This window comes from Equus przewalskii, chromosome 26, assembly GCF_037783145.1.
Source record: "Equus przewalskii isolate Varuska chromosome 26, EquPr2, whole genome shotgun sequence".
NCBI classification, from domain to species: domain Eukaryota; kingdom Metazoa; phylum Chordata; class Mammalia; order Perissodactyla; family Equidae; genus Equus; species Equus przewalskii.
Window position 1 is genome coordinate 35,745,098 of NC_091856.1, and position 109,555 is coordinate 35,854,652.

The 109,555-nt window shown below is 58.6% G+C and overlaps 2 protein-coding genes across 7 annotated transcripts; one reads left to right on the top strand and one right to left on the bottom strand.

Moving 5' to 3' along the window:
* The first annotated feature begins 445 nt into the window (after nt 1-445).
* Nucleotides 446-24,460, top strand: DBH (dopamine beta-hydroxylase). 2 transcript variants are annotated; one of them, XM_070594929.1, is made up of 12 exons: nt 446-814; nt 3,287-3,433; nt 4,977-5,234; nt 6,164-6,340; nt 7,001-7,103; nt 10,613-10,779; nt 13,928-14,071; nt 14,486-14,524; nt 15,059-15,118; nt 19,975-20,102; nt 20,604-20,763; nt 21,639-24,460. In XM_070594929.1, exons 1-12 carry the CDS (start codon nt 464-466, stop codon nt 21,768-21,770), a joined length of 1,866 nt encoding a protein of 621 aa, XP_070451030.1. In that variant the 5' UTR covers nt 446-463; the 3' UTR covers nt 21,771-24,460. The 2 variants fall into 2 exon arrangements, with proteins under 2 accessions (XP_070451030.1, XP_070451031.1); XM_070594930.1 differs by lacking the exons at nt 19,975-20,102; nt 20,604-20,763; nt 21,639-24,460 and adding an exon at nt 15,804-16,495 and having other exon boundaries at nt 493-814.
* A 4,207-nt stretch (nt 24,461-28,667) lies between these two features.
* On the bottom strand, nt 28,668-96,719 carry SARDH (sarcosine dehydrogenase). 5 transcript variants are annotated; one of them, XM_070595450.1, is made up of 22 exons: nt 96,583-96,719; nt 95,967-96,017; nt 93,569-93,917; nt 92,430-92,608; nt 90,798-90,977; nt 89,952-90,075; nt 89,654-89,754; nt 81,632-81,736; nt 80,301-80,430; nt 75,868-75,954; nt 75,516-75,606; nt 72,312-72,453; nt 69,720-69,806; nt 67,537-67,650; nt 61,759-61,897; nt 60,061-60,174; nt 55,268-55,415; nt 51,170-51,263; nt 35,637-35,799; nt 34,949-35,117; nt 32,481-32,616; nt 28,668-29,938 (listed from the first exon to the last, which is right to left on the bottom strand). In XM_070595450.1, the coding sequence occupies exons 3-22, from the start codon at nt 93,906-93,908 to the stop codon at nt 29,813-29,815; spliced, it is 2,769 nt and encodes a 922-aa protein (XP_070451551.1). In that variant the 5' UTR covers nt 93,909-93,917; nt 95,967-96,017; nt 96,583-96,719; the 3' UTR covers nt 28,668-29,812. The 5 variants fall into 5 exon arrangements, with proteins under 5 accessions (XP_070451551.1, XP_070451549.1, XP_070451548.1 ...); XM_070595448.1 differs by having other exon boundaries at nt 93,569-93,939; nt 96,583-96,708; XM_070595447.1 differs by having other exon boundaries at nt 96,484-96,648.
* Between the last annotated feature and the right edge of the window lie 12,836 nt (nt 96,720-109,555).

Here is a 109,555-nt window from a genome sequence, read left to right on the forward strand (position 1 = left end):
CTCCAGCATTGTGGAAACGGCTCCCCGGGCCAGGCCCACTGCAGCGAGGTCTCATTCCCCACTGGTCACCTTAGAGATAACCTCGGGGCCTCAGTCTTCCCATCCACGGATGGGGCGGCATGGAGCCCACATATCAGCTGTGCGGGACAGGACAGACAGCCTGCTGGTGGTCAGCCCAGTGCCCAGACGAGGGCATCTGAAAGGGCTTCTGGCCACGAGGAGGAGGAGCTGCTCTCCGGACAGCTCTTCCGAGACGACGCAGAGGGACGGAATCAGCCAGTCTGCTCCAATTCCCACTGATGATGTCCATGTGTCATTAGCGCCAATTAGCAGAGGATGGAGGCAAAGTGTTTGGCCTGGGGCAGGGGCTGGTGGGAGGGTCAGCAGGACAATTGAATTCCCCACCAGACAAATGTGATTACCGGGGCAGCCTGGACCCACCCCCTGGAGGGCCCGGACATAAATGGCCAGGTGGGGCGGCCAAGCACACCCAGCCATGAAGGTCCCCAGCCCCAGCGTGCGCGAGGCAGCTTCCATGTACGGCACAGCGGTGGCCATCTTCCTGGTCATCCTGGTGGCCGCGCTGCAGGGCTCGGAACCCCCCGAGAGCCCCTTTCCTTACCGCATCCCGCTGGACCCCGAGGGGACCCTGGAGCTCTCCTGGAATGTCAGCTACGTGCAGGAGACCATCCACTTCCAGCTCCTGGTGCGGGAGCTCAAGGCTGGGGTCCTGTTTGGGATGTCGGACCGTGGTGAGTTGGAGAACGCTGACCTGGTCGTGCTCTGGACCGATGGGGACAGTGCCTATTTTGGGGTAAGTCTTTCCTCGACCCCAGTGCTGCTGACCTGGCCCTGACCCGGCCCTCAGCCAGCCTTCATCCTACACTGGCCCTCCTTGACCCAGCAAAGGAAGTTTTTCTCTTGCCTCTCTGCGTTTGCTCTGATCTTAGCTTCTATCCCAAGCTTGGGCATCTCAGGGATGCCGATTTGTGGACAAAATGGGAAAGAGGTGTCTTCCATGGCCCTCGATTGCACACTCCAAAGAACATAACCCAGCGTGCCCGAGGAGCGTGACCACAGGACCCATGCATCCCATAGACGCACGCTACCCCACCCGCCCCACCCTCATGAGGCAGACCCCGAGTCCCCACTCGCACAAACAGTGCACCACACCCTCCCACGCCGGCCTCCTGGTTGCACGTGGCCAAGTGAGCACCTGGCGTGCGCACCCGCTGCCCAGGAGGCAGCACACACAGACCTAGTGCTTGCACACGCGGGGGCCCGAGCAGGTGCCGAGTGCCCTCCCACCAGTTGTGGAACACACCCACGGAGCTGAGCGGGACACTAAGGGTGTGCTCTTGACGCCTGTTTTCAGAGCATACCCCCGTTCCTGCCATAGAGGGTGGAGAAAAGGAAGTTTCCCTTCAAACTAGAGAGGCTTGGGGCCCTCGACATGCTGAAGGGAGGGTCCCAGGGAGCCCAGCTGCCATACTCTGAGCCGCCTCCCGCCATCCTCCCCAGACGAGCCTGGCCACCAGGGCCTCTCGGGGGACAGACGAAACCCAACTCTCTCCACAAAATCAGACACAGGAGCTGGAAACGATTGTTTGAAGTCAGGAGGCACCTGCCTGATCTGTGAGTGGAGGGGCTTTCACTCCAGGGAAGCAGGGAGCCTGGCAGGAGCTCTGGGCTGGAAGTCAGGAGGGGAGAGTCGGACCCCTGCAGCCACTCCACGCTCCTAGCCTCGGCGTCCTCCTCTCAAGAGTGGGGACAATAATCCTGCTGCCCCTTTTTGGGTTGTGTGAATTCACACGAGCTGACAATGGCTGATCCTTCTGGAACCTGCCTGTGCTCCATCCCATCCCCACGGCAGCTGCAGGCACGCCCTGTGCCCATTGCACAGGTGAGGCCAGAGGCTGGGCAAGCTGGAGCCTTTGGCTTGGGGCCACCCACTAGGATCCGGTGCAGCTGCCCGGTTGGGGCCCAGCTCGGCCTCCTGGTTGCCCTGCCTCCCCCACACAAGGATGATCAGTGGCTTATGGGGTCATGGCCAAGAAAGACCCAGGGCAGCCCCAGTGGTAAGCCGTTCCGGGGGAGTAGGCAAGCTCCTGAATCAGGAGGACTAGCTCCTGTCGGGGCAGCTTCCCCGGCTGCCAGGAGAGCCGGGTGGGCCTCACCCTCCCGCGGGCTGCTGCGAGATTAATCTGCGCAACCAATTCCTATGCAAACAAATGTCAGACTTGTTTTTCCCCCCTTAGCAATGTGTTCAACAAATACATTCTCGATTTCCAGCCCAAGGATCACAAGCTGACTTTCTGCCACTGTTTAAAATTAGTCCTTCTGCAGATCGCAGCGTCCCTCAGCAGGAGCTCATTGTGGTATCTTTCTCCAGGGAAAACTTTGCGAAATCTTTTGCAGCTTTCTTTTTTCTTAAGGAAATTAAGAAAACATGCTTTAGCCCTGGATGCAGGGTTAAGAAAAAAAAACCCAAGGCCAATGAGGCGTGGTGTCTTGAGTGGATCAGAGGCCTGCTTGCGGTGGAGCCCCGGGAGGACTCCTTCCCCTGTACTGGCCTGGAGCCCCCAGGGTTGCTGAGCCTCAGAGCCAGCCGGGAAAGCAGCTGGGGGAGGGGAGGTCAGGGGTCAGGCCATGTCTGCCGTCTACTAACGTCCTGGGAAAATGCAGCAGGTCCGTTTCCTCCCTGGGCCTCAGTTTACCCTCTCCAAGCAAGGCTGGGACTAGGAGGAGGCGAGCAGGATGCCCAGGGTGCGGTGTTCAAGGCCGTGCTCACTCTCAGGGGTGTGCAAGTGCAGGGGGGCACCTGGCTTCTTGCTCGCCAGGCACCCCTGCTCCAGCAGTGGCCCCGTGTCTCCCCTCTCTAAGGTTTTGTGGGCGGTCACGACCCCCGCTCCACAGACCAAAGGGGCAGCATTTGTCTCAGGCCCCTTTCCCAATCACAGCACCTTCTCAGCAGTACAGACCCCTGGCTCCCACCCCGAGGTCTGGGCATCTGCGCAGCCAACCAGCCCCTGTGTGTCCCGGCTGGAGAGCCTGGTTCAAGGCCGCAGATGGTGTGAGTGGAGCTCGACTCAGTCCCCCGCATCTCCAGGCAGACACAGAAAGTGGGAGTGAACCCCCAGCCCTGGGCGGAACTCCTGGGATCTGCAGGGAGTGAGGCCCAGCAGCTCCTCCGGGCGTGTGGCACGAGCTGCATTGTAGACAGCCGACCGTGAGCTCCGGCCCCACGGCCTGGCCCTGTGCTCAGAGCCCCTGCTTGCCTCTGCAGGACGCCTGGAGTGACCAGAAGGGGTGGATCCACCTGGATGCCCAGCAGGATTACCAGCTGCTGCGGGCACAGAGGACCCCAGAAGGCCTGTCCCTCCTCTTCAAGAGGCCCTTTGGCACCTGTGACCCCAAGGATTACCTCATCGAGGTGGGTGGTAGCCCCACGTACCTAGAAGATCGTGGGAGGCGTGGACCACTCACTCCTCCTGGAGCTGTGTCCCCGAGGGGGGATCCCAAAGGCAGCCAGGCGGGGACATGGCAGCCTGGGAGAGGCCAGCTCTGCTGTCAGCCTCTGCTCCCTCCAGGAAGTGCTCCTGGTTGGCACAGAGCCGACAGGTTTCTAGATGCGGGGCCTGCCTTGAAGCCTCTCGGATTGGATTGGAGGGGTCTTGGCTCCCCTCCTGGTGCATCTTCAGGTGGGATTCTGGAAAGAGCCCAGGAGCCCTGGATCCCCAGCCTGGCCCTGTTGCCAACTTCCTATGAGGCTCTGGGCAGGTCCCTTCCTCCTTGGGGCCTCAGTTTACCCGTCTATAAAGTGAAGAAGGGAGCCGGATGACCTGTTAGGCCCGACTGGCTCTGTCTAGGAGTTCACGGCCACCACAGATCCAAACCATGGGCTCCAAGCCCTCCAGAGAGGGAGAAACAACCCGCCCTGAGCTCAAGGACAAAGTCCTTCTAGCTTCCTAGCCGCTTCAACCGACATCAGTCCTCTGGCGTAATCTTTCCGGCACGGCAGCAACATGGCTGGTGGGGAGCCGGAGGGGGAACCAGGCCCGAGAGGGGAAGGACTTGTCCAGGGGCTCATGGCACGGTGGGGGCACAGCTGGTACCAGGAGAGGTGTCCTTCCAACAGGTCCTCGGCGTCCCACCTTCCCTAAGGACGAGGCCAGGGCAGGGCGTGGGGGAGGCTCCCCTCTGGAGCCCAGAGATGCCCTCTGCGGAGGACAGCTCGCGGGCTCCCAGGTTTATGTGGCCAGAAACTCAGAGAGCAAGTTAGCTGCCCACCACAAATACGAACACACAGGGACGGCCGCCAGGGCCCGGAGACCATGTAAGGCATTCACAGAGCCGCATCCTAAACGTGGATGCAGGTTTCCATTCGCGGCCACGCCTGGGAAAGCCAACTCCAGCCCCCTGTCCCCACTGAGTCTGTCTGTGACCTCCAGCTCGGCACTGACAGAGCTTTCCAGGTCTGCGTTGTCCAACACCCACGGGACTGGTGGCGGCCGTGTCGGACAGCACAGCTCTGCCAGGTCGTACAACTGTCGAGAAACCTCAGTTTGATTTTTTTTTCACTTCATAGGAGGGTTGACTCCTCAGGCTGGGCTGTTGACTGCAGCAGAGGAGATGCCCCACACCTTGTCCCCAGTGCCCCTGGGGGTGGTGGGGGGAACAACTGTCACAGGTGGGCCAGCCAGCCCTGGCTCAGAGTGGAGCCCAGCACTCAGGAGTTGAGTGGATGCTAAGTGAATGGCGATGGGACGTATTTAGAAAGAAATGCATTTGATGCCCGGTGCAAACGGCAGCCTGGGTCCACGGGGAGCCTCAAGACCCCTTCCTCCACAGAGATGAGGAACAGCGTGTCAGCTGCCGGGCTAGGTGGGTGGGGACCTGGCAGCCTCCCCGGTTGTCAAGGAGCCCAGCTCTGGGGGTCTGAGTGGGTGAGAGACCCGGCCCTGTCTCCGCCGCAGGACGGCACCGTCCACTTGGTGTACGGGATCCTGGAGGAGCCGTTCTGGTCGCTGGAGGCCATCAACACCTCGGCCCTGCACACGGGGCTGCAGAGGGTGCAGCTGCTGAAGCCCAACGTCTCCGTCCCTGCCCTGCCCGCGGACATGCGCACCATGGAGGTCCGTGCCCCAGACGTCCTGGTCCCCGGCCAGGAGACCACCTATTGGTGCTACATTACTGAGCTTCCCGACGGCTTCCCCCGGCACCATATCGTCATGGTACGTGGGAGTCCAGCCCGGCCCTCCTCCAGCTCTGCTTTCCACCTGGGGTCCCGGAGGCCTGTGGAGAGCTGCCCCATCCGCAGAGCCGTTCGGGGTCCCAGGGTCCCGGTTGAGCCAGAACCCTGGGCTCAGCCTGAACTTCCTGCAGCCACACACACGCTCTGACCCCTCGCCCGGCTCACTCCTCACCCTCCCGGGGGCTCCATGCCCCAGCTTCCCAGCCTGGGACGAAGGCAACTGATGTCTTGATTTCTGTATGTTCCCCTGGCCTGGAAGGGCTGTCTGTCTGGCCACCTTCCCCTTCATGAAAAAGCAGCTCAACTCAGAACTCAGTTGCTCTAAACACTCATTGGAGCTCAACAGTAACAACATAGCTGTTGAATGTTCACTATTGGCCTGGCCCTGGGGGAAGGCAAGGTGGAGTGCCCACTCCAGCTCCACAACAGTCTGCACGCAGTGCTAAGTATCCTCATCTCTGTTTCCGGTAGAGGACGTGCAGCCCAGAGAGGTTGTGTGAGTGCCCAAAGTCACACAGCAGGAAGTGGCCAGACTGACTCACAGCTATGCGTGGTCCCCCAGCTCAGGTTCAGCCTTAGGCAGCCTCCATCTCCTGGTCCATCCACTGCCACGTCCGCATGAGGACAGCTGCCTTCCTGTCCTCACCTTATCAGGGAATGACTTGCCTGGGTCCCCCTTTCCTTTGCCCTGGAGGTCGTCATGGGCTTCAGGCACACTCTGTCGGGTTCCGGGTTGGTGGCTCCACCCTTGGAGCCCTGAGCCCCAGGAGCACGCCTGGAAATGACCCCGCAGAATGGGTGAGCAGAGGTCCACGGAGGGGAGCTGCTGGGCCAGAGCCCCCGGGGGGCATGATCGGGCCGGCGGGCGGGTGTCCACTGCCCCAGGCTCACTGGTGCTGCCACCCGCAGTATGAGCCCATTGTCACCGAGGGCAACGAGGCCCTGGTGCACCACATGGAGGTCTTCCAGTGCGCCGCCGAGTTCGAGAGCTTCCCCCAGTTCAACGGACCCTGCGACTCCAAGATGAAGCCCAGCCGCCTCAACTACTGCCGCCACGTGCTGGCCGCCTGGGCCCTGGGCGCCAAGGTGCGTCCCGCCCGCCTCTCCCGGGCCTCTGCCGGGGGCTGGGCCCATTCCTCTGTGTCCCCCACTTCTCTGGTTGAGAGGCCCCAGCAGGGGGCTCCGGGGAGATGCTTGTGGGGCTGAGCCCCAAGTAACCCCACACCTGGGTGTCACCTGCCTGCCACCTCTTCTGATCCATGAGGGTTTCGTCCGGCCTTTGTCACTTTTCCATAAAAATGCAGAAGCCCCACGAGCTCACGGACCTCATGGCTATTGACCTCCCTTCCCTGCTGGACGTGGGTTTGGGCACTGGGCGGCCCTGGGGTGGGCACTGGGGCTGCATCCGGGGCTTTTCATCGGCTTCCTCCACCCATCCAGAGGAGGGCCAGGGGGGCTGTGCCAGGGGCTTGGGCAGTGGGCTCCCCTAGGGGACACCAGCTCCCCCCACTCCCTGATCCCAAGTCTAATAGGGACATCCGTGTGGATTGGTGATGAGCTGCCCGTCAGTGGGAGAGCATCATTTTGATCCAGCTGCCCTTGCCAGCACCACCCCTTGCAACTCAGGCCCCACAGTCGGCGGGGTCTTTTCTCCGACTCCCGTCTGGGGCGCCCCTGTGGATGCACCAGTCTGTCTGCCTGGGCTCGGTGCCGATGCCTGCCCCTTCCTTCCCCCGAACCCCGCAGGCCTTTTACTACCCAGAGGAAGCTGGCCTTGCTTTCGGGGGTGCCGGGTCCTCCAGATTCCTCCGCCTGGAAGTTCACTACCACAACCCACTGAAGATAGAAGGTAGGCGGATCCCAGGGGTCTCTGCCCGGCCTCTGTCCTCCCCTCGGAAGCCCTTACACTCGGCCACGTCGAGTCGGGAAGATAACTGGGGCGTCTGTTCCGCACGGGGCCCCACTCCCCAGAGTCTCCCGCCTTGTTCCACAACCCCGCGGCACAGGTCCCTCTCATGTCTCCTTCGTTCTGCTTTTCTGTGACGGCGGGGGCGCCCTGGGCTGGCTTGTCGCTGCACCCCCAGATGGTGGGGCTCGGCACCTTCACACGGCTTCCGCGTGAACCCCCACCGCCGCCACCACTGTGCTGTCCCAGGAGCCCCCCAGGAAAGGCAGGCGGAGGCGGCTGGCATGCCCATGTGGCAGATGACAAAGTGAAGGCCCAGTGGTGGAGGGACCGTGAGGGGCCGTAAGGGGAGCAGGAGGAGCCAGGGGTCTGGGCCTGGGTGTCTCCAGGGCCTCGGTCTCACAGCCCTGCAATGGCTGAGCCCACCCAAGACCCAGGCAAGGCTTGTCTGACTCCACAGCGTGAAGAATCTCCTAGACAGTGGACCCGTCTGTAAACGACCCCCGCTTCTTGCGCTCTATCCTCGCTTTGTGGCACCAGCCAGAGCAGAAGGATGGCGTCAGGGCGTGTGGACAAGTGGTTCAGGGCAAGGGGGCCTCAGGCCCGAGCAGGGTCCCATGCGCGTTTCCCCTGGAAGTGACTTCTCTGAGGCTGCTCAGACCAGTAGCCGCCCCTCCCGGTCGGGCTAACCCGCCAGCACCCATGTGTGTGATGACGCTGCCCTCCCCAGAGCAGGCTGGGCGGGACAGGGCACCTGGCAGGATGGCAGCACGGCAGGATGCAGGCTATTATGGAGCCAGCGTGGTCCCTGCCCAGAACCCACCCTGGTGGCCTGACCGTTGGCATGCACTGCCCCAGGACTGGGCAGGGGAAGGGAAGAGCCCTGGCTTGGCTGCGGCGTTTCTGGCTGTGAGCTTCCCTCCCACGCCTCCGAGCACTTGACACCAGAGCACATGCCTGCTGTGAGTGTGAGCCTGATGGGCTTTCCCACTCACGGGTTTCGTGTCAGGGTGGGCTCCTGGGCCTCTCTAACCAACCCCCCCAGCGGCACAGCGTGCCGCCTGGAAAGGCCTCTGGGGCGTGTGTTTGAGCCTCCTGTTTTCCCCGCACGGTAAGGATGGCCTAAGAAATGCAGGCCCAGGGTCTTCGCTCCTCAGTGCATGTTGAAGGACACTGTGAGAGACGTTGCTCCAGGTGCCGAGGGAGACCTCTAGATGAGCACGGCACACCCACGCCCTCCGAGAACCGCTGGGAGGGAGAGAAGTCATGGGCTTGGGTGTGCACCTGCACGTGCACGTACACACGCACATCCACACACACACAGGCGGGAAGGAGCCAGGGCAGGAGGGAGACACAAGCAACGTGCAGGAAGGGATAAAGGGGAGTCCCTGTGCCTGGGTGGCTTCATGGCGGCCTTGGCCCTGGGCCTGGGAGGACGAGAATTTTCAGCGTAAGCTGCCAGGTGCCGAATTCCAGATCGAGGGAACAGTCTGTGCGGAGACAAGGAGGTGGTAAATGGAGAGTGTGTCCCGGGAACGCAGGTGGTCCAGACTGGCTGCAGTGTAGGGGATGGGAAAGCCAGCTGGGGGCAGATAGTGGGGGCTGCTGGATCACCCTGTGCCTGAAGGTGGACAACCAGAGTCGGTCTTTAGGATGGCAATGCCAGTTGATATGGTATCAGAAACTGAAAATATTTCCCTCTGTCTATTGCACCAGCATCTTCCACCATATATAGCCACGTAGCCTGTTTCTTCTCACTCTCTAAAAAAAAAAAAATGACATAGTTTTGTGTAAGTGAGGGGCAGAAAGAGCCTGAGGTAAGAACATCAGCTCCAGGCTGGGTGCCACCCCATCCCTCCCTCGCTGGGTGACCCTAGGTGGGTGACCATGCCCCCTGCTGTGTTGGCTCACCTCCCGCAGCTGTTCCGAGGCTGGGAAAGCTCACGCACGTAACGCTGCCAACCCAACGTGGGCTGCTGGCGACTTCCTCCTGCCGGCATAACTAATACTTTCTGCCACCGTTGGCATTATCTACAGCGTGCACAGAGGAAGGCATAAGTCAGCTGGGGCCTTAGCATGATACAGGATTTATTGCTCATTTAAAACCTGAAAGCAAATGGATTTTTGAAAACTCCTTAAGCGTCAGGGAAGTCTGTCTCTTCCTGATGACCTGGTCGTACTTATGGATCTTTTGCCAAATGTAAGGACGCTCCTGTCACTTCACAAATCTGGAGATGGACCGCTTTCTATAAATATCAAAATTCCACAATTATTTCATTATTTAATCACCATCTAGATTTTAACCAATTGCATGTCCCTTTTTATTACTATCCTCTGATGTAATCGGCCCAGAGACGCAGAGCTGGGTTTGGACGGCGCAGGGGGAGCACAGAGTAGGGAGGGAGGGAGGGAGAGGCTGGGGCATTTTTGGCTCCACCCGGGAGTAGAGGAGCAGGGAGACCCCTAACGATGCCCTGGGCTCCCCAGACCCACGACCTCGGCCAGGGTCTCCCGCTCAGGCCTGGTTCCTCGTCTGTAAGTTGGAGAGGACAAGTCTTCAGTTACACGGGCTCTCCGTCCGTCTCCAGCTCGACTGCACGTCCCCAGGGGTCAAGCTGTGTCCAGCCCCCTCGCCTCTCCTGTGGGGCAGCCAGGTGCTCTGCCCTGAAGTGCTCAGGGCCTCGTCACTGACTGATTCCAGGAAGGAGGGCAGGTGGGGGCTCCTGAAGGTCACACGGTGGTGCGGCTCTGCCTGTGGGTGCCAGCATCCCCCAACCTGTGACCATCAGCTTTGAGTGGCCGCTGGGAGGCCTGCCCAGGGAGCTTCGGGCCTCTCCAATCAGCCAACCACCAGAAGAACCGGCAGGTGTGGCTGGACCGTGAGAGGCAGGAGTACTGAAGTCTCATATGGAAGAGGCCCTTGACTTTGAGCCCAGAGAGGCCCAGAAAGGGACAGTGACCTGGCCAAGAGCACACAGCACAGTGTTGACCAAGCGGGACCACAGGCTGTCCTGCAGCTGGTTTTCAGCTTGGACCGCTTTGACCAAGGAGGAAGAACATGGGAGCGCTTGCAAAGCCATCGCGGCCTCTACAGCTTCCCAGGTCTACTGCGGGCATCTCGCCCCGACCTGATTCCACAGCAGGTTTTAGTTGCCTGCCTTTATCAAATCTTCCCCAGCAGGCAACTCAGTTTTCCTAGAAACAGCGGCTCTTTCTTTCCATGGGGGTCTTTCACGGTATGCAGTAACTGATCCTTGCACTGCACCTGCCTGGCGTGAACAGGTGCGGGGACAAAAGCTCTCGGCACACACTGCAGGTGGGAGCAGGTGTGGGGTGATGGGCACCGCCTCCTGGCTGAGGGCGGCTGGGGGTCAGTCTGAGCGGGGCGGGCGGTTGAGGGGCTGGTGCTCAGCCGAGAGGGCCGCCACTCACCTCCGTCCCACCTTCCGCAGGCCGCCGCGACTCCTCGGGCATCCGCCTGTACTACACAGCCACGCTGCGTCGCTTTGACGCAGGCATCATGGAGCTGGGCCTGGTGTACACGCCCGTGATGGCCATCCCCCCGCAGGAGACGGCCTTCGTCCTCACAGGCTACTGCACCGACAAGTGCACCCAGCTGGTGAGTGGGGCTGGGCTAGGCTGGCCCTGTCTGGTTCCCGCTGAGGCCCTGCAGGCGGTGGCCAAGGGAGGAGGGCATCACTGGCTTTGGTTCCCCCATCCTGCAGCTTCATGAGGCTCCGCCCACAACCCCGTGCAAAGAAGCCTTCCCGCAGGGCGGTGTGGCCCCTGCGCCGCCTGCTCTACCTGTAACCATGGCTCCCACTCAGTCCACACCGCACGCCAGCACCTCCACACGCTGCCTTTTCAAATAGCCTTTCACTCTGCGAGTACGAGGGACACGCATTCACCCCTAAAAACGCGGGCAGTGCAGCTCAAGATAAAGCCCCTTGGCCACAGTGCTCTCCCCCAGAGAGCCGGTCATTGGCTCTTTCATGTCCTTCCAGACTTCTATACATTTCTACACGCCCTTCCGCGTGATGGAAAGACAGAGTTTTGTTTTGTGTTTGAAAACAAATTGGGTAGCACAGATTTGTCCTGCACCTTGCCTTTTGACTGCTGCCGGGCCTCGCACACTGTGGTTTTCAGTGTGGACTTCTCCCGGGCCGGACCCGGTGGGGCTAGCGAAGTGCCTGGGACACAAAATACTAGCGAGCACGGGTTCTCGGGGCCATGCCAGGCCCCGGGGAGTGCAAGCCAGCGCAGAGTCTCGGAGCAAACAGTGGGGACCCAGCTTCCAGAGGAGCGGAAGCGACCCCAAAATTCTGCACCCTCGGTGCCCACTTGCCTCATCCAGTTGGGCCTGTGTTGAACTGTCCCCCTGTCAGCAGTGTCCAGGCTGCTGTCAGCTTCTCACCAATGGGAAGAAGGCTGCAGGGAGACCCTGGTGCACACAGAAAACGTCTTACCAGGTAGATCTCTAGCAGTGAAATCGCTGTGCACGGGGCACCCGAGCTTCACTTTGAATGAATCTGAATCTCCCACACTGCCTCCAGAAAGCCCAGCCCCGTCCTTCCTCCACATGGGCCGGAGGATGCCCCGTCCTTAGACTTCCCGGCCTGCCAGGGTATCAATATTTGAAGTATTTTCTCGGTCACTTGGGAAGAAAACTTTCACTGTGGTCGGTTTGAATTTCCCCGATGATTCGTGGAGCTCGAGGATCTTTCCACCTGTCTTTGTTTTTTCCTGGGAATGTCTGCCCGCGACCTTGGTCCGGTGTTTCCAGGGGGTTGGTCGTTGGTCTTCCCGTTGGTGTCCGGGAGCTCACTGCCATCCTGGCACAGCCGGCTGTGAAGGTCCCCAACGCTTCCTCGCCTCCCCATCCTTGCTTCTCACAAGGACCTGCAAGCACGGGTAACTTGCCAGATGAGGAGACCAAGGCTGCTGGGGCCACGGTGCAGCGGTAGCGGGAGGGTCCGACCCAGGCCTGTCTGACTCCTAACGCTGCAGGATGCGGGATGCGGGCTACGGCGGGTTTGCCTCTCCCACGAGTGGATTCACTGGGATTCATTCTTCACGCGGCTCCCGAGCTTCAGTCCTCCACCATCAGGCAAGCACAGTGTCCTCCAGCTGCAGAGGGACAGAGCCATCAGCTGGCCAGGGCACGTGTGCTCCTGCAGAGGAGCAGCTCCTCGTGTCCGAGACCAGAGCCGCGAGATCGTCACCACAGTCAGCAGCTGGCACTCTCTCCCGCGTCCCCAGAGCTTGCAAAGTCATGCGAAAGGCTCCCTGGCCTCAGCAGGGGCTGGGGAGTCACCTCCTTGGGGCTCCCCGGGAAAGAGTGACGCCAGACCAAGCAGCACATGCTGCCCCATTGCCAGGACCCAGGCCACTTTGACCTCTTACCTTGAGAACGCCTCTCACCGGCCTGGAGGTCAGCCTTGCCTTGTCTGCCAGAGTCTCCAAACGCATCAGAGCTAGGAAATGAGAAGATCTCCATTTGCTCTTCCTGCCCTTCAAACAGTGCTTTCTTTTTGAAAATCCCACTTACGTGGAACACTCATTGAAGGGACTCCCAGGGAGGTCCATCTTACATCTCCATGAGCAGATCACCGAAGGGCATGAGTTCTGCAGTCAAAGGTCTGGCGTGGTCCAGATACCCTTGTCCAAACAGAGACACCAAGAAAAAGCATCACATCTTGGACTGTAGGCCGCAGGATGGCACATCCCCCTCCACCCGTTGGACACCCGCATCTCCGGGCCAGTGGTCAGCCTCTGGGGGCCAGAGGGGCAAGACCCAGGGCCCCACGGGTCAGCAGGCCTGGCCTCAACTGTCACAAATGTGGCCAATAAGTTTTCCCAGTCCTCAAGGGGCCCAAAGCGATCAATCACGACGAGGGTAGGGACAGTAGGTGGTGGAGAAAAGGCGAAGTCAGATGACTTGCAGCAAGCACAGCCGTCTGGGGTCACTCAGCGATGGGCGAGGGGCAGAGAGTCCCTGAGCTGCCAGCAGAGTGGAGAAAGCGGAGCAGAGCAGGTGGCACGTGGTCAGGGAGATGACGAGGCGTGAAGGAAGCGCTTGAAGGGTCTAATCCGTCTTAGGAAATGTCCTCTCTAAACAGAGTTAACGTCAAGGTGGGAAAACGTCCACTGTCTGGGAAATTCCCTCACGCCTGATGGTGCAGGGAGGGCCGGCTTGTCTCTCCTGTGCTGCCGCCCGACAGCTTCTGGGGACAGAGCTGCGGCTGTAATGCAAGGTGACGGTGACAGCAGGAGAGGGCCGCCTGGGCTGTGCCGGTGAGGCAGGGGTGGCCGCCGGGCAGCTGAAGGGCCTGCTGGTGCCAGAGGGTGGCAGGCGCTGGACAGGACGGCCACACACTGTTGTCATTCGTTGTCCACCGGATGTGGGCCTGCAGCACGAGGAGGCCATGCTGCCCTCCCCTTGGCCTCCCCCTGCCCACGGGGGGCTCACTTTAAAGTCTGTTGAATAAACGTATCTGCCTTCGGGGGTCAGGAGAGGACCAGAGGGACGCCGTCTGCCCCCGAATGAGCCCCAGCTGCCACTTGGGTAGACCTGAGCAACATCTCTTTTATTCAACGTGGGGTATAACTGATCAGGGAGAAAGACGAGGCCCCAGCGACATAGACGTTCTAGGGAGGCAGACTCAGAGTCTCTGTTCTGTGGCCCGTGGTCGGCACAGGAACCGGCAGAAGGGCAGCCATCAGGGTCGCCCATGTGGCCAGCCCTGACCCTGGCCCCTGTTCCACAGGCCCTGCCTCCCTCGGGGATCCACATCTTCGCCTCTCAGCTCCACACGCACCTGACGGGGAGGAAGGTGGTCACCGTGCTGGCCCGGGACGGCCGAGAGAGGGAAGTTGTGAACAGGGACGACCACTACAGCCCTCACTTCCAGGTAGGGACCCGCCCTGCACTCAGGTTGGGCCTGGTTGACCTGCTCTCTCCCGATGACCATAGAAACACCCCATTCCGGGCTTCCTTCTTCCGGGCCAGGCCCCAACGTGTGATGAGCGCCCCGCAGCCGGCCTGCTCCCTCTTGGGGATCAGATCTAAGGGTGGGGCTCTGGGGATGGATTCTGGCGTGTGGCCCATTAGGGGATTTGGGGCCCAGTCAGCCCGATGGTAACATCCGTCTTGGGTAACCACCTTCTTGTTCTAACCCCTGCCTGGCCAGAGGCCAGACGTGCAAGTCCTGGCTCCCCGAGAGGGGTTGTGACCAATGTCCACCCCCAGGGGCTTGTGAGGAAGGCGGCTGGGGGTTGGGTGCTTCTTGATATCTCCCCTTTTCCCTCTGCTCTGCCCACCCCAGGAGATCCGCATGTTGAAGAAGGTCGTGTCTGTCCACCCGGTGAGTGCCCAGTTAGGGACAGAAGGCTGGGGGGCTGTCCCCAGAGGGGAGAGACAGACAGCGATGGGGGAGGGCAGAAGTAACGTGGAGGTCTTTCAGAACCACGTCCACGTGGGGCAGGGGCCAGGGCTGTCCCGTGGTGAGACTCACCAGGACTTCCCAGACAGGCCTGGAGGACGAGGCTAGAGAGCTCTCAGGGTGACACACGTCCTCTGCTTGATCAGCCGCCCACACCCGCCGAGAGCTTTAGCGGGAGACGAGGGTGTGGAGGTCCCTGGTGGGGCTGCCGATGGTGCAGAAGGGGAGTCCCAGGCCAGGTGGGGCTTACCCAAGTTCACCTTCTGGCTGGGACGCCACCAATCGGCCCACACACCTGTGGGGGGCCAGGGACCACTGCAGGGTCCCTCAGAATTGAGTTGATGACTAAGTGCCATGGTGTGTGCCGTGGCTCGGTCCCACGGGGAGACAGGCCTGGCGTACCTGTTCTCCCCAGGTGGGCAGGTGCTGAGGGGTGACTGTGGCTTGGCTCCCCAGGGGGATGTGCTCATCACTTCCTGCACGTACAACACGGAAGACAGGAAGCTGGCCACCGTGGTAAGTCACCCTGAGCTCTCCCTGCCGCCTGCCAGGGAGCACGTGCGGCCTGGGTGTCCATCTGGGGACTTTTGACACTTTCTCGACGACACGTCTTAACTCCCCCGCTAGAGCGTAGGGTGCCGGAGGGCGGGGGGTGCCCTCCCGCATTCACTGCACAGGCCGGCGCTTCTCGGGGTGGGCTCCCTGGAGCAGCAGCATCGGCATCCCCTGGGGACTTGGTAGAAATTCAGACTCACAGGCTCCAGGCTGAGCTGGAATGTGGGTGGTGACACCTGGCTCCTGCCGGAGTTGGAGAGCCACTGCAGTAAACCCGTGTCAGCGCCTGTGGGCTGATGCTGGGAGAAGGGCCTGAGCTGACGGGACCCCCTGGAGCTCCGTCAGCCAGGGAGACGGCCTGCCACACCTGTGCAGGCGACAAGCACAGTCACAAGGAAAACTAAAAACCAGGTGGAGGTAGGGGTGGTGGAAGGCGAGCGAGCGCTCCGAGTCGGGGGGCGGCAGGAAAGCCCAGAGGACAGAGACCCTCACCAGACCTCGGGGAACAAACCTGCAGCCGCCTTTCTAACCAACTGTTGACCAGCCAAAATACAGGGGCTACAGAAACATTCATTTTTATGCTGTTCCCTTCTGGGCTTCATCAACGACAATTCTGTGTAAATGTCCGGTTGGTCCTGCTCTGCAGGGAAGTGACACAGATTCATTTGGGCTGGACTGCGGACCACCCGGGGAGGAGGGTCCATCCAGGAGAGACTCTGTTTTCAAGGCTAGTTGTACAGGCACCAAGAGATGCTGGTCACACAACATACCATCCAGCTGGGCTGCTTCTAAGAGTGAGAAGCGATGCTGTTCATGACTGTGCCTGATCAACAGGCACAGACCACACCTGTCCTGGCAAACTGACCTCCCCGCTAATAGACCCTTGCTGGCCGCCTCATTGATCACTACGGCTCCCAGTAACCAGCCTGGGAATCAGGAATTCTGAGTGGACTGGAGTTGGGGTTACACCCCAGCCTGCCTGCCTCCCCCCAGGACTCCAGTCTGTGGCACAGCTCTGTGTTTTCATTGAACTGAAGTTTATCAAATTCCTGTTTGCAGTCTCATTTAGGCTGTTTCCAACAGCTTTATTGAGAGAGAATTCACATACCATACGATTCACCCAATTAAAGTGTGCGATTCAAGGACTTTTAGTATATTCCCAGATCCAGTCCCCCATCACAGGTCCATATCAGAGCGTTTTGGCACTCCAAAAGAGCCCGTCCCCCCTCCACCTCCCCGCTCCCCACAGCCCTAAGCAGCCGCTGATCTACTTTCTGTCCCTGTGGATTTACCTCCTCTGGACTTTCAGATAAATGGAATTATATAACCTGTGACTTTTTGTGACCGGCTTCCTTCACTCAGCATCATGTTCCCGAGGTTCATCCGTGTTGTAGCACGTGTCAGTGTTTCATTCCTTTTTATGGCTGAGGCACTCCAGTGTGTGGATGGACCACGCTTGTTTATCCATCATCTGTTGACGGACATTTGAGTTGTTTCCACCTCTCATAGCTTTCACACCAGTCTCCAAGGTAGGAATCTTTGTCTGTATTTTCACAGGTGAGAAACTGAGGCTCAGAGAGGGAAGACACTTCCCGGAGGTCACACAGCTGATCACTAATGGGCTGAGCTGGGATCTAACCCAGGAACGTGTGCCTGCAAAGCTCTTGCCACATGCTTCGTCCCTCCCTCTGGATTTGGGGTGACAGCTGCTCAGGGTCCATGATCATAAACTCGGGGGACAGGAGAGCTTTGCAGGCATGCAGCACCCTCTTTATGGAATCTCCAGGAGGTGCTCAGGACAGAATAACACCAGCCGCTACTGCGGAACGCCTCCTCCACGTGGAGGGCTCGGCGTTGTACTAATAACTCACCCTGTCCACGCTCAGGGCCCCTCTAAGCCTCGCCAGCACCCCATGCAGCAGGTGCTGCCAGGAAACAGTGAGGAGGGACAGCCAAAGGCACCCACTAGCAGGGAGCAGGGCTGGTCCCGGTGATGTGGGCTCAGTGAGTCGAGGAGTCGAAAGAAAGATTTCTTGGCCTCCCAAGGTCTGGCAGTAGTGCTGTTTTATTCAGAGACTGGTATGGAATAGCATGGGGACAGGACCCATGGGCAGTAAGAGCCGCAGGCATGGGTTGAGGGTAGGGCTAAATTTAAGGCATAGGTACGAGAGTTATCTCTTTACAAGACAAAGGAAAGATTATGTAAAAAAGTCAGTAAAATGTTATCAGTGAAGGTGGGGTCTGGTTATTGGATGGTCCTATAACTTTAGATAAGAATCAGATGGGATTAAGTCTGGATGTCCTTGCCTTCCCCATTAAGAGTTTCTAGAGATAAGGTCATCCTCCCCTCTTGCTGGTGCAGAGAGGGAGACACCCCCACAGATGGAGACCTCTCTTACAAATGGAAATGTCTCTTAACAAAGGACAAGTAAATTCCACTTTTCAGACCCTCTTTCCTGTCTGCAGTTTTCAAAAGTAACCAGCCCCAAATAATCCTCATCACCGGGGCCAACCCCACATGTGCTGCCTCCCGGCAGAGAGCTCCTTGTGCAGTCAGTGAGGCTCCAGGCAGGACCACAGCATCTCCCCATTCTGCAGGAGAGGCCACTGGGGCCAAGGGGCGGGGAGGGACTTGCTGGACATCCCATCAGCGAACAGCGAAGGGGAGCCCCCCTGGGCTGACCCCCACCTATTGCTACTTCTGTGAAGGCCAGGCCTGGTGAGCACCCCTGACACCTCAGACGCCCCACCCCACGGAGGCCCCCAGGCCGACCTGTGCCCTCCCCTCCCAGGGGCTACCTCACCACGCCAGCCAGCCAGCCAGCCAGGGTCAAGGAGGAGGGCAGCTGGCAGCTCCCAACGGGCAGATGGAGCTTCCCAGCTCTGACCACCCCGCCCTGCGGATCCATCCAGAGACAAGGGCCTTTGAAATGCGACTCCTGTCCCAGGCGAGGACAAAGGGAGGGCTTCCGGGGGAGCAGAGCCTACTCAGGGCAGGACTCTCTTTTGAAGTCTGAGATGCGGAGGGTAGAAAACACTGGAATTCCCTCTCGAGGGAGGCGACCTCCCCTCCGAGGCCAGGAGAGGACAAGTGACAAAAGCTGCAGCAGGTCCCCTGGGGCCTTGGGAAGTGAGGGAACAATACAGGTGAAGCCCCACCCAGAGGGTGCCAGACAGATCTGCTCACAGGGAATTTCCTTTTTCCATCTACACCGGGAGAGGGACTGTGCTGAGCCTTGGCTGGGCTTTTTACGGTCCTTCTGTTCTGCCAGGAAGTAGCAAATGCCTTTCTTCCCTCAAACATTCCCCCCAGCCAAATAAACCCCCAGACCCACCTCACAAGGAGCCGGGAGCTGGAGGCCAGACAGAGGTCAGCCTGAGCTGCACCCCTGCACCCCACCCCGCCCCAGCCCTGCCCCGCAGGCCCTGAGCTGGCTGTTCCCTCCCCAGCTCTGCTTTCTCCAGCCCAGCTCCTCCATACCTCCAGAGTTCCTCTCCCCCTCCCCCTTCCTTCTCCCCCTCTGCCTTCTCCTCCTTCTCCCCCTCCCCCTTCCTTCTCCCCCTCTCCCTCCTCTTTCTCCTCCCCCCTCCCCTCCTCCTTCTCCCCCTCCCCCCTCCCTCCTCCTCCTTCTCCTCTCCCTTCTCCTCCCCCTCCCCTCCTTCATCTCCCACCTCCTCCTCCTCCTCCCCCACTCCTCTCCTTCTCCTCCTCCCCCCCTACATTTCCCCCTGCTCCTCCTCCCCCCCCCGCCATCTCCCCCTCCCCCTCCCTCCTCCCCCTCCCTCCTCTTTCTTCTTCCCCCTCCTCCTCCTACGCCCCCTCCTACATTCCCCCCTCCCCCTCTCCTCCTCCTCCCCTCCCCCTCCTTCATCTCCCTCTCCCCTCCCCTCCTCCTTCTCCCCCTCCCTCCTCCCCCTCCCTCCTCTTTCTTCTTCCCCCTCCCCTCCCCTCCTCCTCTCCTCCCTCTCCCCCTCCCTCCCTCCTCCCCCTCCCTCCTCTTTCTTCTTCCCCCTCCCCTCTCCCTCCTCCTTCTCCTCTCCCTCCTCCCCCTCCCTCCTCTTTCTTCTTCCCCCTCCCCCTCCTCCTCCTACACCCCCTCCTACATTCCCCCCTCCCCCCTCCTCCTCCTCCCCTCCCCCTCCTTCATCTCCCTCTCCCCTCCCCTCCTCCTTCTCCCCCTCCCCCTCCTCCTCACCCTCCTCCCCAGCTCCTCTACCTCCTCCTCCGGGCTCAGCAAGCAGGGAGCCAGCCAGGGGCTTACAGTGGACGAGGACTTGGAGAGCCCTGCTCTGCCTGCTCCCACACCATGACAGAGCTACAGGGCTGCCCTGGGAGACTTCTGTCACTGCTTCTGGCCACCGTCTCCCCTTCTGGAGCCCCTGCTCCTCTCAGAGCCTAGTTCCAGGAATGGCAGGTGGACGGTGCCAGGTCTGCAGCTCTCCGTCTCCAGGCCCCGCTGGAGGTGGAGGGGACAGGTCTGGAGGCTGCGTCTGCTCAGGCCTTGCCATTCACCCTCTCTGGGCCTTGTTTGTCTGTCCGTAAAGTGGGCCCGCTGATGCCCCGGCCGCTCACCCCCTCGTACTTCTCTTCCTCACACTCGTCACCACCGGAGCTGAATTTGCCACTGACTCTGTCATCTGTCTCTGCTGTCAAGGGTGGGACTTCCAAGGAGGCAGGGACCTGGCTCCCTTGGAGCAGTGCCGGCACCATGCAATGAGTGAACGAATGAATAAACGAATGCAGGGAACAATGCTGCGAACCAACCACAGCGTTCGGGCACGAAGCGGGGCACTGACGGCTCTTCTTGGTCTTGCAGGGCGGCTTCGGCATCCTGGAGGAGATGTGCGTCAACTACGTGCACTACTACCCACAGACACAGCTTGAGCTCTGCAAGAGCGCTGTGGACCCTGGCTTCCTGCAGAAGTATTTCCACTTCGTGAACAGGTGCCGGCACCACAGGGAGCGGGCTGGCCTGTGCTCTCTGACCCCGGGCATGGCAGGGCGGCCCCAACACAGAAACCCCTGGGCCCTGGGAGGCAGTGGGTGGCAGTGAGGAAGCCAAGCTAAGTTCTCAGAGCAGGGTGAGCGCGGATGTAGCGTCTGTACCTCCATGCCCCCTTGGAGTGCCTGTGGCAGGCGTCACTAATGGATCCCCACACTCATGTCCTGCTGAGCTGGACTTGGCCTGAGAAGCCCCCTCCAGCCAGCCCTGGAGGAGCCATTCCCAGCCCACCCATGGTGGCACAAGAGAGAGAGACGAAGCCCATTAGCCATCACTGGCGTGGAGCCAGGGCCAAGGTTGCGTGTTAGGAAGCCTGGCAGGGGCAGCCTGGGGCCACTCCGGAGACCCTACCAAGTCTGCGGGAGGGGTCAGCACACCCTGCTGGGCTCCCCTCCCATCTGCCCACCCAGACCAGGCTGTTCCTTTCCCCCTAACCCCCCCAGGTTCAATGGCGAGGAAGTCTGCACCTGCCCTCAGGCCTCCGTCCCTGAGCAGTTTGCCACTGTTCCCTGGAACTCCTTCAACCGGCAGGTGCTCAGCGCCCTGTACGGCTTCGCCCCTATCTCCATGCACTGCAACAAGTCCTCGGCCGTGCGATTCCAGGTACGCCTGCCTGCCAGTGACCGGGGCGCCCACCCTCGCCCCTCTCCCACAGCAGCGGCAAGTCCTGCAGCTGCCCGCCCCCTGTGCCTCAGGCCCCCCGGAGGACCCCAGTGTGGGGTGACAGGAAACAGAGAAGTCAGGTGGTGACAGACAGGCCCGACAGACAGCCTGCGGAGGGAGAACTGACAGCGCCGCCAGCAGAGGCACTGGCCCTCCTGGGCGCCATCAGGATGGGGACTAATCCAGGTGGTGAGAGCTGGGCGCCAGCACCCTCCCCCCCCAGCCTAAGAATAAAGCGCAGGAGGAGGGGCGGGCGAGAAAGCAAACTCCTAGAGAGAGCGGTTTCGCCTCCTTATCTGAGACTCGCCATTCAGAGGCCTCTCCTTGACTCCCCAGCACGCGCTGCCTGTGGAGGCTGGGCTGTGGCTGACCAGGCAGGGGAGGCTGTGCAGACGTGGGAGGCAGAGTCCTTGGAGGCAGCTGGGAGCCGGATTCATTGCTCAGTCCAACATCCCCAGCACCCAGGGCAGGGCTAACGCCGGCTCGGCTGAGGGGGGACGTCTGACGGGGTCAGAACGTGGCACTTGATGCAGCCTTGCCAGGGAGAAAGGGCTAACAGCTCAGCCCCCCCCAGGAGCTCTGGCTGCTTCGTCTGGGTGATGACTGAAGTGAGGGTGGGAAGCGAGGTGGGGGGCCTGGAAAACTCCCAGGAGACGATGGCAAGTAGTAACGTGGGGCGGGCGGGGTGGGTTTGATCTGGGACGAGTTAAGTTGGAGGGCAAGAACCCAAGAGGTTGTTGGGAAAAGTGGCTGGGGAGGTAGTGCCCCGTTTACCCCCTCCAGCCTCAGTTTACCTCCTGGTTCCTTCCTTGCAGGGTGAATGGAATCTGCAGCCCCTGCCCGAGATCATCTCCAAGCTGGAAGAGCCCACCCCTCAGTGCCCAGCCAGCCGGGGTCGGAGTCCCGCCGGCCCCACCGTGGTCGACATTGGTGGAGGCAAAGGTTGAGGGGGGGCTGTTTCCTCGCTCCCCCTCCATGCCATCCCTGTGGACTCATGCCAGCTCTGTGCACCCTCACCCTGTCAAGACCCCCGTGGAATTAGCTCTGTGTGTCCAGGATGAAGGGGCTGGCCAAGCCCCTGCCTGGACCATGGTCCATTCCAGCATTCTCCCCTCAGGGACCCGCTGCATGGCTAAGAGGGTCCCACCTAGGACTGGCTGGACCAAGGCCCTGTCCACACCCTTCCGATGCAGAGTAAGGATAACCCGCCTTGGTGGTCTAGAGTCCAGGGGCCCGAAGCCCTGCCCATCTCGCCAGGAGGGGCCCGTCCTCCTGGGACATGAGCCCCGCCCGGCTGTGGGGCAGGCTCCTCTGAGACGGCCCGCATCCCCAGCCCCTGCTGATGGTGACTTGTGTGGTGTGCCAGTGCCACTTGGATGTTTCCCCACGGAGCGGCTTGCCTGTCGCAGTGGGCGTCTTCCCTGAGACGGAGGCAGGACGAGCCACTTAGCTAGTTAGAGACGTGCCTGGGAAATTGCTCCACTGCAGGGTAAATAGATATTTTCGCCCACCTAAAGGCAAACCTAACAACAACCCTCACCACCACCAAAGACAAGACGGCGAAGATCCAGACAAGGATCCGGGTGCCAGCTCCTTGGGGAAATGGGGCGATTAGCCCAGGCTGCTTCTCTCCACGCTGGAACGGTGGTTAACAGACCATCTGGGCTCTGGGGTCAGACCTGTCAGAAGCCCGGTTCCATCTCTGGGGCTGGGTGTCACTCGGGCGGGCCATTTCACCTCCCTCACCCTGGGTTTTCTCATCTGTAAAATGGGGCCAACGCTGTGTGGGTTGATGAGATGATAAAGTCCCCATGGGGGCCAGCACCCGGGGAAAGCTAATACAGGGCGGTGTTGCTCCCACGAGAGAAAGCCTCGTCTGAACCTCCTCTCCGTGCCAGCGCTCTGCTCCATGGCACAGCTGGAACAGGCCCCACGCTTCCCGGGTCAGTCTCCACCTCCCCCCCTCGGAGCTGCCTCCCATGTCAGGCTGCTCTCTGACGGTTTCTGCAGAGAGTAACAGATGGGGCTGTGTTCCGCCAATTCAGCAAAACTCTGTGCAGCCTTTAGGAGAGAGAGGGTGATGGATGGGCCTCCCAGTGCCCCCTTTACCCCCCAGCAGAGTCAGCTAAGCGGCTCCTTCTCCTTCTGTGAGCCACTTCATTACAGACAGGAACAAACGGGCCCGGACGCTCTGCACTGCACCCTATATAAATCACGGCTTCCCGCGCCGTAAGTCATGGGGCGCAATGGCTGTGAAACGCCAGGCCCCGATAGAAGCTGGAGCGCAGGCCGGCCCTTCGTCATCTTTATGGCCTCGGGTGACAGGTGCAGGAGAGGCCGCTCCCCAGAAGGGGCAGGCCTTGGAAGGTGTCCTGGAGCATGCCCAGCCTCTGGCCTTGGTCTTCCAGCCCAAGCAGACCCTTCCCTCTGATCATGCCCCACTGCCGGCCCGGACTGGGGTCCTGGTGAGCCCAGAGCTCTGGGAGAGGATGTGAGGGAGACCCGCAAGCCTCGGGCAAGCCTGCCCAGGCCCACCGCGCCCTTCCTTGCTGGCCCCTGCTATCACCTTGTTCCCCAAATGCCCAGGAGGCACCTGCCACATTCCAGTCTCGTCAACAGGGGAGCCGAGGTTCACAGAGGAGAAATGCCTTCCCCGGGTCCCCTCCAGAGGATTAGTGGGAAATCACACCCAGTTCCAGAACCTTCCACCATCCACAGTGACAGTTCACACACACACTTCACTCACTCTCCCGCCCTCAGGCTGGTCATCCTCTTCCTCCTGGGGCAGCCTGTTGGGCTCTCCTACAGAGACCACCGCTTGCTCCCTGCCCCAACCCGGTGCCCGGCTCTGACAACACCCCACCCAATCATCACATTCGGTGTCATTGATATTAGCTGCCACAGTGTGCACACTGGTTCTGTGCTAACACTCCCAATACACCTACAACATATGTGCTGTTTCTGCTCTCATTGACAGAAGGGGAAACTGAGGCTTCCAGAGAGCTCTGGAGCCCAGAAGTAGCCATGGTCTGTCTGACTGCAGTCTGGGCTCTCACCCTCCACTTCCTTATTAAAGAAGTAGGCAGAGTCCCTGGCCCTTGTGAGGCCTAAGCAGGGACCGCTTGGTGAAAGGCTTTATTACTTGAAAACAGCCTGTCAGCGGGAGGGACTACCATGGCCAAGCCCTTCTAGCGACTCTCCAGGCTCGCCTGTCTCCTGAAGGGTTGCAGTGCTGGGAAGAGCGAGGAGAGGTGAGAGTCTAGCAGCTTGTGCTCCCATTCCTCCCTCTGCTGTGTGGCCCTGGACAACTTGCTTTCCCTCTCTGGGCCTCCATCCTCCATCTGCCCACTGAGAAGGTTTCCCAGCTTCCTGGGGGTGGGGGCTGCTAAGGTGACATGACTCACTAGCTGTGAGGTGCCTAGAATCCCAGGCTGAGATGTGCTCACATAGGATCAGTGTTGAGAGGGCCAGGGGTAGAGGGGGTGGGGGTGTTCCCAGGCTGCAGGCTCCAGCTGGAGCAGACGGGTCTGCCTGAGCTGATCCCAGGATGCTCCAGAGCTGTGCTGTCCAGTAGTCTTTAGCCTCATGTGGCTATTGAAGCTTAATTTTAAATGAATTAAAATGATATAAAAAGAAACATTTGGGTTCTCGGTCACACCTGCCACATTTCAAATGTTCAACACGTCTATGTGGCCTGTGGCTACTGTACCGGACAGCGCAGATAGAAAGCATTTCCATCATGGCAGAAAGTTCTACGGGGCCATGCTGCCCTGGGGGCTGTGGTCCCAGACAGCACCAGCTGAGCAGAGCTGCAAGGGTGCGGGGTCACACACATCCTCAGAGCTCTGAGCCTGTCCCCAACGGGCTGCAGGGGGCCTGGCTCTGGCCGGCTCTGGAGGGAGTAGCTGGACCACCTCAGGGGTGCAGGCAATTCCAAGGCAGTGTTTTGGGGAGAACGTGTTCACGGCTGAGCATGATCACTCCTGCTGGAAGCCTCCTTGGTCCCCACTGCAAAGCATCAGCAGCGTCCCCATGTCGACCACCAGAAATACCCCACAGGGCTCCCAGCACCCCGGGGAACAGGCTTGGAACGGAGACTCCGGGTCCGCCAATTGTCAAAGGATGTCTCAGTCCCCGGCCCCCATCCCCCATCCTGCAGTGCAGATGGAGAAACTGAGCCCCAGTGGTGCCTGGCTCTTCCCGCCTCCTCTCTGCTCAAAACAAGCTTCTCATGATCGCCAAGTGCCCTGTTAGTCTCTGGGCCTTCTAAATGCACTGGAAGCCACGAGCGGGCTCCCCGGGACATGCACCCATCTATCGTCCTTGTCCCTCTAGGATCCCCTCCCCGCACGTCCGCCCGCCCTGGCGCGGACACCCCACATTCCCCTGAGTTTTCAGGAGCGCCTTGCATGGAAGGCGGTCCACTGAGTCCCATGAATCCCAGGCCAGAAACTTCTGTTTTTTGTAGAGGATTCCTAATAGGGATTTGGGGAGCCTTCAGTGGAAGATTCTAGACTGGAACGCAGGAGGCCCTCACTCCGTGATTTGGAACTTCGGAGGGGCTGGGTCACGGGCTGCTCGACAACTCAATTTAAGTGGGGTCTAGAAGTGCCCTCAAACACATCTGCTGGTAAACAGAGAGGTCTGGACCCGGCGTGGACTCAGGACCACCACAGATGCCCCAAGCTGGCCCCCTGTCCCCCAGTCCCTCTAGTCCCGGGTCTCACGTCCCCCAAGCCTCATTCCTCTGTCCAGTCTGAAATACTTTCCCAGGGCCAGCTGGGGATCAGGCCCTGTTGTAGGCACTCGGGATGGAACTGTGAGCAAAAACGTGCCACCTCAAGGGGCTACATTCCATTGAGGGAGAGAGGCAGACAGTGGACAAGAAGGAGAGCCTGCAGTATGGAGAGGGCTAAACGGATCAGGAGGGGAAGATGGGCTGTGCAGGGTGGCCGTCGGGGACAGCCCGGCTGAGAAAGTGGCATTAGTTAAAATCCTGAAGGAGATGAGGAAGGAGTCCCATGGGTATCTGGGAAGAGGGCCTTCTGGAAGAGGGACTGGCAGTGCAAAGGCCCTGAGGTGGGGATGAATCTGATGTGTTCGAGTAACGGTGAGAAGGCCGTCGTGGCTGAGCAGAGGTGGGGCAGGAGCAGCCAGAGAAGTCGGGGGTCAGAGAGGCTGTGATGGGGAGGCAGAGGCCAACGGAGGCCAGTGCAGTAACCAGGGGCAGGTGTGGTAATGCAGACCAGGGAAGCCGCAACGGGGGTGCAGACACGGGGTCAGGCTTCAGGTATACTTGGAAGGGAGAGCCAATGAACTTGCTGGCAAATTCTAGAATGTGAGCAAGCAGATAAAGGACATCTTCACATAGGCTTCCATATCAGGACTCATCCTGCAGAACTTGGCCGGCGGGCCAGAGGCCTGAGGTTGTGACCCTGACTTCTGGCCGTGGGCACATCCCATCTTCCCACCCCTTGTTCTGTGCCCAAGTCTTTGCCTCTGTGTGGGGACCTTTGCCCTCTGTCCCCTCACCAGTCGGAAGTCAAAGCTTCGCGCTGGGCTGCTTCCTCATCTGAAGGCACCTGCTCTTCTGGAGGTGGGAGGAGGTGGGGGGGACGGGGAGGAGTCGGTTACCCCACCCCCGTGGTGGCAGTTGCTAGAAGATGCCAGGAGCACTCACTGCGGGAGGACCTGGCCCATGCAGAGCCTGGCCCGTGGCCCTGTCTCCTGGTGTGGCCTGCTGAGCCCGAGGTGGGAGGGGCCCTGAGTTAGCCCAGCATTTGGAGGGTCAGCATAGTCACACGGGGGGCCTTGGACTTTAAGCCGTTAATGTGGGGAGACTGGGAGGGGATCCGGCTCATGCTGGGGTGTTCTGAGCCCTCCCAGCGCTGCGGTGAGCACCGCCAGAGCCAGCTGGTGGGCCAGGGGCTGTGGCTGGACAGGGAGGGAGTTGGGCAGGCCGTCTGGCGGGGCTTCCTCTCCAGGGTCTGGAAGATGCAGGCTGTTGCGTGTCTTGATGCGACCCAGCTCACAGGGGCCACGCTCCACTGAGCCCTTCACGGACACTGGCATCTGCTCCTCCCCACGGCCCACAGGATGCCCATCCTCTGCTCACGCACCAGGTGAGGACCCTTGGAGGAGTGAGGGCCTTGCCAGGGTCCCAGGGCTCCCGCCTGGTGGGCCCCCTCCACGCTCACTTCCGAGCTACCCGGAGCAAGGGGGCTCAGCTGCTCGCCTCTCCAGCAGAGACTTGGGTAGGATGTGCCGGCCATCCCTGGGCAAGCCCTCTGGCCTCCCTGTGCATCCTCCCATGGGGTAAGGATGAGATGAGCACTCAGGCCACACCAAGGCTGGAAGGGGCTTCCGTGGGGGCAGGGAGGGTCCTCAGCACTCAGGAGCCCCACTGGAGGCTTCCCCCAGCTGAAGCAGAGCGAGGGAGAATGAGGGCTGTGTCCCCCATGTCCCCTTTGCAGATGAGGTGGCTGAAGCCCAGGGGTCACTGCCCAGGTCAGATGACAGGTCAGACTCACGCCAGGACCTTACCACGTGACAGGCTTGTTGTCCACAATCGCCTAAGTGTTCCCCTGCACCTGTCCTTTGCCAAACGCTTTTGCTGGCACTCTCGTCAGCTTTGTTGGAGAGAGGTGGGCCCCGTGCCGGCTCCGCGCATGTGAGGCGTCAGGGAAGTGAGGGACTGGGAGTCGCCTGGGCATTCCACTGCCAGGCCCTTGGTCCTCCCTAGAGAGATGGGCACCTCATCCCTGCCAGCCGGTTTCTCCCCACTTACTACAGGAGGACCGGAGGCGAGTGCTGGCCGGGCCGCTGTGATGCAAATGCCCTTGCTGGGCACAGGGGTCTGGGACCCATGTGGCCTCTTCTGGCCCAAGTGCAGCCAGCCATGGCCACCTGCTCCAGCTGACAGACAGGAGCTAGCAGGGGAGTTGGGTAAGACGGGGTTGGCCATCTGCCTGCCGCAGGGGCACCACTGTGCCCTAAGCCCCTTCCAGGAGGCTTTGAGCTCCAGGGACTACGGGGCTGGCATGCAGGTTGCGTCTGAGGGCACAGGAGGCCCCCTTTCTCCTCCCTTTCGACTTCTGGCCAAGCGCAGGCCAGTTTGCCCAGAATTCCTGATAGGCAGTACTCAGAGCTACCGTTCGGGCCATGGTACTCATTTTGTCCAGAAAAACCTTCAAAAATGGATGTAGCAACAGGTGTCTCCAGATTAGGGGAAGGGAGACTGCCCGGGGTCACTGGGGTTGGACGTGCTCCCAGGGGAGGGTGATGTCATCCCTAGGTGACCCATGCCAGACACACAGGGCCGGAGCATGGCTGGACCTTCCTGTAGCCAGCAGGATAAAGAGGGTCAGCTCAGGGGCAGCTCACGAGGGCCTCTCTCAGGTCATGACCCCATGCCCTCTCCAAAGGGACGGGGTTATTTCTCGTGGGCAGAGGAGAAAACGCACGAACAGGGAGGACGCACGTGACAGTTTCTGTTTCCGAGCTCAGCCCCCGAGGAAGGAGTTGGACTGAGACCCGTGTCAGCCTCTCCTTGTCCTCAGCCCCCACCCAAGGACAGGCTGTGGAATGAACACGTCCACCGGCCTCATCCAGGGGTCTGCGGCCAAACCACAGAGCTGGGGGAAGCAGGCCAGGCCATGTGGGAAGCCACTCCCCGGCCCCCTGGGCCTCCCCCAGGCCTCTTATGCGGGAGCTGGGCCCCATGAACCCGGGGGCTGCAGGCATTCCTTGGGCCCCGGGAGTGTGACAGCCAGAGGCCCCGCTCCCCAGCCTGCGGTCTGGCCAGGGGGCCGAAAAGCTCTCCATAGGCCATCTGAAACCCGAACTTCTTCCCACGGCTTCAACTTTATTAGTCTGACCTGTTCCAGCTCCGTCCACAGCAGGGCTACAGGGTGTGAGCATCTGGAAGCAGCCAGGGCCCCCCAAGGATTGCCTGCACCCCAATCACCCCACCGCCTCTTGCGAGCATTTGTGGGAACCCTGTCCCCTGAGTGTCTGCTGCCCTCTGCTCCCCAGAGGGCTGGGCATGTCTGGGTACAACCATGTGGTGCAGCTTTGTGGGGGCGGCCTGGTCCTTGGGCTGCCCAGTGGGCAGAGAAATCCTGCTGACGGGAGCTGGGGGTGGGGGCAAGGTGAAGAGGAAGGGACCTGGGCACGTGGGCGGCATGATGGACACCCAGCCCAGGCGGGGAGCAGGCTCACCCGGAGACGTTAGGGAGTTCTGAAGGCCCAGCGAAGTGGCGCAGGTGGTCACCCCCTTCAAGGCCCTGTGCAAGGTCCTCCCCCTGGGGGCTGAAGAGCAGGGAGACGAGACGAGACAGGAGCTGTGTCCCAAGCAAATGGCAGGGCCAAAGGCCACCCAGGCAGGAGGATCCCGTCAGGTCCTTCCTCGCCTCACATCCCTCCTCTCCAGGCCTAGTGAGCAAGGGGCTCCCGGGGAAACCAAGGCAGGCGATGGAGCGTCTGCATGGGTGAGGGAGGGCACTGACGGAAGGGTCTGAGACCCCCACCCCCTGCTCCGCCCACCATCTCAGAAGGCCGTCAAGAACTGAGAGGTCGGGGCCAACAGCACTAACCAGGACTGGATCCCAGCGCCCTCCAGGGGCCGGGCCGCTGCAGCCAGACGGGCAGAGCTTGCCTCCCGGCTGCGCCGGCTTCTCCGGGGCTCGCTGAGCACCTGCCCAGGGCAGCAGGCCGTGGTCCCGGAGCCCAAGACGTGATGGGTTTGTTTTCTGGGGGCTGGGGGTCACCTAGAGACCCCCTTCTGGTCAGTGATCACAGGACGGGCCACTGGGTCCTCTCTCCACTCTCTGTCCATATCTGTCTGGGGGGTCAGCAGGCCTGGACTGAGGGCGGAGAGGACCCAAGTGCTGGCAGGGGTCCAGGTCCTGGGGTCCAGGGCTGTGCAGCTGGTGGGTTCCACGGCACAGGGTGGCTCCTGAGCAGCTGAGGCCCTGCCCCACAGGCCCCGTCAGTAGAGTCCCTTCACCCGCTTGTTGTCGGGGTCGAAGGGAGATTTCAGGTGAGCCCGGGCAGGGTAGGTCACCCCCATCCTCTCCAGGACGTAGTCCCCACTCTTCACAAAGTCCAGCGAGACCTAGAAGCAGAAGACGAGGGGACATGGCTCATTAGCGGGCGGGTGCTGGGCCCCCACCAGCCCGCTGCCCGGAAGTGGGGTCTCAGCCTCACTTCCTCCCCTGTGGGCAAACCCATCGTGTGCTGAGGGCCTTCCGTGAACTGAGGAGCTGCCTGAGCAGGTAGATGCCATGTCCCCCGTGCCCCTGAGGACCGGGGTCCAGCAGAGCCAAGCTCCGGCAGCCAGTGAGATCCCACAGGACAGCACGCCTCCCGCCCCAGCAGCTCCAGGCCCCTGGAAACAGTGGGGAACAGAAACACACCGTTGACCCTGAGCACACACAGCAGCTGCAGGCAGAGCAGAGCGGGCTGGCCCCGCTGCCCGCTCGGGCATCCTGCTCTCTGCCTATAGCGATTATGCCCAGGGCTGGGCCACGAGGAGGGTGTCTCAGAGCTCTGCTCTGGGAGTCAGAGGACCCTCTCTCCCGGCAACTCAGGACTGGAGGAAAAAAATGAAAACCGAGGCTGTTTGTGCAACTGTAGAATTGGGAGCGAACGGCTTCTAGACCAGGCTTCTGAGCTGTGGTAGCACCCTGGGGCTTAGAGCTCTGAGCCGCCCCCACCCGGCCCACAGGCAGGTGGCACAGGCCGCCGGTGCCTTCGGATGTCTGAAGGAGTGGCTGACTCAGAGCCAGCTCGTGGTCCTGGCTCATAAACTCCCAGGAGGCCCCAAACTTTGCTCCCACCTCCACAGCCTGTCCTCTCAAGGGGCAGGTTCTTATGAAGGAATGCGGGTTACCCCACGCGCATGCTGGTAAATGTTTACCAAGCAGCTCTCCGGGGGGCTGGGGTCGGGGACGTGCTGTTTGGAGAGTCTGCCCATTTCCACGTGGTGAATACTCTGGACATCCCTGATGGCGGATTTGGGAAGAGATGGGCACAGTCGGCTCTCGAAAGTGAGCCTGAGCCGGCCCCGGCCCTCCGTTCGTCGTCTCTGAGCACCCTGGAGTACTTGTCTGGGGAATGTGTCAGCTCCCCTTCTTCGGCCACATTAATTATAAACCCATCCCCGAGGGAGTAGAACAGGCAAATCTCTGAAAGAGGCGCCTGGGCCTGCACCCACCCTCGCCCCAGCACAGCGTGAACACAGAGCCTCAGCCGGGACCCAGGGCCCCGTATCTGGGGGTGTCCAAGAAGGTCCTTTGTCACTGCCCAACGTCACCACCAGCCACGGCAGCCTCATCATCACAATGCTGCTCATTGAGTCCTCACTCTGAGTGGCGATTTGTACAACAGCCCCGCGAGGCAGGAGGCAGTCTGTCTCCACTCTACAGATGAGGAAACTGAGGCTCAGAGAGAAGCCCTTGTCGGAGGTCGTGGAGCCAGTGAAGGGCAGAGCGTCCAGGCTCTTGGCTCCAAGCCCGTGTCCTGAGCCTCTCAGGCCCCCACAGGGTGCAGCCTCCCCACCCAGGACTTGCTGTAGGCCCAGGGTGGGAGCCACTGTACCCGTTCCCCCTGGGGCCTACATACCAGGCCCAGCACTCCCCCTGCACCCCTGCTGGGGCTGCTCTGACGCACGCCCACCTGCCTCCTGCTGCTGCTGCCCCCAAGTGCCCCTCCCTGCAGTCTCAGCGTGGGGAGGTGGGGGGACGCAGCCCAGAGTCTTCTAAGACCGTCCAGACTGCCAGCCAGAAAGCTGTGGAGCCAGGCCCCCTGGAGGGGCAGCCAGCCCTCGGCCAGAGCCTCCTGGGGCCTCAGCTTCTCAGCCGTCTGGGGGCCAGTACAGGGCTCCAGGGAGGCGGGCAGGCGGGGCCATAAAGGTGCTGGTGGTCACCCCAGCTCCTCCTCCTAGCTCACCTCACACAACCCGCCCCTGCCACGTGCCACCTCCGTGAGCAGCCCGTACCACAGGAGCGTGGGGACCCCACCTGGGCTCACGGCCCCTGAAGCCCCCTTCTCCGCCCCCTCACCTGCCAATATGGAGGAAGGCATCTGTGCTCAGAGATTATTTGGGTTTTTAAATGGTGTTTGGGTAAAATGTTTAGATTTTCTCCACCCAGAACACACTGCCCCTTCTCCCGAAATGTGCCTGCGTGTGCACGTGTGCATACATGTGTGTACACTGACATGAGTGCATACGAGTACACACAACTGTGTGCATGTACATGGGGCCCCGGCCTGGGGCATGTCTGGGATGAGGAAGGAGAGGAGGCGGAGAGAGGAGGAATTTGAGTCTGGGCCTCTGCTCACCCTGGAGCCCACCCCAGGGCACGGGGCGGGCAGCAGCGGAGGTTTGGTCTCTCGCTCCGGGGAGCAGAGGGTGTTTGCCCCGGCCCAGAGCCCCTTTCTGACCAAGAGAAGCCTGGAGCTTCCAACGTCAGGTCCTTCAGAAAGAAAACAAGGAAACAGCTGCCAGGTCTGCCCTGAGACTCGGCCCATCAGTCAGTCGCCTCACTGTGCTCCCATCCTGAGGCCCAGCACACTCAGGGCGCGGTGACGGGTACCGGTGTGGGGCCTGCAGAGGAACCGGGGCTCCCCAGGCAATCCCAGGGAAGTGGACTCACCGGCCCACCGCTGGGGTCCCGGATGTAGCCGTAGGCGAGGGTCTTATCAATGGTGAACCCGAAGTCGGCCCTTCGGATGTGGCCCACCACTTGGCCGTTTCTCCAGATGGCCTCCAGGCCGAACATGGGCACTTTTCTGGAAGAAGCAACAGAGATAGCTGGGACCCCAGAGGCCCCAGAGGGGAAACACCTGTGCTTTGGCCTAGAGGAGGAGAAAGGGAAGCTGGACGTGACTGCCAGACCCCGGGCTCCATCCCTGAGCCCTGGCTAACTCCAGAGCCACCCTGTGCCTGGCCCGCCCGGGGACGCCAGGGCACAGGCTCAGAGCGAATAAACAAAAGAGCAGAGGGGCCGGCCTGGTGGCTCAGTGGTTAAGTGTGCACGTTCCCCTTAGGCGGCCCAGGGTTCACCAGTTCGGATCCCGGGTGTAGACACGGCACCGCTTGGCACGCCATGCTGTGGTAGGCATCCCACATATAAAGTGGAGGAGGATGGGCACGGATGTTAGCTCAGGGCCAGTCTTCCTCAGCAAAAGGAGGAGGATTGGCAGAAGTTAGCTCAGGGCTAATCTTCCTCAAAAAAAAAAAAAAAGCAAAGAACACCCCAACCAGGGTCTGACTCTGTCCGCACAGACAGGCCCCGTGTGTTTGACAAGGCCCATCTTCAGATTTCTTTCCCGCTTGACTTCCTAATGGTTGAAAACATTACGCCACTGTGGCTTCTTCTGCTCTGTTGAGTTTTCTTTTTTTACAGTATGTGCATAATTTATTAAAAGCACTTTGTTGCATGTTAGCTATGAATGCTCACTGTAATACTGAGTTTTTGAAAATTCAAAATAGAAAACAAAGAACAGATTAAACTTCAGTCCCAGAGATGCCAGCATCCGGAAGTAAAGGGTAAAGTTTTGGTGCAAATCTTTGCAAACCTGTCCCTCTTGGTGCTTCATTGGTGGTGTTTATCGAGGGCCTGCTGGGTGCTGCAGACTGCGCTGGGTGCTGGGGATGCAGCACTAATGGGGCGGCGAGCGCCACACTGGCCCCAGGGCCCCGAGGGGCAGGCGACAGGGCTGTGCCTGCAGGAGCCGGGCGTGGCCGGGCGGTGTGCTAACTGGAGTTGTGTTGCAGAGTCAAAGAGCCTGACAGGTCTGGGGTTCTCGTAAACATGTCCCGTGTCCCCTGGTTTCACCCGAGTCCTCAGAGACGGTGCCGTCCGCACTTGACGAAACATGCTCAGGGAGGCCACCTGCCTCCCCCAAGGCCCCAGAGCAAACCAGCAGGAGTTCTCTGCACCTCCACAGCTAGTACCCAGCCGCATCTCTCCCCAGGACTGGGACGCCCAAGCTGCGGCACTGGGTGGGCTTCGCAGCCTGGCAGACGTCACCTGAGTGGGCAAGCCTGAGGCTGCTCTTAGAGCCAGACCACACAGGGGCTTCCTGCAGGGCCAGGCCCAGAGGGGCTCTGCGGACCCCTGCTCTGTCTGTGAGGGGCCCTGTCGGCCCGCCCAGTCCCGCGCCCCCAAAGTAGAGCTGAGCGGCTCCCCAGGAGATGGACGACCCACCCCCCGCCCCGCTTGCTCTCCACCCCCGACTCTCTCACACTTGACACTTCTTGGGAGGGCTCCAGAAATCTGGGAGAAGTGGCACCATCTGTGGCTGCCTTTCAGCTCTGAATCAACAAAGCCCAGAGACGCGGCTGCCCTGGAGACTGTTGCTACTCAGATTCCTGCAGAAGCCACAGCCGCACGCGCTCACACCCCGGGCTGATGCAGCCCAGGTGGAATCCAGGTGCCTGGAACCCAGGGACAAGGTGGGCCCAGCTCCAGGGACATGATGGCGATATGCTCAAAGCTGTGCCTTGTGGGGAGAGCAGAAGGGGCCGGACCCCCAGACAGGTCTCCTTCCACCTCTGCTGCATGACTGGCACCCATCTGGTGGCCTCCATCTCTAAGCAGGGATGGTGGCCCCAGCCTGGCCCTTCCCCCCACCATCCCCCATCCCAGCTATGGGGATGATGTCACTGGAACACACGGGGAGGTCGCATTGACCAGGTAACCAGCTCTGAGCAGGGCTCACCCTGCCAAGGCCCTCGGCCTGGGTCCCCGCCACAGAGATGGGGCTCGGCCTGGCAGTGCTTTCTCTTGGAAAATCTGCATTTGAGGAAGGTGTGCCGGCTGCACGTCCCCACGGGCCCTGATGACCCATGCTGGTCCCTGGTCTGGGTCTGCCCCCTGCCTGGCCCTGGAGGGATCTGAGTCTGCAGGCTCAGCTTCGGGGTCAGGCCTGGCTTGGGTCCCAGCTCTGCCTCTCCGGGGCCTCAGTCTCCACTTCTGTCGCGGGGCTGCGGGGTGAGTTCTGACAGAGGGTCCGGCACGTGGGAAGAGTCAGTGCCCGGCGGCTGAGGAGAGGAACCGGGAGGCGCCTGCCTGCTTCAGCTGTGGCCGTCCCTTCCGGCTGGACCCAGGGTACTCACTCGTCCACGGTGAAGCATACCAGGCGCCGGCGCAGGCCCTCGGCCCGCTGCCTCTCCAGGGCCTCGCGCCCCAGGAAGGGGATGGCCGACTTGAGCTTGCAGGTGAAGGCCAAGCCAGCCTCCAGGGGGCTGTCGTCCTGCCGCAGGTCAGAGTGCCAGTGCCGGTAGCCTGTGGGGAGGGGAGACCATGAGGTCGGTGCCCAGCAGAGGGGGAGCTACCCCACCCTCAGAGCTGCTTCATGCCTTTGGCATCCAAGAAGATGGGCACCATCGACTGCAGGCCATTTCCCTTGGGTGAGCCCCCGGGCCAGACCACCCCGATCCACACTCCCGCCTCTGCACCATCGGGTGGGGGGCATCAGGGAGGGGGCTTGTGAAGGGAGCAGGCAGCACAGTGGGCCCCTTCTGCTCTGACGTTCTTCAACTTTTTCAGAGAAACTGAGGCACGGATCCAAATCCAGCTCTAGCCCCAGCCCTACAGTGCTGGGTAAGCCCCCACCTCTCCCTCTGGGTGTCAGGGATGCCAGGACCATCCTCGGCCTGTGTGGGTAGTGAGGGGGTCTGGGAAATGGACAATGTGGGGGAAGCATAGTAGGGCAGAGCACGGGTGACAGATTGGGGCCACGGCTTCTCTGCCTCCAGCGTGGCTCTGGGTGGCCCACCAGTGCCCTCCAGACCCTGCACACACCTTTCTCGATGCTCAAGGAGTCGATGGCACGGTATCCCGCGTTGACGAGGCCATGCTTGGCCCCCGCTGCCATCACAGCCTGGTACACGGGCACGCAGGACGGCCCTGGGATATGCAGCTCCCAGCCCAGCTCCCCCACAAAGGACAGCCTCATGGCCCGGACCTGGGGGGACAGGGCGTGGCTCAGACACCGGCTAAGCCCAGATGACTGAGGTCGAGGGCCAGCCAGCGCCCACCTACTGGTGGACAGTTCCTACTGTCACTGCTACTACCAGCTGGCCCTGGGCCCAGGCCGGCTGGCTGCCGAGAAATGGGGTCTCCCAAGGGGAGTCCTCAGGAGCACTCTGGAAATCTTTAAAAGGAAGAGGTGTCAACATTGGGAGACAGAGGTGGTGGACAGGTGGTTCCCAGGCCTCGGCTCTTCTTCTAAGTGACTGTAGGAGTGTCCTGGGGCCATCATCACAAAGTACCACAAACCAGGTGGATTAAAAGAACAGAAGTGAGTTCTCCCCCAGTCCTGCGGCTGGAAGTCCAAAATCAAGGTGTCAGCCAGCCGCTCCCTCTGAGGCCCCTAGGAGGGTCCTTCCTGCGTCTTCCAGCTTTGAGGCCCACCCTAATCTCTTCTTCTGTCTCTTCTCTTCTCCTATCAGGACACCTGTCCTTGGATGGCGGGCCCACCCTAATCCAGGATGCTCTATCTCGAGATCCTCCCCTTAATTACATCTGCAAAGACACTGTCTCCAGGGTCCCATTCACAGTTTCTGGGGGTGAGGACGCAGATGTCTCTTTTGGGAGTCCACCATTCAGTCACTGCAGTGACCTTGGGCAAGCCTTCTAGCTTCCCAGGGACCTCAATTTTCTCGTGTGTAACCGGGGTCAGGAGCCTGGCTTTGTCTGCTTGAAGCTCTGGGTTGAGTTGGGGGGAGTTGACAGGGTGTCAGCAGCACCTGCGGCTGCCAGGGCGGGTTCAGAGGCGTCGAGGAGGGAGGAGGCTGGGTGGTGAGCAAGCGTTCTGACCACTCCCCGGCAGGCGCTGGGCTCTGAAGACAGATACAGCCCCTGAGCCCCAGAACTCAAGTCTTAGAAGGACGCAGCATAAGCCAGCTCATGGCACCCACGCTGTGGGGGCACAGAGCTGGAAGGAAGGACCCTGCTTGGGAGGGACGGACCGGCTGGAAGCTCCAGTGGAGTCTGTCATTGCAGACAGGCCTTCCAGGCACAGGGGTGGGGAGGGAGCAGGCATGCAGTGGGGACGGGAGAGAAAGGCCTGCAGGTGGGACTAAGGGCCTTGTCGTCTGGCTGTGGACATTTGACTGTGAAGGCCACTGGCGTGAGAGCTGGGTCCCACAGGCCAAGACTGTGGGCCCCAAAACCCCACGGAAATGACAGTGCTGTTTATGGAGTGTCCATGGGCTTAGCTTTTCACGTGCATTACTCCATTGAACCTCTTCACGGCCCCTCACGGTGGTGGGGACCACTGGAAATATTGTCCAGGGGATGGTGCAGAAACAGGGGCTCCAGAGGCGCCCAACCTGGCCTGACCACACACAGCTCTGATGGGGACACCTGGTCTCTGGGTGCACACCTGTGTCCTGGACCAGCAGCTGCATGGAGGCCACCACAGGCCCGGAGTGACGCCCGGTCCAGTAGCACGTGCCTTTCCTGAAGTCGGCTTGGTCACATGTCATTCACACACCCAGCAACTGGAGCCTACTTCCTGGCCTCCAGGCAAACCCTTGAACCCACAGTGTTGCCATGTGTAAGGCCCGAGCCCTCGGCCCCGGGACTGTCCACCTTACAAAAGGGACATTGAGAGCCCAGCGAGTCACCGAGCTCAGAGATCAAGGAGCTGATCCCATCACTGCTCAGAGCTCAGAGATCGAGGAGCTGATCCCATCACTGCTCAGAGCTGAAAGGTGTGCCCGGTGCAGCTCCCGCCCGGACAATGTCTCAGCAGGAGGGCAGAGGCTGGTCGCCCCACCACAGGCCAGCTCCTTATACATCTGACACTTTAATCACAGTGCACCGAGGGGTGGATTCCAAAAGCTTTTGAGATGGCGTAAATCTGCTCTGAGTTGCTATTTCCCCGGGCCTCTCAAAAAACTCAGAATTGACAGAGAAATTGTACTGTTGACGGTGCCCCGTTTCCCTGGTACAAGCCACAGACCCCTGACAAAGACTGCCTTGTCAACAGGGTTCTAATTTTAGACAGACTATGGAGGCGCTTCAGGCTCAAACCAATCTCATTTTGAACCAAGAAAAATCATTTTTAAAGCTCACCCATGAATGGTCCAGGATTGAAGGTTCCAGTGACACACGCGCACCCCCAGCTAAGGGAGAGGGTCGGCCGCGGGCTCCCCTTGAATTTCTGGGGGGCATGGAGCTATTCCAGCCCCTTCCCCAGCTCCCAGGAGCCCGGCGAGGCTGGGGCTGGCTCGTCCGGCCCTCCCTGTACCCCTGTGCGCAGGCCTGGCCCACAGCGGGGCTGGACCACTACGTCCGGGACAAAGGAGGAAAACGGGGGCAGACGAACCGCTGGTCTCCAGCAAAGTGGGGGCGAGAATTTGAGGAATTCCAGGTGCCTCTCTAAGTTCACAGAACCACCGCTTCTCGAGACATCTTGCATTTGTCTGCACTGAGGCAGTGGAGTTGGGGGCGTCCTATTCCTTCTGAGCGGGGACATCTAACATAGGAGAAAGGCTGAAAGTGGGGACGTCTGGGACATGGGCTCTGGGTCAGCCAGACTTGGGTGGGATGGGCAGCACTGGCACCTCCCGGCCACCCCCGTGGGTTGGCCTCTCCCAGCCTCAGTGCTTCCACCTGATAAATGGGGTGAGGCCAGTGCTTGTGAGTGCCACATTTGTGGGAAGCACAGTGCCTGGTACCCAGTCACCTGCCAGTCAAGGTTGCCTGGGACAGAATTTAAATGCAGGCCCCAAACTGAGGTAAACCCCTGTGCAAGACAGCCCTGCACCATTATTTATTTATTTATTTTTGGTGAGGATGATTGTCCCTGAGCTAACATCTGTGCCAATCTTCCTCTATTTTGTATGTGGGATACTGCCACAGAATGGCTTGATGAGTGGTGTGTAGGTCTGTGCCCGGGATCTGAACCCACAAACCCCCGGCTGCCAAAGCAGAGGGCACAAACTTAACCACTAGACCATTGGGCCGGCCCTTGGAGCCCCGAACTCTCGTGGGAAGCACAGGCTGCGGACGGAGTCACAGAGTCGTGGAAGGTCATCAGGAAGGGCCTTAAACCAGGTTTGGCTTAAGCCTTTTCCTCATCCTAAAGCTCCCTAAAATAGCGTTGGAACTAATTAACTAATTCAACATCGCAGGATACAAAATCAACACACAAAAATCAGTTGCATTTCTATATACAATGAACTACCTAAAAAGGAAATTTTTAAAAAATTCTATTTACAATAGCATCAGAAAGAATGAAATACTTAGGAATAAACCTAGCCATGGAGGTGAAAGACTTGTACACTGAAGACTACAAAATGTTGTGGAGCGAAATGAAAGAAGATACGAATAAATGGAAAGCTCTCTCATGTTTACGGATTGGAAGAATTAAAATCATTAAGACACCAATACTACCCAAAGAGACCCACAGATTCAAGGCAATCCCTATCAAAATCCCAGGGGCATTTTTTGCAGAAATAGAAAAATCCATCCTAATGTTCATATGGAATCTCAAGAGACCTCAAATAGCCAAAACAACCTTAAAAAAGAAGAACAAGGGGCGGGGGGGGGACTCACACTTCCTGATTTCAAAACTTACTACAAAGCTACAGTAATCAAAACAGTGTGGTACGGCCACAAAGTCAGACAAATAAGCCAATAGAATAGAAAAGAGAACCCAGAAATAAACCCTCATGTATGTGGTCAAGTGACCTTCAACGAGGCAGCCACGACCATTCAACAGGGAAAGGACTGGTCTCTTCAACAAACGGTGTGGGGAAAACTGAATGTCCATATGCAAAGCATGACGTTGGGCTCTTCTCTGACGCCACATACAAACATTAGCTAATCTATAATTAAACGGATTAGAGACCCAAACGTAAGACCTGAGGCTAGAAAACTCCTAGAAGAAAACACAGAGGAAAAGCTTCTGACATTGGACTCGGCCATGATTTCTCAGACACGACACCAAAGGCACGGGCAACAAGAAGGAGAAATAGTCAAACGGGACTAGAGTCAACGTAAAAACTTCTGGCCTCAAAGGACACAATCAGCCGTGAAGAAGCACCCCACAGATACGGGAAAATATTTACAAAGAAGATATCTTGTACAGAGTTAACATCCACATATTCAGAGAACTCCTACAACTAAACAACAACAAAACAAAAAACCAGATTAAGAAATCAATAAAGGACTTGAATAGACATTTCTCCAAAGAAGATATACAAATGGCTAACGAAGGTGAAAAGATGGTCCATGTCACTAATCATTAGAGAGATGCAAACCAAAATGACAATGAGATATGGCCTCACACCCATTGGGATGGCTACTATCAAAAACAAAAACAAAAACAAAACAGAAAATAGCCCATGTTGGCGAGGAAGTGAAGAAATTAGAACCCTTGGGCACAGTTGGTGGGAATGTAAAATGGTGAAACTGTTAGGAAAAACAGTACGATGGTTCCCTGAAAAATTAAAAATAGAATTCCCATATGTCCAGCAATCTCACTTCTGGCAGTATATCCGAAAGAATTGAAGATCTCAAATAGATATTTGCACACCCACATTCACAGCAGCATTATTCACAGTAGCCAAGGGGTGGAAGCAACCCAAGTGTCCCTTGACAGGTGATGGATAAACAAAACGTGGCCTATCCACACAATGGAATATTATTCAGCCATAAAAAGGAAGGAAATTCTGACACCTGCTGCAACAGGTGTGAACCTTGAGGACATCATACCTAGTGAAATAAGCCAGTCACCAAAAGACAAATCCTATTTGATTCTACTTATATGATGTATCTAAAGTAGTCAAATCCATAAAAACAGAAAGTAGAACGGTGGTTGCCAGGAGCTGGGGGAGGGGAGCGTGGGGGTTGTTGAATGAATATAGAATTTCAATTTTGCAAGATGAAAATTTTCTGGAGATCTGTTGCACAACAATGTGAATGTAGTTAACGCTACGGAACTATATACTTAAAAATGGTTAACATGCTAAAAAAACAAACCCACTATTTTCTCCATGGACTGGCACCTGAAGCCAAGAGGGCCTGAGTGATTTGCACTTTCCTGATGTCCTGGGTGCCAGGAGAGAGGCAGAGAAGCAGGGGACCCAAACCCAGGAGCACCACACAGGGATGGAAAGCACAGGGGAGCAGATCTGAGACAAGCAGCCTAGGTGGGAAGCCCACCTGGGTCCAACAGACGTTTAAGGAGATTCTAGAGAGACCAGGGGAAGGGCAATCTTTGAAAGGAAATGGCAGTGAAGCTTCCAGAATTGAAGCTGGCCGGTCACAAGCCCCACACCACAGAAGCACAAGGAGCACCAAGCAGGATAACAAAAAACAAATTCCTGCTGAGAGAACGTGCAGGTGCGTGCAGACATCAGAGAGAAAGAAAGGGATCAAGGTGAGCAGGGAGGGAGAGAGACAGACAGAGACAGAGACACCGAGTGAGAGGAGAGTGGCAGACAGCCGGAGAGGACCTGCAACAGCCACGTGCCTGACTCCAGATGTCAGACTGGCAACAACAGATGCTGTTCAACTGTGGGATAATATCTTTGAAGCAGAGCCTCAAACACAACTGTCAATCTAGAAATCCACACCCTGTAAGAGTGAGGGTGACATGATTTTTCAGATAAAGACAGAGCTTGTCACACAATTCTTGGTGAAAGAACGTGTCGAGGATGTGCTCCAGCAAAGAGGGGGACAGAGCACCTAGTACCTGAGGACAGACCCCCGCTTCAACCTGAGGTGCAGATCCAGGGTGAGCCCAGAGCAGGGCCTCGGCCGGGGGGAGGGCATCCTGGGAGTGAGGCCGACCGAGGCAGGGCCGACTCTGCGTCCAGTCTGGAAATGGTGCTTGGGGACCAAGCCCACTGAGCATGGAGCTAAGGAGGATGGTTGATTCTGGTCATGTTCTTCCCTGGCCGTGAGCATCTTGTTATCAGCAGATGGATTTGGTTCTACAGATCTACGGCTGGAGATGGGCCTCTTGCGAGGCAGCTGGCTGGCTCGGTGCGCTGCTGGGAGCCGACGGCCTCTTCTGCTTGGCCCAGGAATCCACAGGGGTTGGCCAGTGCCCATCTTTCCAGTGGCCAGTGCTGTTCTCGTCAGTTTGTCCCAGAGAGGAAGGAATTGCTCCTACAGCCAGCAGGAGCCGCCTGCCAGCTGTGGCCCTCTTGGAGGCTCAGACTCCTGGACTGTAGAATGGGGACCACAGAGGATCCGTCTGTGAAAGGACATCACACCAGGAAAGTACAGACCCACCAGCTCCCCACACGTACATGAAGGTCATCACCACCATCATGGTTCTTTTCCATCCTGAGTTGGCCTGAGGACCCTCTCCTTTTGGAAGGTTCTGAGCTTCAGACCCTGCACCAGGACCTGCGGGATGCTGCAGGTCCCCAGGGGTGAGAGGGTGCTCCCTTCTGCCACCAGGCATTCAGGCCACTAGGGTGGCTGCTGAGTCGCTCAGCAGGGCAAGCCACGGGAGGCGCCTCCCTGCCCTGGGCCCGTGGCACTGTGTCCCATCCTAGCCGGCCTCCACTGCAGTGGGCTCCGCTTATCTGCCCAGTGAGGGCAAGGTGGGGACCTGGAACCCAAGTCATGGCTGATGCTTCTGAGCTCCAGGCCCAGGGCCCTGTGCACAGTAGGTGGTCAGTAATGTTCACTTGTTCTGCACAAGGTCACTTGCCCCAGACAGAAGTGGCAAAACTGGGCAAGATGAAGCTTCCAGCCACCCAGTCCACAAACATCTGTGCTCAAACGTCCCATGGGGCCCCGGCACCGTCCTAGGCCCTGGAGCCTCCCAAAGATGCTGCCCAGCCCTCCTGGCACTCACAGCTGACACAGGGCAGGTGAGGGGCCTGCCACCCAGTGGAGCAGGCCCCATAGTTGCCTAGAGCCTGGGCTCAGGATGATGCACACCCACTAGCTGAAAATCTAAGTCCCAAATGTTGCACCCACGGCCACCGGCCTCCCTCTGAGTCTGCTCCTGCAAAGCCTGGGTGGTAACAGCGTGTCCCTCACGGGGCTCATAGGAGCACTCGAGGAACTCGTCCCTGTAAAGCCCCTGGCAGGCTGCTTGCTGTGGGAGAGGCAGGTGCTACCAGCACACCCATTTTACAGTTGAAGAAACTGAGACTTGGGGCCGGCCCGGTGGGGTAGTGGTTAAGTTTGCACGCTCTGCTTTGGCAGCCTGCGGTTCATGGGCTTGGATCCCGGGCACAGACCTACACACCACTCATCAAGCCATGCTGTGGCGGTGTCCCATGTACAAAATAGAGGAAGATGGCCACAGATGTTAGCTGAGTGGCAATCGTCCTCACCAAAAAAAAAAAAAAAAAAAAAAAAAAAGAAAGAAACCGGGACTCAGGGAGGTCAAGTCACTTGCCCAATGCCCGGTGATGTCTTGGAACATATTTGACCATCAGTTTTTTGGAGGAGGGGGGTTGTACCATAGTATTTACCGATTTCCGTAGTGCAAGCACTCCCACCATGGCGGATTTCAAGCTAATTTTCCTAAAGACTCAACCCTCCGCTCACAGGAGGCAGCTCACAGCGCTCTCCCGCACACTCGGAGGAGGCGGCACGGCTGGGAAGAGGCCAGGCAAGGGCTCACCCAGGTGTCTCCAAGTCTCAAGCGTGTGCTGGCACCACAGGACATGCACTCCCTCCCCAGACTGACTCACTTGAACACTTCTGGGTGGGAGGGGATGTGCTCAGGTTTCAGTAAACTGTGGGTTGGGGGCTTGATTCCATGCTTGGAGCATCACTGAACTTCCCACCAGCTTTCCACGGAGGTGACTCGAATCCAGGGACGTGCTGGGTCCCCGCCTCGGCTTGGATATAAGGCCACCCAGACGCCCTGGGCAGGAGAGGCCACGTGGCTCCTGTGGAATGCTCTGGGCATGTGCATCACCAGAGCAGGCCCGGGGTGCGCCCTTACGGGTACCTATCTCAGCAGGGCTAGAGCAGCTGTGCCCACAGACGTCGGCGGGCACGTCCGACCTTTTCAGATCGCATCAGCTCATGGCGGTTTTACAAGCTCCCTGGGCATTGGGTTGTGTAACAGTCCCTCCCCCCCGACTCACAAGGCGCACCCTCTAAGCTCAGTCACCCCTCAAACAAACAAGGACCCTGGAGGCAGAGGATGGGCAGGGAGAAGAGTGTGTACAGCCCTCTGCAGGGCCTGAGCCCCTCACTGGGCAGCTAAGTGGAGCCCGCTGCAGCGGAGGCCGGCCAGGAAGGCACACGGTGCCGTGGGCCCAGGGCGGGGAGGGGCCTCCCATGGCTTGCCCTGCTGAGCGACTCAGTGGTCACCCTCATGGCCCGAATGAAATGGGTGACAGGCAGAGGGGAGAATCCTTTCGCCCCTGGGGACCTGTGGCATCCCACAGGACTCCCTCCAGGGCCGGTCCTGGTGGACGCTCTGACCCCCCTGGAGAGGGAGGAAGCAGGTGGGCGGTCAGTTTGGAGAATCTTCATTTTTCAAACCTTCTAGACACTCCCAAGACACCCTTAATCCTAAAAACATTCTGCCGCTGGGGTGCACAGTCTCTCCTAGTGGTTTGATCCAGGAGGCTAGTGTTAGGGGATGGGGATGGTGGAGATGGTGACGGTGGTGGTGGTGACGGTGGTGGTGGTGACGGTGGTGGAGGTGACGGTGGAGGTGGTGACGGTGGTGGTGGTGACGGTGGTGGTGGTGACGGTGGTGGAGGTGACGGTGGTGGTGGTGACGGTGGTGGAGGTGACGGTGGTGGTGGTGACGGTGGTGGAGGTGACGGGGTGGTGGTGACGGTGGTGGTGGTGACGGTGGTGGTGGTGACGGTGGTGGTGGTGACGGTGGTGGTGGTGACGGTGGTGGAGGTGACGGTGGTGGTGGTGACGGTGGTGGAGGTGACGGTGGTGGAGGTGACGGTGGTGGTGGTGACGGTGGTGGGGTGACGGTGGTGGAGGTGACGGTGGTGGTGGTGACGGTGGTGGAGGTGATGGTGGTGGAGGTGACGGTGGAGGTGGTGACGGTGGTGGTGGTGACGGTGGTGGTGGTGACGGTGGTGGTGGTGACGGTGGTGGAGGTGACGGTGGAGGTGGTGACGGTGGTGGAGGTGGTGGTGGAGGTGATGGAGGGAAGGATGGTAGTAAAGAGAGTGGTGATGGTAGTGGTTGGCGATGATGATTTCAGTGGTGGCGAAGTTCATGGCAGTAATTGTGGTGCTGGAAGTGGTGGTGGTGGCAGTGACAATGATGGCAATGACGGTGGTGATGATGATGATGTAATGAGGGTGGTGTGGTGATGGTGGTGATTGGCAACCAGTTTTCTAAGACTAAGGATGAACAAAAGGTGTGATGCTCAAACCACACTTTGCAAACTTGAGCCTGTCTGAGGATCTACAAAGCTCACAGAAGCTGTCCAGTCCTCCAGGTTCCTCCCCAGCCTCGGGGACACTGGGTCTGCCAGACCCGCCCCGGGACACTCCTCGGAGGACGCGCACCTCCTCGGCCGGGCGCCCCTGGAGCCGCGGATTTCAAGCTGCTGGTAAAAGCCACGGATCAGCCCGCAGAAAGACCCCGTCTACGCCCACAGACCACGGCAGGGGCTGCAGAGTCGGACTACCCAACACTCCCTGCAGAGAAAGGACGGGGTCCCGCCCTGGAGGAACTTCCAGGAGCCTGAAGCACACGCTCCGGACCCCTCAGAGCCACCCGACGTCGTTCCAGCGACACTTGTCCTTACACTGTCATGGCCAGAGGACGTCACTGTCCCCCCCAGGACACCCCAAATGGTGGCTGTGGCCACCACGTCTCTCTCAGCTTCATCCATGGGACCACTGGTGGCCCCTGGGCCTCTCTAGGGCCACAGCGTTTTTGCACAGGTTGTGCAAAGCGACTTTTCAGGTGGCGGCTGAAACCCAGTTGGCAGACGCAGGCTCTGTGACGTTCTGGGCCTCCCGCCCCGTCTGCACGCGCGCAGGTGGGAGGACGTTTCCCCTGAACTTATCGAGTCCTCACGGCGCCACAGCGAGGGCTCCACACCGTCAGGAAACGAAGGTCAATTTCCTTTTGACCTGAAATTAATTGTCAGAGGAAAACCACTTCATCGCCCTGCCTCACAATGAGCTTCCAGCCCGGCGCCTGCTGCTTTCCAGAGGGGCCCCGTCCTGGTCCGAGGCGCCGGGAACACCGTGTCTCCCCCGGGAACCACGCCAGGAGCGGCTTCCCACCAGGAACCTCACCGGCTCTGAGGCCAACACGTGGGAGGCAGGGACATCTGGTCAGTTGGCTGCCAGAGGGACGACTTCCCCGGCCCCTGTTCCTCCTCTAGGAATGCAAGGATCTCAGGAGCCTGGGGCTGACCCTCACGTCTCAGAGAATTATTGCAAAACAACACCACTGCTCAGCTGGGGACACTGCTCAGCTGGGGTCACCGCTCAGCTGGGGTCGCCCACCCGTCTGTTCTGCTGTGAGCGTGGGTCACCGAGGGCAGTGGCAGTGTCCAGCTCACCCGCCCTCGGGCCTGGGCTGTGGTTCTTGGCTCTGGCCCCCGTCACTCGGTGCACTGCGACTAGGAGGCCTTGCCAGCCCCACAGGCACGGCGTTCCTCTCCTGCATCTGGCCGGCTGGAATCCGACGGTCTCCCATAAATACTTGGCCCAGACCGCACTCCGGCCGCAGCATCCCCTCACGTTGAGGACGTGGCGTCAACATGCGTCGAAGCCAGCACACGATATTATTTAGGAGAATATGAAATCCCCCTGGACTCGGAGAGAATTCAGGATGTCTGGACAGACGGATAGGACAGCCCAAAAAGAATTTTAGACATCATCTAGTCCTTGCCCTGTGGATGGGAAACTGAGGCCCAGAAAGGCGGTCCCACAGAAAGCGGGGGCAGGACTGGAAGCCAGGCCTACCGCCTCCCAGCTCTGTTGAGCACTGGGGTTGCTCTGCTCCAGAAGCCGTGGGTTCTGTGCAGACCGGGCTCCCACCTCCCCACCTGGCTGTGAGGCCACCTCAGGTGGGGGCCCAGGGCTGCAGCCAGCTCCACTCCCCCAGCCCAAAGTCCTGCTGGCGGCTGCCTCCCCCACCCCTCCTGCTGGCCAGTGACAGGGAAGCCATGCTGTCCCAGGCTTGGACCATCCAGGAACATGTGGCCTGGGCCACTCTGAGGTCAGTAAAACCCGTAACATCAAAATCAAGGAGCCAGAGTCCTTGCTGTTCCACCCCCACCCCCTGGGGCCCTCAGGAGAAGGCGGGCGGCTAAGGTGGGAGTCCGGCATGCCTGGGCCCCTGGCCGGGCACCGCCCTGCCACAGCCTCATCCCTCGACTTCTCCGGCCCTCATCTTCCTTGTCTCACAGGAGCTGGGCCCACCTGACCGCCCAGGGACTCTGAGCCTCTGAGAGCAGGACAGGGTAGCAGGCCCACAGCAGGCTGCAGTTACCCGCAAGAAAGTGGCCTCCAGGCCCCGGCTGGCTGCTCCTGTGAGCGGCAGGGAGGAGCAGGAGGGACAAGAGAGGACCGACTGCCGCCCTCCGCCAGGTGTCCAGTCAGGTTTCCGAATGAAGACAGTTAAGAACCGCTCTCACTCAGCTGCCCTGCCCCCGATGGACCCCACGGTGTCCAAGGACACAGGGATGTCAATGACCCGCAGGACCAGCCACTTAGCCCCTGACGACACTAAATCTGTGTGTTCTGAGATTGGTTGGTCTTCCTAAGGTGTGAGCCAGCGACCCCCTGGCCCGTGACGCTGGCTGTCTTTGTCCTCGGGGGGAACCACGGGATAACCGCCTGGCTGAGGCCGTGGGGAGGAGTCTCTGCTGGCCATCCCAGGGCATCTGTTCCTCTCGTCCTGCCAAGGGGGCCAGGCGGCAGTGGGACACAGGCCCCCATGGGAAAATGGGTGGCAGACTGGGTGAGGCGGTAGGGAGGGGGAGGCAGGAGCTCAGGGCCAGCTGCTTTAGGCCCCTGGCTCACCACTGTCTGCTTGGGGACAATCCTGGGGCAGAGGCCCCCTTTAGCACAGGTGCACTTCGCTCTGCAGCTGAGAGGCCTGTCTCCACGCTCTGTGCATCCGTCTTACTCTCACGTGTCTGGCCAAGACTCCCGCCCTTGTGTGCACAGGTTCACGGGACCCTCCTCGTTTCCATGTCGGCTTCTTGGGAGTAACCGCCACTCACGCCCAGGCCTCTCTCCAGCTCAGGCTGGGCTGTGGCTGCAGGTTCTTTCCTGACCCCCGATCTCAGCCGGGCCGTGGGCTCCCGGAGGGTGGGGGCCACCTCCTCTATCCGAGAGTCCCATGTCCATCTCCATGCCCAGCATCCAGCAGGCTCCAGGCCAACATGACCGAGATGAATTCTAGAGCCAGGCTCCGGGGGGGAAAGGGGGACTGTGGAGGGAAGGGGGGGAGGGGGAGGAAGCTCAGCATTGGGAATAGATCCTTCAGTTTAGGACAAAATGCTAGCACTCAGCTGAGAATCCAAATTGGCCGAATATGAGGTGATGGTGCCAATCTCCCTGAGTCCCAGCTTAGAAAGATTGTGCTTCTGCCCCACCGTCTCCCGAAGGCCCAGGACAGCATGGGGCACAGGGAGGAGAGAAAACACCAGTGATGGGCAAGAACATGCTGTGGAATGACCCGGATGGCAGGCCTGTGTGTCCAGGACACTGCTGCCTCTGGGTCTGGGTTCGGAGGAACCTGCCTGAGGTCAACAGTCAGGGTCACACAGGAGCACCATCCTGGAAAGCTCATCGCAGGGCCGTTCTGAAGGGAAGAGGCGGCCTTTCCCCATGTCCGAGCACTGATGCTGCCCACGGAGCCACGAGAGGACGACACAGGCATCCCAGGTGGTTCTCAGAGAATAAAGGAACAAGAACGCTATTGCGACATTGTGAGAGAATAAAGCCACGTGCACACATTGTGCCTATGCGACGACCCTGCTTCTGTTTGAAAATCCGTAGACAGAGCTTAGGGACAGAAGATGGAAGGAAATACAGTGGCTGTTCACCTCGGCTCCCTCTCAGGAGGAGTTAGAGGGGTTTCCAGTTACTCATTCCTATGTTACAACAGTCCCCAGTGTTCACAATACCGATGCCCCTGGTCCCTTCAGCCAGGCTCTGCCACAGGCGATGGCATCGTCGGCATCTCATGCCTGGAACCTTCTTGACAACCTCCCATCCCCAAGCTGGAGTCAGGAAGGAGGGCTCAGAGAGGTCGGGGTGGGGCCCGAGGGGTCAGGCTGGAAGACAGCACTGCACCCCAGCCTGGGACCGCGCTCTTTACCCCGACGCTGCACAGTCGGGGCTGGGAACAGGCACGAGCATCCATTTATAGGGCAATAAAATACTTTTTGACAAAACCCATGAGCTGGTTCCAGAGGAGACAGTGAGGAGGGGCAGCCACAGTGTCCTCCAGCCTGGCCTCTGCTTCCACCAGCCCCAGACCGGCCCAACCCGGCTCCTGGGCCCCGCAGGCAAGGTGTGGCCAGACAGCCATGGGCCAGGCCCGGGGAGGCAGCCAGGGCCGCCCCAGAGGCTGGGAGGCGGCTGGAGCCCACTGTCCAAGAGTAAGTCCCCAGTGGCTTTTGGAGCGGCCGTGGGCTGGGAGGGGAACCTTCCCACCTGGTCCTCTCCCCGACAAACCCCACACGGGCTGAGCCGATGCCAAGCTCACAGCTCTCCCTCTCCCTTCACCAGTCAGAACCCAGCCCCAGACAAGGCTGGACGCTGCACGGACCCCACAGGGCCGAGAGGGTCTGAGATGCAGTTGGGGCAGCCTGGATACCTCCCGGCCACGGCCTGGGTGGAGCTGTGCCCCTCTCTCAAAGCGCCCGCCCTCTCTGGTCCCGGCAGGCAGCTTTGCACCCAGGAGGCAGGAAGCAAGCTAGACAGAGACGCCCCGGCCCCCAGCCCCAGCTGGGCCTCCAGAGAGCACAGGCGGGAGCCGGTGCGGCCAGCGCTCCGGAGCTCTGCAGAGCGGCCTTGATCTCAGCTATTCGCTGGCAGGCTACCCCTGCTGACGTCATCATGACACTGCTTATTTGCTAACAGGACCCAGATTCTTCCCGACCTCTAGCCCCTCTGAGGCAGGGTGGCTCCCCCCACCAAACCCCCAGCTGAACATGCAGGGAGTAGAAAAGGGGCAGGTGCCCCCAAATCCGGCTGTCGGTCCACCCGCGCCCCTGACGGCCACGTCTGCATCACTGACACGAGTTTGTGCGCTTTTTATATTTCATTAGCTGGGGGCCTCGGGGGGTGCACCAGCCTCTCTGAGCTCAGTTCGGGAAGACCTGTCCTACGGGGTAACGGTTCCTACATCACGGCTGTCGCCGGGCCTGGCAGTGACTGCAGCCAGCGTAACTGCCCTCCCACTAACAGGGACGGTCACAAAGCAGCGTCCTCCAGCGCAGCTCTGACCCTGGGGACACTGGGTCATGCCTGGACCCATTTTTGGGTGTCACAACTGAGGGTGCTCCCAGCATCCAGTAGGCAGAGGCGAGGGATGCTGCTAAACACCCTGGCATGCCCCGGGCGGCCCCCAACTCAGAACCTCTGTTCCAAAGGGTCCCAGTGCCGAGGCTGAGCAGCCTGCGAGGGGACCTTCTGCCCCACTGCAAGGAGGACACGGGAATGGTGCCTGGTACCAGCGAGCCCTCAGAAAATAGCGGCTGATGTGACATTACCATCTGCTCCCTCCTCGGCCTTGGGAAGTCAGAGCCGAGATGATGGTGCTTATTTCCGACAAGGACACTGAAGCCCAGGAAAGGGATGTGGTGACCCAGAGCTGGACTGGCCCTGGCCCCAGGGTCCCTGAGGGAGCCGGGTCGATGGAGCCCCGACCCAGTCTGCAGTCTCGGAAGCTTTGGGTTCCAGGACCTGTTTTCTGGAGCTGGGGACCGGTGAGGATGCTCCTTGGGGACTGGTGGGCCCCTCCGGAGCAGCCCCACACCTGCAACTCCTGCCAGAGGGGCAGGGAGAACACACCAGAGGGCAGCACCGCCGCGGAGGACAAGGGGACCTGCTGGAGCGGCTCGGCTGTCCCCAGCCCGGTCGTTTCCAGGGAGGAGGAGGAAATAGCACGTCCCCCCTGACTTGGGAGGGTGTGTCCTACACCTCGACGAGGGGAGCACCACGGGCGGCTGTGCAGGCCGAGGTCCAGCAGCCTCTGGCAGAAGCTCAGGATGGGCCCAGCACGTGGTGGGCACCAGGCAGAGCACCGGTGACTGCTGACCAGGGAGGCCAGCAGACTTGCCCCAGGACACTTGGACTCCCAGGTCCCAGCCCCAGGTTTGTTCCCCTGCAGCACACTGCTGCCACCTGCAACCCAGGGGAAGGCGGCCAGCTGGTACCTACCAAGTGCCCGGCAGCTCTCACCAGCTTGTGGGTGGAGAAAGGGAAGGCCTCGTTGCTCAGATCTGCATCCAGCACCTCCTGGAGGATGGCCCGGCTGTGAGCGAGAACAAAAGTCGGTCAGTCAGTCGGTCCACAAACGCTTGCTGAGCACTCCTGGGTCGGGGCGCTGAGCTGGGAAGGCTCTGGGGATGTGGCAGTGAGCAGAACGAGGCCCCGTCCTCAGGGGCAGACTGATGGCAAACACGGTGTTGACAAAAGCATACCAATACAGGTTAAAACACGGTCAGAAGGAAAGCCACCTTCATGGGGACAATGACAGGAGCCGAGAGCCTGGGGGGACCAGATCACAGAGGACCTCTCACAGTGCTCTCGTCCTTGGATGGGTGACCAGGGCCCGCCTGGGGCAGAGATCTAACCACCTAATGTCCCCAATCCCTTGGGCGACCGGCAGGTACACGAGCCCCGAGGGTGGGCCACTCCTTGCCTGCCCACACCGTGCGCACAGTGCAGTCGGCTCGCATGCTGGGTGGGCTGACCGAGACCTTGTGTGTCCACAGAAGCTTCATTTCCTGGGCACCTTGCCCTCTTGCTTCCCTCCAGGCCTGAGTTCACGCCTCCTGAACCCTCCACATTCCCATCCGGGTCCCCTACCCCTGTTGAACCCTTTGTCATCCTTCAGGTCTGTCATCCTTCAAGTGATGGCTCAGCTGTCACCTCCTCCAGGAAGCCCTCCTTGACTCCTTGAGCCTGGGTTAGGTGTCCCCCTTCAGGGCACCGCTCACGCTGGTTGTGCCCCCTCCAAACCAGGAGCTCTATGACAACAGGGCCCCTATCCCGATGTGCCTGGCACAGAGAGGGCACTCGGTAAAGGACTGACAGGGAACAGATGGCTTTGCTCTGCAGGGAGAGCTCCTCTACTTCTGCCCCTCAGGGGTCCCAGCTGGTGCTGGGGCTGCAGGGTGGCTGCTGCCCGGAAATGCGGCCCACCCGCATCCCCACCCCCACGGTGCCAGGAGCCACCGCCCACACCAGCCCGAGGTGCCCAGCGGGCTGCAGTCAGCCAAGGTCCTTATGTAACACCTGCCACACCCACATAGTGCCAGCTGCCAGAGAACCCACATCCAGTCCTCGGGGAGCATGTGCTCTCGGCGGCCCTGGGGTGGCTGGGCCGGGGCTGCTGCAGTGTTCTCCCCACCAGGGAAGGGGCCTGGAGCTGCCACCGGGCCGAGGGCTTGAAGGGGCTCAGCCGCGTCAGGGGTACCCTGAGCTCCGGCCCACGTATGGGGTGCGGAAGGTTATCCCTCACCGAGGGGGGCAGCAGCTGGCGCTGGCGGGCACAGCCTCCCGGTCCCAGCTCCTCTGCTCACCCTCTTGCCCCATGTCACCTCAGTCCCCTCATCTGCTACCCGGGGACAGCGATGCCACCCCGCAGGCCCTTGTGAGGAACCAGCGAGACAGCACATGCCAAGCGCCACAGCGTTAATCATCGCGATGGTGATCGATCACTTCTGCGCAGACCAACACGGTGTCCACTAGCCACGTGGGGCCGCTGAGTTTAAGTTAATTGATATCAAAACTTCCGTCTCACTCGCCACATTTCAAGGGCTCCATGGCCACAAACGGCTTCAAGGCAACCGTATGGGACCGCTCAATTGCAGAACGTTTCCAGAGAGTTCTACCGGACAGCAGGTCACAGCATCTCTCATGGTCCAGGCACTGTGCTAAATGTTTCCCACATAACAACTCAGCAAGTTCAGCCCTTATGGGTGATGCTGGTGACGCTATTACTCATACAAGAAACTTTGGGTTATTTTTGCAGGAGAGAGGGCATCTTGGAGGAGAAAGTCAAGAAATTACCAGGAGGAGAAGAGCATCTTCTTGTCCTGGCAGCTGTCACTCGCCTCCCACCTGGAGTAGCTTATAATGAGGCTGGATGAGGCTCCCGTCCCCCAGGGCTGTGCCTTGATCTGTCTGTCTGGCACCCCCTCCCTCCCCTCCCCATCTGCCCCCACACACTAGAAATAGCCCACTCTGTGCCCAAGGTCGCCATGGCAATAAAGCTGAGGCTTCCAGGGCCAGGCCTCGAGCTCGGCCAGCCAGGACCCTCACCCCTGTGCACCCGAGAGATGTGGAGGTCGGCTCACCCAGGGGAGAAATGGAAACGGCCCCGGGCACTGTTCACCGAGTCCCCGCGCCCTCCCCTCCCGCGCAGCCAGCGTCTCTGCTCCTCCACGCTTGTTGCCTTCCTCCCCGCCCTCCTTTCCTCCTGAACCGTCTCCTCCAGTCTGCGGGAAGCGCCAAGTGGACAGACCCAACAGTCACTTCTCAGCCCTCAGCCACCTGACCCATGGCCACCTGGACGCAGCTCCTTGCCCCCTCCTCTGAGTCCCTGCTCTGCTCGGCCCCGAGGCTCCTGACACGCCTGCTGGCCTCCCACCCCGGCCGGGCATCGGGGCCCCGTCCAAGCACAGGTCCCACGGCGTCCCTCCTCTGCCCCATTCCCTCGCTTAGCGAGGCAGCCTCTGGACCTGAGGCCCTCGCCCCGCCGTCCTCCCAGCGCACCTGCTCCGCCCTGGCCACCCTGCTTGTCCCCAGATGCCCGGCGCCCACGCCTCCTGACACTGTCCCCTCAGAGAGTGCCAAGGCTTGACCCCACATTTCCTCCAGGCCTTTGCCCAAAGATTCCTCTATAGACAGCAGTTCTCACGGGCAGCCTGAAGTCAGACACCTGACAGTTCAGGCAAGGATAGATTCAGCCTCTGTTTGCTCGTTCAGCAAGCCCGTCCTGCGTGTCTGCTGGGCGCCCCTGAGTGAGGAGATGCCCACACAAGGATGCCACAGCTCAGCCTGGGCGGGGGGTCGGCCAGGCCAGGACCCAGCTCCAAGGCACTGAGGAGAACGGACCTCACAGCAGGGCCTGAGCACACGGACTGGGGACCCCGGCAAGACTGCCAGGCTAACAGGGCTGTCACCCAGACACCGGCTGCACCTCACCAGAGCATGCAGCTCTGCCAGGGCTCGGCCGGCCCCTCCCTCTCCCTCTCGGCAGCTGATCCTGCCATTTTTCAGGAACACGTCTTCCCTTCCACGCATTCCCCCAGAACAGGCCCCTCCTCTCGCACCTCTTCCTCTTGCTGCCCCCGGCTGGCAGAGTCCACCCCCCGAGTGGACTGTCACGGCCACTGATGTGTGAGTGAAGCGCATAATTGTGTAGATGGCTTGTAAGTTTTAGAAAGAAGGGCAACCGCTCAGGGTCACAGCTTTCTGAGAGCTCAAGGGGGCACATCCCCACCAACGCTGGCACTTACTGGCTGTGTGACCCTCGGCAAAGGTCTCTACCTCTCTCTGCATCTGCTCCTTCACCAAGAAGAACAAGAATAACGATAACCCATCAAAGGGCTATGACCAGGATCGGAGGAGATGTTGGCACAGGGCTTGGCAATCACATGGCCCCGGTCAGTGGCCATTCACACGACTCCTCCTCCTCCCTTGTCCCACCCCCAGGCCCTTCTCTGAAGCCCAGCCAGAGGGATCTTTCCAAAGTGCACACCTGCTCAGGTGCCCCTGCGCCTGAGACGCTCCTGTGGCTCCACGCACAAGGCAGCATTGGAGGGCCTTGCAGGCCATGATCCCTCTTGGTGGGGGCGTGGCTCAGTAAGTACTCACAGAACGAATGAATGAGTGAATGCCCCGCCCATAGACCTAGTCACTGGAGGTGTTAGGGAGGAGGTGACCTCTCAGTGTAGGGTATCTCAGCCCAGGCGGCAGGAGAACCCCAGCCTGGCTCTGCCCACTCTGAGATGGCGCACGTAATTCCCAGACTGTGTCAGCGGCCCAGAGACCCCAGGCCCCTCTGTGAGCGCTGAGTCCTCAGAGACTGACCCACTGCGCGGTTCGGTCTGATTCTCGCAGTAGGGCCTTTCCTGCATTCTAGGGCTTTGAAAACCATTTATCTGGCTGGCATCTCCGGGTTCACCAGAATGCCCCAGGCCGGACCAGTAAGTGGTTCTGCCTCCGGGTCCCAGTTGGAGGGACTAGGGTCCAGGTCCCAGGTGTGCCCAGGTGTGGCCCGGGGCTGGCTCCCTGTCCTCTCCTCACCTGGCTGGGCCCTGGATGCTGATCATGCCCAGGTCCTCGGAGCTGTCGACGAGCTGGCACCGGAACTTGTGGTCCTGCAGCACCGTGCTGATGTGGGACCAGTTGTGCTGGGCCACAGCCCCGCCCACGGCCAGGTAGTAGCCGTCCCCTGGAAGAGCAGCACGAGACAGAGCAGGATTGCAGGAGGAGGCAGGGCAGCCCAGGGCCTCGGGATGAGAAAACAAGGCTCCTTGGAAGTGAACCACAGGAGCCAGAGCGTAGTGACAGTCAGTCCGAGGGACCTGCATTCTGCCAGCAGGAGGACCAAACGCGGGCCTTCCCCAGCGGGAGGCGGGGGCCGGGGAGTGGGCCCCCGAGCGCAGCACACGTCAAGGGAGCACATTCCTGTGAGAGTATGAGGCTCTTCAAAAGGTTCCTGATCCAGGAAATGGTAGGAGCTCCCAGCACCGCCACGCCACGGGGAGACTCTGCGCCCCACCTCAGCCACCAGTGCTGGGCCACCTTGGACAAGTGTCTTTTCCTCTCTGAGCCTCAACAGCCTCACAGCTCCTGGCCTCCGGGTTCTCCGCCTTGGCCACACCGGGACTTGCTGGGGCTGGGTGCTGGGCTGGGATTTACAGGCAATACCAGCTTGATCCTCCGGGAGGCAGACCCCCGGGTTTCAGAAAAGGAGACTGAGGTTCAGAGAGGTCATATGGTGAGAGAAGATTGGGCTCTGTCCAGCTCTAAGTCCAAGGCCTGTGGAGCACCCACTGGGGGACCCACTGGGCCACCCTGCCCCCAGGGAGCAGAAGGCAGCCCACCTCGGCCCAGCGTCCTGGGAGAGCCACTGCCAGGGGAGCTGTGACCTCGGACCCGTCCTGCAGCATCCCAGCCTCCAGGATCCCCTCTGCAGCTTGGGGCTGATGTGCCTCCTCTGCAGGGCCCGTGAGATACCGCCGCTGTGCCGCCTGGGGTGGGCGGGCCTCACGGACCACTCCCCTGCGATCTGGGGGGGTCACCCGGGAGGGGCCAGGGGAGGCAGGGGGTGGGGGCTTCCTTCACCGCTGCTTTCTCTGCACCTGCCCCCCCTGCTGCCTCCTCCCCTCCTGCCTTCCTGATTCCGACAGGGCTCCTGGCCTAGGAGCCACGGTATCCGGCAATCTCTTGATCTGCGGGCTCCAGTTTCTCCATCTGCACAATGGGAATGAGACCAGACCCCTCCCAGGGCTGCTGGGAAGACTTACAGGACTACGGTGGGAGCCCAGCCCAAGGGAGGGACAGAGAACCGGGAGCGAGCATGGTTACGCACTGAGATGCTCATCCGTTCCCAGAGGGCCTGGTCCCACCTCAGGCCTGCTTCTCTGGGCCTTCAATGCTGTATCCCCTGGGCACGGGCCTGGGCAGAGCCAGGGGCAGGCAGGAGAGGAGCCTTCAGAGGCCCAAGGACCTACCCAGGTGCCCTCCCCGAGCCCCCGCTCCCCGAGGCTCCCCCACAGCAGTGGAACAACATGTCATCGTGATAATAGGTGCAGCCACCTACTGTAATTGAAAAATAGACGCGCCTCATTTTCCTTCCAGCAAGGGCGGGAGCTGCTGGTGGCAGAGAAGTGGAGTCGGAGGGGGCACAGGGCCTCCGCTCCCTCCCCAGGAGCCCTCGCTCTGATGGGAGGTCCTGAGCCTGCGCCTGGCAGCCCCGCCTGGACGCTTGGGGCTGAGGACCCTCCTCGCTCTCCAGCCCACGGTTCCATCAGCCTCAGCCGGGAAAGAGCAGAAAGAGCCTCCGGGCGTGCTGCCCACCAGCATCCCAGTTGAGACCCCAGCAGGGGCTGTGGTCCCCTTCCCGCCCCGTCCAGGTGAGCCCTAGGACATTCCGACCTTGTTACCCCATGTGCTCTGTGCTCCTCTGCTCCCCTAATCCTGCCTGTGCTTCCAGACCCAACTCAAAGGCCTCAGCCTCCAGGAAGCCCTCCTTGACTGCCAGAGCTAGAAGTGCCTCTTGGCAAATGGCCAGACCCCAGGGTCACCCACAGCTCCCATCTCTCCCTCACCCCAGATCCCAAAGAGGCCTCACTGCCCCTTCTGTCCACGCCCACGTCCGCGGCCCCAGCCAAGGCCACAGCATCTCTGGCCTGGGTGGCCCAACCCATCCCCTCCCTGTCCCCAGCCCCCAGTCACACCCTCCAGTCCACCACTGGAATGCCCAATCCCACCACATCATGCCCTCGCTCCCACAGTACTCAGGATGGTCCAAAAGCTTTCCCACGGCCATTGGAGCCTGCCCCACGGCCCCTGCCCGCTCACAGTCACTTGGTTTTGATGAGGGTGGCTCTGCTCTGGGGCCTGTGCACCCTCATCCAGGCCCTCACACTCACTGCTGCCTCTGCAGGACCTCAGCCACTCCTCTCGCCTTCCAGGACCCAGCTGAAACATCACCTCCTCCAGGAAGCCCACCCACCCTGCCAGGCAGCCGTGTAATTTGATTCAGAGGTGCCAGAGTCCAGGAAAAAGGCCTCTCCAATCAACTGGCACCTCTCCTTCCCCTCGTCTCCAGAGCCTGCTCCACCCGCCTGGCCTGGCATGCACTCCTCAAACCCTCGGGGCCAGGAATCCAGCGGAATCATCCAGAAGGGCATATTGTCGTGCACCCTCAGGCAGTGACTCAGTTTGCAGAGTGCTTTCATGACAACCTCTCCTGTGAGGGGGGATTAGCAAGGTCCCCATTCCCCAGATGGGGAAACAGAGGCCCAAGGAGTCTGTTCCCCAGCCCTCCTGGCACCCCTAGGCTCTTACTCAATTCCCTACGGCAGCTCAGAGACACAGGTCCTTTGGTCTCCATTTCACAGATGGGGAAACTGAGGCTCAGAGAGGTGGGCCCCAGAGCCAGGCAGCGGCAGAACCTGGCCCAGGGTTTTGGTGACCTGCACCCTCAGTGGGGTCCCTCTGTTCTGTCTCCCCAGCTGGACTCACTCTCTAAGGATGGTGGCGGTGGCTGGGCCTGGGCCTCCTGTCTCCTGGGGGGTGAAGGTCAAACAGCTCCCACCAGCACCCCCTTCGCCCGGCTCCTTCCAGGCAGCGCCTCCACACATGCTGGTTCCTTCCTCCGCACCTTTCTAGCTCACGGCTCCTATCCATCCTTCAAAGCTCAGGACAGACGCCACCTCCTCCAGGGAGCATTCCCTATCCTGGCTCAGCTGCTCCCCCCGGCCTCCCAGAATCCTCACTCTTTTCCATCTCCCTGCACTTTCACCTGGTGAAAGTTCTGCCAGTCTCTTCCCGCATCCGCCTGTCCATACAGTCCACTATGAGGCCCTGGAGGCCCCGCCCAGCTCCCCCGTTCATCTCCTCCTTCCACTGGCTGCCCCCGTCTGCTGGGCGGTAAAGGCCCACAAGTGGTCACTGAGAGAATGAATGAATGAAGGAATGAATGAATGAGTGAACTAAGCTCCCATGCTCTGGCTAAGCCCATGGCTCTCCCGGCTTCCACATCACCCGTGTCAGGAGGGAAGGGGTCCCCAAGCTCCGCAGGCCCCCAACAAGACCCTCACCCACGTTCGCAGCCTTGCCCCACCGTCAGCCTCCCGCTGGCCAGTGCGAATCTATTTTCAGCAGCCACCCCAGAGGCCCAGGAGTCCCGGCCAGCCTTCTGTCCCCAGTCGACCCCAAAGGACCCTGTGGACAGGAAAGCAAACTTGCCCCACCCCCTTCCCCCCGACCAGAGAGAGACACTCCACGTGGGCCACAGCCTTCTCTGTTCGGCCTGTTGCTCTGTCCTCGGTGCCTCAAACTGAGCCTGACACGCAGCGGGTGCTCCAGAACCGTGGCTGGGTCCTCGGAGGATGGCTGCCTGACTAATGAGGCCCCGCTCCCCCGCCCTCTCCCAGCACCCACGCCAGAACGCGGCCCCCTGGGGACCCTGATGAGTCCCGCTGAGGATGCAGCTGAATTTCCGGCAGCACAGAGCCAGGCCCAAGCTGGGGGCTGCCAGGTTTCCCAAATGGGCCCAGCACTTCCGGCCGACTGCCCCTTCCCCTGGGATGGCGCGGTTCAGCGGCACAGAGAGCCGCACAGGGGGCACCTTCCTCCTCTGCAAATCCAGTCTCTGAGAGGCCCCTCCCAGGAGAAAGAGAATGCTTCCCACTCTCTGTGAATCTCAGCCACCCCTCTTCCTCCCTAATGGAGACGGGCTACAGGACTGGAGCTAGCCTGCTGCCATGTGAACCAAGGGGTAGGATCGCGGAGTTGAAGGGATGGGAGGTAGATACGGCTCAGTGTAGTAGTCAGGGCTGTGCAAACAAGGAACACGAGTACGGAGCTCCCCGTCATTGGCGGCATGCAAGCAGGAGCGGAGGGAGAGACTGCAGAGGGCAATCCAGTTCTCAGCTTGGGCACTGGCTGAGCTTGACACCTTCTAAGAACCTGCCGCAGGCTGAGACTGGGAGCTACACGGGAATTGAGAAAGCCACTTCAGCATCCATGCCCGTGGCAGAAAGGAGCTAACCCCCCGAGCGGGAGGTACGGCCTTATCCTCGGCTCACAGTTCCGGGCAGGCAGGCAGAGCATGCCCCCACTGTGGTCACTCGGAAATGCCGCGGCGTGGACTGGTTTGGAGACATAATCGCTGAGCACGCAGAGCTCCCATCGCCACCCGAACAAAGCGAGTGCTCAGCCCGAACCGAGGCCTCTCATCTCATATGGCAGGTAATTACAGAGTGGCCCGCGTGGCCCCTCCCGGACATCCTGCTGTCGGTGGCTGTGGCATCAGAGCAGGGCTGCAGTCCCAGCATGGCTGTGCCCTCGGGGGCATCTCTTACCTTCAAAGGCCGGGGCCAGGGCGGAGGCTTGGGTGCCGGGGGCCAGGCGGCTGACGGTCAGATCGCTTTCCGTGCCGCCGCGCTGGTTCAGCATGCAGGTATACACTGTCGAGCCTAGGGCAGGGGGAGGACCTGGGTCTGCGCTGGCCCCAGTGCACGGGAGCCTCTGGGTGGGCACGACCCCTCCCACAGGGGAACGCACGCAAGTCTGGACAACCGCTAGGCGGGATGTCTTAGTGGGTGCGACCATGAAAGGCCCTCAGCTCAGTGATGCCGCCGTGACTGAGTGACCCAGAGAGGGGTGGGCAGGTCACCTGGCACTGCCACCCCCAGAGGAGGAACGATGTGGAGGGAAGAATCTTTCTTCTTGAACTCCCTTGACCTTGACTCCTTCCCAAGCCCGCCCACCCCCCCACCACGCTGAGAAGATTGTAGGGGCAGGATCCTCGTCTCATTCTCTTTGCTGCTCCAAGCACCATGGCTGGCATAGCAGACGCTCTGCAAATGTCTATCAAATAAATGAATATGCACCTGGATGGAGATGGATGGATGGATGGATGAATGGGTGCAGGGTGGACGGGAGGCTGGGGGGCAGAGGGGTGGAGGGGGATGGGGAAATGGGTGGGTGGGAGGAGCCGATGCGAGGCGGAAGGATGAATGGGTGGGGGTGGGTGAGTGGGAGGGTTAACGGGGGTGAGTAGGAGGGGCATGTGCATGTGCATAGGTGGGTTGGTGGGTTGGCTGGACAGATGCTGTTATGGGTTGAACTGTGTCCCCTGAAAAGGTACGTTGAAGTCCTAAGCCCCAGTGAATATGGTCTTATTTGGACATGGGGTCTTTGAAGATGCAGCCGTATTAAGATGAGACCATTAGAGTGGGCCCTAATTCTATATGATGGGTGTCCTCATAAGAAGAGAATGAGAGGAGAAGGCCGTGTGGCCATAGAGGCAGAGATTAGAGCAGGGCAGCTGAAGCCAAGGGACGCCACGGACTGGGCCACCAACAGCTGCCAGAGGAGGCAGGAAGGAGTCTACCCAGAGGCTCAGAGGGAGCTGCTGACACCTTGATTTCGGACTGCCAGCCTCTAGAACTGTAAGGGTGTTTAAATCCACCCGTTCATGGGGCTTTGCTAGGGCAGCCCTGGGGAACCAACACGGATGGGGACGGGGGAGTTTCTGGGCGGTGGACGGGTGAGTAAGACGGTGGGTGGGTGGGCAAGAAAAAAGGAGACGAGTGTCCCAAATACCGCGTGGGACATACTTAGACCAAAAATTGTTCATTCTTTGTCTGAAATCAAATGTAACTGAGCATCCTGTGTTTTTATTTAATTCTGGAAACCCAGTTGGGAAGTGCATTCCTGCGGGGGTGAGTGGAGGGGCTCCCCAGTCCCAGGAGACATTTACTGAAGGCCTGCTGCCTTGACTCCTTCTGGAACAGAGCAAAAGGGAAAGGAGGGAGGGAGGAGGGCAAGCCAAGATGGAGGGAGGGATGGAAGACAGTTGCACGGTCTAGGGTCTGGGGCTTGGTGATAAAGCCAGAGGGATCTGGACATAGGGTCCCAGGGCCAGGCCGAGGGGCAGAGCCATGTGCTGGAGGAGCCCAGAGGGGACAAGGTCGTCTCAGTGCCCGGGGCTGTGCCCGTGGAGTTCTGCCTGGCGCTGCAGCAGAGAGGAGCGTGGCCTGCGCTGGGCCCCTTACCTGGGGGTCGGCTGACATCAGCGGAGAAGAGCCAGTCGGCGGCCCTCCTGGCATCCAAGCCCACCAGGTAGAACTTCCCGAAGTAGGACATGTTGAACACAGCAGCAGCCCCTCTGCAGGCCAGACACTCCTTCTTGATCTGCAAGGATCCAGGGAGGTGAGATGCTGCGGGGGCTCTGAGACGGGCCTCCTCCCCAGGAACGTGGGCCCCGGGGCGCTCTGCGGCACACCTGCCAAGCCCCCTCACCATGACGTTCTCCTCAAGCACAGAGAACACACACCGGGCTAGATTGTAGGCCGTAAAGCCGGACGCAATTAATTCAAAAGGATTAAAATCATACAAAGCATGTTCTTTCACTGCAATGGAACTAAACTAGAAATCAATAGCAGAAGCAAAATTGGCAAATTCACAAATAGGCGAAATTACACAACACACTCCTAACACACCAAGGGATCAAAGGAAAAAACCTCAAGGAGAATTAGCAAATCCTTTGAGATGAATGACAGTGACAGCACAACAAAGGAAAACCGAAGGGATGAGGCTGCGGCCATGCTCTCAGGGACCCGACCCCTGTCCCTGCCCAGACGGCTGTGTGCCACATAATGATGTTCTGGTCACGGATGGGCCACGTACATGATGGTGGTCCCATGAGCTTAGCACCATGCAGCCTAGGTGTGTAGGAGGCTGGACCATCGAGGTGTGTGTAAGCGTACTCTATGATGGTCGCACAAGGACAAAATCGCCCCATGACGCAGTTCTCAGAACATGTCCTTGTCATTAAGTGACGTGTGACTATTAGGAAAGAAACCTTCCAATCCATAACCTAACTTTCCACTTTGAGAAACTAGAAAAGAAGAGCAAAGAAAACCCACAGCAAGCAGAAGGAAAGAAAGGGTAACGATTAGGATGGAAAGAAATGAAATAGACAATAGACAGAGAGAGAAAATTCAGCAAAATTAACGTTGGTTCTTTGAAAAGATCAACAGAGTTGGCAAACCTTTTCCTGGACTGATCAAGGAAAAAGGGAGAGGAGATTGGAAGTACCAAAATCAGGAATGAACACGGGGGACGTCACTACCTCGCCGACAGAAACGGAAATCAACCCTGCCAACACGATAGACAGAAAACAGACAAATTTCTAGAAAGACGCAAATTACTGAAGAAGAAAAAGCCTGAATAAGTCTATAACAAAAAAGAGATCAAATTAGTAACTTATCGTTCCCCACAAAGAAAAGCCCAGGCCCAGACGGCTTCACTGGCAAATTTTACGAAACATCCAAGGAAGGATTAATACCAGTTCTTCCCAAATTCTTCCCCGAAAATATGAGTAGGAACCACTTCGCAACTCATTCCATGAGACCAGCATTACCCTGAAGCCAAAACCAGAAAAAGACCTCATGAGAAACTGCAGACCAACATCCCTCATGAAAACAGACACAAAAACCTCCATAAAATACTAGCAAACCCAAACTCGCAACATATCAAAAAAATTACACAGCTCGACCCAGTGGGATTCACCCCAGGAACGGGACGCTGGTTTAACATCCCCAGTCATTCGACTGATGCACCATCAGCAGAACAGAGGGCAAAACCCGCAGGATCATCTCAACAGATGCAAAAAAAGCATTTGACAAAATCCAACACCCGTTGGTGTAAAAACTCCAAGTAAACGAGGAGCAAAAAGGGAACTTCCTCGACCTGAGGAAGGGCAGGTACAAAAATCCCACAGCTGACATCCTACTTAATGGAGAAAGACTGAGTGTCGCCCCCTCTGCTCAGGAAGAAGGCACGGCTGTCGGCGCCGCCACTTCCACTCAACGTGGCGCGGGAGGTCCTGGCCGGGCAGCGTTTAGGCAAAAAGAAGGAATAAAAGGCATCCAGGTTGGAGGAGAATAAGTAAAACTGCCTCTATTTGCAGATGACACGATCTTGCACATAGAAAATCCTGAGAAACCACCTAAAAAACCATTAGAACAAATAAAATAGTCCAACAAGGCTGCAGGATACAAGGTCAACATGCAACAAACAAACAAAAGAGCTGTCGTATTTCCATACGCCTGCAATGAACGATCGAAAGTGAAGCTCAGAAAATCATTCCAATGACAGCATCAAAACGAGTTTAAAAATGCTTATGAACAAATTTAACAAAAGTGCAAAACTTATACCCTGAAAACTAGAAATATTTTTGAAAGCAATTAAAGAAGACCTAAATAAATGGAAAGACACCCCGTGTCTGTGAAAGGAAGAATTGCTGCCGTTGAGGTGACAATGCGCCTCTAACTGATCTGCAGACTCAGCACGATCTCCACCGAAACCTCAGCTGGCTTCTTGGCGGAAATCGACAAGCCGATCCTAAAATTCACACGGAAATGCAAGGGACCCAGAATATTCAAAAACAATCTTGAAAAAGAAGAACAAAGCCAGGAGACTCCAATTTCCTGACTTCAACACTTACTATGAAGCTCCTGTGGTCAAGAGGGAGAGGTATGACCTAAGGATGGACACACAGATCAATGGAGTAGAACCCGAGTCCAGACATAAACCCTCAGGTTTCTGGTCAACTGATTTTCGACGAGGGCACCAGGCAACTCAATGGGGGAAATAGCAATCATCAGATGGTGCTGGGACCACTGGACATCCACACGCGGAAGAATGAAGTGGAGCCCTTCCTCACACCCACACAAATGTCATCAAAATGCTCACAGACTGAAGCGTAAGAGCTAAAACTATAAAATTCTTAGGAGAAAATATGGGAATAAATCTCTGTGGCCCTGGGTTAGGAAAACACCATCTGAAATATGACACCATAAGCACAAGGGACAAAAGAAAAAAGACATAAGTTGTACTTCATCAAGATTAGGATCTTTTATGCTGCCAACGACACCATCCAAAAAGTGACAAGACAACCCGCAGAATGGGAGGAAATATTTGCAAATCATATGTCTGATTATGGACTTGTATCCAGAATGTATGAAGAACTCATAACTCGATAAAAAGACAAACAACTCAATTTAAAAATGAGCAAAGGATCTGAAGAGATATTTCTCCAATGAAAATACACAAATGGCCAATAAACACATGAAAAGATGATCAACATCATTAGTCATTAGGGAAATGCAACTCAAAACCACAATGATAATCTCTTGGGGGTGGGGGGAGAAAACTACAATGAGATAACACCTCACATCCACTTGGATGGCTAGAATCAGAGACAGACAATGACAAGTGTCGGTGAGGATGTGGCGAGACTGGAGCCTCGCACACTGCTAGTGGGAAGGTAAAGTGGGGCAGCCCCTTTGGGAAACAGCAGTTTCTCAAAATGTTCCAGAGAGAGTTAGCACATGACCCAGCAACCGCTCTCCTAGATATACGCCCATGAGAAATGGAAACATCCTCACAAAAACTTGTACACACGAGATCATAGCAGCATCACTCATAACAGCCAGAAAGTAGGAACCACTCAAATGACCACCAACGGATGAGTGGATGAACAAAATGGGGTCTATCCGTATATTGGACTATTGTTCAGAATAAAAAGCAGTGAAACACCGATATGTCCTACAATATGGATGGACCTGGTAAACATCATGCTAAGTGAAAGAAGCCAGACACAAAAGACCACACGCTGTATGATTCCACTTATGTGAAATATCTGCTGAGTGAATCTATGGAGACAGAAAAGATTCGTGGTTGCCTGGGGATGGGGATGGGGTGGGGAATGGGCAGTGACTGCTAATGGGTGTGGGGTTTCTTTTGGGGGAGAGGAAAATGTGCTAGATCGTGGCAATGATGCAGAACCCTGTGAACTTACTAAAAAACATCAACTTGTATAACTTTAAATGGAGGCATTGTATGGTGTGTGAATTCTCTCTCATGTCAATAAAGCTGTTGCAAAAACAAAGACGACACCGTGTCTCCTTATTTCCCTCCCCACGGTGTACAGATGCCCTGGCCGGGTTTGCAAGGTCTTCTGTCATCCACCCGCTTCTTCTGCTTGGTCCTCCCTCCCAGAGCCACTCCATCTTTGCTCTAAACGCATCGCCCAGCTGCCGAGAGCGTGTGCCAACTCCATCGTTATTACTGAAAAACACGATAACCGCGCAGCCACTGCTTGCTGGGCACTCACTGTGTGTCAGGAGCCTGCGTCCTCTCCTCCCGCCCCACAGCACACATGCCGCCCCCGTGACGTGACTGCTATAGCAACCTCAGACTCCAGGGCCCTCTGAGCCCAGGGAGGGGAGACTGTCTGCTCGGGTTAGACAGGTGGAAAATGGCAGAGCCATCACTCAGCCAGGTCTGTCCAGTGGGGCACCGGCCATGAGAGGCAACTGTGCATCTCTTCCCAGCTCTGCACTCAGTGATGCCAGCTGGGTGGACCGGGTGGGTGGGTGGTGAGAGCATTTACACAAGGGAAATCGGCCAGCACCACAGACCAGGCCTTGCCCCCAGAGAGCTGGCTGCTAACCAGCACCCGCCGGGCCTGTGTGACTCCCAGCTCCCGCTACCCCCCTCCCCGACTTTCCCCACCCTACTGCCCACACGGAGCTCCTGCCCTTGTCGGGCACCTGCGCTCAGGCCGCTGGGGCTTCCAACAAAACCCAAAACGCCTTCCCCGGCTGACTGTCAGCCGCCAGCTGGGGAAGTTGCCAGCGCTGAGAACAAGCGCCTGTTTCATGCTTTGGGACCGTGCAGCGTTTTCGGAGGCTGGAGGAAGCCACGAAGCCAAGTTGGCATCCTCGCCGAGCTCCCACGTCCTCGAGGGCTGGAACATCCCGCAGGCCTCAGATGCCGCACGTGCGGAGGTGCCAGACGTGGCCCCACTCACCCCCGAGAGGCAGCCCCAGGGACCGGGGCGAGGAGATGGGCCTGTGCTCCAAGCTTTGGGACGCGCCTCCCGTTCCACCCCAGAAGCCCCATCCGCCAGCACCTTTAACAGACACCTTCCCGCTGGAGCCAGCTTTGGGGGAAATCATGGGCGCAAACGGTTCCTTTCCTGCAGGACCCGCTCAGTGCAAAATGGAACTTTGGGCCCTTGTTCAAAACGTATGAAGGGTTTTAAGCCGAGACAGCAGAGCGTTAAACCCAGCCTGGGAGCTTCTGAGTGAGGGGATGTGTGTCCCACAGGTGGCATGCCCAGGATGCTGGCCTGGCACCCTCCCCAGAGGCCTGGGAACCCCCTCATGGACGCTTCCCAGGCTGCCCTGGGCTCTGGGGACCCCCAGGCTGAGGCCACAGCTCTCCTCCCACATCAGATACTCCACTTCCGGAGCAAGAGGGGCGGCGAGCAGGCCCAGACCACAGGCCCTCCCTCGGCTCGGGTCTCCTCTGCTTGTCCTGTCTTGAACCTCCTTGTCCTGGATCTACTCTGCAAGAGCTCAGCCCGGAGCGCACCTCGCTGAGCCCCTGAAGGAGGAGCTTGTCACTCACAAAATCTCATGAGGGCCCCAGAACAGCTCGGAGGGCAGGAGGGAAGGGAGGCTCAGAGAGGTGAAGCCCCTAGCCTGAGGCCACACAGCAAGACCCAGGCCGGTCTGCTCCCCAGCCCCGCTGCCCCGAGCAGTAATATTACCCTGAGGGCCAACTGCTGGCAAAATCTTCGTACAGACCAGGGAGAAGAGGAGGAGAGGAAAGCATCACCAGATTCCTCCTCAAAATTGAGTCAGTCAAAAACAGGGGTGCACATCGAGCCGGCAGACCGGGCGGGACCTCGTCAGGGCCCCGAGGGCCAGCCCCGTGGAGTCCCCACTTTCTCGTGCAGCAGGGACTCAGCTACTCACTACATCGTGGTGGGGCGGGAAGTCGAAGGTGTACTCGTCTTGCAGCAGCCTGCCGTAGGCGTGGTCCTCGTGCGCCGCGTGCCCGTAAGCCCCGTAGTAGTCGTAAGGGAGAACCTGGGAGAGCAGACGTGGGCATCTCCAGTCCCCCGCCTCCCTCCCTCTCTGCACAAATGTGGCTGGTACCTGCAGCTGGGCAGGCACTGAGCAGGGTCCTGCAGAGACGAAGCAAGACAAGACAGGCCTGGCCCTGCCCTCGCTGAGCTTCCCTCCAGCGGGTGAGTAGGTGGTGGACGAGGGCAGGGGAGGTGGCGGGCTTCAGACATTCCATCAACCGTTACACAAATGACACTCTTATCACCATGGTGGTGGAGGGTCGGAGAACCGGTGGAGAGGGCGGGCCGAGCAGGTTGGGGGCCCAGGAGGATGGAGAAGAAACTGGGTGAAATCACAGTAGGGAGAGATGGGGCTGAAGGGGAGGCAGGGGCAGGTCCACAGGGACCTCGGGGCCACCGTCAGGGCCTCCAGGTCAGTGCCGAGGCAGTGGGATAAGGCCCAGGGACCGGGCTTGCTGAGGAAGAGGGTGATGGAGTTGGGGAGGTGGGGGTGGCTGCAGCACCGGCTCCAGATGCTGTTGCCATGGGGATCCGGGACCAAGTCCCGCTCTGGGGCAGACCCTGCTTCTCAGGAGGGAGATCCTTTCCACAGGTGAGAAACTGAGGCACAGAGATGAAAACTTGTCCCAGGGCACAGGCGAGTTCCTGACAGAGCCTGGCATGACCCCGGGTGGCCGGTGGGCCCCAGAGGAGGCTCCTCAGCCACACCACTCACCTTGGCCTCTCTTGTGCTCTGCCAGCTGCTCCCAGAGACCCCCTACAACCCAGCACCCATTCCTCCTCCCTAACTCCGCTGGGAATGGTGTGAGCGAGCCAGTCAACTCTCACCTCCCAGCACGGCCAGCCCCGCCACGTCTCTCTTTGCAGGGAAGGGCCGGCAAGGGTGAGGTTCTGCCTGGGTTGGGCCTCTGCTCCCCTGAGCCCCAGCTCCAGCCCTGGCTCCAGGGAGGGGCCTTTACTGGAGTCTGCAGAGGTTCCACAGGCCCCTGAGGCCCCAGCAGGGACATCCCCGTCTACTCCAGCCTGGCTGGGCACCAGGCATTTGGGGACATGTGTTTCGTCACTTGGTGTTCTGGACCCCCCGGGGTGGCTCCCAGATGGGGCTGCAAAGCCTGCTCAACCTGGGACGGAGGGCGTGTTCCCAATTCCTGCTCCAGGCTCCTCTCCTGGCCCACAGATTCCAGGGAGAGGGGCTTCCAGGGTAGACCTGGCTGGAAGGCAGGGGGCTCTGCAGGGAGCTGCTCAAGGGCAGGGTCTTCCCAGGCACCCCCTTCCTGAGGACCCCAGAGGAGCAGAAGTCAAAGCCATCAGAGAGCTTTGGCTCCCGTCTCCCCTAAGGTTGCCCTGAACCAGCCTTGGGAGCAGGTTGCTATGGAGATGGAAGCTGGGTTGATGGAGGGACTGGCGAAATATACAACGGGGGATGTCACAAGTCTGCATCAAATACAGCCCGCGTGGTGGGCTTACAGCATCACACCCCCGCTCAGGGACCCCTGCCGGAGGCGCCACAGCAGGACGGCTCATTCTTCCCTCTGAGGACCCGGGTCCCTGGGAGGCACTGGGGAGTTGGGGAGCCCCCAGGAGGACCACCCAGAGGCCAGTATGCTGTGAAATCCCCACTTATCGACTAACATACGAATGCTTAATTTTGTGTTAAACCCTTCTACTAACAAAACAACAGCCACAGCTGCCAAAAATATAGGAACAGAATTATGAGAAGATGCTCTAATTTCTCCTGCACACTGGGGGTGTCTGTGCACGGCCTGCCCCCGTGGAACACCAGCTGTCCCAGGGGCTCCAGGCTCATCAGGGCTGCGGAAGGCCTGGCCACCGTGGGTGGTGAGTGGGGACGTCTGCAGAGGCAGCCGCACATGCTCACAGGCAGATCGCCGGGAGCTCAGCTTCCCAGAGTGGAAGATGACTCAACCGCCCCCCCCGTCCAGTCAGCCTCCACGTGCACTGGCAACAGCTGGACCGTGCGGCCACCCTGGGCATCCCGGGATGCAGAGAGGGGAGAGGTGGGTGGGGGCAGAGGGTGGCATGGCTGTTGGGCACCAGGGGTCTACTCACCGGAGCTGTGCCTCCTCCGGGGTTAAACCATCCCGGCCGCTCCCAGCCGTGCCGCTCCTGGAACACGCAGCCTCGTGCAAGGAGCTCCTGGGGGGAACACGTACCCTTCACACCCAGGCACACCCCCCCATGCAGAGCAGAGAGCGACCGAGTCCACCACTTTATACCCCAGGAAGCAGAGAGGAAAGAGATCCTCGCACTCAGAGCCAGGCCCCAAGCCCAGGCTTCAGCTCCTCCCCCAAGCTCCCCCCGCACCCCCGCACTGCCCTAAGAATTGCCATCTGTACGATGACCTTCTGCTGTGGACGGATGGCAGCCCCCCATTCCTACGTTGCAGCCCACACGCCCTGCGGGACCGTATTTGGAGACAGGCCCACGAGCAGGGAATTGGGGTGAAATGAGGTCATAGGGGTGGGGCCTGAATCCTTCTAAGGAGGGGAGCTCTCTCTCTGCCATGGGCGGACACAGCGAGAAGGCAGAAGAGCTCTCACCAGGAACCTGACAGCTGGCCCCTGACCTGGGCCTCCCAGGCTCCAGGCAGTGAGAGTGAACTTCTGCTGTTTCAGGCCCCCGTTAGCAGGATTTTGTTGGGGCAGCCAAGCAGACTGTGCGCCTTGTGACCCTGCAGTTCTGCCCCCAGGTGAACACCCAAGAGAAACGAAAACAGGGACTCCAATGGGCCGTGTACACGCGTGTTCACAGCAACATGATTCCCAACAGCCGAGAGGCCGAAACAGCCCAGGTGCCCATCGACTGACGGACCGGTCACTGTGGCTGTCTGTCCTACGGAACATTATCCAGCCCTCAGAAGGAGAGGAATTCTGACACCTGCTACGACACGGATGAACCCCAAAAACAGCACGCTGAGGGAAGGAAGCCAGACAGAAAAGGTCACATGGCATCTGAATCCATTTACATGGAGAATCCAGAATAGGCAAATCCAGAGGGACAGAAAGTAGATGAGTGGCTTTTCCAGGCTGGGGGGAGAGCGGAGTGGGAGTTATTGTTTAATGGGTATAGGGTTCCCTTTCGGGGTGACGAAAGTGTTTCGAACTAGATAGCGGTGATGGTTGCACAGGATAGAGAATGTACTTAATCTCCTGAATTGTATGCTTTAAAATGGCAAATTTTGTGTTATATGAATTTTACCACAATAAAAAAAATAGAGTGGATGCAATAAAGTAATCTAGTGGCAGATTTCTTTGAAAATAAATTTGGTTTGGGGGAAAAAGTTATCTCTACTCTCAGGTTTGGAAAGGCCCTGTGCCGCGGACCGCCCCGTCCAACTGGCAATGGGCAAACGAGCCCATGCTGAGCATGGCGGGGCACGCATCTGCCAGGGCCCATGGGCACCCACGGGTGCGGACAGGCTGCGTCTGCTGCCTCCTGTGGACCAACGGGACCCCGAGGGGGACAAGAAGCAGACAAAGTCACACGGCCAACCTTGACACCCGGCTACAACCCCTCAGTGAGTGATGGAGACACATGGACCGGGGATGAGGTCCCTGTCCACAGAGGGAAAGTGGGAGCAGGCTCCTCTATTTAGAAACACACGTGGTGGCTGGGAGCATCCTCAGAAGGGCGCTCGAAGGAAGAGAGGCGCAGGCGGGGTGAGTGGGATGTCCCTCGGGGGCAGGGACTGTGCCCTTGGGGAGAAGTGCCTGAGCCCACCTCCTTCCACTCCCCGGTCCAGCAAGCCCTGCGTTTGTCGGGGAGGCTGCTGAGCTGTCGGGACCAGTGTGGGGAGGTTAAAGCCTCTAGGCAGGCTGTGGAGGGCCCAGGGCCACGTGTGGGCTGAGGTCCTAGCTGGCCCCTAAGCCAGGCTGAGGGGCAGGGCAGCCCCGGAATCACGGAGGTCTTCCAGCCACTGTCCCCGGAGGTGCAGTGGACACCAGGTCCCTCTGGGGTCCAGGCACTGGAGTCCCCGACCAAGGAGCCTCCTTCTTCAGCTTCAATGCGCCCTGTTCCCTGCACCTACCCCCCCTCCCCCCACCTCCTCCCCATCCACCCAGTCACCAAACATTCCTGAGCATCTCTTAAGAGTCAGGCTCTGTGCTCAGGGCTCAGGAACCAGAGGGACCGGGCACAGCTCCTGTTCCCAGGGTCCTCGCAGACAGGTAAGCAAAGTGTGCAGCCCAAGATGAGGTGGGGGTGCGGGGTGGCTGGAGAAGGGCTGGGAGCACAGGCAAGGTGCCTGCGTTGTCCAGGGGGCCTGGGAGAATGCACGGGCAGACCTCAGGGAAGGGCATCTGACGGTGGGTTTCAACGTAGAAGTAGAAGCTTGCCAAGGAGCAAAGACATCCAAGCAGTCTCCACAAGCAGGCCGCTGTCTGGCTGCACCCTCCTCTGATATGCAACTGCCCTCACCTGCCCGTGCACCTGCGGCTCAGGAGCCCTGTGTCAGCTGTCAGGAGAGGCTCCCAGGTGTGTTCTCTGAGCGTGTTCTTTCAGGAAGCACCCGGGAATGGAGGAGCCACTCATCCCCTCCCCTGTCCTGCAGCGGGGGCACCACATGCACTTCCGTCACCCCGATACGCTGGCCTCCCCGCGAGCGAGCTCGGCCGCCCGGAGCAGGTGCCGTCGGGGCCGTACCTCGTGCAGGGGGTCTCTCCTCATGTTGCGCCCTGCCAGCGGCTCATCGTGGGGGAAGACCACAGAATAATTCTTGGCGTAGGACTCATGGCTGCGCTCGCGAATCCAGCGGCGGTGGTCGGTCAGCGAGTGATGGAAGCGCCTGTCGCAGACGGAGGGCCCGGTCACCACTCTGGGGGGTTGTTAGGGAAGGACCGGCCCAGGACCCAGGGCAAAGCTGGACCCTCGCCCCTCTGCCAGAGTCTTCCCCGTGGCGCGGGCATCAAGAGGGGCTCCCGGCTCTGCAGGCTCCAGCATGGGGCTCCGGCAGCCCCCAGACCTGGGTGAGGTCACCTGTGCCCCCCGCAGCTGTCGGGAGCAGGGAGCGAACACCGCGGGCATGGCCCTCAGGTGGACGGTGCTCGGTGCTCCGGGGCGAGCCGTGCTTCTCACCCCCGACCTGGGCCTTGGGCTCAGTCCCGCTCACCACCACCTTCTGGTGCCCAGGCCTGAGAAGGCCCCGGGAGGGGTCCAGAAGCCCACGAGCTGGTGGAAGTCCATGTGAAGGATCTTCAGAGTTTAAAGTCAGCAGACGTGATGGAGGGGGAGGGGAGGCAGGGGTGAAGTCACCCCTCTCAGCTCAGGCCCCCCCAGAGTCTGTTTCTCAAGGTGGGCCCCAGCTCTGAGTCAGGCCCGGGGCCTGAGAGGTGCAGAGACTCTGGGGGAAATCCCAGGTGTGTCTCGGAACCCCACTCCCGGGGGTGGTGTCATCAGGACAGGTTTGTCCCCTTGGAGCTGGGACGCCACGTGCAGCCCCTTCAACCCCTGCCTCCAGCTATTTCCTGCTGAGCTAAGAGGCCCCAGCCCCCATCGCCTGGGCCCCTCCTCCAGCCCTCGCATGGTCAGAGCAGCTGGAGCTGCCCAACAGCACTTCCGTCTGGTCTCGGCCGGGCCATGGCTGCCCGGGCCCGACTGTGCACAGCAGTGAGATGCTGGGCCGGCAGCCCCACCCGTGCACAGACCCACCTCCCAGACCCCCCGCTCATCCTGCCTGCCCCCGACCCCCGTCGGTCCCCACCTTCACTTTCCACCTGCTGGCACCTCACCTGTCCTCCAGGGCCCCCCTCCTCAGTGGCTCTGTTCTCCTCCCCTGCTCACCTGGACCCTGGGGACTTGTCCTAAACCTGACAGCCCACACTCCGGGCCCCGCCTGTGCCAGGCAGTGGAAGAAGCATCCGCACACGGGACCCTCAAGTGCATTTCAGTGAGACGGTGGACCGCCATTCCCATTTCATGGATTGGGCAACTGAGGCTCAGAGAGGAGGAACAGCTGAGAGTACACAGCTACATCTGCTTGCTCAGGCCTCGGCAGGAAGAGCATCTCATTAGTGTTCTAGCGAAAGCCCCTGGGTGCAGGGTACCTGCAGCTGGTCCCTGTGGTGGGAGCCATCCAGTCAGCGGGGGGGGGGGGGGGGAGCGGTGGCTGGTGGACATGGAAGTCCCACATCAATGACCGCCTGGGCCTGAATGTCATTAGCCGGCTGTCTCCGGGGGTGCACTGCCTGGGCCAGAAGGGTGGGCGCACCAGATCTGAGTTTCCCTCCCTGTACCCTCTGCCTCCCAACCCCAAGGCCCCAGCCTGGCCCGGAACAGAGGCCCCAGCTCTGCCCCTGACCACAGACCAGCCCACAAAGCACCCCTGCCGTGTCTCAGCGTGTGAACGAAAGGCGGCTGACGAGGGAGGGAGGCCCGGCCCTCGTCCTCAACTGGCCAGGGGCGCGGGCAGCCTGAGAGCTAAGGCTGCTGCTGGGTGTATGACCCCCTGCCCTGCCTGTGGCCCTCCAGCCCGGGTGGGGGGCAGGCCCCGTTTTGTAACTTCAGCCCTGGGAGGCCCTGCTGGGCCAGGTGTGACTGGTGGGTCTGATTCCAGCGCTGGAGGCCTCACCCCGAGGGAGGGCACAGGGGACAGCCCTGCCCAGGGCTGGTAGCTGGGTCCCTGCCCACTCTGGCCAGTGTCCTGGGTGACCTCAAGCAAGTGGCCTTCGCCATTGAAGCCTCCTTTCTGCTGTTTGTAGCGGGAGGGGCGTGGCCTGGTCCATCCCTGAGGCCCCTTGCAGCTTTATCACTTCTGGAACATTCCTCTCTTGGGAGAGTGCGTGGGCACAGACCCAGACGGGCTCTGAGGCAGCCAGAGAGTGGAGCACACTGCGCCAGGCACCACAGAGCGGGTGGCAGTAGTGGCGATCTCAGTGTCTGTCTGTCTGTCTGTCTCGGTGGGTTCCAGACATCCCCCATGGTAGGAGTAACGTCCTCATCAGGCCAGGAAGGGACGGGTGCGCAGAAGAGCGGGGCCACCACCCTCTCTGGCCCTCCCAGGCAGCGGGGGTCTCCCCAGGAAGGCTGTGTGCCAGGAGCGGGTACAGGGGAGTGGGTGAACACCCAGAGGCAGTGCCACCTGTAGGGCACGGAGCTGCCACCTGGGGACATGATCCTGGCCCCATTACTCCCCCCTTGGGACCCTGTCTGGGAGCGCCCGTGTCGCTGGCCCCACTCGCAGAGGGCTGGGCACCAGGAGGCCTCGCGGCTCTGCCATCAGCACCCTCGGCTCAGGTTTACTCAGCGTTTCCCGCGTGCACCTGACGCCGAGCGTTTACCTACACGGACGCGGTCACGGCTCCACCGACACTCGCAGCCCACACACCCTCATCCCGCGTCCTGGAGGGTGGGGCAGGAATCGCTCAGCACTGAGTCTGATTTATTCCCATCACCCAGTAAGTGAACGATGCGACCGACATCTCTGCTCAAGGCCACCTGGGTCCAGGCCACCGCACACACAGTAACAGCTACCCCAGCCCAGCCCCGCGCGCCGGGCGGCCTGTGCAGCCCCTCCTGCTCCCCAGGCCTCAGACTCCCCGTCTGCAAAGTGGGACGATGAGATTCCACTGGAGATGACCCTGGAGCTGTCCGGCAGGTCAGGTAGGACACTGACCCAAGAGATCCTGGAAACGGAAGGGCCATGGATCTGCCAAACCCAGGCCCCTGTAGCCCCACCCCTGCCGCCAGCCTTCCTCCCTATCTTCCCTTGCCGCTGCCTCTTCCAGGAAGCCCTCTGAATTTCAGGGAAGGCTCCTTTCTAAAAGGCCCTCCCTATTTTCCCCGCCTCGCCAGATCCTAGGGCAGCTGGTAAGCAGGCGCCCCTGCCCATGGGGCCCGGAGCACACTCGCCTGATGTCGTAGCCATACATGTCCTTCTCGGGGCGCCCATGGACGATCCAGTGGGCCAGCTCCTGCCCACAGCCACCGCCCAGCATCATTCCTGGCAAGAGCAGAGCCACAGGTCTGCAACCCGCCCCCAGAGCGCCCCCTCAATTCCTGCCCCTCCCACCTCCACAGGCAGCCTCACCCCCCAAGCCCCAGACCCCATGCCTGGGCATGGCCACCCGAGGGGCCCTCACCCCCTCCCTCCAGGCCTGTCCCGTGCTCCTGGGCCAGCCCCCCGCCTCGGGGGAGAACTGGAGAGGCAGAGCGGGCCACCCTCCCTCAGGCGGGGGCCGGGGCCGCTGCCGCCCACACTCGCCTGCACTGTTGAAGCCGCAGCCCAGGAAGAATCCTCGGAGTTCGGGCGCCTCCCCCATCAGGGGCTTGTGGTCCGGCGTGAAGGACTCTGCAAGGGAGGGGGGAGCCTGAAGTTCCCTCCAGGCCACATGCACTTGGGGCAGGGTCTCCGGAGAGGCAGTAATTGAGGTGGGGGTCTGCAGGTGCCTCCTTCATCCAGACCCTCACCATCCTTAAGGCCCCCAGCTCAAGGCCACTTCCTCCAGGGAGCCTCCCTGATTGCTCTTGCCACCTTCCCCTGAGCTCCTTGGCATTTACCTCCAGAACTACCTGACCTGAGCTGGGGCCTGCCTTGCGGGCTCCAGGTTTGTCTCCTGGCTATCACCATCCTCCTGCTGATGAGGGGCCTTTTGCTGGCCCCCAGCACAGTGTGTGGCTCCCCCTCCCTGCACCACCTTCCCGCACTGAGGCCAGGGACTGGGCTTCACTCACGGCTGTGTCCCGAGGCCTAGCACAGGGCCCAGCAAACTGGGCCCAGTAGGTGCTTGATCAATGTTTGTTGAATGAATAAATTATCATAAGTGCTTTGGGAGAGGGGACTGAGCCTCCTGCTTCTGTCTGCTGCCAGCAGGCCATGGGCAGAGGCCAGGACGTGGAGAGAGAGGGACTCTCGGGCATAATTTTAAAGAGCTGGACTTTGCAGTCACAGTCCTAGGTTCCAACCTTGCTTTACCCCTTCCTAGCTGTGTGACCTTGGGCAAGTGACTTCGCCTCTCTGAGCCTTAGTTTCCTCATCTGTAAACTCCAGGTCACGGCTCTTACTCCACAGGGCTGGAGTTAGTCTGTCTACAGACACTTGCAGCCCATCCGTCTGCGCCGAGGGCTCCGCCGTGGGAGGCAGCTCTGAACAAGACAAGTCCCCCAGGTGGGGAGCTGATGGGAGAGTGAGCGAGACAGAGAGCAAAGAGGTAAATAAGCAGAAAAGAGGGTCTGGGAAGAAAATACGATGGGACAGGGGTTGTGAGTGACTGGAGTGCTGGCTGCTCCTAACAACCCTCTCTGGCTGGCACCATCGGTACCCGGGGTGGGGAAGAGGACCCCGTGTGACACTGGGCCTCATTTATCCCTGGTTGCCCTGCCAGTGACCCCTGGAGCAGGACGGCTGGCTGCCTGGCTCCCGGCCCGAGCTCTTCTCCCACACGTGCTGGTGACAAGCTGGGTCCTGTTCCCTGCGGTGACCACCCGACCCTGGTCTCTGACCCTCAGCACCTGAGCGAAAGGAGGCCACCAGCCCTGGGGGACCGGGGGGGCTTCCAAGAAGTTGGGCCTCCTGGGGGCAGAGAGTGCCCGGTGGCTGCAGGCAGGGGGAGGAGGCAGGACAGAGAGGAGGGGGGTACCCTCGGTGGTCCTCCAGCGGAGGCGTCAGGAGGGCAGAGCCGCCAATACATGCGTGAAGATCGGGCTACAAGGAGCGAGCAGGGAGGCGGGGAGACCGTCGGGTGGGGAGGCGAGAAGCCAGGGTGGCTCGGAGGAGGTGATGGAGAAGGAGCCGCCCCGGCAGGAAAGGAGGGGGAGGCCACAGGTGCGTGCGGGACCGCCCTCTGAGCCCTTGGGTGCCTGGAAGCGTTTCTGGCCGGCCTGGCAGGTGGACAGGACGTTCTGAACAGCCTCGCGGGGACTCGAGCAGAGAGCCAGCAGCAGGAGCATTTCGGGAGACAAGGGTCTCTTGGATGTTTGACAAGTGACTCACGATCGAGCAACATGAGGGTGCATGTGGGGTGCACGGGCCCCCCAGGCAGCATGGGCAGGGGCCCGACCCTGGCTCTGACCACCTGACTCTGGAGTGAGCGCTCTGCCTGCCCCAGCTGCCCCAAAGTCAAGGGGGCCTGGGATGTCCCTGCTGTCCCAGAGGCCAAAGGCCGTCGACCGCACCTGTCCTCCCCGGCACGGAGAGATGCTGGTTTCCCCACCAATCCTCCCCCACGGCCAGGAAACCAGGCACGAGATGTCCTCACACGCATGTGTCCCCACAGACAGGCCTTCCTGGGGGCGAGGACCCCAGTCTAATGACAACGAGGATGCTCCCGGGTGATGCCTGCCCCTAGGATCCTTCCAGGCCTCTCCCTCTCACTGCCAGTCCCACGCAGGCCCAGGGGAGCCGTGGGGAGTGGGCGTCCTGCACTAGGCTGGCCTCCCACCTGCCCACTACAGTGGGCCCCTGTCCCCACCTGTCTCTCCTGGGGAAGCCACAGGCTTCTTTATGCACTGAACAGGTGAAAGCAGCCCGGCCTGCGCCTGTGTGGACGCCAGGCTGGCCCCCCAGCAGGCCACAGCTGCTAGGCATCAGGACCCTCCCTCCTGTCCTGGCCCCATCCCCATTTGCTGCATGACCTTTGGAGGGCACTCCACCTGCTGGCCTCCGGCCGTCCACTTCGCTCAGGGGACTCTGCAGTCCGCTGGCCTGGACTGTGCCCCGCCCCTCACCCGCGACCCCTCGTCCTCGCTCTGCCCCTGCTCACAGGTGCTCTGTTGCCCATTTCACAGAGGAGGACACGGACGCCCAAGGGGGCTCAGCAGCCTGGGCCACTGGGCCAATCAGGGCCCAGCCAGGCTCCAACTCAGAGCCTGGGATACAAAGTATCCTCTTCAGGCAACACTGCCTCGCCTGAGCTGTCTCCACAGCCCTGAGGGGGCAGGCTCAGCCCACCCGTTTCCTGCCTTTGTTGAGGGTTAGAGAGGCCCTGTGTGAGCCAGGAAGGAAGGGGGACACCGGTACGATTCTGCTGGAACCATGATGCATGGGGCGTGTCTCTGGCCTGCACTTGGCCCGCTCCCCCTGCTCAGACACTCCTCCTGCAGCCCCGCTCAGTGCCCACTCCCCCTTCACGGCTCGGCATGGCTGTCCCTCCTCTGGACAGCCCACCCTCCTGCGCCCACCACCCTTGTACTTCCCATCAGAGCACCCAGCCCCTGGGCTGCAGCAGACAGACCACCCCGGTCTGCCCCACCTGACTGTGTGCTGCCTCTGCCAGAGGAGGTGCCAGTCAACGTGGAATGAAAGGCAGATGACGACGATATGGGTGCTGGGTATCTGGTAGCTTCTAGGCCTAACCACAGGCAGAGCCCCCCAGCTGAGACCACCTGGCTCTGAGGCCAGGGTGAGCCCCTCCTACCTTCCAGAGACCACCCTTTGCCAGGACCCCAGGCCAGCAGCCTCTCCCATCCACGCCATCGCCCTGGAACAGGCTGCCTCCGCTGCCCGGCAGCCTACCTCCTCGAGCTCGCACCACGCGAGGCCTGCCCAGCCTCCGGCGGGCCGTGCTCCTCACTCGCCCTCCGCACGGGCAGGGCCAGCGCTCGGCAGAGGCAGAGGAACCAAGGGGGCCCTGTGCAGGCTCCTCTGCACCACATCTCTGCTCATGGTGCACCTTGGCCTTGAATCTTATTCTGGAATCTTCTCCACCTGCACACAGCCTTTGAGACCCAGCTCAGACAACCCACTCAGCCTGCATTAGCCTCACCCACTCTGGGGTCCCCATAGCTCCCTAGGCACCCCCAGGACGGCTCTGTCCGGGGCATGGAGTCACTGAGCGGTCATCTCTCCCTGCTGAGCTGTGAGTGACTCATGTGGATCTGTCGCTCATCTTGGAACTCCCAAAGCCTGGCCCGGGCCCTGCAGGAGTGAGCTGCTGGCCTCGGGCAAACCCTTCAGCTCCGTGGGTCCTGGCCTCCCCCAGCCTGTGCAGGACCCACCAAGTGCCAACCACAGCAGGCAGTCAGGGGCTGCGCTCGGCAGACCCCACCGTGGGCACTGCGACCTTGCTCACAGCCCCGCTTGCTGCTCCAGCCTGCGTCAGCTCAGCTCATCTCTCCCGGAGGAAGGAGACGAGGTGGGCCGCAGGACCCTTCCAAACCGAGCGGGTATCCAGCCCTGCCAGCGCTGACTGCCGAGGCCAGAGAGCAGGGTGAGGCTGACGGCCCGGGGTGCCGGCCAGGGCGGAGCTCTCTGGGAAGCAGGGAGTCGGGGCTGAGGCTGGACCGGGCACTGGGGGTCTCCAGCCCTGTGGGAATGGCCCCGGGAAAGGGCCTGGCCCCCCTCCTCGCTCGGCCTCCCAGACGCTGGGTGGGGCTCACCATCCCGTTTTACAGATGTCAACACCACGTTCCAGGGAGGGGTCGAGCGGGGATGAAGAGCCCAGACTGGGACGTCAGAAGGGGCTGGCACTGGGGTGGGAAGAAGCCTGGCCACATGCCCGTGTGCAAATTTCTGCCCTCACAGCTCCGGCCTCTTGTCTGCAGAGAGGACTAAAAGCAGTGCTGACACCCAGGGCTGTGGGAACCATGTGACGAGAGAGCGTGGGGACGGCCTGGGGATGGACTGGCACAGGGCAGCCTCAGGAGACAGCCCGAAGGACCAAGGATGCCCACCCCCAGCTTCCAGGCCTCCCCACTCACCCGGGCCACAGACCGTGGACTTGACCCCCGTCTTCTCCAGCACGGGGACCCGGTTGATGGCGCCTTCGATGTGCTGGGTGAACACGTCCCAGTCCAGGTCAAAGAGGCCGAAGGCAAACTTGTCGGACACCTGGGGGCAGGGCGGGGGCACGTGTCCTGGGACAGCTGCCCAGTTGGAGCAGAGGGGGCCAGGTGGGAGCCTGGCCAGCCTCCCGGGGCTAGGTGAGTGACTGGGCTGGGCTGGACCCCTTAGGTCCCCTCAGTTTCTCTCCTGTCACCAACCCATCTGCGGGGCCTGCCTGTCCTCCTTCCCTGCCTGGGCCCCACCTGCTCTGCCCTTGATTGTTGCCACGGCCTCTACCTGGCTGCCCTGTCTGCCCACCCTCCTTCGCTGCCCCAGTCTCCCAGATCGGATCACACTCTTGCTCTCCAGCCTCCCATGGCTCCCTGTGACTCTCTGTGGCTCATGAAGCCCTACCTGAATTGGTCCTGCCCATGTCTACCACCGACCCATGGCCAGCTGACCTCCCTTCAGTTCTTCGAGAAAGGCAAGCTTGATCTGACCTCAGGGCCTTCACCTCCACCTGGGGCAGCTCCTTGCCCACCTAGTTCTCTGCAGGGTTCTGCACAGATGTCACCTCCACAGGGAAGTCTGTCTGACCACAGTCGGAAAGACATCCTTCCACTCCGGTCTCCCTAGGCTTAACCTTAACCTGCTAACTTCATAAAGTGCACAGATCACCATCCAAAATTGCATTACTTGTTTGTTTGTTTATTGTATGTCTCCCCACCAAAATATAGCCTTCCTGCAACAGGGACTTTTATCTTAGTCTCCCTCTTCCCCCAGAAAGTAAAATAGTATCTGGTCCAAGCTGTCATTTAGTCACTCAATTTGTGGACTAAATACATAAATGTAAGGATGAGGGTGGGCCACGCACATGTAATGGGGGCGACGGGGCCACTGGGCCTACAGAGAGCAGCCCAGGCCTGGGGGAGAGGGGCTGCTGCAGCCATGGGGGGCACAGGATCGTTTGCTGACGGACAGACAACTTAAAAGTTTTTATGATTTTCTAAGGTCATTATTTCACATGTTTGCAGTCTCTAACAGTTGAGGTTTTGAGGCAAGCCTTCCACCTGCCCAGGTTGGGATCTACCCGGGTACCAGGTTCTTCAGGGTCAGAGAAAAGTGGGCCTGACCCTTGTGGGGCCAGGGGACCTGCCACTGCTCTGGTGTGCACCTGAGGAGCTTCAGGAGGGGGGGCTCTCTGGAAGAGGGCTCCCCATGCGGAGATGCAGCCCCGAGCCCCTCCCTCGACCGCTCAGTGTCTCACCTCCTCCCAGAAGATGGGGTTGGCCTCATAGCCGCCCACAGACAAGGCGTCCCCCTGGAGGCGGAGGTAGACGGAGGCGTCGTGGTCGCGGACGTTGGGCATGTTCTAGAGGGCAGAGCAGGAAGGCCTCGGGTCAGCCAGGTGGGATGGTGGGCCCTGTACCTCCCCCAGGGGTCTCAGGCCCACGGGGGAACCACAGCACCTCCTCATCATAAGATCCTGAGGACAGAGTGGACCTGGGCTCACACTGTGGATGAACCACCCCCACTTAAGTCTCTCGTTCTTCAAACCCCATGAAAGGGCAGCAAAGATGGAAGAAAGAGGGGGAATGGAGGAGGGAGGGAAGAAAAAGTATAACCCACAAAGACAGGAGAACAGAAAGTGATGGCCACAGAGAGGGGATCTCAACCCTCCCTGGGGAGTGGAGGCACAGAGGAGGGCCTGCCCTAGCTTGGGTTTCCAGGAGGGAGACTGAACAAGGCAGGCCAGTTTCCTACCCTCTGTCCGCTCCAATCTGCAGAGGCCAAGCCTGTGGCAGCCCCAGGCCCCTCTGCAGGAGGTGTGTATGCGCGTGTGCATGCATGCATGTGTGTGTGTGTGCACATGCATGTGTGCACGTGTGTGAGACAGTGTGTGTGCATGCGTGCATGTGAACAGGAAGATGGGCTAGGGTCTCTTCAAAGCAGTTGCACCCAGATCCCATCCATGCCCACCGTGTGCAGCCCAGGGCCTGGCCCCGCCCTGCAGGAGCCCTGAGGTCTGTCTCTGGAGAAGCCGATCCCAGAGCTGCAGGCTCAGGGGAGGGGAGGGGTGGGCTACCAGCCCCCTTGACAGCAGACTGGAGGCTCTTCTGTGGGGACACTGAGTGGCCCGTGGCTGGCTCCAGATGCTGACACCGGGGCCCCTCACCAAAGAGGGGGGCTCGCCCCTCAACCCCCTGCAAGAGGCTCTCCCATCTTCCCTCTTCAATCTTCCAGTCAGCCTGGGGAAACTCTGTTTTAAAATGGCGCCTCCACAAGAACTTCAGGGACATGAGAAGCCGGGGTCCATAAAGCAAGGTCACGGAGAAGGGACAAGCCCAGGCCAAGACAGACGCCTTCAAATGAGAGATGATCATCAAAACTAAAATGCAACAGAAGGATGGGATAAGGCCAAGACCATCTTCCAGATATTAGCCCCCAAAAGATGAAGAAATAGAAATCAGGAAAGGAAAAAATAAGAAAATCAGAAGATCAATCCTGAAGGTCCAACATCCACCTTAGGGGGGTCCAGAAGGAGAAAACGGAGAACATGGAGCTGAAGGAAATGTCAGAGCCATAACCCAAGACAACTTCTCAGATTGAAAACTGAGAATCTCTGTATTGAAAGGCCCACAAGTGCCCACTGAGCCCTGTGAACGGGCCAGCCCTGCACGGAGGCCATGTTGGGGTGAAACGTCAGAATGTCAGGTGAATGGGGGGGTCCCAAATACAGGAGCAGCACCCCTGAAGGCTGGAAGACCTGGAGCAAAGTCTTCAAAATTCTGATGGACAATGATTTTAAATGCAGAATTCTAGACCCAGTCAATCCATCAATCAAGTGTAAAGAAAGAATAAAGAGTTTTTCAGACATTCACGGACACAAAAACATTTACTTCTCATGTCTCCCTTCTATGTAATCTACAAGGAACCTGCCGTGGATCCAGAGAGCAGCAGGTCCAAACAGAAGAGGCAGGAGGGAGGTCCCAGGGTAACAGGCAAGCAGATGCCGAGAGGCAATTGGTCCAAAATGGAGAAGATCAGAAGGCAGTGGGAGGAGTCCTCTGGGGAGGGGAAGGGCATTTACAGACTTCATGCGATTTCTCTGTGTGTATGAGGGTGCAGAAAACATTATTGATGGGTGTTTGACAGATTCATGGAAATGTTTGCGGGGGGGGCGGAATGTGACGGTTATGAATATAGATGCAAGTATCTTCAACAAAATACCAGCAAAGTGAATCCAACAACATACGAAAAGGATTATATACCACGAACAAGTGGGATTTATCCCAGGAATGCAAGGTTGGTTTAACATCTGAAAATCAGTCTATGTAACACACCGTATCAACAGAGCAAAGGATGAAAACCACTAGTCATTTCAGTCGATGCAGAAAAAGCCTTAGACAGAATAAACACCTTTTATGATAAAAACAGTCAGCAATCTGAGAACAGCAGGGACTCCCCTGATGAAGGGCATCTAAGAAAAACCCACAGCTAACACACACTTCCTGGTGGCTTTCACCCTAAGATGAGGCACAAGAGAAGGGTGTCCACTCTAACCCTTCTACTCAACACTGTGCTGGGGGTCTTGGCCACAGCAACAGTTAGTCAAGAAGAAGTAATAAAATTAGGCATCCAGATTGGAGAATAAGTAAAACTGTCCCTGTTTGCAGATGACACGATCCTGCATACAGAAAATCCTGGGGAAACACCTAAAAGCTACTAGGACTAATGAAATAGATCAACAAAGTTGCAGAATACAAGGTGAATATATAACAAACAAAAAACTATTGTATTTCTATACTCTAGCAATGAACAATCGAAAACGAAATTCGGAAAACAATTCCATTCACAACACTATCAAAAATAATTAAATGCTTATGAATAAATTTAACAAAAGAAGTGCAAAACTTGTACTCTAAAAGGTAGAAAATATTTTTGAAGGGAATTAAAGAAGACCTAAATAAATGGAAAGACACCCCGTGTCTGTGAAAGGAAGAATTGCTGCCGTTGAGATGACAATGCGCCTCTAACTGATCTGCAGACTCAGCACGATCTCCACCGAATCCTCAGCTGGCTTCTTGGTGGAAATCAACAAGCTGATCCTAAAATTCACACGGAAATGCAAGGGACCCAGAATATTCCAAACAATCTTGAAAAAGAAGAACAAAGCCAGAAGACTCCAATTTCCTGACTTCAACACTTACTATGAAGCTCCTGTGGTCAAGAGGGAGTGGTATGACCTAAGGATGGACACACAGATCAATGGAGTAGAACTGAGAGTCCAGACATAAACCCTCAGGTTTACGGCCAATTGACTTTCGACGAGGGCACCAGGCAACTCAACAGAGGAAATAACAATCAACAGATGGAGCTGGGACCACTGGACATCCACATGCGGAAGAATGAAGTGGAGCCCTTCCTCACACCCACACAAATGTCGTCAAAATGCTCACAGACTGAAGCGTAAGAGCTAAAACTATAAAATTCTGAGGAGAAAATATGGGAATAAATCTCTGTGGCCCTGGGTTAGGAAAACACCTTCTGAAATATGACACCATAAGCACAAGGGACAAAAGAAAAAAGACATAAGTTGTACTTCATCAAGATTAGGATGTTTTATGCTGCCAACGACACCATCCAAAAAGTGACAAGACAACCCGCAGAATGGGAGGAAATATTTGCAAATCATATGTCTGATTATGGACTTGTATCCAGAATGTATGAAGAACTCATAACTCGATAAAAAGACAAACAACCCAATTTAAAAATGAGCGCAGTATCTGAACAAACATTTCTCCAAAGAAGATACACAAATGGCCAACGAGCACATGAATGATGCTCAGCATCGTTAGTCGTTAGGGAAATGCAAGTCAAGACTACAAGGTATCACTTCACACCCACTAGGATGGCTGGAACCACAAAGACAGGCAACAAGTGTTGCTGAGGATGTGGAGAAGTCAGAACCCTCCTGCACTGCTGGTGGTAAAATGATGCAGCTGCTTTGGAAAACAGCCTGACAGTTCCTCAAAAAGGAGCAGAGTTTCCACGTGACCCAGCAATTCCACTCCATGGCATCTGCCCAAGAGAAACGAAAACACAGGCCCACACGAGAACTTGTACATGAACTTCACAGCGGTGTCATTCATAATAACCCAGACGTGGAAACACTCAAACGCCCATCAGCAGATGAACAGATACCTATTGCGTGGTATACAGTAGAATGTCGTTCAGCCACAAAAAGGAACGAAATTCTGACACGTGTACCACACGGATGAACCTTGAAAACATCAGGCTGAGTGAAAGAAGGCAGACACGAAAGGTCACAAAGGTACGATTCCATTTTATTAAATGTCTGGAATAGGAAAATCCATAGAGACAGAAATCAGATTAGTGATCATCTGAGGCTGGGGGTGGGGTGGGAAATGGAGAGTGATGATGGATGAAGATAATGTTAGATAGATAGATAGATGACAAGTAGATAGATAAATAGATGATAGACAGATGATAGATAGATAGATGACAGATAGATGATAGATAGACAGATGATAGATAGAAGATAGATAGATGATAGATGGATGATAGGTAGATAGATAAATAGATGATAGACACACGATAGATGATAGATAGATAGATGATAGAAAGATGATAGATAGATAGATGACAGTTACATAGAAAACTGAGTAACTGAAAAAAAACTATTAACAACTCCAGGAAACACAAAAAGTGGAACACTATTTGCTCAGGAGTTAAGAATATTTACATAGACATTATATTGCAAACACTGACTACTGATTTACCCAACAAACAAATAAACAAACAAAACAAAATCAATTTAGAAACCAGCCGGAGTGGGGAAGCCACCTCCTCTGAGGTCCCCAGCCCAGAAGGAACCGCCTCTCTATTTACCCTGCCCTGGAGATGCCACCCCCCCCATCTTTGAGGAGATGCTCCGTGGACATCCCTCTCCCCCTGTCTCCCGGCTGTCCCGCTCCTCCGTAGGTCTGGAATAAGAGTGTGTGCACTGCGGGGCGGCCGGCAGGAGGTACACAGGCGCTGTTGTCGGCTCTGGTAACTGAGCACTTCAGAAACAACAACGGTGCCCTCGTTACCTCTATCGTCACTGCTACTCCGAAAACAAACCAAACCGACCTCTGGAGCGCCAGAGAGCAGGACGGTGGGGACACCTGGTGGCCGGGGAAGCCCTGACTTTTGTTCCAGCGGGATTAGTGTCCCCATCTCCCTGCCCTTGGAAGGCCCCCGCTGCCTCGGAGCACCCAGCACAGCCTCAGCTCAGCCCCAAGGTGCCCAGAGGGTGCCCTCCCTGCCCTCTCCATGCAGAAGCCCACCCTACAGGTATGAGCCCGTTCCCACTGACGTCCAGGCCTCCTGACCTCCACCCATTCCCTTCCACCTGCTTCCCCTGCCCTCCACCCAATCCAAATCCTGTTGGCCACTTCCTCCAGGAAGGCATCCTGTGGCTCCAGCCTCCCTGGTCCTTTCCTCCAAAGCACCAGCTAGCTGGACCACCCGTACCCCTTGGTCACGGTCACCATCACCACATCCACCACCTAATGAGCCCCTGCTCGGTGACAGGCCCCACACTTGGCCCTGTAACTCCATCACTTGCTGCCTCCCTCAGCACAGCCCTATGCAGTAGGTACAATTATTACCCATTCTGCAGAAAACGAAACTGAGGCTCAGAGCGGCACCCTGACTTGCCTGGGCTGGTGAATGGAAGAGTCAAGTTGCAGACCCCGAGCCTGGCTCCTCCCCACCGCTCTGTGCCAGGCAGAGCAGCCTCTACAAAAGTCAGGGGAGGTCGGTGGGGCTGCCAGACCATCCGAGAGCACTCGGGTTCACCGATTTGAAGGACGCAGAGCCAGGCCCAGAGGTCACAGAGGAGCGGGGGGCAGCGCTCGCTGGGCTAGGACCCAGGACTGGGACAGCTCCTTAGAACTGGGGGTCCCTGGGAGAGCACAGCCCTCTGCCCACCCGAGAGGATGAAGAGCTCTTGGCTCAGGTGGCCACACAGGCCCCTGGCGCCGTGAGGCCTGGGTCTGGGCAGATGTGGTCCTGCAGGGCAAGACTGTCGAGCCCAGGGGCCTGCCTGAGCAGACATGAATGGGGTGGGCAGGAGCACGCGCCCCCAGGACAGGCCCAGGTGGCGGGGGCCTCCTAGCGCATGCCCCAAAGCCCCTGTCCCCAGGACCCACCTTGGCACGAAGGAGCTGGTTCTCTGACCCACCAAGGGGTCAGGCCACGCCAGTGGGAGGTCAGGGTCAGAGGCCAGCTCCCCTCCCAGATTCAGACTGTGCAGGTGCGGCCTCAGGAAGGGCAGGCCTCCCAGAGCCCCCCACATGGCCAATGGGCTGGAGGGGAGTGTGTGGAACTCTGCCCCACCCCAGATCTCCGAGCTCTTTGGGCTGGTGGCCCGTTCCCGGTGCACCAGCGCAGCCTCGAGCTCCCAGAGGCACAGCGGGTCCCTGGGTGGCAGCGTGTTTGAGGATAACATGAACGACCCCAGCCTGGCTCTCACCCTGAACGCACGGAGAGGGCCCTGGCCGACCCCGCCCTGGTTCCTCCCTGACGGGTGCCTCAGTCAGGCCTTAGGAGCAATCAGGGCACGGAGACTCTGCGGATGCCCTGGGGTCCCCCTGCCCACAGCAACCCCCAGGACAGGGCCCTGCGCTACCCCCCAGTCTGTCCCCAGCTTTAGCCCAGCCCTCCTGAGCCCACGGCGGCCCGAGGGCGACCCCTGGCGGCCACATGGGGGCTCTCCCCACAGAACCAGGGCCAGGGAGTCCTCCCGCCAACAGCGTGACTGCTCTCGGTTCCCCAGCCCATGGCCCACGGCAGCCCTCAGGAGGCATGTGCTGGACCACATTGAACCCACTCACCAGTGCGGGAAATCCTGCGTCACGGGGGAGGGGCAGGGGTGGGGACCCAGCCTCCACCTCAGCTTCCCACGCCCTCCACCACTGTGGTCCACCAGTGACCAGAGGGAAGCCAAGTAGGGATGAGGCTCCCAGGACCCTCTTTGCTGGGCTTCAACCCTAAACAAGGGCAGTCAGGTCTCAATCTCCCCACCCCACCCTCTGACCTCCTCTCTGAACTGTCTGCAGGTCCCCAGCCGCCAGCTCCGTGCAGCTCCCTTCTCCACCACGCCCCTTCCCTGCCACCCCTCCAACCCTGCAGAAGATCCTCAGACACGGCCTCCACCAGGGAGCCTCCCCTGGTCCATAGGCCGGGAGCCTACGGCCCCTGTGCTCGCCCCACAGAGCCCTCTGCTGCCTGTTTTGGAATAAATAAGCATATTCACGCGTCTGTACCCTCCCCCAGCTCACCCGGATGAGAACTAGGTCTGTGACAGGCCGGGTTGCTAGAACAGGACCCGGACACAGAGCTTATCCAGTCAAGGTTGGATGGAGAGAGGGGTGGGGAGGAGGGGTTAGGTGGGATAGTGGCTAGATGGCTTAATGAGTGGATGGAGACGGAGGAATGGTGAAAGGGGAGATGAAAGGGTGGAGACCGTGATGGAGAGACGGAGGGATGAACGGATGGAGGGAGGGACAGATGAGGGAGGGACAGATGGGTGGGGGGATAGAGGGTAAATGGGAAAAGGAATGGATGGATAGATGGAGGGGTGAGGAAGGGACGGTTGGATGATGGATGGAGGGAGGGAGGGAGGGAGGGAGGGAGGGAGAGAGGAGTGGTCCATGACAAGGTGGCAGGAAGCTACCAGCCGCCACCACAGGAGAGAGGAGATAAGCGGAGGAGAGGAGAGAGAGCAGGAGGCACGAAGCCCAGGTGCCAGCAGGTGCACCCCAACCCTCCACCTCTCTTGGCAGAGGTGTCTCTAAGGCCCCCAGGAGGTTCTTGGGGCCAGAATCAGTGCCCTATGAGACTGGAACCAGGGCATATTGGGGAGCACGCAAACATTTGGGGGTTCCCGGAAATGCCTGGGGCACAGGGCATGGCAAAAAGCAGGACTGACTGCACCATGCAGGACAGGCATGGGCTGTGGCTAGGACGTCAATGAGAAGCTGTGCCCCGAAGGCCGAGGGGGTTGGCACCATGGGGGTTACACCCACACCACCTCATTTAAGTCTCATACCACCCGAATCACGCAGTGTGATGCCCACTTCACAGATGAGGCGACTGAGAGTGAGGGAACCCAGGAGGGTCATGCCACCTGTAAGAGCTGGGGTTCAGAGCAGGTCCCTGCCCAACCCCACAGCCAGTCTCCCACAGCCTGGCAGGCTGCCTGGGGCCATCGACTAACCTGGATCCCTTCAATGCGCTCGGTGACAACATAGGCATGGTGCATGGCCACCAGCGGGACCTTGACTCCTGCCATCCGGCCCACAGCACCCGCCCACACTCCTGCAGGCAAAGCATGGACAGCTCAGTTCTGCTGGCCCCTGGTGGGCGCTACCAGCCAGGTGGGCATAGGGCGCCTCTGCTCATCTGCCCTGGCAGCGATCCCCCCAGGTCACAGCCGGCCCCCTCCCCAAAGAAAGGCCTGATTTAGGGAGCAGCCAGCATGGCCACTCCGGAGCCAGGAGGAACGCCATTCCCACCTGCACAATTGACCACACAGGGCGTCTGGATGGAGCCGTGCTCTGTCTCCACAGCTGCCACCCGCCGCACCCCGAAGTCATCTGTCCGCACACGGATGCCGGTCACTGGGCAGTTCTCGATGACCTGGGAACGAGAGGAGCTGATCCAAAGCCATGTGCACTCTGAGGGCGCTGACCACCCACCCTCTTGCCGCCCCCATCCTGGGAGGGACTTGGGACCTCTGCTTCTGCGAGGGCCGGCTTCCTGTGACATATCGGGGAAATGGGGTGACCACAGCGCCAGACACTAAATCCACGTGTTCTGTGACTTGAGAACCTGTCCCCAAGTAGAGTGGCTCTTTTCATAAAGTGACAAAAGAAAAAGCAAGGCTCGTGTGACTAACAGATGTTTGCGGTCAGCCCTTTGGTAAAAAGGTCACATAGTCCAGTTCGGCTCCATTTCGTCCCCATAAATACCTTGATGGCAAAATATTTGGAGTAAAACTAAAATGGCATCAATCACCTTCTTCTGGGTGATTTTCATTTCTTCTTTTCTGCTTATTTATCTTTCTTAATTTTTTCTACAACTAAGTGTATATTTGAGACAAAAGAAGATAAAAATTCCAAAAAGAGATTCTGGGAGGATTCCCTGGTCCAGCAGGGCCGGGACCTCGGGGGAAGGAAGGAGAGCTGACACCCGTGGACAGAACTGAGGCACAGCCTGCCTTCGAAGGAGTCAATCAGCAGCCTCAGAGAGGTCCCAAGGTCACACAGCAGAGAGAATGGCACTCATCATCTTGCCTTCTGCTCTCGGGGTTCTTAGGCAGGAGGGGTGGGCTGAGAGCAGGGTACGGTGGCCTGCGGTACCTGTGCTCCCCGGGCAGTGGCGGCCCTGGCGAGAGTGGTACAGGTGCCCGCGGGGTCCATGGTGCCGTCCTGTGGCACGTACAGCGTCCCGTAGAGGTCATCCACATTCATCAGCGGATACAGTGCCTTGGTCTCCGCCGGGCTCAGCACGTGGGACTCCACGCCGTAGGCCTTGCCCAACTAGGGGGACCCAGAGGAAAGCTACTGAGTCCTCGGGGGTCAGACCTCCTCCGGCCGCTCTCCTCCCTGGCTGGGCCCCCGAGGGTCAGCTTCGACTCTGCCTCCTCAGGAAGCCTGAGTCGGTCACCATACCCCTGCAGCCCCTGTCCCTTGAGCCGGCTTCTCATAAGGATGAGGAGCTCAGGGCAATGGGTGGAAGCAGGCTCTGGGCCGTCCCACTTTCCCCATCCACCTCTGACACTAGCCCTATGGCCTGGGGCAAGCTGCTCAACCGTCCTGCACAATGGGAGCCATAATGGCCCATGTGGCTGAAACCCCTAAAGGGCCTCCACCAGTCCCTGGTACGTATTATATAAAATAAATAAAAATAACCCCCACACGTCTAATATTTTGGGCTTGGGATCAGGTTCCCAGGTCAGCCCAGCTCGCGAGGCCTGCAGGGTCCTGGCCCCAGGCTCCCGTGCCAGACTCCACTCCCATCACATTTGATTGGCCCAAGGGCAGCCAATCAAGTGTCCCCAGGCACGCCCATCAGGACAGGCTCCGCCCAACTAGGGCTGAGCCAATCAGATTCTCTGTCTGAAAACTGTGACTGGAAAGTGGCAAAGACTCCTCCACAGTGGGAACTTGAGCTAGAGGCTGGTGCTGGAGGCTTGTCAGGAGCCTTTATCCCAGCTGATGAGTGGGCACAGGGGGAGGATGAGGATGGGGTGAGGGAGAGGAGGAGGCAGAATGGGGCCACCTCCCAACCCCAGAGACCCAGGCTCCTTCTAGTGAAACCGGCTGCCCCTGCTTCCGGCCTGGCCCCCAGGGGACCTCAGCGACAGTGAGCCTCTGCTAGCCGCACAGCCAGCTCTGCTCCCTGGGCCCTGAGCAGGTATTCAGTCGGTGCTCAATAAGAGCTGAATTGCTGGAGGAACCTGTCTCACCCACGCCCTGGAATTTATGGTCCGCACCTGGCTGCTCTGGCTTAGGAAGCAAGCCCCCCCTCCCCAGTACAGGGCCTTCCACAGCATATGGCTTTCTCCCTCGTCCCCCTACAGCCGTGTTCCCGAAGCTGTCGGTGGGGCCGGGAGAAGGGTGCTGGCTGCCTGCTGGGTGCCGTCTCGGTGTTCACCCGGTCTCCCGAGAGCACCACGAGTGATGGTAATAATAACACCCGTTTATTGGGATTCTCCTGGCTGCGGGGCTCAGCGCACTCTGCTCGGCGATACGGCCCCATTTTAAAGATGAGAATGCAGGGGCTCAGAGAGGCGACTTCACTTGTCCCAGGTGGCCCAGGCAGCAAGGGCAGCACCAGGGTCTGAACCCGGCTCTGTCGGGGCCCCTTCCCTGTGCCATGCTGCCTCGCCCGCCCCCGGCAGGGATGGCACCCACCAACAGGAGCCCCAACCCGGCAGCAGGCGGGCACCCCCATGACTTGAGCCCTCCACACCTGCAGAGGACACCCACCGACATGAGCCTCTTGTACTCATCCAGACGCTGCCGGTTGGATGCGATGAACAGGCCCCCATTCTGGATCCAGCCCGTGTGCAGCCCCGTCTCCTCCTCCAGGTCATGGCTCACCACGCGCCTCGTGTGGGCCAGAAGCTCCACCTCCACGTCGCTGGGCCGCAGCTGCCACAACAGGCCTGGCAGGGAGGGGCGAGGCACTGTCAGTCCCCAGTGGGGCGGTGCCAACCCCCTTTCTTCCACCAGGCCTCGGCTCCTGAATATCAGGCAGCAGGCCCAGGGCTTTCTCTGCAGGCCGGGGGTGCCCCCCGAGAGGTTGATGAGCAGATGACGACAGGGCTGAGACCCCAACCCAGGACCACCCAGCCCAAATACAAGCTCTTCACAAACAGAACGGCTCCCTCAGCAGCAGAGTCTGGGGAGCGTGAGGCCAGGGGTGAGGCTGAGTGACGGCGAGGGTGAGGCCGTGCAGGCCCCGCTGACATGGGCAGTGGGAAGGCAGAAGGGTGGTGTGCGGGGCCGGCCGTGTCCACTCTCAATGTAAGTGACGCCTGGACCCCGTCCCAACTCCGAGCTTGGCAGCCTCTCGCTGGTAGCATGAGATCAGCCAAAGTGGGAGTGATTACCCCGCAGAAACGGACACAGGGTTAAGGCAGCAGTTGGTTGCCCTCGAGACAGGCACACAATAGGTGCTTAATACATGCCCACTGGTTAGCTAGGAGGACAAGAATCATGGGCGCATCTGGTGCCATAGAGGACACAGGAGACCCTCAGCATCACTCCTAATGGCCCCTCCCTGTCCATCCTCTACGCCCGCGGGACCCCCTCATCCCTGGTGGCTTTGTCTGTGGAAGGGCCTTCTGCCCTTCAAACAGAGAGCTGCCTGGGCTCCCAGCTCTGGGCTCAGCTTTGCCCTCCAGGGTCCCACGGGCGGCATCTTCTCCCTCCTCTCAGCTCTCAGACTTAGGGGGCAAGCAGGGCCCCCCAGTCTGTCCACCTTCAGACTGACCCCACATCTTTTCTCCGTGTCCTTCCCCCTCCAGCTCAGCCGCCTCTAACAGGCCTGTGGTTGTCAACACAGAACTGACCCCTTGCTGAGTCCGGTCCCTCCGGGCCCCTGCCTGCACCCTAGCCCCTACCTGCTGTGTGCCAGGTGGTCCCGGAGGTCAGTCGCTCCCGCTCCAGCAGCACTGCCCCGCTCACGCCCAGCTTGGCCAGGTGGTACAGGGTCTGGCAACCCAAGCTGCCCCCACCGATGACCACCACATTGGCCGTGCTGGGCAGGGGCCGGGTGGGGCCTTGGGCCACCTGAGCCTGTTTCAGGGTCCGCTGGTATGGCACACTCTTCTCGGTTGTGGGGACAGCCCCGCTGGTCAGGGGGCGCAGCCCCAGGCTGCAGGCAGGGCTCCAGCGAGGGCGTGTGGCCGCCACACACAGGGCTCGGCTCAGCGAGGCCATGGGAACTCCGGGCATCAGCATGACAGGGAGCTGGGGAGAGAGTCAGGGCTGGCTGGGGGTGGAGGGGATGTGGCACATGAGAGCCCAGGGGACAGCGCCCCCCACGCTGTCACCCTCCAGGACCCCTCCTGCCGTCTCCCCTGGCATGTGTGTGCTCACACCTTCATCTAGCACGTGCATACTAAGGGCCTCGCACACATCGGGCTCTGGCTGGGCCCGGGAGACCACTGGGAGGCAGGAGGGCCCGGCCAGCCCAGGGAGCGGGCTGTTGGAGGGGGTCATCGAGAGGACGAGACAGCAGGTTAACCCCTGAGCTGGATCCGGGCAATCGGAGGCTGCTGGCCCTCCCCATCCTTGGAATGGACGCTCTGCCTGCTGTTCCCACAGTGGGAGCAGCCTCAAGGACGCAGCCTCGAGAGAGTAAGGTGCTGTTGAGAGCATCTGGACGGGAGATGCAACAGAACCCCGGGGAAGCCCTCGGTATAGACTAAGATTCCAGCGGGCGAGGGTGAGACCCACCCATCTCGCGGCACCCGAGATAAGAGTGTAAATAACTTTCCTTGCTTCTTGCACCCACCACCAACCCACCTGGAGGGCTCTGCCTCTCTCTCGGTCTAGGTCTCCACGTACGGGGCCAGAGTGTGAACCGACACTGACGGTGAACGGGCTGTGACAGCTCATAGGAGCTCTGCAGGGGTGTCAGGGGCACAAGGGGTGGTGGAGCGGAGAGGCCGACACGAGGTGGGTGAAAGTGGGGTTACTGGGTGCAGAAGAGCAGGGAGGAGGGGAGGGGCCTAAGAACCCAGGGCAGGAAGGAGCTCGGGTCTCACGGGGACACAGGACCCAGAGAGACGACCTAAGAGAACGAGGAAGAGGCTGGAGCGGGGAGGGGCCTGTGCCCATCGGGACTCAAGACACTTCCCGAGGGTGGGTCTGGGCCCCGCAGGTCTGATGGTGATGGACCTGGGGTTGGGGGTGGGGGACGGAGGGAGGGGGCAGCCCCCAGAGGGCACAGAGGCGGGGCTGTCATGCGGGGAGGGAGTCACCTGGACACACAGGCGATGGGCAGGAGGAGGGGACGGAATTGCTCACGGTGGAGGAGGCGCCCGAAGGTGGGTGGCAGGTGGCCCTGAGACAGGGACACCCTTCTCCCAGGGAACTCAGCCCCAGAGTTGTTCTGCCTCATTGGCCCCAAAGCCTCCCTCCCCTCCTGCCTCCTCCTCCTCAGTGTCCTCCCGGTGGCCTTCAGGGCTCACCTCGCATCCCTCCTCCTACAGGAAGCCCTCCCAGACCTCCCCAGCCAGAAAAACCTCAATTACAATCAGAAGGTGACAGGGAGCCCACCTTCGAAGGAGAGAAGGTGTCAGAGAGGCATCCCCTGGGAGTGCAGGGAACATGGGGCGGAAAGGAGGCCTCAGAGGACCCCCCGGGCCCACTCCTGGGATGCACAGAAAAAGCTAGAGAGCTTTGGCCGTGACCCGAGGGGCTGAAGTAGGCAGTGCCACCTATGCTAATAGCCATGATTGATATCAATCAGCTAATTAATGAGGAAAGGCAGCTTCCATGTCTGAGTACGAGCCACATGCCGAGCTTGCTGCACGCCCCGTTCGACAATTGTGAAATGTGTGCAAGTCAACATGGCTGTGGTCCCCACCTTGCAGGAGGAAGACCGAGGCAGGTGGAGGCCGGCTAAGGTGACCAAGATCAAAGGCCAGCTACGCGGCCAAGCTGGGGTGCAAGGCCAGGCCTGTGTGCAGCCGAAGCCTGCAGGCTCCTGCCCTCTCCTACCCTCCCAGTGGGTCCGCAGACGTCGAGGGGCCTGGTTCAGGGAGGGGAGGCTGGGGGGAGACCCACCGCCATACCTGTCCTGCCCCCACCGGTGGGGGGTGGGGTGAGGGGCCCGCTCTCAGGCTGTCAGGGCTGCCCGCCCCCCAACAGTGACTCTCTCGGGAGTGGGGGCAGAGGGAGCAGGGGCGCTGGAGGCTGGGGCAGGGCGTCTCAGTCCCCTCTGTCACCCTTTGCCACAGAGCCACCCCTGGGCACCAGGAGGCGCACCCCTCGGCCTGTGTCTGAACTTACTTTCTGTCCGTGAAGCTCCTTACTCTTCCTGGAGCCCCCAGGAGTGGCGTCCTACGTGGAAAGTTGGTGTCATGTGGTTGCCAGGCATGGTCAAGGCCGGGCATCTGCCCCCGCTGCCCAGCACAGCCGCTCCGCCTCCGGCCCGGCCTCCGTCCTGCGCCAACGCTGCTGGCCCCGGAGCTGCCACGTGCCCCATCCCGCCCGGCCGCCAGAAGCAGCTGCTTCAACATTAACCTGCTCTCCTGCCCCTCCCACCCTCTCCCACCCCTGAGTCAGCAGGGGGCCCGTTCCTGGCCAGGGGTGAGGGCACAGGACAGTCCAGGGCTTGGGGTCAGACAGACGGCAGGGGGGCTGGAGCAGCAACAGAATCTAAGCTCAAAAGGGGGAGCCCAGAGGAGCCCTCCCACGGGCTGTAGGATGAAGGGATTCACCCAGGAAGGAGCCGGCACAGCCTTCACCCAGTGAGGATGGCAGGGAGGGTCCCCAGACCCCCGCCACCCACCGCGGTCCCACCCACCCAGTGCCAGAGGCAGACAGAAGTCCTGGCCAGCTCCCGACTTGTCACAACCCCGCCCCCAGAGGAGGGCCCAGGCCCTGTCCCTCCCTAGGGGTGTACCTCCAGCGGCCACAGCACCCCTCGGCCCTAGAGGCCTGCCAGTGCCCGCCCCGTGGCTGTAGCCCTGCCGTCACGTCCTTCCTTCCCGAGCAGCAGTGGCTGAGCGGAACAGGCCGCCCCTGCCCCACCCCCGGCTGGGCCAGCCCCCGTCACCGCCCACCGCCCGGCAGGAGGCACCGCCCACCACTGGGGCTTCTGGGCACCAGGCCAGCCGGGCAGCAGCCAAGCGGGCTCCAAGGGCAGCAGAGCAGCCATGAGCCCTGAGACCCCATGAACCCCAGGTGATGAGGCAGTGACCTCACTTCATCATCTCTCAACAAGGGGTCCAGGGTGCTGCCTGTGGGGAACCGGTGCAGCCTGCTTGCTCAGCCCTCACCTCTCCCCCGCCTGAGATGAGCTCAGCACGGCTGGGGCAGGGGTCAGACGGGGCTGGCTAAGCGGCAGCCGTGGCTGGACCGTGGCCTTCTGAGGCTCTTCGTGAGACGACAGGGCCTCAGCACGCACCTGCCTGTCCAGCCTCAGCTTGTTCACCCCCAGGGAAGGGGTGCTCACTGCCTTCAGAGGCTGGTCAGAAAGTTGGGGCTAGCCCCCAGAGTCTGGCTCCTGAGCAATCTGCCTCCTGCCCTCCAGAACTCCCGCATCCCTCTGTGGCTTGGCGTGATGCCCTGAGCCTCTGGCTTTCCCGCTCCTGCCATCCAGCTCCCCGGGGCAGGGATGCCTGCTTCCATTTGACTGTTGGGGTCACCAGGCCCAGAGAGGGCAGCCAGCTTGCCTCAGGCCACACAGCAAGCCAGTGAGGGAGCCAGACCAGAGAGCTGAGTGTGACCCTGGGTCTAGGGCATTTTGTCCACATGCAGGCAAAAGATGCCCAGAGGAGAGGCCCAGAGGAGACCCGGAAAAAAGTACACATACCTCTGGGTGTGCAAAGAATCGGGATAGGTGCTGATGTAAGACAAGACCTCCTCCCTTGGGATCAAAGGAAGCAGTGTTGAAATTAGTCAGCAATACAGCAACGCCAGCTGCAGTGGAGGGACGGCAGCAGCCGTGCCGACATCGTTAATACGATCAAACAAACAATTGCGTTCTTGTTGCACCGAGGCTGTCCGACTGTCTTGATGCCAGTTTGTCCTGTACATTTACTGAGCACCTACTGTATGCAAAGCACTGCTGGGAGACCCAGAGACAACTACCACCCAGCCCCTGCCCTCGAGGGGCTCAGGGTCCAGGAAGGAGACACGTGCTGGAAGGGGCGAGGCAGCCATGAGGCTGGCTGTGACGGGGTGCTCCTACGCAAGCTGTCCTTCCTTCCAGGAGGGTGTCTGGGAGGAGGTAGCCTGGGCACTGGCCTGCCATGAGCTGCCACCATTCTCAGTTCCCACCGTGGGGACAGAGACCATCGCTCACTCCCCTGGGCCTGCTGGAGGAAGGCTGGCCTTGCCAGCACGAGGCTTCCCTGGAGCGGTGCGGGGGTCCAGGGCGGGGAGGAAGTCTAGACGTGGGGTGCACGGGCAGGGGACACAGCCGTCACTGCAGCCCCAGGGCCACGTCCAGGGTGGCCCAGACCTCTCCTGACCCTGCACTCAATGACAAGCAACTGTTGCAAAATGGTCCCAAGCCAAGCGGGCAGCACGGTCACCCTGAACTTTGGACAAGGGGTGGTGGCTGGAGGGCTGGGCCTGGCTGTGGGTCAGCCTTGTAGGATTTGTCATGGATGGGGCCCAAGTGTGGTCTGGCAGAGCTGGATGGGCCACCCCGTCTCCCCCCAGGGCCAGAGGGCACAGCTGGGGACGCCGTGACAGGGCACTGCTGCTGACCTGCTCTACCATTCTGGGCTCATCTCTTCTAGCCCAGACTCAGTTTCCCCATCTGGGAAGCAGGGACTCTGACCCCCGCAGCGTCAGTTGCAGGGAAGTTTGTAAATGTCCCTGCATATTATTACTGTCTACTTTTGTGCACTTTGAAGATACCCACGGTGCAAATGGAAGTCACAGTGGACTCCTGGGCGCGAGCGGCTGCCTTCAGTTCTGCAACCCTTCTCAAGCCTCCAGGCCTCGGCTGTGGAGGACTCGCCCCCTGCCCATGCAGGGCCTGGACACGCCTGGGCCGGCCCTGAGATGCTTTCTTCTGGCCCCGCCAGCCCTCCGCCCCCACCTGCTGGCTGGACTTCCAGGGCGGAGCGAGGCCTCTGCAGGCCGCCCTCTGACTGAGCAGAAGCCCAGGGTGGAACAGGGGGACGGGCTGGGGAGGACACCCCTCCAGGGAGTTGAGAAAGAGGGACACTATATAACAGCACACACTACCTGCCAACGCCTGACCCCAGGAAGGTGGCTTCCTGCCGCGACCGGGACCTGGCCCCAGTTGCCTCTGAGTGGGGCCTGGAGCATGTGTGGGGTGGGGCACAGACCGCATGCTGAGCGCTTATGTGTGTTGTCTCAGAGGAGCGGGAAACGCTGCTGCCCTCTGTAGAGATGAGAAAACCGAGGTGGGACACAGCCAAAGGATGTCAGGCCCGAGCAACTCACAGGCCAGGGAAGTTTTCAGAACAGCTTTTGAGGGCAGGATTTACACCGCCAAGATTTTATTTTTCCAATAAGAGCCCTCAAAAAACCCCAAACCACATCACCTACCCCCATGCTTTCATGAAGACCGAGCGTTTTATCACTGGAGGGGCTGCGGGGGGGAGTCTTCCTGAGAGGCAGGTGGGCACCCCCTCCTCTGACCCCACACCCCGAGGGTGGGCAGACACAGCCCCGGGCTGTGGCGTCTGGGCAAGGTGTTCCCAGGATTGCGGGTGAGTGTCCCTGCCCGGCGCACACACAGCAGGTGGGGGCACCTTCATGCCAGGCCCCCAGGCCCGGATGCAGACACCTGGGCCTGGGAGCTCCCACTTCACTCCGTGTGGTTTCAAACATTATTTATGAAGCAAACAAACGCGGAGGATGGAGCTGGTTGCTCCCTGCGGCGGAGCCCACGCGGGGCCAGCCTGGTGCCGAGGGCAGCCATCATGGGAACCACGCCCACAGCTGCAGGTCCTGCCACCGTCCAGCCAGGAGACGGATGGAGCTTCAGAGGAACATCCTCTTGGGAGACGGCTTGAGGTGCAGGTCCCCTCTCCTCATCAAGGGAGTTGGGAGGGAAGGACGGAGAAAAACTGGTAGTAGGGGCTCAGCCTGATGCAGAGACCCCACAAGTACCAGCCAGATGCCCAGCTGGGTCAACCAAACCCTCCAGGTCCCACTCTGGCCACCTGGGGAGTAGGGTGGGGAGACACCCCCATGATCCAAGCTGTGCCCTGCATCTTTGCATGTGTTGCGCTGGAGGTTTCCTATAAAAACCCAGATTCCCAAGCTTCTCCTGAATAGCTGGGACCTGCTGGCCCCTCTGGGCCCGTGACCCGGCCAGACACACTGACCAGCCCGTTTTGTCTAGAGGGTCACAGTCCTCACCCTGCCACTTTGCCCCATCATGTTCCCCACTGGCCTCTGGGAGATTGCTTTTCTGACCCCTGAATGAGACCCCCAGCGCTGTCTGGGGTAAAGATGGCTCCTTCTCTCAGGCTCCAGGCGCAGGAGCCCCCCTAGACCAGAACCCTAGTGTGGCCGGGCAGCCAGGGAGCTGTGGGGCTTGCAGTGAGCACAGGTAAGGACTGTGCAGGGCTGTCTGTGGGCCCGGCTCTGAATGCCCTCCTAGGTGCCTAGGTGAGGGCAGCAGCCCACCGTGGGTATGGGGCTGGTCACCCTGGGCCATCAGCCGGCCCCCCGGAGCTTGAGCCTCTGTGGGACACATTGCCTCCTGGTGGCCACATCTGAGCACTACACCTTGGGAGAACAGGGCCTGTCCTGGAGGGGACCCCCAGCTTGCAGGGAGGGGGACAGCCCTGGGGACTGACAGCCTGGGCTCCGTCTGGCTCTCCTGCTGTGCCGCTGGCAGGAGCCTCCTTACTGACTGCGTCGGCTCCGGCTCAGTGTTCTGGAGGGGAGCGTGTGACGCCCCCGCTAGTCTGGGACTGTGTCCATTTCTCCCCGTAATTCTGTCTGTGTTTATTTTATGCATGTTTGAGGCTGTGTCGTGAAGGGTATTGAGCTCCGGGATTGTTACAGCTGATCGTTTGCTTGTCCCTTTTTGTCATGAAATAAGGAAACTCTGTATCCAGTGGGGAGCTCTCGAGGTGGGGAGATACCTTATTTGGAGTGTGGGCCGGTCTCTGCGGTGTAAATACTCCCACCACTATCAATTTCAAGCCCCCTACGTGAGGGGCGTCACTGAGCACGGAGCTGGGGAGAGGCGCACACAGTAGGCCCTTGTGAGCGACGAGAGCCGGTCCCCACGCACCACCGTCTTCAAACGCGAGAACGCTTCCCACCTCTAGTGTGTGCTGTGTGGCACCCACAAGGTTCCAGCCGCCTCCTCTACATTCGCCTGGCGCATCTTTTCCCACCACCCTGCCCTCCCTGCCCCTGTGGCACGATGTCTTGGTTGTCCAGCAGATTCCTCTTTCAGAGTGTGACGCAGAGCTACGATGGTCCCCGACCGGTGACGACAGCTTCTCTGCAGAGCGGCAGGGTGGATGCGGGCTCCACACACGACAGCCCTTCCCCGGCCTGGCTGCCCGTCTCTGTCCTCGGAACACGCTGCACTCGCTGAAGACGGAGGGACACTAAACGCTTGCCCGCTCGTGTCGGGGCGGGACTCTCAGGTCTACAGGGGGTGCCAGCAGGAGGCTTCTCCTTCTAAGAAACAGAACACATTGGACCAAAAAGGCCTAAGGCCGGCTGAAGCAGAAACCTGGCCTGTCCCCAGGCGTGGACGTTTCCCCCGTGTGAGCTGGAATCCGATCAGCGAAGGTGTAGCCAGTGCATGGACGACCGAGGGTTGTCCCTGCTGTGCCCTTCAGGGTAGAAGCAGGCTGGGACGTGGGGAGCCCTAGAAAGCTCAGGGGTCCATGCAGTCCTCTTTTGAGTCGAGGTGATCCCCCTCCCAGGCACAGCTCGGCGGGACCGACCGCCTCTCTTTGCCCAGCAGACCCCTCACACCCATCTGGCTGCAGTGCACCTCCCCGCACCCATCACATCCTTTCCACCTTCTTTCATGGTAATCGACTCAGAATAAGGACTACATTTCCCAGCCTCCTATGCGGCCACATGTGGTCATGTGACCAAGATATGGTCAACGGGAGATGCTAAGTGAAACTTCCAGAAAGTGTGGTTAAAGAGAGGGGTCATGCCCCTTCCGTCTTCCTCTTCCTGATGGCCCGAATGTGGATTCAGTGGCTGGAGCAGAAGCCCCATTGTGGACCATGAGGTGAACTTGGGAAGCCACATACAGGGCACAAAAACCCCAGGAAGACCTGAGTCCCTGACTCTGTGAGCCCAGACCCAGCCCTGGGTCACTACCCAGACTGTTAGGTGAGTGAGAAACAACCGTCTCTGGTCCTACGGGCTGCCCGTTGGGCATTCGTGTGGACCGCAGAGGACAAAGGGCAGGGGTCTTGTCACATCCATCTGGATTATGGCCCCGACAGCACCTAAGTGTCGAGATGTGGAATGATTATCCAGAGGGAATCCACATGACAGAGCTCCCACATAGATCGTGTGCGGGCCGTAGGAGCAAGTGCGGGCTTCCTTTCTCCAGGGAAAGGAAAGGATCCAAACTAAATCATTAAGGAAAATAAACACATCAACCTGTGCCTAAAGAAGGGAGTCTGAGCTGAACCCACAAACATTTAATCTTATCACGAGAGCGAGAACCGGCTCCATTAGCTGCTGCCCTCCGCCCCCCACGGTGGGAAGGAGCCCTGGTAAGTCAGAGACGCATGAACAGGACCTGCAATGTGAAAACCCTGTGACTCGTGCACATTTCATACATTTTTAATTTTCTACTTAGAAACGTTGCATTTTCAGTAGATAATTTGAAAATGCTTAATAGAGACATAAAACTTTCTTTCAAGGAATCAGTGTCTTGTTCTAGCTGGAAGGAATGACTACGTCTCAACGGAAAGCCAGCCTCCTGCCCTTTGCTTTCATGGCACGAGCTCTCAAGGTCACCAGTCTCGGTCCAAGCTCAGCTTTAGCAGTATTCTACAGGTTTTGTTAGGAAGCATTTTTATCATCTACAATTTAAAAATAAAATTTGAAATATTTTATAATTTCATTACAATTTATTCTTTGATTATTACAAACTATTTCTATTAATTGTTTAGAAGGATGTTTCTTCTTGTGTATTTTTATTATTGATTTCTAACTTAACTCATTGTGGTGAGAGACGTTAGTCTACATGATGTGAATGATTTGAAATTCATTGAGACCAGCCTCGTGGCCCAGCTGGAAGTGAATTTCCATGGAAAGGATGCGTATTCTGCAAGAGGCCACCGTATTCTGTATCTACACTTGCTAATTATGTTACTTTACTTTCTATCCTTACCTTTTTTTTTTTTTGGTCTGCTTGACCTTTCAATTATAAGAGAGAGTTGTTTTAAAACCTCCCACCTATGATGGTGGGTCTGTCTAGTCCCTTTTTCTTTCTTTTTTTTTATTGCAGTAATGTTGTTTATAACACTATATAAATTTCAGGTGTCCAACATGATATTTCAATTTCTGTGTAGGTTACATCATGTTCGGCACCCAAAGACTAATTACCATCCATCACCATACACGTGTCCTGTCACCCCTTTCACCCTCCTCCTTGTCCCTTTGCTTCTGGTAACCACCAATCCAATCTCTGTTGCTATGTGTTTATTTGTCGTTGTTTTAATCTTCTACTTATGAGTGAGAGCATATGGTATTTGACTTTCTCCCTCTGACTTATTTCACTCAGCATAATACCCTCAAGGTCCATCCATGTTGTCACAGAGCACCGGATTTCATCTTTTTTATGGCTGAGTAGTATTCCATTGTGTATATATATATATCACGTCTTCTTTGTCCATTCGTCCCTTGATGGGCACTTAGATTGTTTCCAAGTCTTGGCTATTGTGAACAATGGTGCGATGAACACAGGGGTGCCTGTATCTTCAGACATTTGTGTTTTCATGTTCTTTGGATAAATACCCAGCAGTGAAATAGCTGGATCAGGTGGTATTTCTATTCTCAAAAAATTAATTTTGAGGAAACTCCATACTGTTTTCCATAGTGGCTGCACCAGTTTGCATTCCCACCAGCAGTGTATGAGGGTTCCCTTTTCTCCACACCCTCTCCAACACTTGTTATTTCTTGTCTTGTTAATTATAGCCATTCTGACGGGTGCGAGGTGATATCTCATTGTGGTTTTGATTTGCATTTCCCTAATAATTAGTGATGGTGAACATCTTTCCATGTGCCTGTTGGCCACCTGTATATCTTCTTTGGAAAAATGTCTGTTCAGATCTTTTGCCCATTTTTTTAGTTGGGTTCTTTGTTTCTTTGTTGTTGAGCTGTATGAGTTCTTTACATATATTTTGGATATCAACCCCTTATCTGATATGTGGTTTGCAAATATCTTCTCCCAATTGTTAGGTTGTCTTTTCATTTTGTTGATGGTTTCCCTTGCTGTGAAGAAGCTTTTTAGTTTGATGTAGTCCCATTTGTTTATCTTTCCTTTTGTTTCCCTTGCCTGGTCAGACATGGTGTTCGAAAAGATGCTGTTAAGACTGATGTCAAAGAGCGTACTGCCTGTGCTTTCTTCGAGAAGTTTTATGGTTGCAGGTCTTACATTCAAGTCTTTAATCCACTTTGAGTTAATTTTTGTGTATGGTGTGAGATGATCATCTACTTTCATTCGTTTGCATGTGGCTGTCCAGTTTTCCCAACACCATTTATTGAAGAGACTTTCCTTTCTCCATTGTACGATGTTCTTGGCTCCCGTGTTGAAAATTAGCTGCCCATAGATCTGTGGGTTTATTTCTGGGCTCTTGATCCTGTTCTGTTGATCTGTTTTTGTGCCAGTACCACATTGTTTTGATTACTATAGCTTTGTAGTATATTTTGAAATCAGAAAGTGTGATACCTCCAGTTTCATTCTTTTTTCTCAGGATTCGTTTGGCTATTCAGAGTCTTTTGATCTATATAAATTTTAGGATTCTTTGTTCTATTTCTGTGAAAAATGTTGTTGGAACTTTGATAGAGATTGCATCGAATCTGTATATTGCTTTAGGAAGTATGGACATTTTAGCTATGTTAATTCTTCCAATCCAAGAGCACGGAATATCTTTCCATTTCTTTGTGTCTTTGATTTTTTTTGACAATGTTTTATAGTTTGCAGTGTATAGGTCCTTCACCTCTTTGGTTAAATTTATCCCTAGGTATTTTATTCTTTTTGTTGCAGTTGTAAATGGGATTGTATTCTTCATTTCTCTTTCTGCTGCTTTGTTAGTGTATAGAAAAACAACTGATTTTTGTATGAATATTTTTGTATGTTGCAACTTTACTGTATTCATTTATTATCCCTAAAAGTTTTTTGGTGGATTCTTTCAAGTTTTCTGTATATAAAATCAAGTCATCTGCAAATAGTGACAGTTTCACCACTTCTTTTCCAATTTGGATCCCTTTTATTCCTTTTCCTTGCCTGATTGCTCTGGCTAGGACTTCCAATACTATGTTAGATAAGAGTGGTGACAGTGGGCATCCTTGTCTGGTTCCTGTTTGAGAGATAGCTTTCAGTTCTTCTCCAGTGAGTATGATGTTGGCTGTGGGTCTGTCATATATGGCCTTTATTATTGAGGTACTTTCCTTCTATACCCATTTTATTGAGTTTTTTTTTTTTATCATAAATGATCCTGCATCTTGTCAAATGCTTTCTCTGCCTCTATTGAGATGATCATGTGATTTTTATTCTTCATTTTGTTAATGTGGTGTATCACATTGATTGATTTGCGGATGTTGAACCATCCCTGCATCCCTGGAATAAATCCCACAGTGATCATGGTGTATGATCTTTTTAATGTATTGTTATATTCAATTTGCTAGTATTTTTTTTGAGGACTTTTGCATGTATGTTCATCGGTGATACTGGCCTGTAATTTCCTTTTTTTGTGTTGCCCTTGTCTGGTTTTGGTATCAGGGTGATGTTGGCCTCATAAAATGAGTTAGGAAGCTTCCCCTCCTCTTCAGTTTTTTGGAAGAGTTTGGGAAGTGCAGGTATTAAGTCTGGTCTAGGACTTTCGTTTTCTGGGAAGTTTTTGATTACCTTTTTGATCTCCTTACCGATGACTGTCTATTCAAATTCTCTATTTGTCTAGTTCTCATACTTCTGTCAATTTTGTTTTACATATTTTGAGGTTATGTTATAAAGAGCATACAAGTTTAAAACTGTGAAGACTTCCTAATAAAAACTTTATCATTATGTAGTAAGTCTTTTTAACTCGTGATGCTTTGATTTTTTTTCTGCTTTAAAAATTATTTGGTGTGAAATTAATACAGCTACATCAGTTTTCTTTTGGAATATCATTTTCCATCCTTTTACTTTCAACTTTTTTATACCTTCTATTTTAGAGGTAGCTTTTACAAAACACACATATACAGAGTCTGATTTTAAAACTCCAGTCTGACCATCTTTCTTTTAATTTCTTTATTTTTAAAAACCTTTTTCTTTTAATTGATGTATTCAGTCCATTTACATTTATTGAAATTACTGATATATTTCTATTTATTTATACCATACTGTTTTATATTTTCCATTTGTCCTATCCTTTCTACTTCTCTTTTCTTTTCTTTCCGTCTCCCATGTTAATTCTCATGACACCTTTTTCTCCTACGAGTTTATTAGTTATACATTATTTTCCTCATCTTTTAATGTTACCCTAGGAGTTTTTACAGGCACACTTAAGTCACTGTGGGGGACACAGCCTTGTGTAGTCCCTCCCTGTGAGTGCAGGCAAGACCTCTGACAAAGGTGATGGATGTCACTCCCCTGATCACATTTTCTTATAAGACTTCATCCCAGCCCACTGAAGAGAGAGATTCTCCTGCCGGCCGTGAAGAAGTGAGCTACAACTTCCCCTGCTCCCCAAGACTTCCAAGGGCAGGGCAACAGGCATTCCCAGACAACTCCCATAAGCAACTGGAACCTGCTTCCTTTTCTTGTTCCCCTCCCCCATCCCCCGGCAAGGCCATTTCCCCATGCCTGCACTACAAAAACGTAGAGTCACGAGGTGGAGGTGACATTCTCTGGAATGAAAACACACTGTGTGCCCAGCAGCAGCTCTGGCCTCCATGCTGGCCTGGCGATTGTCCCCTGACCGTGCTTCCTCCTCGACCCACTGTGTGTGATGCCGTGGTGTCCAGTCTGAGCCCAGCTGAGGGACAATTCCAACTCCTGTCTTGTAGTTCTAGAAGTTCTGTTTGATCCTCTGTCTACCTGGCTTGGATATTCTTCATAGCTTCTTGCTCGTCACACACATGTCCAATCCCTCTGAGTCTATTTTTAAGCACACTCGTTTTGTACCATGTCACGGATCTGATTCTGCAGCCTGTAGTTTTCGTTGCCTCTGTGCAAGAGCATCTTATGGCTTGTGTGGTCTGTGCTTTCGGATGGTGAGTGTGTTATTTCTTGGAACGTTCCCTCAGGGGAGTATTCGAGGCTGAAATTGAACGTGGATTCTCCCAGGGATGATTTGCATTTCCTTTTTCCGGGCACCCAGGAGTATCAACAACCTGGGATCTTAAATTCTCAGCTCCTGCTTTTTCAGACTCACAGGGAAGTGTAAATTCAGGCTGCAATGTTCTGAAATGCCAAATTAGGGTTACACGTAGTGTTAGGTCCTCAGGGCCACAAGTACCACAAACAACAGAAGTTTATTCTCACACTCTGGAGGCCAGAAGTCCAAGATCAAGGTGTCGTCGGGGCTGGTCCTTCTAAGGGCTGTGAGGCGAATCCGCTCCTGCCTCTCCCCCACCTTCTGGGGGTCTGCTGGCTATCTTTGGAGTCCCTTGGCTTGTGCCCTCATCATCCCGATCTCTGCCTCCATCTTCACATGGCCTTCTGTCTGTCTGTCTCTATGTCAAATTTCCCCATTTATAAGGACACCAGCCATATGGGATTAGGGCCCACCCTAATGACCTCATGTTAAGGGGACCACACCTGCAGAGACCTTATTTCCAGATGAGCTCTCACCCACAGGTCCTGGGGGACAGGACCTCAGCCTGTCTTTTGGGAGCGACTCAAGGCAGTCGACAACACACATTCTCAGGGAAGTTCTTTACTGAATTTCCACCCACTGTCAAGCCACAAGAAAAAGAATTTTCCTCATCATTCCGTGGTGGTTGTGCCTGGGGTGGGGTGGGGTGTGTTTCTAGCCATTCTGACATTTAGGGTGAGATCCACTGGGGTCCCACTTTTAAAGAGGGGCTTGTCTATTAGATGAGGGACTTAGGTGGGGGTGCCTGGGCCTGTCTCCCCCCCTCCCACGCCCAGCTAGGCTGCACAGATTGGCGCTCGAGCTCACTCAAGTAGGCAATGCCGCACAGAGAGAGCCGGCTCCTCCCTCTGGACACCCGACCTCACTCAGCTTCCGGCGTCCATGAGTTTCTTCTTGATTACCAGCTCACTGATGAAACTAGAAATATGTTTTCATCATTTTTGTTGTTTTCATCAGGAGGATTGCTCAGAGTATCTGACCGACTGCTGTAGGCAGAATAATGGACCCCCAAAGATGTCCACATCCGAATCTCGGAATGTGACTGTATTTGGAGGTGGTCTTTAAAGAGATGAGCAAGGTTAACTGAGGTCATAGGGGGGCCCCTAATCCTCCCGGATTGGGGTCCTCTTAAGCGGGAGACATGGGATGTGTGCATAGAGAGCAGGTGAGGACACAGCCAAAAGGCGGCCGCCTGCAAGCTGGGACAGAACCCTGGGAGAAACCAAACCTGCCGACACCTTCATCTTGCACTCCTGGCCTCCGGAACCAGGGGAAAATAGATTTCTGTAGTTTAAGTTCCCCGGGCTGTGGGATGACGTCACAGCAGCCCAAGCCAGCCGACGCAGGGGGTGAGGGAATGTCCCAGAATGGACCGGAGGAGACGAGGGAGGGGCTCCCCACTCCTGCCGTCCGTCCCCACCATCTGCCAGCTCACAGCAAGTGTGGTTCAGGGAACTCCACCCAGGCCACAGAGGAAAAGTGACCCCAGAGGAGGGAGGGGGCCAGGGAGCCCGGGGCCACTCCAGAGATGCTGTTCAGCTGTCCAGGGGCGGTCCTCCACCCGCCCCACCACCATCTCCAGGGACAGAGGGAGACGCGTGTGGCTTGGCCTTTGCATGGGCACAGGCCAGGGCAGAGGAGGGAGGGTGAGTGAGGAGAGCTGTGCCGGCCTTTGTGAAGGGGGTCCCTTTCCTGGACTGGGTTGTCGTGCCCACAGCTTGGGGGTGACCACCTCTGCAGGCCAGCGGAGTCCAGCCTGGGGGGCGGGAAGACTTGGAGGGCAGCCTGGGGGGCATTTTCACGCGGCCCATCAGTCCCTCCTGGCAGTCATAATGGGGAGAAGCCGAGGCCGAGGCCTGGTCTGCGGGGGGAGTGTGGGAGACCTGGGAGCTGACCCCGGACAGGCTGTAGCCCCGAGAACAGGGGCTCTGGGGTCCGGCCGAGCTGGGCAAGGCTCATGTGTGACCTTAGAGAAGTCACTTGACATGTGTACTTCTCAGTTTCCACCTTCAAGAAGTGGGTTCTTTCCATCCTTCACCGGGAACGACACAGCGGCCTTCACATCGGCCCGCCCGAGGGGAATCCAAGGCCGTCAGAACTAAGGGGCGCGACGTGTGCCCTGTGCGCCCCACAGGCAGGCAGCCAGCCCTCAGTGACGGGGAGGATTTGACTCAGGTCTGCTTTCTGGTGTCCCAGGGTGTCCTCAGTGGCCCCTCCTCCCTGCCGGGCCTCCACCACGGTCCTCACGGGGGCCCTCAGATGGGTCTGGACCGCATAGCAGATGCTGTGGATGCCCTCCCCCAAAGGCCCCATCCCTCCAGTTCGCCCGCAGCTTCCCGAGCCACTGCAGTGCCCGCGTCTCAG

Bases quoted from the DNA above. Each gene is read 5' to 3' on its own strand.
- DBH (XM_070594929.1), top strand. From the start codon at position 464: ATGGCCAGGTGGGGCGGCCAAGCACACCCAGCCATGAAGGTCCCCAGC. The intron at 14,525-15,058 runs GTGAGTGCCCAG...TTGGCTCCCCAG, and splicing joins AGGTCGTGTCTGTCCACCCG to GGGGATGTGCTCATCACTTC. The intron at 15,119-19,974 runs GTAAGTCACCCT...TTGGTCTTGCAG, and splicing joins ACAGGAAGCTGGCCACCGTG to GGCGGCTTCGGCATCCTGGA.
- SARDH (XM_070595450.1), bottom strand. From the start codon at position 93,908: ATGCTGATGCCCGGAGTTCCCATGGCCTCGCTGAGCCGAGCCCTGTGT. The intron at 75,607-75,867 runs GCGAGTGTGGGC...TGCTCTTGCCAG, and splicing joins CTGCGGCTTCAACAGTGCAG to GAATGATGCTGGGCGGTGGC. The intron at 29,939-32,480 runs GTGAGTCCACTT...TTCTGCTTCTAG, and splicing joins GGGACCCCAGCGGTGGGCCG to GTCTCGCTGGACTTTGTGAA.